General features: G+C 42.7%; 4 protein-coding genes across 6 annotated transcripts in view; 1 reads left to right on the top strand and 3 right to left on the bottom strand.

Annotated features, from left to right (window-relative positions):
• Positions 1 to 10,520: 10,520 nt before the first annotated feature.
• Positions 10,521 to 23,027, top strand: LOC113168169 (2-acylglycerol O-acyltransferase 2-B-like). Its single transcript, XM_033326711.1, has 9 exons — positions 10,521 to 10,939; positions 11,909 to 12,087; positions 14,760 to 14,820; positions 15,173 to 15,308; positions 16,395 to 16,405; positions 17,254 to 17,384; positions 18,326 to 18,369; positions 18,458 to 18,548; positions 22,576 to 23,027. The coding sequence occupies exons 1-9, from the start codon at positions 10,846 to 10,848 to the stop codon at positions 22,771 to 22,773; spliced, it is 945 nt and encodes a 314-aa protein (XP_033182602.1). The 5' UTR covers positions 10,521 to 10,845; the 3' UTR covers positions 22,774 to 23,027.
• Positions 23,028 to 26,397: 3,370 nt separating this feature from the next.
• Positions 26,398 to 34,978, bottom strand: LOC113155585 (ribonuclease inhibitor-like; the record flags this gene model as incomplete). Its single annotated transcript, XM_033326751.1, has 5 exons — positions 26,398 to 26,401; positions 28,925 to 28,963; positions 29,699 to 29,872; positions 33,944 to 34,117; positions 34,869 to 34,978. Coding segments are annotated over 5 exons (501 nt in total), but the record flags the coding sequence as incomplete, so codon positions are not given.
• A 24,488-nt stretch (positions 34,979 to 59,466) lies between these two features.
• Positions 59,467 to 81,034, bottom strand: LOC117153051 (NLR family CARD domain-containing protein 3-like). The gene is made up of 10 exons (XM_033326641.1): positions 80,946 to 81,034; positions 80,670 to 80,777; positions 77,079 to 77,157; positions 76,661 to 76,889; positions 74,687 to 76,490; positions 74,224 to 74,397; positions 61,977 to 62,150; positions 61,138 to 61,311; positions 60,151 to 60,197; positions 59,467 to 59,990 (listed from the first exon to the last, which is right to left on the bottom strand). The coding sequence occupies exons 1-10, from the start codon at positions 81,032 to 81,034 to the stop codon at positions 59,467 to 59,469; spliced, it is 3,402 nt and encodes a 1,133-aa protein (XP_033182532.1).
• Positions 81,035 to 99,491: 18,457 nt separating this feature from the next.
• The window catches only part of LOC113168172 (butyrophilin-like protein 2), a 16,345-nt gene continuing 1,873 nt past the window's right edge, over positions 99,492 to 113,963 (bottom strand). Inside the window, exons 2-7 of one of the 3 annotated variants that reach the window (XM_033326656.1) lie at positions 108,709 to 109,050; positions 108,527 to 108,637; positions 107,636 to 107,962; positions 105,436 to 105,765; positions 104,709 to 105,032; positions 99,492 to 100,883 (exon numbers count right to left, since the gene is read on the bottom strand). In XM_033326656.1, the coding sequence (XP_033182547.1) occupies positions 100,792 to 100,883; positions 104,709 to 105,032; positions 105,436 to 105,765; positions 107,636 to 107,962; positions 108,527 to 108,637; positions 108,709 to 109,050 (1,526 nt within the window). In that variant the 3' untranslated portion in view covers positions 99,492 to 100,791. The remainder of the gene's footprint in view (positions 100,884 to 104,708; positions 105,033 to 105,435; positions 105,766 to 107,635; positions 107,963 to 108,526; positions 108,638 to 108,708; positions 109,051 to 113,963) is intronic. The other 2 variants (XM_033326657.1, XM_026369189.1) reach the window with 2 other exon arrangements.

Here is a 113,963-nt window from a genome sequence, read left to right as displayed (position 1 = left end):
ATGTGCTGTGTTTGCAGAGGGGGGGTGGGGGTTCATTTATGTGAGTCCTGAACAGAAACACACATGAAAATCTACTTTGGGAAACCACAGCAGCAACAGCTACAGTGCAGCAGCAGAGATGATTTTCCTTGTACAAACCTGGAACTCAGGCCCTTAGTTCAGTAACAACATGAAATCCCACATTCAAGTTCCCACATGTGTGAAACGCAGCATGACGACGTTCAGTAAGAGACGTGAGCTCAAAGACGTGTTTCTTCTTTACTGAACAGAAACAGTGAAGTGATGTGAAAGAAGAACTTTGAAAGTTACTGCAGCTTTTATTATATCAAGGGTTAAATAGAGATTTGTGAGGAGGTGGGGGGTCACACTGCTGATACTGGATCAATTCTCTTTGTATCTGAATTCATGGAAACACTGATATTCCTGTTCAGAAATTAAAGTACAAGTACCCAGACAAGTAAGAGTGTAAGCACATGCTGAAAAAGTACTGCAGTAAAAGTACCACCTATTTCTCTTCCCATGTTTCCTGTCTGCCTCTCAACAACTCACCATTAACACAGCAAAAATACACAAAGAAGTAAAAGTATAGTATAAAAGTATATAAGTAGATTTGACTGATTTTAATGTGTATTACTATGTAAACATCACTAATGTTGCAGCAGGTAAAGGTGAAGTTCACTTCATGTACTGACAGGTGGTGAATGTGTACTAATACATCACAGATCAGCTGATCAGAGTTTCTAGTAACAATCTGCAAAGTAGCTGTGAAATAAATGTAGTAAATTAAATAGTACAATATTTTCCTCTGTAGTGGAGTAAAAGTACCTTCAAGTAAAGTACAAGTATCTCATCATATGAATGGATAGAATGAGACGTGGTACTATTACTTTGATAAATTATATACTTTAATGTACTAACTACCTGAGTTGTTTTATCTGTAATAATTCTCCCAGAGGTCCAACTGCAGGACCACCTCACTTACAACGACTCACATCAGATGTGGAGGGACATACAGGCACTGACCAGCTATAAAGACCAGGACACAACAAACACGGTCAGCAGCAGCAGAGGAGCTAAACAGCTACTTTGATCACTTTAAGGCCGCCAGACACCTGCACACACTGCCCCACAACAACCCCAACACTGCACCTCTCTCTCCAGGAGAATGAGGTGAGGAGGACACTGGAGCAGTGAACCCCAGGAAAGCTGCTGTACCTGACGGCATCCCTGGTGAATTGGTTAAAGCCTGCACAGACCAGCTGGCAGAGATCCTCAGCAAGCTGTTCAATCTCTCTCAGACAAATGTCATTGTCCCACAATAACTGAAGGCTGCCACCATCATCACCATCGCTAAAAAACAAATATAGTCTCAATGACTACAGACCTATAGTCCTCTCTCAGCTCAGCAGAGACCGCCTCCCAACCTATTGGTTTACAGAGCAAATCGATCCACAGAGAACGCTGAGTCATCTGGAGAATCAAGGAGCTATGTGAGGATGCTCTACGTGGACTACAGCTCTGCGTTCAATACAATCATTCTGGACACACTACACAACAAACTGTTCAACTTGAAGGTCCCCTCTCCCACCTGCGTCTGGATTAAGCAGTTCCTCACAAAGAAACGGCAATCCATCAGGCTCAGCCCCCACCTCTCCACCATGCTCACACTCCCTCAGGGCGATGTGCTGAGCCCCCTGCTGTACGCCCTGAAGAACTTGTTATGCACTTCAGGAGACACAGATAGGACCACGCCCTGCTTCTCATCAACGGAGAATGTGTCGAAACTGTCTTCACCATCAGATTCCTGGGAACCCATCTCTCGACTGACCTCTCCTGGACTCCTGACATCAAGGCCTTAGTGAAGAAAGCTCAGCAGCAGCTGCATTTCCTGCAGATCCTCAGGAAAAATTACTTGGAGAAGAAACTGCTGCTAGCTTTGTACAGCAAATGGGATTTAATTTAGATTTGTACCTACCTACGAGGTAAATAGGTGGTAGTTATTCTAGTGTTGTACTGTTATTCTACTACTATTCTACTGTATTATATTTCAGCTCACTGTTGTTGAGAAGAGCACCCACAGTTTGGTTGCACTCCCCATGTGCAAAGACAATAAAGTCTATTCTAATTCAAATTGTATTTTAATGTACCAATTACTTGAGTTGTTCATTCTGTAATTTTTTATATTCTACATATAATCTTTTTTTTTGGTTTGTATTTAAAATAAATGAATTAATCTGAAAAGTAACTGTAACTGAAGAGAAATGTACTAAAATAAAAAAATAAAATATCTCCATTTGACATGTAGTGAAGCAGAAAACAGAAATACTCAAGTGAATTACAATAAATATAGTACTGAAGTACTGGAGCAGCCTAAAAGTCCTGGAAGTTACAAACAGAGGAATCTAAAAAAGACGCAGTTCAAAACTCAACAACTGACTCAATCAAATCTTTATAAAACATATTCAACATGAATTTGAATAAAATGGACTGAATGAAAAACGCTGTCATCACTTTGTTTCTCCAGAGGTTCAACTGCAGACCTCAGTTCTGAGTCCAGTGAAACAACAGTGTTACTTTTTATCATGTGATCCCTTCATTGGAGCTGGGATTGTCATTCTCTGTCTGTAGAAACCTCGGCTCTTGTTCACATCAGTGTTTTTCTGGTGAACACCGGTTTGATTTCTGTGTTCAGACAATCTCTGGTTTTAACTCACACATATATTTAGTCCCCAGTGTGGATTGGATGTGCTCACTTTCTACTTTTTTCCACTTTCTGTTCAAAATCTCTCCGTTAAACTACATTTAGGTTGTTTTGAAATCCTTCAATTTTCATCCATACCACACTCATCGTCACTCAAAAACTTTCAAGGCTCCTGGAGCCTCAAACATCAGTTGTGAACATGTTTTTATCAAGTCTATGATGTGATGATATGAGAACATTTGATGATGTGTTCATGAACTTTGTGGCTCTAACACATGAACGCAACTTGTTCCAAGAAAATTTAACATCAGCAGTGCTGGAAAGTAACTAAGTACATTTACTAAAGTACTGTCAAGCCCCTGCTCAAAAAGCCTACTCTGGACTCAGGGGTCTTAGTGAATTATAGACCAATATCCAATCTGCCCTTTATCTCTAAAATCCTTGAAAAGATAGATTCTAAGCAATTGTACAGTCACCTGTTCAGTAATAACTTGTATGAAGATTTCCAGTCAGGATTTAGAGTACATCATAGTACAAAAACAGCACTGGTAAAGGTTACTAATGATCTTCTATTAGCATCAGACAATGGTCTTCTCTCTATACTCGTCTTTTTAGATCTTAGTGCTGCATTCGACACTATAGATCACAACATTTTATTACACAGACTGGAACATGTCATTGGAATCAAAGGAACAGCACTAGAGTGGTTTAAATCTCATCTATCAGATAGATTCCAGTTTGTACAAGTTAATGATGAGTCTTCTATGCACAGCAAAGTCAGCTATGGAGTTCCACAGGGATCTGTGCTTGGACCGATTCTTTTCACTTTATATATGTCACCCCTTAGGCAACATTATTAGGAAACACTCTATAAATCTCCATTGTTATGCAGATGATACCCAGCTATACTTATCTATAAAACCAGGAGAAACTAATCAATTAGTTAAACTTCAAGCATGCTTAAAAGACATAAAGGCCTGGATGTCCTCCAATTTCCTTCTCCTAAATCCAGACAAGACAGAGGTTATACTGTTTGGGCCTAAAAATCTCAGAGACACTATGTCTAAACACGTTCTCATCCTTGATGACTTAGTATTGGCCTCAAGAAATCTCTGAGTTTTCTTTGATCAGGATATCTCCTTCACTTCATACATCAAAGAAATCTCTAGAACTGCCTTTTTTCATCTGAGAAACATTGTTAAAATTAGGAGCATCCTGTCCCAAAGTGATGCTGAAAAACTAGTCCATGCATTTGTTACTTCCAGACTGGACTATTGTAATTCCTTATTAATAGTTTGTCCCAATAACTCATTAAAGAGCCTCCAGTTAATCCAAAATGCTGCAGCCAGAGTTCTGACTGGAATTAGCAAGAGAGATCATATTTCTCCTACGTTAGCTTCTCTTTGCTCCCTATAAAATCCAGAATTGAATTTAAAATTCTTCAAGTTCAGGTTCGGGAGGCAGACACCCTCTCCACATTTAAGACTAGATTAAACATTCCTTTTTTATAAAGCTTATAGTTAGAGATGGATCAGGTGACTCTGAATCATCTCTTAGTTCTGCTGATATAGCTTAGTCTGCTGGGGGACCACTACTGATAAATTGAGCTCCTCTCCTTTCTCCTGTATCAATGCAAATGCCACCATTGCATGTCATTAACTTTGTGTCTTCTCTCTCCTGTAGTTGTGTTTCCTCCTCTCTGTCTCTCTCTCTCTGTACTTTTCTGCAGGTAACCTCGGCCTGGAGCAGTACATCTCCAGAATCCAGTTCATCTGCTCAATGTTCTTGCTGCTTGTTGTTGTCTTTATTGCCTGCTGTTCTTTTCTCTCTTCTCTTTCCACTCACCCCAACTGGTCGAGGCAGATGGCCGCCCACTATGAGCCTGGTTCTGCTGGAGGTTTCTTCCTCTAAAGGGAGTTGTTCCTCTCCACTGTTGCCTAAAGCTTGCTCAAATGGGATTGTTGGGTTTTCTCTATAATTTTTTGTATAAATATTTTCTGTAAGGTCTTAAATCTTACACTGTAAAGTGCCTTGAGATAACTTCTGTTGTAAATTTGCGCTATACAAATAAAACTGAATTGAATGTATATTATTAATATTTCTATTTCATGGTACTTTATATTTGTACTTTACTTTTCAGATGGAAGTACTGTATCTTTTACTGCTCTATATTTATACAGGGAGATATACAGTTACTAGTTACTTTACACATTAAGAAACATTAACAAACAGTTTATAAAATACGATGAAGTTTACAGCAGATTTAAAATCAGAAACGTTGACTTGATGAGTCCTCTGATCACTGAGTTAAAGTGGTTTCAGTCAGTTTTCATAGGAACGTCAAACATTTGATGGTTCCACCTTCTTCGAGTTGAGGATCTGCAGCTTTTCCTTCTTTGAAATGACACTAAACTGAATCATTTGGGTTCAGACTATTGACTGGACAAAACCAACTCAGTGAAGGTTCCACTTTCTCACTTGATTCTGGTTCTGAACAGAACAAACAGTTGATGGATGAAGCAGGAAAAGAATCATCACATTTTTCAATAATGAAAAGAATCATCACAGCTCCATAGAAATCATTCACTGTCTGTGTCTCAGAGTTCTCTCTAATAAACTGGGGGACTTTGGATTAAACCACCTTTGTCCGGATTAACCAGCGGTTCCACCTGGACAAAGGTTTCCTGAATCACCTGGTTCAACAACGACACCGACTTTATCGACAGTGTTCAGACTAAACGACGACACTGTTGTTGTTTCTAGATTCAGACTGAACACTTTGATAACTGAGCATCTGTCTGACAGTCAGACTACAGGTTTCCACACAGGAGAGAGAACCCACAACAGAAAGACACAGAAAATATACTCACCCTGAAACACAGACACTCTGAGCGTCCTCCACTCCCAGCATGCACTGGGAGACTGAGAGAGAAGCAGTTAAAAGTCATAAACTCAAACAATAAACCTGGACTTTGACTCCAATCACACAAACACACTGTTAAAAATTAACAAAACATCAGAGTCAGTGAACCAGGTTCTGCCCTGTCCCCACTCTACAGTGTGAATGTAGGTACGGTATCAGTGTAGTAGGTTTAAAACGTATTGCTGTATTTCTTTTTGTACAGCGTCTGTACATGATAAATATTTATAATCTATTACACTGGATCTGACATATTTAGTCAAACATCTAATAAACATAATTAACAGAGCACAGAGGGAAAAGTTTTCAGAATGATCTGAACTGAATTAGTTTAAAACCCTCATTACCAACCTCAAACAATGGTTTGGAGCTCTGGTGTCAGTAAGGGTGTTGGCAAAAGCAAACCTGTTGGACCACAGGTTCAAGGTCTTGGTCTCTGGCAGTACTTCCAATTCTTACAATGCAGTGAAAGAACCGATAGCTGAATGCAGTGCTCTGATACACTCAGCAGCCAAAGCACAGCAACACCTGAACCCTGTCAAGTAATACTGTAAGAAACCTCGGAGTTATCTTTGATCAGGATATCTCCTTCACTTCATACATCAAAGAAATCTCTAGAACTGCCTTTTTTCACCTAAGAAACATTGCTAAAATTAGGAGCATCCTGTCCCAAAGTGATGCTGAAAAACTAGTCCATGCATTTGTTTCTTCCAGACTGGACTATTGTAATTCCTTATTAATGGTTTGTCCCAATAACTCATTAAAAAGCCTCCAGTTAATCCAAAATGCTGCAGCCAGAGTTCTGACTGGAATTAGCAAGAGAGATCATATTTCTCCTACGTTAGCTTCTCTCCATTTGCTCCCTATAAAATCCAGAATTGAATTTAAAATTCTTCTCTTCACTTATAAATCACTTAATATTCAGGCTCCATCTTATTTTAAAGACCTCATAGTTCTATATCTTCCAAGCAGAACTCTCCGTTCTCAGTCTGCAGGTTTACTTGTGGTTACTAGAGTTTCCAAATGTAGAATGGGAGGCAGAGCCTTTAGCTACCAAGCCCCTCTCCTGTGGAACCAGCTCCCAGTTCAGGTTCAGGAGGAGAACACCCTCTCTACATTTAAGACTAGACTTAAAACTTTCCTTCTTTATAAAGCTTGTGATTGAAGCTGATGTGTTGAAAGTGAAAAAAATATTTATATGTAACATTTTTATTGCAATTGTATAAGAGGGTCCGTTTTGGGACCCAAAGATAAAATGTGTTTAATAAACTCTTATTGCTCCAAAAATGCTCCAAGTCATTATGAACACGTTCAATTATCCTCACCAAGAAAAACAAATGGCAGTAAACTTAACATGCAGGAGGATCAGAAACACCACAAACAGCTTCATCTTCCTGGTTAAACTACAACAAACCAGGACTACACTGTTGTGAAACAAACTGAATCCAGGTTCCTCTGGGCGCATGCTGCCTTCAGGTGTTTCTGTAAAATCAAACCTCTTACTGTGTCACTGTGACACCACAGTGCACCAGTTTCCTGCAGCAAAGGAAGCTTCTACAATCATCTCAGGACAGGAAACAGATGGAGCGCCACCAGGTGAACAGAGCGTAAACTGTTGATTATTGTCAACGGGGTGACCAATCTGTGTTAACATTCATGTGAAATCATCTCTCTCCACAGCACTTCACCTTCTACCTGTATTTACAGTTTCTGTTCCCGCGGCAGAAACATCTGACCAATAAACAGAGATTTTTTTGATGTGACTCAGTTTAGTCACTTGGATTTTTCTCAGTGTGAAAAGAAACTGAAAAAGCTCCAAGTCTAAAAACTCATCCACTGATTCAGACCAAAGCAAACGAATTAAGTTACGAAAGTAACCTGAGTTCTCATCTTCATTGTCACTGTGAATTATTAATCTCAGTTATATGTGTTAAATGTACTCATTTTTGGAAATAATAGTGATGGGCAAATGATGCACAGGCTTTGGAGCTTGTGTCAAACACTAGTGTCACGTGACAGAAGACGTTTGAAGCTTCGGACGTCATCGCTGTTTCATTTCACGCTTCATTCCTTCAAAATGTTTCGAAGCTTCTTATTGGCTCAGAGCCTTTCAGTGTGTGTCATTGGCTCATGGCATTTCAATGCATTCTGTGTCAATGACAGCTTGACAGGTTTTACAGATTTGAGTGTTTGGTGCTGAACCAGCTGTATAAGACGCATCATTATGCTTCAAACAAGGTTGTGAGGAGACTATTTTGGCAAGTTTCATGGCGAGTACCACCAATGAGCGCGTTCTAAAGTTTGGGATCATTTTTGCGACAGTAGAACAAGTTATATTTCTCAATAAAAACCTGTGAAGACAACTAACTGCTTCTACTTCTGTAAATAATCATTTCAAATAAACCATACAAGTCCTCAAATAACAAACCATTATCTTTAAAGGTTCCATTCCATTCCATTTTCCACCGCTTATCTGGGGCCGGGTCGCGGGGGGAGCAGCTTAAGCAGAGATGCCCAGACGTCCCTCACCCTAGACACCTCCTCCAGCTCTTCCGGGGGAACACCAAGGGGTTCCCAGACCAGCCAAGAGACATAGTCTCTCCAACGTGTCCTGGGTCTTCCCCGGGGCCTCCGCCCGGTGGGACAGTAAGGGAAGCCGTCAAGCTGAAGAAGGAGTCTTATCAGGCCTGGTTGGCCTGTGGGACTCCTGACGCAGCTGATGGGTATCGGCAGGCCAAACGTGCCGCAACCCACGCGGTCACAGAGGCAAAAACTCGGGCCTGGGAGAAGTTCGGCGAGGCCATGGAGGAGGACTATCGGTCTGCCTCAAGGAAATTCTGGCAAACCGTCCGGCGCCTCAGAAGGAGAAAGCAGTTTCCTGCCAGCACTGTTTACAGTGGAGGTGGGGAGTTGCTGACTTCGACTGGGGACATTGTAGGACGGTGGAAGGAATACTTTGAGGATCTCCTCAACCCCGTCGACATGCCTTCTGTTGAGGAAGCAGAGGCTGGGGACTCAGAGGTTGACTCGTCCATTTCCCTGGTCGAAGTCACTGAGGTAGTCAGTAAGCTCCTCGGTGGCAAGGCACCAGGGGTGGATGAAATTCGCCCTGAGTACCTTAAGTCTCTGGATGTTGTAGGGCTGTCTTGGTTGACACGCCTTTGCAGCATTGCGTGGAGGTTAGGTATCAGTATCTCTGGACTGGCAGACCGGGGTGGTGGTTCCACTTTTTAAAAAGGGGGACCGGAGGGTGTGTTCCAACTATAGGGGGATCACACTCCTCAGCCTCCCTGGGAAAGTCTATGCCAGAGTGCTGGAGAGGAGAATTAGGCCGCTAGTCGAACCACGGATCCAGGAGGAACAATGCAGTCTTCGTCCTGGCCGTGGAACACTGGACCAGCTCCATACTCTTGCCAGGGTGCTCGAGGGTTCATGGGAGTTCGCCCATCCAGTCTACATGTGTTTTGTGGACTTGGAGAAGGCGTTTGACCGTGTCCCTTGTGGCATCCTGTGGGAGGTACTTCGGGAATACGGGATTCGGGGTCCTTTGTTAAGGGCCGTTCGGTCCTTGTATGACTGGAGTAGGAGCTTGGTTCGCATTGCCGGTAGTAAGTCAGACTTGTTCCCAGTGCACTTTGGACTCCGACAGGGCTGCCCTTTGTCACTGATCCTGTTCATTACTTTTATGGACAGGATTTCTAGGCGCAGCCAGGGGCCGGAGGGAATCCGGTTTGGGGACCACAGGATCTCATCTCTGCTTTTTGCAGATGATGTTGTCCTGTTGGCCTCATCAGACCGGGACCTCCAGCAGGCACTGGGGCGGTTTGCAGCCGAGTGTGAAAGGGCTGGGATGAGAATCAGCACCTCCAAGTCCGAGGCCATGGTTCTCCACCGGAAAAAGGTGGCTTGTACCCTCTAGGTTGGGGGGGGGGGGGGGAGATCCTCCTTCAAGTGGAGGAGTTTAAGTATCTTGGGGTCTTGTTCACGAGTGAGGGAAAAAGGGAGCGTGAGATGGACAGACGGATTGGTGCATCGGCAGCAGTAATGCGGTCGGTGTACCGGTCCGTCGTGGTGAAAAAGGAGCTGAGCCAAAAGGCAAAGCTCTCGATTTACCGGTCAGTCTACGTTCCCACCCTCACCTATGGTCATGAGCTTTGGGTCATGACCGAAAGGACAAGGTCGCGGATACAAGCGGCCGAAATGAGTTTCCTCCACAGAGTGGCTGGGCGCACCCTTAGTGATAGGGTGAGGAGCTCAGTCACCCGGGAGGAGCTCGGAGTAGAGCCGCTGCTCCTCTGCATCGAGAGGGGCCAGTTGAGGTGGCTTGGGCATCTTTAAAGGTTTTCTGTAAAAACACTTTTTTAAAGATACAATGTTTCTGAATTCAAACACTGATCATTTGCAAAGTAGGAAGGATCTCTGATCCTGTTAGGGATAATAAACCCTAATAAACCCTTAATCAACATTTAACCCATATTATAATTTGCATTGATTCTTTGGGTTAATCTGGAAGATGTTTTAGAGTATGTGAGAGAGCATCTGCATATTTTAATAATGCATGAATGAACAAAACACTTGAATAACCACACAGACTTTTCTGAACTTTTATTACTGTCATGGGATTAAAACAGTGTCAGTGCTTCAGTCGTGCCCTTTAGAGGTTGCTATGGCTTAAGTTGCCCACCAGATGTCACCATCATTGAAGTCTTGAAGCTTTGAAACTTTTTCGACACAATTGTTGGGAAAGCCTCAAAGTGCTTCATGAGGCTTCATTTGCCCACAACTAGGAAATAATATTCCTGTTCTTTGATCTAAATTATGTTAATTACAGATTGCACCTGTTTCAATCAGAATCCCAGTAGAATTTCTTTTTGGCTCTAATTTCATCATTTGGTTATTTTGGGGGCTCCCGACATGTTATGACGTAGTGAGCTCTGATTGGCTGAGAGGGACACGCCCACATGGAACCAGTCCGCGTGCGCAGTAGAAGAGAGAGTGAGCTCGTGCCGCTCCGAGAGTTGAGTTAGAGATTTGTTTATTTCTGAACATCTGTTCTGTAGGAACCAGGATTCAACCTGTGGACCTGTAACAGACAGACAGAGGAGGGAGACACACAGGGCAGCAGACAGACGAAGCACAGACAGACACACAGGCTCCGACTTCCAGGCGGAGACATCGGGAGGTCTCAGCGCTCCGAGCCGGAGCAAGGAGCGCCAACGGCGGCATGAAGATCGAGTTCGCCCCGCTGAACATCCCGCTGCGGAGGAGGCTGCAGACCGCTGCTGTGCTGCAGTGGGTTTTCTCTTTCCTGGCTCTGGGTAACACACACACACACACACACACACACACACACACACACACACACACACACACACAGAGTTTCTCGATTACTCTGAAGTACTCTGATCAGTACCACAGTGTACTAATACAAAGACTGCTACTACAGTGAAAGTACTACACAACTTGAAGTGCCAACAGTAGAAGTATACCGAATGGTTCAGTCTGATGTTATTGATTACAGTTATATATGTATAATTATTGTCTATATATTATATTAATTAATTAATAATAATAATAATTATTATTATTAATTATTGATCATCATCTGTTCAGTTGAGCTGACTTTAACACTTTATACTCTGTACTCATGAGAAGGTATTTTAATGCTGTTAATGAAGTACTTTGTGTTCTGCTGAGGTTCAGACCTGATTCCAGATCAGTTCAAGATGAATATGAAGATGATCTCAGGAGGTCAGAGGTCAGGACTGCCTGTCTGCCTGTCTGTCTGCTGGTCCAGTAGTTGACCTCACCAGAGAGACATATGGACTGGTTCCAGCTGGTCTTACTCCAGAATCCAGGTTCTGAAAGATCAGCTGAGACTTGTGTTAGATTTAAACAAAGTTTATTAATCTCAGAGGGAAACAGGCTCTGATCTCAACGAGAAAAGAGTTTTCCTGCAGTAACAAACAGTAAAGGTACAACGACAGGTTGTGATGATGTCATCCTCTCAGCTGAGACCCACAGGTGATACAGGTGACACAGGATCCAGATGATCCAGGTGACCCAGGTGACCCCTGAAGGTGTCACAGTCTGAAACTCTGATGCTTCCTGTTGGTGTTGGTGGTCCAGACTCTGACTCACAGGGTCGACCTGCTGTTACAGTCAGTCTGTGTTCTGGTTCTGCTGGAGGAGCCGGGTCACTCGGGTCAGACGGGAGCTGATCAACATGTTAAACCTCCTGTTACAGTCTGACTCACTACCTGTCTCTCTCTACCTGTCTGTCTCAGCTCAGGTGTGTCTGGCTGCCTTCGTCCTCCTGGCTCTCTCTGATTGGTGGATTCTGGCCCTGCTCTATGCTGGTTGGCTGTGGTTGGACTGGGACACGCCCTCCAGCGGAGGTCGGAGGTCACGATGGGTCAGGAGCTGGACTGTGTGGGAGCAGTTCAGGGACTACTTCCCTATAACGGTGAGACCAGGTCTGATGGGTACTGGTACACACTGGTACTACTACCAGTACACACTGGTACTACTACCAGTACACACTGGTACTATTACCATATTACAGGTATACAGTGGTACTGACCCGATCAGGTTCTGGTCAACACCTGATCATTGATCAGTAGCTAAAAGCAGAAATCACGTAAGTTGGAAAGGAGGTGGCGTTCCACCAATTTAGATGAATATTGCCTAGCTTGGAAAGATAGTTTAATAATATATAAAAAAGCCCTGCGTAAAGCTAGAACTTCATATTACTCCTCATTAATAGAGGCAAATAAGAACAACCCTAGGTTTCTTTTCAGCACTGTAGCCAGGCTGACAAAGAGTCATAGCTCGGTTGACCCTAGTATTCCCTCAACTCTCAGCAGCAATGACTTCATGAATTTCTTTACAAATAAAATCATAACTATTAGAGAAAAAATTGATCAGATCCTGCCTGCATATAGCATGGATTGAACAACAACTCTAGATCCACGCTCGTACTTAGACTGCTTCCTCCCCGTAGATCATTCTGAATTAATTTCAGTAATTAATTCCTCTAAACCATCAACATGTCTCTTAGATCCCATCCCGACTAGACTCCTCAAGGATGTCTTACCTTTGATCAGCATGTCCATATTAGATCAGATCAATCTATCTTTACAAATAGGCTACGTACCACAGGCTTTTAAGGTTGCTGTAGTCAAGAAACTACTCAAAAAGCCTACTCTGGACTCAGGGGTCTTAGCGAATTATAGACCAATATCCAATCTGCCCTTTATCTCTAAAATCCTTGAAAAGATAGTTTCTAAGCAATTGTACAACCACCTGCGTAGCAATAACTTGTATGAAGATTTCCAGTCAGGATTTAGAGAACATCATAGTACAGAAACAGCACTGGTAAAGGTTACTAATGATCTTCTACTAGCATCAGACAATGGACTACTCTCTATACTCGTCTTGTTAGATCTTAGTGCTGCATTCGACACTATAGATCACAACATTTTATTACACAGACTGGAACATGTCATTGGAATCAAAGGAACAGCACTAGAGTGGTTTAAATCGTATCTATCGCATAGATTTCAGTTTGTACACGTTAATGATGAGTCTAGCTATGGAGTTCCACAGGGATCTGTGCTTGGACCGATTCTTTTCACTTTATATATGTCACCTTTAGGCAATATTATTAGGAAACACTCTATAAATTTCCATTGTTATGCAGATGATACCCAGCTATATTTATCTATGAAACCAGGAGAAGCTAATCAATTAGTCAAACTTCAGGAATGCTTAAAAGACATAAAGACCTGGATATCCTCCAATTTCCTTCTCCTAAATCCGGACAAGACAGAGGTTATACTGTTTGGGCCTAAAAATCTCAGAGACACTATGTCTAAACACATTCTCACCATTGATGACTTAGTTCTGGCCTCAAGTAATACTGTAAGAAACCTCGGACTTATCTTTGATCAGGATATCTCCTTCACTTCATACATCAAAGAAATCTCTAGAACTGCCTTTTTTCACCTAAGAAACATTGCTAAAATTAGGAGCATCCTGTCCCAAAGTGATGCTTAAAAACTAGTCCATGCATTTGTTACTTCCAGACTGGACTATTGTAATTCCTTATTAATGGGATGTCCCAATAACTCATTAAAGAGCCTCCAGTTAATCCAAAATGCTGCAGCCAGAGTTCTGACTGGAATTAGCAAGAGAGATCATATTTCTCCAACGTTAGCTTCTCTCCATTGGCTCCCTGTTAAATCCAGAATTGAATTTAAAATTCTTCTCCTAACTTATAAATCCCTTAATAATCAGGCTCCATCTTATCTTAAAGACCTCATAGTTCCTTATCTTCCAAGCAGAACTCTCCGTTCTCAGGCTGCAGGTTTACTTGTGGTTCCTAGAGTTTCCAAATGTAGAATGGGAGGCAGAGCCTTTAGCTACCAAGCCCCTCTCCTGTGGAACCAGCTCCCAGTTCAGGTTCTGGAGGCAGACACCCTCTCCACATTTAAGACTAGACTTAAAACTTTCCTTTTTTATAAAGCTTATAGTTAGAGATGGATCAGGTGACTCTGAACCATCTCTTAGTTCTGCTGATATAGGTTATTCTGCTGGGGGACCTCTACTGATAAACTGAGCTCCTCTCCTCTCTCCTCTCTCCTATATCAATGCAAATGGCACCATTGCATGTCATTGACTTTGTGTCTTCTCTCTCTTTTAGTTGTGTTTCCTCCTCTCTGTCTCCCTCTCTCTGTACTTTTCTGCAGGTATCCTCGGCCTGGAGCTGTACATCTCCAGAATCCAGTTCATCTGCCCAATGTTCTTGATGCTTGTTGTTGTCTTTATTGCCTGCTGTTCTTTTCTCTCTTCTCTTTCCACTCACCACAACCGGTCGAGGCAGATGTCCGCCCACTATGAGCCTGGTTCTGCTGGAGGTTTCTTCCTCTAAAGGGAGTTTTTCCTCTCCACTGTTGCCTAAAGCTTGCTCAAATGGGATTGTTGGGTTTTCTCTATAATTTTTTGTATAAACATTTTCTGTAAGGTCTTAAACCTTACACTGTAAAGTGCCTTGAGATAACTTCTGTTGTAAATTGGCGCTATACAAATAAAATTGAATTGAATTGAATTGAATTGATCACTGATCTGTGTCTGCAGCTCCTTAAAACTGTCGATCTGGATCCAAAGAAAAACTACATCTTCGGATTTCATCCCCATGGTGAAAGACACACCTGTCTGTCTCTACCTGTCTGTCTCTCAGCTGTGTTGACCTGTCTCTACCTGTCTTTCTCTCAGCTGTGTTGACCTGTCTCTGTCTCCGCCTGTCTCTCAGCTGTATTGACCTGTCTCTGTCTCCGCCTGTCTCTCAGCTGTGTTGACCTGTCTCTGTCCCTGTCTGTCTGTGTCTCAACTCTGTTGACCTGTCTCTATCTCCACCTGTCTCTCAGCTTTGTTGACCTGTCTCTGTCTCTGTCTGTCTGTGTCTCAACTCTGTTGACCTGTCTCTGTCTCTGCCTGTCTGTCTCTCAGCTTTGTTGACCTGTCTCTGTCTTCACCTGTCTGTCTCCCAGGTGTGCTGGTAGCCGGGGGTTTTGGGAACTTCTGTACGGAGGCGACCGGTTTCTGTCGTCTGTTTCCTGGACTAACTTCTCACCTGTTGATGCTGCCGTTCTGGTTCAGGGTCCCGGTCTTCAGAGACTACATCATGTTTGGAGTTATGCACCTGTCTGTCCACCTGTCTATCTGTCCATAGACTTACTCCTGTGTGTCTGAGACCACCTACACCCAAAAGACCAGAACACCTGTACACCTGGTTGTTCACCTGTTCATCTGCTGTCACCTGGCTTCTGGTGACTGGAGTAAGATTCTGGACTCAGGTCTTGTAGGATGTAAATCATATGGATGTTGTCCTGGTCCAGTTTCTTGGCTGCTCTGTCCTCTTCTGGTGTCAGAGAAGACAAGAATACTGTGGGACAGTTGTAGACTGGCCTGATGAAGGTGACCCAGAGATGGTTGTTCAGACGTTGAACCATTTGGACCCAGCCCGGAACATAGTCAACATTCCAGGGTGGTGCTGGTCTTAGGTTGCTTTCACACCTACAGGATTTAGTTTGATTAAATCGGACTCAAGTTCATTTTCCCTCTTGGTGCCGTTCGTTTTTTCTGGTGTGAACACGGTAATCGCACTCGAGTTTACACCACAACAACTGTACCGAGACCCCCAAAATGAGGTGGTCTCGATCCGAATCACTTGGCGAACTCTGGTGCGGTCCTCCTGGTGAGAACGCGTACTGAACCAAAACGGGACCAAACACTATGAATCGCATGATTTGAGGACTTTGGGTAGTGCGTAGATTTTCCTCTTTTTTGTTTGTCCACCAAAAACATGTTGTCTGATTAACGGAGGACAAATGTGGAGACATGAGGAGGTGAAGTGTCTCACAGACACCAGGTCTGATGAGTGTGCGGGCGAAATAACGTAATAAACAATAATCAACGGGATCAAGGACCAACCTGTGTTAAGATTCATAGTGAACTCATCTCCCTACTGTCACACAAATGTACAGTGTCCACAACACTTCACCTTCTTCCTGTATTATCTTTTCTGTTCCCTTGGCAGACACTTGACCAATAAGCGGAGAGGACTTTCTTGCGTAGTTTGAAGTGACATGTTTTGGTTCGCATGGATTTTTCTGTGCGAAACGAACCCGAAGAAAAACTGCTCCAAGTTTAAAAACTCATCAACTGATTCAGACCAAAGCAAACAAATTAAGGTGTGAGAGCACCCTAAAGGTGTGGTGAAGGTCTACGTAGCAACCTCTGGACCTCTGAAAACCTAACAGCCTGTTGTTCATCACGTCTTCATCACAGTTTATTTAAATGTATTGACGTCTGATGATGAGTCGGATTCTTCTGCCTCCAGAACCAGAGTCCAGTACAGAACCTCTGGGGAGTTGTAGAACAGGTGATTCTGGAACAGCACGTTTTTAAGCTTGACTCCTGAGGTTTTGAGACCATATTAAAGTTGGTTCTGGATCTGTAGACAGTCTCAACTCGTCCACGTTGGACTTCAGAAACCTGGTCTGGGTTTCTGTTCTGAAGGTCAACTCAGTCCCGTCAGGACTTCATGTTAATGTCTGACCCCAGTTTCATCAGACTCTGGAACTAGAACATTTGTGTAACAGGGTTCAGGTCTGGATGATCCTCCAGAGTTTCTCAATCACTCAACACTGTGCTACAGGTCACAGCAGGAGGGGCCAAAAAGCTGCTCTCTGATTGGCTGTCTGATCACAGCACATGTCACATGGTTCGTTTGGTTCAGAGCCGCACCGATCGATCAGTTTCATCATCAGCGCTGACGTCTGGATCAGAGGGGTCCAGAGAACCACTGGGACAGACAGACTGAGGACTCTGTGACTTACCTGTTTGAGGACCTGGTCTCAGGTCTGGTGTCCAGCAGTAAGTCCAGTCTGTCTCTCACCTGTCTGTCTCTCAGGTCTGGTGTCCAGTAGTAAGTCCAGTCTGTCTCTCACCTGTCTGTCTTTCAGGACTGGTGTCCAGCAGTAAGTCCAGTCTGTCTCTCACCTGTCTGTCTCTCAGGTCTGGTGTCCAGTAGTAAGTCCAGTCTGTCTCTCACCCGTCTGTCTGTCAGGTCTGGTGTCCAGCAGTAAGTCCAGTCTGTCGTACCTGGTCAGTCGTCCTGAAGGAGGAAACGTTGCTGTCATCGCGGTGGGCGGAGCTCCAGAGGCTCTGGACGCTCGACCAGGTGCTTTAACACTACAGGTAAGTTTATACCTGTTCAGCTGACAGACAGACAGCAGGAAGCTTTGAGACAGGTGATACCTGTACTTCATCAGATACCGTGTGTACTTTCAGTAACTATCTCGTACCGTGTGGCATCTGGTGCCATCCGGTCTCTTTACAGGTTTGTCAGATGGTTTTATCCTTCAGTTGAACTAAGTGTCTCAGTTAAAACACTGATAGTAAAGTGTCAGTTTGTCAGACGTCAATAGAAACGTCTGACAAACAGGAAGTGACGTCTTCATCACTGGGAGAGAAGTTGCTGAGGGAGCTGGTGTTTTAAAACCTCAGACTCCGTTTGTTGGCAGAGCTCAGTCGGACAGAGGGTCTGTAGACCTGGATCTGCTTGTTCAGGTAGGAGGGTGCTGTGAGTCGACCACTCTGTAGGTGAGAGTCTGAGCTGATGAGGTTTCAGATCTGGGTTAATATTGATTAGTGTTCTCCATGAGGGAGGCTGGGGTCTGAAGCTGTAGTCTGAATCCCAGCTGTGGTCTGAAGCCCAGCTGTGGACTGAAGCCCAGCTGTGGACTGAAGCCCAGCTGTGGACTGAAGCCCAGCTGTGGACTGAAGCCCAGTTGTGGTCTGAATCCCAGCTGTGGTCTGAAGCCCAGCTTCTTGACAGTCGCTGTGGATAAAAGCGTCTGATAAATGACTAATTGTAAATATGTTGAACCTGTATCTGCTTCTTTGTTGGACCAACATGTTTCAGCTTGTGGCTGAATGAACCTGATAGAACCTAAAAACTGTTCCTAACGCTGTAAAGACTCTTGACTCGCTGAACCCAGGATTTAACTTGTTCCACAGAATAACCACTGATCCTGGTTTCTCTACCAGTTCCTGACTTTTTACTGACTCAAGTTAAGTTTCTTTCTTTTCTTTTTTTTAGATGACTTAACGACTGACAAAGATTTTTATTCTTTCAGGTGCTGAACAGGAAAGGTTTCATCAAACTGGCTCTGAAACATGGGTAGGTGCAGTTTGTGAAGTGTGGGGGCTTTGATGGAAGGAGGGGGTTCATAACCAGCACTGACTGACTGATGTTCCTGTTTGTTTAGAGCTCAGCTGGTTCCAGTCTTTTCTTTTGGAGAGAACGAGCTCTTTGATCTGATGGAGAATCCTTCTGGCTCCCCTCTGAGGAGGCTGCAGGTCAGACTTAGTCTACAGCTACTAAATGAATCATTTAGCATAATTAACGTACAGTTTCTACTACATCTGAATTAATTAGAATAAAGTATTTATAGCGTGACAGTAATCTAGCCACAGGGGTTGCAAGCCAGTATTTTCTGTGCTGGTCCCAAGCCCGGATAAATAGAGAGGGTTGCGTCAGGAAGGGCATCCGGCGTAAAACCTGCCAAAAACAACCATGCCAATCATTCATAAGAATTTCATACCGGATCGGTCGAGGCCCAGGTTAACAACGACCGCCACCACTGCTGTTAACCTACAGGGTGTCGGTGGAAATTTGACTACTGTTGGTCGAAGATAGAGGGGAGGCAGAAGGGTGTGTGGTCAGAGAGAGAAGGAGAAAGGCAGGAACATAGATATGAGAATAGGGACTCTTACCGTTAGCACAATGACAAAGAGAGCTGGCAGACATGATGGAGAGAAGGAAGGTAGATGTACTGTGTGTGCAGGAAACGAGGTGGAAGGGCAGCAAGGCACGAAGTATTGGAGGAGGATACAAACTGTTCTACCATGGTGTGGATAGGAAGAGAAACGGGGTAGGAGTGATCCTGAAGGGGGAGTTTGTAAACAGTGTTCTAGAGGTGAAAAGAGTCTCAGACAGGGTGATGAGCCTAAAGCTAGAAATTGAAGGGGTGATGGTGAATGTAGTCAGTGGGTATGCTCCACAAGTTGGCTGTGAGTTAGAAGAGAAGGAGAGATTCTGGAGTGAGTTTGATGAGGTCATAGAGAGTATCCCCAGAGGAGAGAGAGTTGTTGTTGGAGCAGACTTCAATGGGCATGTTGGTGAGGGCAACAGAGGTAATGAGGAGGTGATGGGCAGGTTTGGTGTGAAGGAAAGGAATCTGGAAGGACAGATGGTGGTGGACTTCACTAAGAGGATGGAAATGGCTGTAGTCAACACTTACCTCCAGAAGCGAGAGGAACATAGAGTGACATACAAGAGTGGAGGTAGGAGTACACAGGTGGACTACATCCTATGTAGACAAGGTCATTTGAGAGAGGTTAGTGACTGCAAAGTGGTGGTAGGAGAGAGTGTAGCCAGACAGCACCGCATGGTGGTGTGAAGATGACTCTGGAGGTCAGGAAGAAGAAGAGAGGGAAGACAGAAAAGAAGACCAAGTGGTGGAAGCTAAAGAATGAAGAAACTGAGGAATTCAGGCAGAAGTTGAGACAGGTTCTGGGTGGTCAGGATGAGCTTCCAGCAGAAGTTATCAGCAGAGATTATCAGGGAAACAGGTAGGAAGGTGCTAGGTGTGTTATCTGAAAGAAGGAAAGAAGGTAAAGACACTTGGTGGTGGAATGAGGAAGTACAGCAATGCGTCCAGAGGAAGAGGTTAGCTAGAAGGAAGTGGGATGTAGAAAGGACTGAGGAAAGTAGACAGGAGTACAAGGAAGCGCAGCGTAGAGTGAAGAGGGAGGTGGCAAAGGCCAAACAGAAAGCTTACGATGAGCTGTATGACAGGTTAGACACAAAGGAAGGAGAGAAGGACTTGTACAGGCTAGCCAGACAGAGAGACAGAGATGGGAAGGATGTACAACAGATAAGGGTGATTAAGGACAGAGATGGAAAGGTGCTAACAACCCAGAAGAGTGTGCAGAAAAGATGGAAGGAGTATTTTGAGGAGCTGATGAATGAGGAAAATGACAGGGAAAGAAGGGAGGAAGATGTGGATGTTGTGGAGCAGGAAATAGCAGAGATTGGAAAGGATGAGGTTAGGAAGGCTTTGAAAAGGATGAAGAGTGGAAAGGCTGTTGGTCCTGATGACATACCTGTGGAGGTGTGGAAGTGCGCAGTGGAGTTTCTAACGAGTTTGTTTAATATGAATCTAGAAAGTGAGAAGATGCCTGAGGAATGGAGGAGAAGCGTTCTGGTTCCGATCTTTAAGAACAAGGGTGACACGCAGAACTGCAGCAACTACAGAGGAATAAAGGTGATGAGCAACACAATGAAGCTGTGGGAAAGAGTAGTGGAAGCCAGGCTTAGGAAGAAGGTGGAGATTTGTGAGCAGCAGTATTGTTTCATGCCCCGTAAGAGCACCACTGATGCCATTTTTGCTTTGAGAATGTTGATGGAAAAGTACAGAGATGGACAGAAGGAGCTGCATTGTGTCTTTGTAGATTTAGAGAAGGCGTATGACAGGGTGCCGAGGGAGGAGCTGTGGTACTGTATGAGGTCGTCGGGAGTGGCAGAGAAGTACGTCAGACTAGTTCAGGACATGTATGAGAGAAGTATGACGGTGGTGAGATGTGCTGTAGGTCAGACAGAGGAGTTCAAGGTGGAGGTAGGACTACACCAAGGATCAGCTTTGAGTCCCTTCTTGTTTGCTATGTTGATGGACAGGCTGACAGATGAGGTCAGACAGGAATCTCCCTGGACAATGATGTTTGCGGATGACATTGTGATTTGCAGTGAGAGTAGAGAGCAGGTGGAGGAACAGCTGGAAAGGTGGAGGTTTGCTCTGGAAAGAAGAGGCATGAAGGTCAGTCGTAGTAAGACAGAATACATGTGTCTGAACGAGAGGGATCAAGGTAGAAATGTTAGGTTACAGGGGGCTGAGGTGAAGAAGGTACAGGAGTTTAAGTACTTGGGGTCAACAGTTCAGTGTGATGGAGAGTGTGGAAAAGAGGTGAAGAGGCGAGTGCAGGCAGGTTGGAGCGGGTGGAGGAAAGTGTCAGGAGTGTTGTGTGACAAAAGAGTGTCAGCAAGACTCAAAGGAAAGGTGTACAAGACAGTGGTGAGACCAGCTCTGCTCTATGGGTTAGAGACGGTAGCAGTGAGAAAGAGACAAGAGGCTGAGATGGAGGTAGCAGAGATGAAGATGTTGAGGTTCTCCTTAGGAGTGACCAGGTTAGACAGAATAAGGAACGAGTACATCAGAGGGACGGCTCACGTTGCCTGTGTTAGCGACAAAGTCAGAGAGGCCAGACTGAGATGGTTCGGACATGTTCAGAGGAGGGATAGTGAATATATTGGTAGAAGGATGTTGGAGATGGAGCTGCCAGGCAGGAGGGCAAGAGGACGACCAAGGAGGAGATATATGGATGTTATAACAGAGGACATGAGGTTGGCTAGTGTTAGGGTAGAAGATGTTCATGACAGAGTGAGGTGGAAAAGGATGATTCGCTGTGGCGACCCCTGATGGGAAAAGCCGAAAGAGAAGAAGAAGACTACTACTACTATTTAGTATGATCTCTTTTTTAAGTAGACCTTGATTCTCATCTTGCTGTTGTTCGTCTGTTTTTCCTCTCCTCTTCTTCTCTTTCTGGTTCGACAAGCAGCAAGTTGTTCATCCAGTTTGTTACACCCAGTAACTTAACTGTTTGAGTTAAATTTAGAGTAGGTGGAGGTGGTTTGTTTACAGTAAGTGCATATTTTATAGTGAAGACATGAAGGTGTGGCTGCACACACACACAGATTAAATAATGGTAATAAAAATGAAACTAAACTTAATCTGTAGCTACAGTCACACAAACACTCCTCATTCCTGAATGTAGACCTACTTTATAGTTGTTGTTTTTATTCTACTAAAATGTCAAAGTCATCCCCAGAAGTTCAGCACATGGACAGAAATAACAAGGACATGTCCACAAATAGAAAATAATGGAGAGAAGATTTACAATTGTTCCATTTGATTTATTTCCACACAATCACAATTTCCTTCATCTACGTCCCAGGAGAACTTGGCTCAACACAAATGTCTTCTATAGAAATAACATTCAGTCACATTTGATCTGATTTAAAACACTTTTCTCCAGCAGATGTCGCCAAAGTCAAACCACCTGTTGTGACAATCAAACGTCTCTTACCTGTCAAGATCAAATCTTCAACTTTCCTCATTAGAACTCATCAGTTCTTCAATTCTATTGGTGGATCATGAGTTGAACTAATAAGTGAAACAGCAAATGAAGCAGTGATGAAGGAAAACATTATAGAACAGCTGGACGTGGATTCTGTGGTGTTCTTCTGACAGCTGGTTCTACTCTGCAGGACTCACACCTGGAAACACCAAGGCTACAGGGATCAAGGATGGAGGGAGCAGAGATGAAGGAGCTTGATGTGAATTGTTGTCTTTCCTGTTTACATCATGAGCACAATAAGTCTTCAGAGGGAATAAATACATTTGACCTTATTAGGATGAACAATCAATATTTAATTCATGAATTCATCACTGTGGTGCCTCCCTGATTTATCCAGTATCTGACCTGTAAATAGCAGCAGATAAATAAAAAAGAATCAGACTCAGAGTAGAAGTACTCTATTTAAGTGTAATCAGGAACATGTAGCTACTAATAAAAGTAAAAGTACACAATGCATTAAAATGTGACTTGAGATTTCACCACTGGGACAGAGAAACAGCTCAACTGTCCATTTGCAGCCCATGTTGTAGTCAGAGAGGGTTTTACATCAGTCGATATAAGAAGCAGAACAACCAATGAATGAGAAACATTTCTTTTTTAATTTATTCATAAAGATTCAGATGCCACAGTGATTAGATGAACTTACTAAACTGTCGGCTCATCAATCATCATCGTTTGACATATTCTTTAGTCTGTGAATAAAATGCACATTTGTAATATTTCAACACCAATAAATATTTGTATCAACAATAACAAGGATCAACTGGAAAGATTTGCAGCCATGTAATAATTCAAACAGACCAAACAAGTCCCATTGAATAGGACTCACTTGATAGTTAACAGACGGATAAAGAACAGAGGAGGAGGTCGTTATCAAACTGTTCTCCCACAAATGTTGTTTGCTGGAAACTGGACTTGCTGCAGATCATGTTCTGTTCCAACACCATTTTACCGCTTGTCTTCCAGATGTGGACGTTAGTGATGCTAATGATGAAATAGAAAAGGTTTCCTTCTTCATGGGACACAGGTTCTTGGCAGAGAGCGTATATTCCAGATTTCATATTTAGTTGGATATTAAAACCCTCCCTGTACAGTTGGTCTCTCACCTGTCTGGAGCAGTAACAGTCCAGCAGCAGGTGCTGTCTCGTCCTCATCACAACCTGTCACCAGACATTTGTTAGTTTGGAAGAAACAGCTCCACTGGACCAGCGCTCTCAGAGGGAGTCTGTTCACTGGAATCAGCCACACTGGACCTTTTCAGGGTTTTCACACCTTATTTTATCACTTACATCTTTATTATTGGACCAGAATCTCAGATGGAGCCATATATGTGTGGAAAAAGGCGCCCTCTGGTGGGAGGTGATATTTAATTAAATCTTGTAACTGAGCTTTGATCACAAGATTTAATGAAATAACGCAGCCCACCAGGGGGCGCCTTTTCCCGCACAGTCCACACCATATCCATAACTGGATAAATATGAATGTTTAAAAAAGAAACGCTGTCTTCATAAGACATTAAAAGACAATCTGTCCAATTTAATACGATGTGACCACATTTAAAAAGCAGCAGAAAAAGCACAGTGTTGCTATTTGAATGGAAGTTTCAGGACAAATGTTTTCATTCAATAGAAATTCAGGTATCATGAGGCTGTTTGTCACGTCTACAACACATAAGATATTAATTCAACTCTACGTGACAATTGTAATATAAGGTTTTAATGGCTCTAGACCAAATGATTTGTAAAATGTTGATTGCAAGAACTTTACGATCCTAATAGACGTCTGCAGAACAACAATAGACCAATATGTTACAGTGATTTATGATGTTTGTATGAGGTACATTTAAGAACATACTCTACATACATATATACATACACACCATAACAAGAAGAGAAGATAAACTGATCTCCCCTAAGTGTCTTTCCAGGTTTACTTGGAGGTTTCCACCTCTGTCTGATGCCTATTCACTCAGTTCATTGCTGAAAGCTGCTGTTATTTGCCAACTTACTGAAAAAGAGAACTGTGAATGAACTGTCAACAGTCTGTGTGTTTCCTCAAACATAAAACGTGTAAAAACGAACCAGAAGCAAAGAAATCCTGGAGATGAAATGTGCACAATAGGCCGAACTTTCCTCTCCTCTCCTGCACTGACATCATAGTAGTGCAGATGATGCATTTACAGGCTGTGGGTCTTATAGGACGTGTGGTTTTGTGTGACATAGCCTATAGGGTTAAGAAGAGCAAACCAGGAAAGAGGTTTCAGACTGTTTCTAATGTCAGTCAGTTCCTGTTGTCAGATGTCAGACTGAGCATGTGCAGATCTCCTACATTTCCCAGATTCTAGATATCCTAGATACAGGATAGGACACTTCTGGAAAACCTCTTTCCAAAATGTCTCAGTACAAATAAAAAGAGACGTCACACTGGGACTTATGTGTGTTTGACTTGTTTGTCAGACTCACTCATGTAAAATGTGTTTGGGCTCAGAAAAGTGTCGTTCTGACCAACAAGAAGTTTGTAGTTTCACACATGCTCGTACTGTGGAGTTATACCTCCTATTTCCTTTGTTTAACGTGCGTCTTTATGTACAAATCACACACACACACACACACACACACACACACACACACACACACACACACACACACCACCTAATGTCAGAATCTGAATACACAGCTGAAAAGAGGACCTGACTCCTGTGTTCTTCCTGAAACACCACAGATTTTTACAATAAATAAAGTTTAATATCAGCATAGTCCTGTTAATTCAACAGAAAAGGACAGTTAGATTAACCAGCTTCATGTTTCTAACATTAACTACAGGTTTTAACTGGAACATTTAGTTTATTCAGTAAAGTTTTTCACATTTTCACTGTATTTTTACTGAATTATTCTGACAACCACAGCTGCCAGTTTGTTACCATAAAAACTACTGAATGTTTTTTACAGTGTTAGACCATCTATCATGTGTCTCATTTCTTTTCTGTCCTCACCGCAGCACAAAGTTTCTTTCTTCTTCCTTTTTTGATGTTTTACCTTTTGGATCCAGATCACAGCCCTGTCTGACTTTCAGTCTCCTGCTCAGTACTGACCCATGTAGCTGATAACTTTCAAATCACAAACCTTGACAACTCTGGTTGTGGACTCATTGTCTGAGGTTTGAGCTGATCAACACCTAAAATGCACCTTCTCCATTTGGAGACGCGCGTTTCTTTCCTGCTGCTCTGTGGTTGTTACACTGTTCATTAATAAGTGGTTCATATCATTTTCAGCCATATATAAGAATAAAACGATTCCTATCTGCTCTTCAAGATCCCTCGAGCTCCTCACTAAGACTGTATTACAGTGTAGACAATGGGATCATAGAGTTGGACTCAGACATTAGTGTTAATAACAATATTAAATATTGGCTGAAACACGTGAATAAAGTCATTGTTTTATTTTAATTGTTTTACTTTGAACGTCGTAGCGGTCCTTCGAGAGTCTCAAGGACAGAACAAAGAAGTTCAGGATTTATCGTGGGTTTCAAACCTGACACCATATCAGACCCCAAACTGGTAAAAAACACAAAGAAATGCTGCAGCACATTGTTTCAAGAGCCCCGCTGACTCCGTAGTCTTTAGCATTTTTAGATTCACTATAAATCTTACATTAAATACATTTTATGATAAAAAGAATATTGACATTACAAATCTAGAATTGTGTAGTAGTTTTAGTTTTTTAGTGGCTGTAGTTGTAACGTGTGTGTTTGAGGTCTCGATGACAGAGGAACTGATTTCAGACTCAGATCCACTTCCTCATTTCTCTTCATAGCTACGAGCACCTGAGTCCAACATTCACTACTGTGACAACAACCACACAGTTCAGCAGGTGAGAGAACAAATCCCCAAAGTGTGTGTAGCTGATACTATGAAGTGTTTGAATTAAGTGGTTGATAAATCATTATCACTACTTCAGCTAAGAATAAAAAAATACACAGCAATAAATTTAACAGATAAAAACAAAATTTAAGCAGTGAGAAACTCAGAAAATAAAATAGTAGCATAGAATTGTCTTTTTTTTTTTACTTTTGGCTCTGTACGTTAATCTCATCTACACATGATCGTGAGTTTTTGATGTTTTTGAACATTGCACCATCTTCTGCAAAGATGATGAACTCTAATTTAATCTAATCTAAGTATATGAATTTAATTAGACTACACCAAACACTATGTATTTCTTTTGATTGGTGTTTTACAGATTTTTTTAGTGTTCACTTCTTCTCATTTGTTTCACTTCACATTGTGTTTTTGATAAAAGTCGTCATTTTTAACGTTTATCTTTCTACATGAATGTCCATGATGAGCTAAATGTTAAACAGATTCACAAAGATGGTTTGATCAGATCTTTATTGTATATCGACACAGGAAGTCTGTGTTATTTTAAAACATGTATGTACATGAGTACTTTTAAAGGGTATGGGTATTTTAACCACACGTACTGTTTAATGCAACTGCATTAAAAAGTATCTTAAATTGTATTTATGTGTGTATGTTACCAGTGTCCACAGTTTATCATTATATATTTATTTTTTCATAGAGAACATGTTGGTGGTTAGATAAACACACTGGCTGGTTTTGGGCACGATGATGAATCCCTGTAAATGTTGTGCAGCTCACCCTGTGGTCAGATCTCCCTCCATACGTATCTGGAAAGATTAAATTTGCCAAACACAAGTAACAATATAATGTATAATCATATGTTTTGCAAAATGTAGAAAGTCCACATTGTTTGATACTATCACTCATTAACATTTGCAAAGAGTTTAGGATGATACATTTTTTGGGGTTATAATAGGCGACAAAATCACTTGGAAATCACAAATCAAACAAGTACAAACTAAAGTATCAAGATCCAGCCTCAGTGAGCTCCCTGACCTTATTCAGAGTTTCAGAACAGTTTCCTGTGAAAACACTGCAAAAAGATGAGCTGAAACTCTGAAAGGACACAGTTGTAGGTTTGTAAAACACATCTCAGAACTTTGAAGAAACACATTTATAACACTGAAAAGAAGAAAACATTTTTTCAACATATTCAAATCTTATTTTGAAATGTTCGAAACATATTTTGCAGTTTTCAGATCAATTTTCAAACATTCAGCTCCTAGTTTCAGTGTTGTCAGAAGTGATACTGTCTCATCTCATAGAAATATAGAAACACATGAGCACAATCCAAACTAAAGTCAGATCATCAAACTACAGTTAGTCCATGGGACAGGTTCTGTTAGGTAGATATCTACAACTTTACTTACTAACAACCACACATTCATGTTTCTGATGGTTCACTCTCAGAGCTTCTTTAACACCAACACAAAAACTCTTCTCTTCTTTTACTCTGAAAAGGTACAACTTCAGCTTCTGGTTCAGCAGCTGCAAGAGTCATTGTTTGATCAAGTCAGAAACACAGATGTGTTTCCAGATGTGTGTGGATGCTGTAGATTAACCAGCAGCACTTATAGATACAGTCCACAAACACAGTGAGTCCACTCCTGGTCAGTATCACTAAAATGTCAAGTCACTTCAAATCGTCCCCATTTCAAAAGATCTGACTTTAGTTGGATTTAGACTTTCATTTAACTCCAAATAAAGTCCTCAACATCTGCATACTGGAATAATCGGAGCTTCATCTTTAAAGGACTGGAAGAGGAACAAGTAGAAACTGGTTGAATCCATGAATCTGAAAACGTGTGTTTGAGTAAAAGAGACAGACATGTACAGAGACGACATTTCTCTGACAGGACGACACTCTCAGTACTACACTGAACACAGAGACACTGAGGAACCAGGAAACCAGAACCTAAACCCAGGATAAAGAGGTTCAGTGAATGTGGTGTTGAAGGTGTGGAGGTGGATCAGTTTGTCAGAGGAGACTCTGTAGAAGGAGTCCCAGCAGGAAAGTCCACATACACTGATACTCTGTGAGAGACAGAGGAGGAGATGGATCTTTCTCTGTTCTTGTGACAGACGTAGTAACCATCATCAGAGCATCTCAGACTCCAGGACTGATCGTTCCATCCAAACCAACAGTCATTACCATCTTCTTTCCTTCTGATTCCTCTGTAACTCACTGATATATAAACATATCCGCTCCACTCGACCTCCCAGTAACAGCGACCAGTCAGACCATTACTACACAGCAGCTGATAGCAGTTAAATCTGTCTGGATGATCAGGATATGACTGATCCTCCTCCTCATATGTCACCTTCCTGTTGTTGTCAGACAGTCGTAGTTGTCTGTTCACTGTGTTTGTGTCGATGGTGAGTTGACAGAAATCTGATGGAGAGAACAAGACACAATCCAGCTGCAGTTATTAATCTATCATCAGTTTGATGAGGACTCATGACATCAGGGATTTGAATGAGTGATGTGACAGTTTGAAGATGGTTGATTGTTGCTGCTTTGTTTTCATCAGTCTCATTAAAAACACACTTACACTTCCTCAGACCTGGTCTCAACCATCGGACTCCACCAGGCTCCACCCTGAAAGGAGGAGGGGGGTCAGAGCAGCACATTCTCTTTCAGCATGCACACATGGACATTACATGGCTCTCATACACACAGTGTGTTCTGGTTCTGTTCTAATGGAGGCTTGTATGTAGGGATGGACATTCAGCAAACAACTAAGGAATTGGAGTCCTTATCTTGGAATTAACATGATGCTGTGACCTGATTCAATCCTCTGAAATTCTTTCATTGTCATTCTGTGGATAAAAACTCTACCTATAAGGTGGATAAGGCTGCCTGTGTTGGGCTTTTTCTGTTGGCTTTTGGAGCCCAGTCACTTCTTTTGGGCTTCTCTCCTTACATCTGGCAACACTTGCAGTGGCTGTAAAGCCAAATTTTCTGCTCAGTTCACAGAATCTAATGTAACACCTGATTTCATCATGAGGAGATTTGTTCACAAAGTCAGAATGAGACACTGAAGTCAGAATTACAGGAGCTCCCCTCTTTTCTTTGCTGAATGTAAAGTGCTTCAGTGAAGATTTGTCATCAACTGTGAGGAAATGTTTCCAGCACAAAACTACTTTCTGCTGCAGTGTTCATCAACACAACTCCACAGTGAGACACAAACTGATGCTGACACATTTTTCTTTCTTTCATGGCAAAGAGGTGCGTTTGTTTTATTCATCTAAACAAACAGAGTAATTAATCATTCAAATTCCTACTTCCTCCTCCATCAGACATCGTCTGTGGCTGCAGCAGGGCTCTCCATACCTGAGAGTGACCAGTGTCCAATGTGAATCCTCCAGTCCAGCAGACAGCAACTTCACTCCTGAATCTCCTGGATGATTGTAGCTCAGGTCGAGCTCTCTCAGATGGGAGGGGTTGGAGCTCAGAGCTGAGGCCAGAGAAGCACAGCCTTCGTCTGTGATCAGACAGCCTGACAGTCTGCAGACACAGAAAACAACACACAGGAGACTTGGTGCTGGGTTTTTTGTACAGACCAACATCACATACTCCTATTTGTATTTGATGCAAATTTAGTGACATACAGTGGGAAGAAAAAGTAAGTGAACTGATTTCAATTTCTTGTTTTGCTTCAGTAGTTCATGAAATGTAATCTGATCTTTACCAAAGTTACAAATATAAACAAACACAATAAGTTGATAAAACACCTGAAGACTCCTGATCTTTCATGTCTTTATTGAACACAACCATTAAACATACAGAGTGATGGTGGAAAAAATCTGTGAAACACTGTCTGATGTCAACTATAGTCAGGTGTTAGCAAACCTAGAGTCCAATCAATGAAATAAAGAATGGAGGTGTGGTTTAGAGCTACATGTCTGTTCAATAAAAACATGAAAGATCATGAATGTTTTATTTTATATATAGCACTTCCTTCACCCTCTAATAGAAGGACAAGCACTCTGAGCTCATGAACTTTACTTCCCCCCCAAAAAATAAAAGGGAACACTAAAATAACACAACCTAGATCTGACTGAATGAAATATTCTTATTAAATACTTTGTTGTTTTCATAGTTGAATGTGCTGACAACAAAATCACACAAAAAGTATCAATGGAAATCTAATTTATTGACCCATGGAGGTCTGGATTTGGAGTCACACTCAAAGTTGAAGTGGAAAAACACACTTCAGGCTGATCCAACTTTGATGTAAAGTTTTTAAAACAAGTTAAAATGAGGCTCAGTAGTGTGTGTGGCCTCCACGTGCCTGTATGACCTCCCTACAACACCTGGGCATGCTCCTGATGAGGTGGCGGTGGTCTACTAATTGTCTATAATTTCCACCTGTTGTCTATTCCATTTGCACAACAGCATGTGAAACTGATTGTCAGTCAGTGTTGCTTCCTAAATGAGCAGTTTGATTAAACAGAGTGGGATTGACTTGGAGTTACATTGTGTTGTTCAAGTGTTCCCTTTATTTTTTTGAGCAGTATATACACACACACACACACATATACATATATATATATATATATATATATATATATATATATATATATATATATATATATATATATATATATATATATATATATATATATTACTTACAAGAATCTTCTGCAACTTAAAACTTGTGATATTTGAAAATTTTGTCTGCTTAGGTCACTCTCATGTCAGCAGTTTTGGACTTTTGAAATATCTCCAATAATCCTCATAGACACAAAGTCTCTGGATCTAGAAAAACCTGCTGCAGAAAAAAAAATGACTTAAGTTATTGAATCCTAACCTGAGAGTTTCCAGTTTCCAGTTTGATTTCTCCAGTCCAAGAAGCTTCACTCCTGAATCCAGTTTACAGTGTGGATTCTCAAATCCAGCAGACAGAATCTTCACTCCTGAATCCTGCAGGTTGTTGTTACTCAGGTCCAGTTCTCTCAGACTAGAGGACTGGGAGCTGAGAACTGAGGACAGAGCTTCACAGCTTCTCTCTGAGAGGTTACAGCCACTCAGTCTGAAAAACAGTGATGTATAACATGACAATATATTGTGTCAAACTGTAATTGTCACAATTCCTGCCTGATGCTGGTCCAGTTTGTTTCTCTCTCTCTTTCACCTGGTCCCACTCCTGCTGCTCTGCTCTCCAGCCACTTCCTGCTATGCCCATACATGGACTGACTTACTCTTCCATTCCTTCTGCACTAATTACTGATCAGTTCCTCATGTATTCACCCTCTCCTTTATAAACTCCCTTCAGCCCTCAGTTCCCTGCTAGATTGTCAGTTCTGATTATGACTCTTGTCTTAGAAAGGTCTCCTCTTCCTCTTAATATTGTAAAAGCTTAGCAGACTTCAAGAAAGGACTCAGCGTGATGAACCATCTCAATTTAATACGTGGAGAAAACACCACAATCATGTAAATTTCTTCTGCTCTACATTTCTCCAACCCTCTTCCTTATACATCACAGGGCCCCCTCACATAACAATCCTGAAGAAATATGTATATACTATGTGTACAACAGGAAACATAAATTTCTCTACACACAAGTTGACACCTTAGACCAGGGGTCACTAACAGGTGGACCGCGGTCCGGATCTGGACCCAGAAGCTGTCCCATACGGACCCGGAGCTACAGACGATACCGAATGTTTCGTTTCCAAATCTCACGTTAAATTTAGACGGCGCAGCTATTGCGATCGTTACGGTAGATATTTAGTGGACACGAGAACGCATTGGCCAATTGAATGCGTGTTAAGCCATCCCACGTGACTTCACTTAGCCAATCGATTCTGTGGATCGTAGGCGGTAAAATTAGCGATTCAACAGTAGATGAGAGAAAGTTTGAGAGAGAAGAGATACAGACGACAGAGAGGAGAGAGACAGACGACAGAGAGGAGAGATACAGACGACAGAGAGGAGAGATACAGACGACAGAGAGGAGAGATACAGACGACAGAGAGGAGAGATACAGACGACAGAGAGGAGAGAGACAGACGACAGAGAGGAGAGAGATACAGACGATAGAGAGGAGAGATACAGACGACAGAGAGGAGAGAGAGACAGACGACAGAGAGGGAGATACAGACAAAAGAGAGGAGAGAGATACAGACGACAGAGAGGAGAGATACAGACAAAAGAGAGGAGAGATACAGACGACAGAGAGGAGAGATACAGACGACAGAGAGGAGAGATACAGACGACAGAGAGGAGAGATACAGACGACAGAGAGGAGAGATACAGACGACAGAGGAGAAAGTTGATAAAAGGACGGTGAGACTGAGAAAGGAAGAGATAAATATAAAAATGTCCAAAAAGAAAAAAGGGGACAGTGAAAATAGAGTTTTTAATCCAGAATGGACAGACTCCTTTCTGTTCATATAACCCACTGAACTAAACCAGTGTCTGATATGTTCAGAAACTGTGGCTCTTATTAAAAGTGCCAATGTCAAACAGCATTATGAGACAAAACATAAAGGTTTTGAACACACATATCCACTGAAATCTGAAGTGCGATAACAGAAAGTATCTAGTCTCAGAGCCCAGTATGACCAGTCCACCAGGATCTTGAGCCACATGCTCAGTTTGATGTTACATAACAATAAATTTGTCAAAAGGTTTTTGAATTGTACTGAATTAATTTGATTTGACAGTCAAGTATTGATTACATGCAGGCTACTTGATAATATATCGCGGTAAATAGTTAGACATTATAATCTTCTGGACCTTTGCTTCCAAAAAAATTGCGTAACCGGACCTCTTTAAATTTTAGTTGAATACCCCTGCCTTAGACCATTAGATTCCACAACAGTTCTATGTTCTCACTCGTTTCAATCTTGAGACACAGAACCCATCTTTCTACTCAGGTCCTTCCTGTGAACTCTTGTCCTTTTAAGTTTCTCTTGCCTTTTTTTATACTGAAGTTGATCTTTTCTCCTACGACTCTTCAGCCATTTTCCTGCCTTGTTCCCAGCCTTGCTTCCCTGCCCATGTTATACCCTGGACCTTGCCCTCTAGTGATTTCTTCCAGCCCTCACCCTGTTTCTCAGACCTTTTCTCTCTCACTCACCAGCCCTTGGACAACGGACTTTGTACCTCAGTCAGTGTGAGTTTTTTTCTGCGTCTGTGCAGTGATTTTCTGTTGTTACTTTGTTCCCCACCGTGCTTCAGTTTGTTTTTTGTTGTCACTTTGTTTTTGTGTTTACACCAGTTTCTTGCTGTGTTCTTTTGATCCCTCCCTCTAGTTAGTTTCATGTTTGCTCCGCTTTTCAGATTGTGTTATAATAAATCTTTTTCTTTGCATTAGTTCTGTCTCGTGACGCCATTCCCTGACAGTAATCACCTTTAATGTTGACCCTAAACTGAAAACATACGACACAGTGAAATAAAATCATGACAAGAAAATACAGTTATTTTATATATTGTATAAATACTGATGACAAACCTTTGCAACTTATGCTTGTGACACTAAAATGTTTAATCTGCTTGTGTATCTTTCATGTCAGCAGTTTTGCACTTTTTAAATATCTCAATTTATTTAAAACAGAAACTTGACCTAACCTGAGCGTTTCCAGTTTACAGTGTGGATTCTCCAGTCCAGCAGACAGAATCTTCACTCCTGAATCCTGCAGGTTGTTGTTACTCAGGTCCAGTTCTCTCAGACTAGAGGACTGGGAGCTGAGAACTGAGGACAGAGCTTCAAAGCTTCTCTCTGAGAGGTTACAGCCACTCAGTCTGAAAAACAGTGATGTATAAAATGACAACATTTGTGTTAAACATTTGTGTAATTGTCACAATTCCTGCCTGATGCTGGTCCAGTTTATTTCTCTCTCTCTCTTTCAGCTGGTCCCACTCCTGCTGGTCCTCCTAGTGATTCCTTCCAGCCCCGTTTCTCAGACCTTTTCTCCCTCACTCACCAGCCCCTGGAAAACTGACTTTGTATCTCAGCCAGTGTGAGTTTTGCCTGCGTCTGTGCAGTGATTTTCTGTTGTTACTCTCTAGTTTAGGTTTTTACTTTGTTCCCCACCGTGCTTCAGGTTGTTTTTTGTTTTCACTTTGTTTTTGGTGTTTAGACTAGTTTCTTGCTGTGTTCTTTTGATACCTCTATCTAGTTATTTTTCTGTTTTCTCTGCTTTTGATATATAGATATATATATTTATGTTATAATAAATCCTTTTCTTTGCATTACTTGTGTCTCTTGACTCCATTCCCTGACAGTACCTTTAATGTTGACCCTGAACTAAAAAGATACAACACAGTGAAAAAAAATCTGACAATTGACTGTAAAATAAAAAAATACAATAAAATATAATCAGACTAGAAATTTTAAAAACTGTATATCATAAAACTTCTATAAGTAAAAAGCCTGACGTTAAGTTTAAACTGTTTGGGTCTCTCCCAGTTATTTAAACTTTGAGTTTTCCAGTTTACAATGTGGATTCTCTGGTCAAGACTTTAATGCACATTCAACTATCCAGATACTTACAAAGCTTTTTTAGCAGCTTTCACCACTGGAAGCAGCCTCAGAAGAACTTCCTCTGAAGCAGAGTATTTCTTCAGGTCAAACACGTCCAGATCTTTTTCTGATGACAGTAAGATTAATAATTAAGTTTATCTGTGGAGAGACTTCCTGAGTCCAGGTACTGTTGGATCTCCTCCACTAGAGAAATATCATTCAGTTCATTCAGACAGTGGAACAGGTTGATGCTTTTCTCTGCTGAGAAAGTCTCTTTGATCTTCTTCTTGATGTACTGGATTGTTTCCTTATTGGTCTTGGAGTTATTTCCCGTCTTTGTCAGCAGACCTCGGAGGAGAGTCTGATTGAGCTGCAGAGAAAGACCGAGGAGGAAGCGGAGAAACAAGTCCAGGTGTCCATTTGGACTCTTTACGGCCTTGTCCACAGCACTCTGGTGGAGACGTTTTAGTTTCAGTCCAAACAGTTTGAACCTTAGAGGACTTGACTGTTCTTCAGACGGCAGATTGACTCCAGAGTTGATGAAGGTCTGAAGGACTTGAAGAGCAGCCAGAAACTCTTGAACACTCAGATGGATGAAGCAGAACACCTTGTCCTGGTACAGTCCTCTCTCCTCTTTAAAGATCTGTGTGAACACTCCTGAGTACACTGAGGCCACTCTGATATCGATGCCACACTTTGTCAGGTCTGATTCATAGAAGATCAGGTTTCCTTTCTGCAGCTGCTCAAAAGCCAGGTTTCCCAGAGTATCAATCATCTTCCTGCTTTTTTTATTCCAGTGTGGATCTGTCTCAGCTCCTCCATCATACTTGATGTTCTTCCGTTTGGACTGAACCACCAGGAAGTGGATGTACATCTCAGTCAGGGTCTTGGGCAGCTCTCCTCCCTCTCTGGTTTTCAACACATCCTCCAGAACTGTAGCAGTGATCCAGCAGAAGACTGGGATGTGACACATGATGTGGAGGCTTCGTGATGTCTTGACGTGGGAGAGGATTTCTCTGGCCTGCTCCTCGTCTCTGAACCTCTTCCTGAAGTACTCCTCCTTCTGTGGGTCAGTGAACCCTCTGACCTCTGTCACCATGTCAACACACTGAGGAGGGATCTGATTGGCTGCTGCAGGTCGTGTGGTTATCCAGAGGCGAGCAGAGGGAAGTAGGTTTCCCCTGATCAGGTTTGTCAGCAGCACATCCACTGAGGTGGACTCTGTCACATCAGTCAGGATCTGATTGTTGTGAAAGTCCAGAGGAAGTCGACACTCATCCAGACCGTCCAAGATGAACACAACCTGGAACTCTTCAAACCTGCAGATTCCTGCTTCTTTGGTTTCAGTAAAGAAGTGATGAACAAGTTCCACCAAGCTGAACTTTTTCTCTTTCAGCACATTCAGCTCTCTGAAAGTCAGTGGAAATGTGAACTGTATGTCCTGGTTGGCTTTGTCTTCAGCCCAGTCCAGAGTGAACTTCTGTGTTAAGACTGTTTTCCCAATGCCAGCCACTCCCTTTGTCATCACTGTTCTGATTGGTTCCTCTCTTCCAGGTGAGCCTTTAAAGATGTCTTCTTGTCTGATGGTTGTTTTTGGTCTGTCTGGTTTCCTGGATGCTGTTTCAATCTGTCTGACCTCATGTTCATCATTGACCTCTCCAGTCCCTCCCTCTGTGATGTAGAGCTCTGTGTAGATCTGGTTCAGAAGGGTTGGGTTTCCTGCTTTAGCAATCCCCTCAAACACACACTGGAACTTCTTCTTCAGATTAGATTTAAGTTCACTCTGACAAACTGCAGCTGAAGTTCCTGAATGAAACCACAGAAACATGATCAATATAATTTCTGAAAACACAGTTTGACAGTTTCATGACCCTAAATGATTCACATTTCAACATATTAACACTCCACATCTTCAGCTCTCAGTAAATGTCTCATTTGTCCATGATGTTAAATGTTTAGAGAAATCCTCTTACTGCTCTGCAGACATTCAGCCAGCTCCTCCTGCTTCATTCTCCTCAGGAAGTTCAGTGTGATCTTCAGAAATGCCTCTCTGCTGCTCCTCTGCTCTTCATCCTCACCATCCAACACCTCCTCATCCTCCCTCTGACTCTCGAAGCATTGTGGGTAATCTGGACTCAGAACCTTGTGGATCTTCTTCAGCTTGTTCTTCACAAAAGTGACAATGTTCTCCTCCAGCAGCTGGAACAGAAACTATATGAATGACACAATCCAACTCAAATCATGGAGCCAAACATCAGATCCATGTTGGACAGACTGACAATCCACTGGTCTAAAAAGTGCAGCATGGAGATTATTGGGAACACAACAGATGAAAAAGTAGTAGTTGGACATGTACAGACCAGAAATATGGAGTCCAGCTGTGTTGGATGCTGCTGGGCAGACCGACCACTGGGAACCTCTGAGCTCTCCTGGTCCACTCTGTGGAGGAATCATCAAGAATGAGCTCACAGTATGTCTGTCCACACAGAGACACACACAAGGTAAAGGTCCATGAAGACAGATTTGATGTGAACAGTGAATCAGAGACTCCCTGTAGTGGTGAAGCTTTACTGTCACCAGTCACTTTGGTTTAGTCTCAGCAGCTCTGAACAACAGATATCTCTGCCTCCCTCACTGAACAATGCTCAAGTGTTGGAACAAGGCATCTAGAGACAGAGTCTGCTTGGATCACACTGGTTGTACTGGGCAGCTCCCAGTCTGAATATGTTGAACTGTGTGAGTATGAGACAGAGTGCTGCTGCTCACACAATTCACTTTGACTAATTCACATTTGAACAACTTTATTCCTTCATTAGTTGGTGGATCCTAAATAAATCTTCAAACGTCAGCTCTGGTACTGACACTGGGGACAAACAGTCCTCTACACTGACTTCAACAACATTAGAACTAAAGTCTTCCAACAGGAAGTGAAGAAGTCAAGACTCTTTAAGACATTTGTACCAAAATCTTCATTTGGAGAACTTCAATCACAAAGATTTGATCAGAGTTCAACATGTGTGGTGTTCAGCTGCTTCCTTTGACGTCTGCCTGCAAGTCAGCACTTCATTAGAAGAGGAGCAGCCCCCTGAGACCCTCTACAGGATCAGTGGTTTAGCTACTGGCTGGATGGAGATTTGATCCATGATCAGAGTGTTTGCTGGAAGAATAGTGAAGAAAGCTTCTCCTTCAAATCAACAGTTCAAACAGAAATCAACTTACTCACATCAGAAATATCCCGAAATCCAAAGAACACAACAATTTATCAACAATTTTAGTTTACATAATATTGTTCAGACTGATTTTAAACTCACAACAACTTACTCTGTATCTGATGAAGGTGGATGTTTAAAATTAATAAAACGATCATTTGACCGGACGCTGTTGAAGGACACACAGCTGGGTTCAGGTCCTGGTCCAGGAGATACTGGTCTTTGATGGGACCTGATAGAAAAACAACTTTGGTGACGCTCACATATTCAGTAAAAGTTTCCTTCAGAAATGACAAATAGAATCAGAAGAATAGTAAAAATGTCCTGATGAAATATTCAATTCTAGATGAGACTTGGAGACAGAATCAGTCCGATGGTCTCAGTCATCTCACCTCTGAGCTTTGGTCTGGCTCTCATGGTCCCCACACAGAGTGGTTTTAGAGGGAGGGTCTCCCTCCTCTCTGTCCTCACACTGATCCATGCTGCTGAATCCACATCCACATCAGCTCACACACACTTTCTACCTTCATGTGGAGAGGAAACACAAATCATTGATGTGCAGTGAAAACTGAAATCCTCCTTTCCATCATTTCTCCTGGACAAAGATCAGCTGCTCCTCCACTGATTGGCTCTTCTTTCCTCTTTCATATCAGTGTGACTTGAATGCAGTCAGACAGCAGTGGGAGGCAGAGGAAGCTGCCATCACCTGCTCTACTTCTACTATCAGTCCACTAGATGGAGGCATGAAGCTGCAGCCCAGCACACACAGGATGATGGACCAACATTTACACTCACTGACACACAGAAGGACTGAGATCCACTGATTTGATCAGACACAATCTCTCTGTCTACAGAAAATGACTTGATCCAACAAACTACATCTGATTATTTCACAACAAGTGGACTGAAGTTAGTTCAGTTCAAAGTGAACTACATGACAACAGTCAATCATCTCACTGACGTCAGAGTTTCTAACAACAGTCACAAAACTGAATGAAAACTATTGATGTCTCACTGTGGAAATACTCACTACTGTTCAAAGTACAAGTACTGCACTCTAAGTTACACTGAAGTTAGTTCACCTTCAACTCTACTTCTACTTGATTCTATTGCTTCAAACAGTGAGAGAAGTTACAGACGTTATTTCTGTGTAGACATTAGTTCAGAATTAGATCAGACTTACCAGTGTGGTCAGACCCAATATGAAGAATTCTGAAAAATGAAAGAAATTATTGATTTGGTAAATTCTGTCACACTGTTCTGCTTCTTCCTCCTCAGATATCGTTCATTGTTGATACGATCATGGTCCAGAAGTGATCAGGTTTCTTTTCTCATGATGAGTTGGGAAGTTTCTTGCTCTGTCAGCTTCCAGTCACATGAGTGGTTAAGTGGTCACTGGTTGGTCACATGACCTGAACTTCCTACTGCTGAGAGTAATGTTAATTTGTAGAATTATTTTAACAATTGAGCAGAAGATTTCTGCTGTTTCTAGTGGAACAAACTAACAGTAGTTAGTGTGAACAGCATCAAAAAGAGGAAAACACAGACTAATGTCACTGACTTTAACTTTACATGGAGAGAATTCACTGCAGCACGATCATCAGAGGAACTGAAACTAATCTTTAAGCAGGAACCAGAGATTATAGGAGAAGGATGTGGACAATTTAGTGCTGACAGCAGCCAAAGTGTTTTGTCCATTATTTAGACATTCAACATGTAGAATCACCATCATTCAGAGGTGATCAGATCACATGACTAGATCAAGATAGTGTAAACAACAAGTGAGTAGAGCGTCAACATTTGTAGAGAGTGGCCAAAAAAGGATTTAATGTTTTATTCATGAACAAAGACTTAAAGCTATAAATAGATAATAAAAATATCTGCTGTTTGTTAACAATTTATTAATTAATGATCAGCTTTAATGTGACTAATATCCACATCCAGCTGTTGAGTAGAAAAGTGCGATACTGACTCTATCTGAGCACAGATGTGATGAAACTGCTGTAAATACTGATCAATAGTCAGATTGTTGTTTCTAAACTGATTGATGGAGAAATAATCTGAGGATTTACTGCCCTCCAGTGGTCACACTGACTCACTACAACACTACATCACACTGAGATTCACACTGATCATCAGGATCAATATGTACTGATCAGTATTGATGTTCAGATGGGAGAACATTTGTGTTGGGACTCGGAAAACAGCTGCTTCACACATGTGGAGAAAAAAAACAGCTGGAAGAAGCTGATGCTGAATTTTATTACAGCAAATTCAAATGTTCAATATGACACGTCTGCATCCTCCAAGTGTTGGAGGGATTGTAGAGAAACTTCTTCTTACACATGTTTTCATTCAGCTAAAACCAGAGTTTAGTTATTTTCCATGTTTTGTGAATGAAGTCTGGTCCATTTCACAGCTCTGAGAAGAAAAGAACAAAAATAAGGCAGAAAACCTCATGTTTCTGTGTCTTTGTTCTCAGTTCAGAACTCCATTTAAAAAACAACTAAAATAAGATGAGGACAGATGCGTTTTCAGTAAAACATCGACCTCTTCTCTAACTTTAAACTCTTTATTTGACATGTTTGAGGTGAAGTGATGTTTTAACAGTTGCAGATGATTAAAAACCAGAAACGTACAGAGAACAAGTGATTTCCAGAAAACTGTTGATTCAGGTCTGAAAGCTCTGTTCTGTTCTGTGCTTCATGTATTTAAACTAAACTAAATCCACAGTCAGGGCTGAGGGGAACAGACTCATTATTCTGCTGGAATATGTCCTGAAGATGAAGAGACAACAAATCAAACATGTTGAGGGTGTGACGCCCCTGTCTAGAGGGTAGGAGCTCAACATACGAGGGAAGAAAAGGCTGTTTCCTCCCTGGTCCACAAACCAAAGTCTTACCACCAAGTCTGGAACCAAGTCAACAATTTATTCCTGGATAGATACTAGATAAGTACAGCAGGTTACTGAGAAATGACCTCATATTGGTGTTTTCATAGGTTTGGAGCTGCCTTTAAGAACAACATTTCCCATGAGCCCTAGCTGTTTGTGGATTAAATGTCACAGCTGGTCAGAAGGGGCCGTCATGATGTTTTAACAAGAAGACAGAATTCAATTCAGTTAAACTGAACTGCATATAGCACCAAATCACAGGAGAACTCATCTCAAGGTACTTTACAGTGTACGACACTTTACAAAATACAACAATCAACTATAGAGAATGATAGAAAAACCCAACAATCCCATCTGAGCAGCACTAGGAGACAGTGGAGAGGAACAACTCCCTTTAACTGAAGAAACGTTCAGCAGAACCAGGCTCAGGGTGGGCGGCCATCTGTGGAGGATTAAAGGCAGTTTCCCCACAAACCTGCAGAGTGGGACTTGAACTTTGGCCTCTCATCAGTTTAAATCATGGAGTTAACATTAGTGAGTGACGTCTTGTCTGAGCCACTATTTGATATTTGAACCAACAACAGCGACGATCAGCAGTGAAGCTGCTGTTCAGATGTTTTCTACACTGAGTTCTGTTAACAACACAGATAATTTGGCTCCTTGGTGGAAACATACAACTACAGTTTGGTAATTCTGGTTTCTGAGCTCCACCTGCAAAACGTCTGATCTGTAGAAAGGCTGACCTGTATTGTTGCCTCTGCAATAGACCCTCACTGGCCACCGAGTGCACGTATTCACCTTCAGACAGCAGGATCAGTAAACAGAGCTCATTAACCAGCTCTTATTGTTGGTCAGAAGATGCTGCTCAGGCCAGCTGAGAGGGGTTCTAGGCTACCTGTGACCATGATGGGATGACGGTGTTGCTGTGGTTGTGGCTGTAGCCTGTGTTAGTAGGACCCAAGTAAGGAGTGAGATAAAGTAAAAGGTTTATTTAAACCAAAGACAGTGAAGGTAAAATCCCTGTAAAAGAGGCGAGAAAGGAAACAGTCCAAGTTCAGAATGAGGCAGAGTCAAACAGATATGTGTTAGAATAATATTATTAATAATAAAAATAATACAAAAGAAAAAGATGAACTTTTCAAATGGTCTAAAATAATCATTTGGTCAAACAGAAAATGAAGCAGACTAACAATTTCTAACAACCAGAGATTTCACGTGTTCTTCAGATGAAATCGAAACATGTTTTATTGATATAAACTGGGAAAAAAGTATTTCTGTAAAATCTGTAACTCTGCTTTTTGTCTTTTATGTACGACCACAAGAGCTAACAGAGACGCCTGGAGACGATGCCAGTCTTTGGTGTGTGGATCCCCTCACTGGTGGTGTGGAGGAGACCAGACCTGAAGCCTGATCACTGTGTCTACTTTCACCGAGACCACTCACAAGAAAACTAGCAGCATCCGTCTTATTGTGGCCGAGTGAATCTGAGAGATCCAGACATGAAGGATGGAGAAGTGTCTTTGATTCTGCAGAGTGTCAACATCAGCCATGCTGGAACATATGGATGTGGAATTGGAGGGGAGAGAGTCTCATGACGACTTAATGTCAGGTTTAATTATCTTTTAATTATGATTGATGACCTTAAGGTCAAAGGTCACCATGAACTTACTTTCCCAGGGTTCTCCCCCTTACATTAAGGGTATAATGATGTTGCTGTAATGGAGTCTAAATGACCTTTTAATGACTTCCAGACATCCGCCAGACCCGTCTAAGATCAGGATAATATACAAAGGCATTAGTTAGAAGTTCAAGAATAAACACAGGTGTCTGGTAATCCGTGAGAACGGTGCCACACACACACACACACACACACACACACACACACACACACTAGCATCAAGCGTTACGCCCACTGGGTCTCGCAATTGGTGGATCTGATCACATGAGGGGCGGTACAACCACACTCCTAGCCAATCAGAAAACGTCACCACCCACCCCGCGGAAAAACTAGCATTTAAGTTGCACAGTGTTCGAGAGGCCGCCATCGCCATTACAGACCGGTCGTCCCTCTGCAAGTATCGCCATTTTAAGGCAGCGTTGACTCTGAAAAACGGTAAGTTTCTTTACTTCGTGCTAAAATAAAGCTAATTTGTTGTATAAAACTTAAGCTAAATTGTAATTATTTATTAAAACTTAACAAAACTGCTTGTAGAGATGTGATTTTAACGTTGAGGGTTGAGTTGATGTATCCCTATTGTGTTATTTTCCCCAAAGAAAAAAAACATGACGTGGGAAGAAAGCATGCCAACATTGTTCAACTACTCACCCATAGAGCCAACTCCAGTCTTTGAGATAGAAGATGAGGACCCCTCAACTGTGAGTTTGTCACCTACGTCGTCAGCAACGCCGTCACCACTACCGTCGCCGGTGTGTGATTGTGGGGAGTGCACCGGGTGCGCCCCCTTACCGGAGCTGCCGGCGAATGTCAGCTACTACCCGAATTCATGGCCTGTGGATTGGAGTGCCTGTACCTGCGAACACTGCGGTACCTACAAGGAGTTACTTAACTCAACGTTATTTCCTGCTCCTCCAGATGCGTCTGAATCAGCCCAGCATTCCCCGCCCCCACCTGAGACCTCGCCGGCTGAGGAGAGTGGCTCTGACGCCCCAGATGGGTTACTATCGAGTTTATTGCTGGACGCAGTAAAGGCATTGGTCAGTCGTTTGCTGCAAATAACTCTGTACACACACCAGAAAGAAATCTGCTACGGCTGTGTCATAGATCACCCGAGTCAGAATCAACACGAGTGTCTCTGGGGGATCCCGGAACATTTCCTTTGGACCCACTTTGACGAGGTGAAGAGAAGGCTGTGGAACCTGAAATTAATCCCCGCTGTGCTCCGACTTCTGGATTCCTACGGTCTACACGCGTCAGAGAGTAAAATTCAAGGGGTGATTGAAACTTTCTTGTATGAGTGGAAACAAAAGCCGAATATAATCAATGAGATCGATGAGATAAATGAAGGGTTAGTGGGTGACGATCTGGAGAAACAAACCAGAATTGATGAAGCTGTGGCTATCTGGCAAGGTTAAAAAATGGGGAATTGTTTTAGAAAATTATTTGTGGCTGTCGGCGAGTACATAGTTGTCACTGAGCTATCAAATTTGTTGGATAATGTTATTGAAAGACGTGTTGCTGATGTAGCCCTGTATAAAAGTAGTAGTACAGTGTGCGAGAATGAAGTATGTGTGTTTGAAAAAGTAATGGACCTAGTGAGAGAAAGTTCTAAAAACCAGCCTTGGAATAACCTAGTTGAGTCAGCTGCTGAAAACGCTGGAGTTGCATTTTGTAAAGTTGTGGATTAATTTCCTGAGAATGAAATCACTTTGTTTCATCTGTTTACCCTATACGCCTTATTTGTTGACACAATGACTTGCCTTGTAAAAAATATGCAAACTGTTGATGTGTTGCTTGAGTTGAAAAAAACTGCATTCCAGCATCTTATGTAAGAACGGTTGTGGTGTGCTTACTCATGCTTTGAAAGTGATCAAATACCATGATGTCATGTGAACCATTATGATTGTATCATGATACACAATAAAAACTTTATGCTTATACTAACATGAGTCTTCTGATTTTTTTTTTTTTTTTTTATGAATTATAAACCATGAAAGTCTCACTTTAGCTTTAGTTTGTAAAATTAAAACGTAAGTGTAAAGATGTCTCGTAAACTCAAATCCTTAATGAGAAAAATATATCTGGACCCCCGGCATCCAGCGAGTTTCGGTGGCGTGAGACGACTACAGAAAGCGGTAGAAGAAGAAACTGGTAAAAAAGTAAACATCGGGCTAATCAGAGATTTCTTGTCTTCTGAAGACACGTATACATTACACAAGCCTGCTAGAATAAGTTTCCCAAGAAACAGGGTGTTTGTCTCAGGACCCCTCGTACAATTTCAAGCCGACCTTTGTGATATGCAGGCAGTTTCATCTTAAAATGACGGCTATAATTATCTACTGACGGTTATCGACGTGTTTTCCAAAAAGGCCTATGTACGTCCTTTAAAGAGAAAAACAGCGGCTGATGTGACCAAGGCTTTTGCCTCCATTTTGAAAGACAGCGGACTTCCGCGTTTTCTGCAAACGGATAAGGGGAGAGAGTTCCACAATAAGACTTTTAAATCACTTTTGGAAAAACACAATATCAGCTTATTTAGCACAGCCAGCGATACGAAAGCTTGCGTAGTAGAAAGGTTCAACCGAACGCTGAAAACAAGACTCTATAGGTATTTTACTGCCGAAAACACTCTGAGGTATGTTGACGTCATTCAGGATGTGATTTCAAGCTACAACAACGCTTATCATAGCAGTATAGAAATGAAGCCCGTGGATGTGACGCCTGAGAATACGTTACAAGTATTTCAAAACCTTTACGGATCATTCCCCATACGTTATAAAGACAAATTTTAAATGAACTTTCGTAAGGGTGATGTCGTCCGAATCTCCAAACTACGCGGTGTGTTTGAGAAGAAATATACACAAAGTTTCACGAATGAGCTTTTTATTGTAGACGAATGAATTCCACGCATCCCCCCGGTTTACAAGCTGAAGGATTATCAGGGGGAGCCGATTGAGGGGAGTTTTTACGAAGCTGAGATACAGAAAGTTAATGTAACAGGAGATAAAGTCTTCCACATAGAGAAAATATTGGGTGAGCGTAAAATTAGAGGGGTCAAACAGTATCTGGTCAAATGGAAAAACTGGCCAGAAAAGTTTAACTCCTACGTCCGAGCCAGCACTGTTGTGGATGTATAAGAAAGTACTACAACTCCCAGCAGCCTCCAGTTTCGCCGTCGCCATGGCTGAAGGGTTTTACATCACACTGCCGTCCAATGCCAGCTGTGATATTTTTAAAAACAACACGAGTTCAAATTTCCGAGTGGATTTAGCACATCACATTGACCTGGAAGGGGCGTGGGAGGTGGCCGTCACTGATATCACTTACCCTCATAGTTGGTACACTGTGAATAAGGAACAGGCATTTTTCCACTATGTCGACTCGTGGCAAAACGGTGCCCCAGCAGTGGATGTGAATAAACCCATAACCGTGTATGCAAATTTAAAACAAACCACTGTGACTTTTCAAGATGGCGTGTACGAGGATAAATTTACGATTCTACAACAATTAAATGATCGCTTTAAAGCACAAGCCACGGATATTCGATTGTCTTATGATGAAATCAAAAGAAAATTTAAGTGGGTGGGGTCGGGGCGTTACGCCGTGTGTTTCTTTCCACCATTGTGTTATGTGCTCGGCTTAAAAGAGGGTGAGATGTTTCAGGTTGGGCCGGGGCCGCTCCTGTCCCCCTACCCGGGAGATATCAAAGCAGGGTTCGATCATATGTACTTTTACAGTGACATCGTGAAGCATCAGATTGTGGGAGACGCCTACGTCCCCCTACTACGGTCGTTTAAAATAGACGGCAAGTATGGCAAAATCATCAGTCACTCATTTAATCCACCGCAGTACATTCCTGTGGCTAAAAACCATATAGAAAACATTCATATAGAAATTAAAACGGATCAGAATATTCCGGTAAACTTCAAATACGGCAAGACGATAGTTAAGCTACATTTCAGGCCGATTAAAACAACATGGCTCCAGTAAGTTACCAACCCGACCCCCACCACTTTGTGAGTTATTATGAAAATCAGGTTGGCGGAGGTCTAGCAGGGTTTCACGGGGCGCCTGTGATGTACGGACGAGGAATTGGATCAATTTTGTCTAAATTGTTCCGTTTTGTTGTACCGTTCTTAAAGAAAGGTGTTTCCGTCGTTAAACCACATCTGACTTCTGCGGCAAAAAACATTGCGTCTGATTTGTTAACTAACGCAGTACAGCGAATCGGAACCAATAATGGGGACAACCGTCAGGAGGGATCAGGAATCATGGTTCTTTCCAGGAGACCTAGAAAACACCCCCCCGGTGAGCGTGTGAGACGGAAGAGTAAAAAGGAGAAGCGCTCCTCCAAAATAAAGTCAGTTGAGCCCAGCAGCTCAAAAAGAAGGAAGTCTGATTGGAGTAAGAGTGATATTTTTTGAGAATTAACATGGCTCTTTTACATGAGAAATCGTCTGAATGCACCATGTCGGAGCTGGATTTGTTCAGCTGTCCCCTCTCACAGCTGAGTGTAGAAGATAAGCAATATTGTGAAATCAGACCAATATCTGCAATCACCGATCAAGGACCGATCGAGTTTTTTATCCCTGGAGATGGTGAAAAATATCTGGATTTAAACGACACCTTGTTATTTTTACGGTTAAAAATTACAAACGCTGACGGATCTAATCTAGCTCAAGACGCTGCAGTTTCAGTTATTAATTATCCTATAAATACTATCTTCTTCCAATGCGATGTGACGCTGGGGGATCGTCTCATCTCCCAATCGAGTGCGACTCATCCATACAGAGCAATAATTGAAACGTTACTCAATTTCTCTGAGGACACCCTAAAGTCTCAGTTCAGCGCAGGTCTTTTTTATAAAGATACAGCCGGGGCCATGGATTCCTTTGTCGTTAATAACGGACCAAACAGAGGTCTAGTGAAGAGAGCAACATTCAGTGAGCAATCTGCAGAGTTCCACGTGATTGGTCCTCTGCATGCGGACATTTTTTTCTGCGAGAGGCTCCTTTTGAACTCTGTGGATTTGAGAATTAAGCTGACCAGAGCGAGTAACGCTTTCTGCTTAATGCATGCAGCAAATGTCGATTACAGGTTAAACGTATTGGGTGCATCTATGTATGTGAAGAAAGTGACAGTTTCACCGGCGGTGCGCCTCGGACATTCGGCCGCATTAATGAGAGGGAATGTTTTATACCCACTCTCGCGCATTAATGTAAAGACATATTCTATTCCTGAGAATTCCCGTGTGTGCACACAAGAAAACCTGTTTCTAGGTAATATGCCTCGTTATCTTGCGATCGGTTTGGTGAACCACGAAGCGTTTACAGGCCGATCAAACCTATCCCCATTCAACTTTATGCATAATGATGTCGAATACTTGGCTCTGTGTCAAAACGGAAAACAAATCCCTGCTAAGGCCTTCCAACCTAACTTCACCGAGAATCAAGCCGTGCGTGAGTTCTATTCCCTGTACACAGCGACAGGCAGACATCTAAAAGATTTACCTCTATGCATTGACAGAAATGATTTTTCTGAAGGTTATGCATTGTTTGTCTTCAATCTGATCGGTGATGATGACATTGATGCACTGGCTCCAGTAACCACTGGTACCCTTAGATTAGAAATGAGGTTTAGACAGCCACTACCCCAAACAACTACGCTTATTGTCTACGCGTGCTATAATTCAATCCTTGAAATTGATTCAAAAAGAAACATCCTGGTCGATTATTACTGAGACGCTCATAATGAACAACCAGCAGATTCAAAACCTTTTACATCATTTACTGGGGGATGTTTTCTGCGGAGTTTTGGCCTCTGACGAGCTACAGCTGCTGCAAAACAAAATGGAGAGACCGGCCTACTTTGTGGTAAACACAGATCCACGTGACCGACCCGGCCAACACTGGTTGGCCCTCACTCTGGAACAAAATGGCGACGCTACGTTCTTTGATTCTTACGGTTTTCCGCCTGATTTTATTTATTACCCGCAGACCATTCTGCAGTTTCTGGAAAAAACCAGGTAGGAACGAAGAGGATTAAATATCACAACATGACCTTACAGAGCCCCTTATCTACTGCTTGCGGTCAGCACTGTATCTACTATCTGTGTCATCGCGCATGCGGTTTATCATATCAAAACGTCCTCTCTCTTTACAACGACGACACTGATCTAAATGATTCTATGGTTTCTGAATTTGTGGAAAAATATCAAAAATGTGTAGCTAATCCTAACATAGATTACTATAATCATATGGTATGTTCAATGGAAATGTTTCTACAATGTCATAACTTGTAATGTATAATGAAAATAAAGACGCCGAGTAAACCATAATTACTTTTTTAAAAGCTTCTTTATTATTATTATGAAACAAAACAATACATACAAAATCATGACAAAGTGAGCCAACAGGGTGACAGAGTGATGTTTTTCTTTTTCTTCCTCTTACGTTTGGATGTAAAAGCACGCGTAACAGGTGCCTCATACGAATCATAACTTCTCATTTGAGGGGGAGTAGAATATGTTAGAGGGGGGTTGTCTTTGATTTGACGTATTTCCAAACGGGTTCTATTATTAGGAATCGTGGACAGAGGTATGTTCAAGTCTGCCAAGGCGTGTAAGAATTCAGACCACCCTGGAGGTTGCTGCTTCGAATGATGTGTGACCGCTAAATGTTTCATTAAATCCAATATGTGTGATCCGCGTATAGTTTTTTCATTGTAGATAAATTCCCCCTCATGGTTCCATCGGGCTAAACCATCAGCGTCAGATATCTTCTGTAAAATGTATTGAGCATTCTTTTGAAAACGAGGGTTAATGTTTGCAAGAACCTCTTTGACTACACCGTCTTCATTGTCTTTATGCTGTGGAGTGTCTTTTTGAGCCTCCTCCTTCGATACACTCAGGACAATTTCACGGGTCTCAGCTTGTTTCGTTCTCTGGAGATTCAAATATCGCTGCAGCAAAGCGTTGTATTTTTTTTTTTCTCATCAGGCATCAGACCTTTTTCTTCCAGGATCTCTCGCATCTTTTCATCTAAATCAGTTTCAACCCGATCTCGAATATTTTCAGGCTGGTTAACTCTATCGTTTAGACGTTTTAGCTGGTCAGGGGATAGCAGGTACATTTTTCGTGATGCCATGTCTTACATTGATTATCTTGAAGCAGCGTTTGATATCAGCTGACCGAGGAATGGCAGAGCGACGCTGAGTAATGGGAGCAGAAATCCACCTGTTTGCAGAGTTTTACGTTTCTTGGATAGACTCGTCCTTTTGTCAGCAATCAGTCTAAGGTGATTCTTTTCCCGTCTGAGTTTTTTATATTGTGTATCTGTGATGGGGATCAAGCCCTTTAAGAGGTTTAAAGCTAGTTCACACACTGCCTGAATCAGATCTGAGGAGCAGTTTGACAGTATAGCTTTACGCAGGCGCGGTGTGCTGTTCAATAACGCCGTCAGCAGAGGCATGTTTCTTTTCATACGGGTCGACATTATTATTATTTATTCACTTTTTTCCAGGCAGGTAGACGCATGGGAGCTCGGAAGGCAGCAGACCCGCTCTCAGTCTAAAGTCGTCTGGGCAGGCAGGCGTGAGGTCGACCAATAAATAACTGTGGGGTTTTTTTGTGGCATCTTCATAACTTTCTAAAAAGTATGATTTTTTTCTAGGAAATATTTGTTGAGCCAAGATAGACATTTGTAGTTTGTCACGGGGGTTTTTGAAAAGTATAAGGTGCGTACAATTCAAGTTGAGAGTACGACTATATTTTCCCTTATGAAAGATATTTTGCGTGAGAAACATTACAGACATATTTTTATGATGTCTATATTGTGTGAAAATTTTTACCACTTCTGGATTATCATTGGCTTCACATATTACATCGTCTAAAATAACCAAATGTTTTTCACCAGGAGGGAAAAGTTTTTCATCTTCAAAAGAAGCAGGCAGACCTTCGACAAACTTGACTTTTATACACATTTTTTGCAATTCACAATACAGAGGTTGAAAACACGTGTAAATCCATACAATATTGTCAGGTACAGCATCCATTACATAATTACAGTTCTCCAATACATTTTTTACAAAAACAGTTTTACCCGACCCGCTTGGACCTACAATCAGGCAAGAGAATGGAGCCTTCAGTCTGAAATCTGAATCTGTTTCCTCCATAATAGTTTGTCTTTTAGTATCCGAATGGAACGCTCTTACCACCAGGCAGCAGACGGCGTTTATCAAAAACCACCCGAAACTTTTTTTCAATCGAGGAGTTTTTCAGCTGAAATCTGCTCTTGTCACGCAGAATCTTGTGCTGTGGCGCTTTAAGGAAACGCTCCTCTGACGAGTCAGCTATGTACCCTTCAACCAGATCCTTGACACTGTCAAAATTAATTGACTCACAGCACTCATATGTCTGAGTGATCCCTTTCACACGCAGACACACTTTACCGCTTCTTGTCTGATAAGCATAGCTCTTGGGTCCCGCCGCCGCGTACTCTTTAATGGTGTCGCCTGACAGTTCATCCGTGAGCTCCCCGAGCAGATTACCTAAGGGGAGAACATTCTCATCCGGTTTACTTACGTCAATTATGCTGTGTGTATCATAATAAAGGGCTCGATCCTGTAGCTCATCCAGATATTCATACAGCCTGAGACGGGCGTATCCTGTTGTGAATGCAGCTATAAAGATGTTATCAGTCCTATTAGGTGGTGCTACACATTTATCACTGTAACATTTCTGAACTATAGCCACTTTATCGCTGACAAAGGTAAAGTATTTTATCCTGTATTCCCCTGAGAACATGGCTGTGAGGAAGTCTTGAGGGTTATTTATTATCTCAGTCTGTGTCATGTTGCTACGTTGTGCAAACTTACCCCACAGGCTGTTAAGGCAGAGTTTTGCAACCTGTCTTTTAGCCGGATTGAGGGCGATTTTAGCTGGATCTAATTTGATTCCTTGTCTCTTGGCATAATCCTTTACATACCTCTTTCTGCTTGCTGCATCAACAGCCTCAGGCGGATAACCGCTAGCCTCCTGTTTCCCTTTAAGGAAACCCTTAATATACCCACTGAATAAGGTATCGCTTACTGTAGGGAAGTGCCAAACCTCTTTCAATTCAACGCGGTATCCCTTAGCAACAGCCTTGTTTATTTCCGGGGAAACCCACACACCAATCAGAGCTCGCTCTTCGTCGCTATGGCTACAAGACCCGGCCTGATAATTCTCCTCCGCGCATGTGCGGCAGAGCGTGAAGATCAACTTCCCGCGAGATGTCCTGTACGGTAACACAGGGTGAAACAACCCTCTCGGCGTGTAGACTTTAGCTTGAATGAGTCCAAAATAGTGACTCGGGTCCTGAAAGTCTCTAACGATAATTTCGGGGTGGCCGATCGGATACGGAAACCTACAAAGGACATCGGGATACAACGATGTAAAATCCACGTAAAAACACTTCTCGTCATCACCGACAGAATAGCGCAGGTACGTTGGACACGTACGGCCGCCGTACAGGGCGTCACGTGGTATCAGGGCTTGGGGGGCGTGGTATTCTTTGAGAAAGTTACACACACCCGTGTCAGTTTTTTTCATCCTGCTCCATTGATGTTCCCAGATAACAACAAGTTTTACACCACACTCACTCTCCAACAACCTGAGACGTTCCTCAGTACGCCTGTATGCACATTCAAAGCTCTCCCCTGTCAGAGGATTTCTGTCTGTGGGCTTGAAACACTGCGCACACCCGTGGTAAAAACATCCTAGAAACTCAAAAACAGTCTCAACACCATCAACCACGGCGTAGCCGTCAACAAAGAACCGCCCAAACTGCTTCTCGCCTCGGTTCAGTGCATGCTGAATGAAAATGTTTTTTTGAACCATGCTGTACTCCAGCCACTGGATGGCAGCGTCGGAATATCGTTTTTTGGAGTCATCTGATCTACGCCGTAAAATTCCGGCGCTGGATAGGGCCCCACATAATTCAGGTTTTCAGCCGAGCTGAAACGATGAGGGAAATGGCCTTTCTCCTTGTCCTCAAAGCCCAAACATTTGGGCAGCTGCGCCAGAGGAAAGGGAAGGAAGAAGGCTGAATCTATGAATCTCTGATCATAGTGATTTTCACAGATTAATACAATTGCATTAATCTGCATCACTACATCTGGGTCGATACCTAATTCAACCAGAGCTCTGATAATGATGTAGCCGTCAAACCCCCGAGAATTATGAGCCACAAAAACCATTTTACTGAACTCTGGTCTCCTGAAAAACCGAATAAATTTTTTGGAGCATTCAGCTCCTTCAAAACACCACTCAGCACCATGATCGCTTATAGCCGAGACATAAAACGGTACGTGGACGCCGGTGGCTGTGGGAAATGTCTCAAAATCATAGTAGATAACTCTTAACTTTTCCTCATCATCATCACTATCTTCATCATCATAGTCATCATCATCATCGTCTTCATCATCATCATCATCACTAACCTTTACCGGTTTTGGCTTCGTGTTACTTTTGACATTGGGTGTAGACTTTTGCTTTTTATTACTTTTGTTGTTTTTCTTTTTCTTTTTCTCAAACACCTCTAGAGGTTGAATGTAACATTTATGAGTTTCATTTGTCTCTTTCTCAGCATATTCTTTTCCACAAATAAGACAATGAAACGCCGGGCATCTATGTCTTTGAAGCTGGTGCGATAACGCAGTGTAATAGGGGAGTCTACAATCGGGGCAATATTTATGTATATCGCATTGACTCGCATATTTCCCAGCTTTAGGTCGCCATTTTTTCTCTCTGTGTTTCTCCATACAGTAGAGCGATTGACACATACGTCCGCAATCCTCACAGCGGGTGAGATGCTTCGGCTTTGTGTTGCAGGCTTGGTCAAGACATACCCCACAGTGGGCGGGGCAGAGGTGATAGGCTTCAGAGGCGCAACCCGTATGACAAAATGTGCAAAAGTACTTCACACCAAGAAACATCCCGACATCTCTGATCCCATAATAGTGACCCTGGAATAAGAATAAAAATAGAGTTTTTGCACTCCGAGGGGTCTGTGTTTCAAATTTCGACATAGGCCCACTTCCTTGGTTTCTGTAAAACACAACTATTTTACTCTCTACAACCGTTTCAAATTTATCAATGTGTGAAAAGGAGACAGGGGTCTGATCTGTTAGACCGCTTTGCTCCTGAATAATTCTACCAAATTTCACAGCATCGTCATCACTGCACCCGGGGTTGAGGAGATGCGCTAGATTGATGGCAAAGCACAGCTGATTGGTTAGATTATTCACGATGTACAAACACTTGCGCTTCTTGCTTAGAATCTCACAGTTCATAGTTTTGTCAGCCCTCCTTTTACCCCCGCCTCTCTCATTACGTACAAGCTGACCGACTATTTCAAACTATCATCACTCAAAACAGACTGATTGGATTGAGCGATGTGATCGAGCACCTCTTGAAATAAACTCAGATCAATACCGTCATCCGTTGATACAACGGCTGCGGCGTTGTTTTGCAATAAATCACCTCGTAACTCCAGCTGAATAACATCGTCATTACCGGAGGCATGGGCCTGGATTTTATCAACCAACTGATGGACAGCGTCCATAATGTGAACATACGCCGCTACAAAATCACCCGCACTGCCGCTACGCCGGAGGTTTAACGGCCGTCTAATCTCAATATTATTGAACTGAGGCCGCCTAAGGATGCTACCACCCCCCTCATCACAACTATTTTGAATTGGACGGTCATGAGCGCCATCTTCAGGGTTCACTTTGTCACTACGCGACGTGGTAGGCTGGGTACACCTGCTGGTTGAAGGCTGACTACAAGTGGTGGATGGACCCGGATTAGAAACCCCTGAGGCTTGAGGAATACAACTACTTGTTGAAAGTTGTTTACCGGAGTTTGTTGAAGCATTGACTCCTCCTCCTGTTTGCTGTGGGGGTGGATGGCTCCCTAAATTTTCAGGAGCGTTACTCCGGTTTGTTGCATTGTTTTGAATCTGTCTAGAAATATTTAGTATTTGATTTATTGTGTCGTCAAGTTCGACTAAAGGAGGCTCGGTTTGTGTGACAGGTCTCGGAGCTGTCGCAGGAACAAATGAGCTTGCGCTTGACAAAGCTTTTATCTCGTCAATCAAGGCTTGGTAGTTTTGTGAAATGTTATCATCGCTAATGTGATTAGCCGAGTTTTCAGGCTGATGACTTATGTTTAGAATCTGATTTAATATATCATCATGATCAAATGGACAAGGATTGGGTTGGCTATGCTGCAGAGCTGGGGTTAAAGGTTGAGATTCAACACTATTGTCCAAAGTAAGACTGTTTATCTCATCAAACAAGGCTTGATAATCGTTTTGCTCAGAAGCTAACTCTGATTGAGAGCTACGGACAGCGAGTTGTTCTAATAGAGCATCTATTTGACTGAGATTATGAGGGGTCACGTCATCATCATCGTTGCTAGTGTGAAGGTTCAGGTTGTTAGGTTGCTCGTCAGTATGCTGAGGCGGCGTTGGCTGCAACAGAGCTCTGATAACTCGAGCCAAATATTCTCTCAGATTATTAAGCTCCATTCTCTTGACTATTCAACCTACATAAGCAACGATAACATAAAACACATGAAACAGCTAACAACAGATTTCTTTGCCCACAACCAAACATAATGCCTTCATTCTATACATTAAATCAATATTGTAACATAAACATTGAAGAATTATACAGCCATGACACACTCCTGACAGTTTTCTCAGCTGTGTGTACCCCGAGCTACACACCAGGAGAACCTAGAGTAGATGAACAGTCTAGAGTTTAGGATCTGATGACACTCTCGCTTTTTTTTTTCATTATGGAAATGTGAGGGAAGACGCAGGCTTACATCACATGATCCTGTTTGCAGGCACCGGACTCATCCTTCGATCGTCATCCAGCGGGGAAGGAAGGAAGCGTTGCGCAGCATGGACCAGTCTCGTTAGACTCCAGCAGACGGTTGCTTCTATGTCAGACGCTTGAACAGAACTGAGTTCCGATTTTTGAAGCTTTGACCAAACTTCCAACTTTTATGGACTGGTGAAATTTTGGCGGGCAGAAGGCAGGATGCAAATGTGTGTGTGTGTGTGTGTGTGTGTGTGTGTGTGTGTGTGTGTGTGTGTTTGTGTGTGTGTGTGGCACCATTCTCATGGATTACCAGACACCTGTGTTTATTCTTGAACTTCTAAGTAATGCCTTTGTATATTATCCCTGTCTTAGACGGGGCTGGCGGATGTCTGGAAGTCATTAAAAGGTCATCTAGACTCCATTACAGTGACATCATTATACCCTTAATGTAAGGGGGGGGGGGGGTCCCTGGGAAAGTAAGTTCATGGTGACCTTTGACCTTAAGGTCATTAATCATAATTAAAACATAATTAAACCTGACATTTTGTGGTCATGACTATCTCTCACCCGGCCGACCTGTGGATTCAAACCCAGCTCCTTCTTACACTGAACCATTCCCCTCAAAATGACTAAAGTCTTCAACAGAGACTGTGGACTCTGGTTTCTAGTGTCAAACGTCTTAAAGCTAGTGACTGACCTGTTGAAGGTCACGGGATGTTTGTGTGTCTCCAGATTAGCTGCACATTTGAATGAAGCCAATGAAAACGTCCCACTGTCCTGCAGAGTGATGATGTGCACCTACACAGTGGATCCTCACATTTGATCTTAATATTCCAGATTAGTTTTTACAGCCGCTTCACAATCTGCCCAGTACAACCACAGTCTGACCTGCTGGTTACTGAGCAGCTCCACTGGGTCAGTCCGAGTGAACAACGACTCCATCTTGATCAAATCGTTTCTATCTAGACCTGGACTTACGTCAGTGAACACACCACACAGGTGCTGGTGTTCTCATTCAGCTGTTTCTTTTCATCTGGACTTCAGTATTTGATTTGTTCTCATTTCTCTGTTTTGTTCCAACTGCTCAGAGAAAATGTTGAATTGTCTCTGCTGAGGAAACCACAGCACTGACAGTCCCGATCACAGACGAAGGAGATCATCTCCAGTTCTATCAGCCCGTGTTGGGATGGAGAGAGCATCTCTACTGTGGCTGCTCTGGAAGACATTTTACATTTAGACCACATGTTGACTGACGTTTGATTGGAATTTATTTCCACTTTGGTTTTTACTCAGTCACTTTCTTGACTGTGTGAAACTGAGCTGTAGGTTTTACTTTCAAAAACACTCCCCCCTCATTAGTTCACAGGAAAGTTAGTCTGACACCATCTCACCAAGGTTTTAGTACGTTGCTGGTTATGATATTTTTCTATTTGAATCATGAACAATATCACATTTACAACATGAAATGATTGTTTGACTTGTTCTTTACTGACAAACACATGATTCTTTGTAATTCAGAGTATTTAGAATAAAGTTTGGTTTGTTCGTGTCCACTGTTCTGATTCCTCTCAGAGCTACATGAGAACATTCAGACCCATCCTCAGGTTCAATGGTACAAATCATTTGAATTGACCAGTTTGTGTTGTGTAATAATACACATGCTTGTTTTCTGTTGGTTGTGCTCCTCAACAGGCTTTTTAATGCTGCTCTCAGCTCACTGCGTCTTTGTTTAACAGGTTCAGTTCCTTTGATTTAACATGTAAAACATTAAAAACATCAGTTCACTGATGAAGTGGATGAAATTCTGTCTCCATCACTGTGAGTGTTTGTGTGTGGATCATTCAGGAAACAGCTTCACGAGTCACTGAGATACAGAAAATGTTTAATGGAACAAGTTGTGCTGCGAACACGAGATCAAACTCTAACAAGTAGAATCACACTAGACACACACTAGAAATCAAAAGGTACAAATACTGTGAACTGGTCTTCTGCTCAGTTTGTAGTAACACAGGATAAGAACCAGGTGTTTACAGTACACAAAGTGAAGAACTGAGCAAAAGGGAAAAGTATTTGTATAGGAAAATACTTCAGTACAAGTAGAAGTACCATTTAACTTTTAATACTCTAGTAAAGTGATATTTTAATAAACATTTGTTATTAAAATTGAAAAACATAAGCTGTTTATTAGTTTTTTACAATATGTGAAAAGTAACTAGTAACTAATGCTGTAAAATAAATGTAGTGAAGAAGACATACTCCATTAAAGTACAAATACCTCAGAACTGTACTTCACACAGTACTTAAGTATATGTACTTAGTTACTTTTCACCTCTGATAAGAACCACATGAAATAAAATAGTTCATTATAAGAAGAAAAAGAAGAAAGAAAAGCACAGAGGGTTTTTTTACGATGGGTTTTAGGATTAAACTAAACTGTTCTTTAGAGGCGACGATTCCCAGTTCACCCCCTGATTCCTGGCTGAATGTTGAAGTGTCCCTGGACATGACACTGAACCCTGAACCCTTGGTGCCTAAAATGCAGCTTCCTGTCCAAAATGAATTTTATCAAAAGGTTTAATAAAGAATCAATTATTATTATTATTCAGCTGAATCAACATAGTCCTCATTCCACCTGCTACATAAGGTTGATAAACGGTTGTTTCCCTCATGTACTTCAGTAAAAGTCCACTAAATATTTCTTATACAGTTGTTCTCTAAACAACGACGACACTACGCCTGCCCAGTCCACTCTCACACTGTCGGGAGTGAAAGCCTGAACTGAAGCGTTGACTTCAATGCAAAGAGGACATGTGACAGTGAAACAGAGGAAAGTTAAAACCACTGTTGATCCACAAAACACTCTGAACCCACAATGACATGTGGAACTATTGTTCTGGTTTCTTGTTCATGTGGAACTGTACTGTGGAATTTAAAGTCAGTCTCTGTAACACTGAAGCAGAGCTCCAACAACATTCAGTCTCACTTTGTAGGCGACTGTTTGCTTCAAGGAAGGTGTATAGAAGAAATAACAGGGATGGAGCTGAAGTGCACTGTTTGGTGCCAACATGAGAGCATCGCTGACATGGTCATCTGCTGCTGTAACATACTGGACTGTCACTAATGGAGTCACAGTCATTATTCCCTCTGTTTGAAACCAGGACCAGTGTTTCTGTGATGTCAGCACTCTGTTTACATGGGAGAGGATTAATAAAGTAGCACATCATGTCAGAAACAGTCTTAGAGCAGTATTTCTGTGGCCTAGTGTTGGAATAATACATGTACAGTCCATCCCAATAAGAACCACTAGATCAACATAATGCAGATTGGACAATATTGACTGTTTTCTTTTTATCAGTCTGTTTGGTGTAAAAACACCAAAATGGACTGGGTGGAGTTTCAAAGGTATCTTCAGCCGTCCATGCTGTTGATGTGACTGTCAGGGTGGATGTGTTTATGCATCATCTGCTCACGGTCGACCTGACCTGAAAGACACATCTATTGGATCATGTCTGTAGGTTGTAGTTCACATTCAGGCCTGTGAAGCTGCTGATGGACACATTTATAATCAGAAGGACAGGAATTCATGTCAAGTCACCTAAAACCACCTGATGCTCATAGAATCTGTCTGACTGTAGTCCAAACTGTAGTATGGAGTTTAAACTGCAGCTGCAACTTTAGTTAGTTCAACTTCTAACAACTTAAAAAAACATGTCTTACACACTTGATGAACAGCTTCTTGTCTCCACACTGTACAGTGTTGTGGACAGAGGTGGTAAGTACACAGAGGTAATACTTAAAATACTCCACTGGAAGAGAAACAAGTTTATAAGGAATCATTTAGAACTGGTTCAAGAAGAAACTGATTGAATCCATGAATCTGAAAACGTGTGTGTGAGTGAAAGAGACAGACATGTACAGACTGAACTATCTGTTCAACAGAGACGACGTTTCTCTGACAGGACGACACTCTCAGTACTACACTGAACACAGAGACACTGAGGAACCAGACCAGAACCCAAACCCAGGATAAAGAGGTTCAGTGAATGTGGTGTTGAAGGTGTGGAGGTGGATCAGTTTGTCAGAGGAGACTCTGTAGAAGGACAGAGTCCCAGCAGGACAGTCCACATACACTGATACTCTGTGAGAGACAGAGGAGGAGATGAATGTTTGTCTGTTATTATGACAGACATAGTAACCACCATCAGAGCAGAACAGACTCCAGGACTGATCGTTCCTTCCAAACGAACAGTCTTTACTGTCTCCTCTCCTTCTGATTCCTCTGTAACTCATTGATATAAAAACCCATCCGCTCCACTCGACCTCCCAGTAACAGCGACCAGTCAGACCATTACTACACAGCAGCTGAGGCCACTGGTCAAATCTGTCTGGATGATCAGGATATGACTGATCCTTCTCCACACGTGTCACCTTCCTGTTGTTGTCAGACAGTCGTAGTTCTCTGTTCACTGTGTTTGTGTCGATGGTGAGTTGACAGAAATCTGATAGAGAGAACAAGACACAATCCAGCTGCAGTTATTAATCTATCATCAGTTTGATGAGGACTCATGACATCAGGGATTTGAATGAGTGATGTGACAGTTTGAAGATGGTTGAATGTTGCTGCTTTGTTTTCATCAGTCTCATTAAAAACACACTTACACTTCCTCAGACCTGGTCTCAACCATCGGACTCCACCAGGCTCCACCCTGAAAGGAGGAGGGGGGGTCAGAGCAGCACATTCTCTTTCAGCATGCACACATGGACATTACATGGCTCTCATACACACAGTGTGTTCTGGTTCTGTTCTAATGGAGGCTTGTATGTAGGGATGGACACTCAGCAAACAACTAAGGAATTGGAGTCTTTATCTTGGAATTCTACGGAGCAGGGAGGTGACATGGAGGAAAGATTTCAATTCTCTAGTTCACAGCAGCAGTTTTGGTGTCAGACACCTGCTTTCAGTCTCACTCTGTCACCAGACAAACTAATGTGACACCACAGGAAGCAGGAAACTGGAGAGCAAAGTCCAAGAGGCTCAACTCCACATCCATGGACTCTGTGTGTGTGTTTTCCTCTCTCTAATGTCTGTGGACTGATCTCAGCTGAGCTTCACACGTTGTCCTGTGTTCAGAGGAAGTCTAGTTCACCTACAGCTACTGGATATTGATCATTACACACAGACTTTGTGGCTTCATCTGATTTGGTGTCAGATTTGTTGGAGCAGCCAGAGACAGAAAGTGAAAACAGGAGTTTGCGGAGAAAAACATTCAATCACAAACTAATTCTTCAACTGGGAACAACAGAAAGGAGTTTTTCCTCTTTGACAGAGCGAATGAGACACTGAAGTTAGCTGCTGCAGTACTCATCGACACGACTCCAGTCATTTTTCTTCCTTTCATGGCAAATAGGTGTGTTTGTTTTATTCACCTAAAGAAACAGAGGCACCACCTAGTGGAGCAACCAGGTACCACAGAGGAACAGAGAACATTTTCTCACAGTTACATCTCACATCTTCAACTTCTGCATCATCAATTAATATAAATATTAATTAATTAAATGTTTAACATTGTTTATTTACTAATCATTAACATCCCTACTTCCTCCTCCATCAGACATTGTCTGTGGCTGCAGCAGGCCTCTCCATACCTGAGAGTTTCAAGTCTCCAGTGTGGATCATACAGTCCAGCAGACAGCAGCTTCACTCCTGTGTCTCCTGGATGATTGTAGCTCAGGTCCAGTTCTCTCAGATGGAAGGGGTTGGAGCTCAGAGCTGAGGCCAGAGAAGCACAGCCTTCCTCTGTGATCAGACAGCCTGACAGTCTGCAGACACACAAAACAACACACGGGAGATTTGGGGGTTATTTTTTTGTACATACAAACATCACATAGCCATATTTGTATTTGAATGAAAATTTAGTCACTTACAGTGGAAAGAAAAAATAAGTGAACAATTTATTTATTTATTTATTTAATTAAATTAATTGTGTGATCTGATCTTCGACAAAGTCACAAATATAAAAAACAATATATCTAAGTTGATAAAACACAAAGAGTCCTCTTTTTTACGTCTTTATAGAACTCAACCATTAAACATATAGAGTGATGGTGGCAGAAAGTAAGTGAAACACTGTCTGATGTCACACAATGTCAACTAGAATCAGGTGTTTGCAAACCTGGAGTCCAGTCAATGAAATAAATAAATAAATAAATAAAAAATGGATGTGTGGTTTAGAACTACATGTCTGTATAATAAAGACATAAAAGATCATTATGGCTTTGCGTAAGACCAAAGCCAAGCTGGAGCTGATCCAGAGATGCCCAAGTCAGAGAGTGCAGTCATAAGGATCTGAGTGACATAATTTATTTTGCCACTCCACCTTTAACAACAACAGTAACAAGAAAAGGAAAGATCCTCATGAAGACCACGTCTCTGAGTCTAGAAAGAACTGCTACATAAAAATGTACTTAAATTAAGAAAACCTGACCTGAGAGTTTCCAGTTTACAGTGAGGATTCTCCAGTCCAGCAGACAGGAGCCTTATTCCTGAATCCTGCAGGTTTGTGTTACTCAGGTCCAGTTCTCTCAGACTAGAGGACTGGGAGCAGAGAACTGAGGACAGAGCTTCACAGCTTCTCTTTGAGAGGTTACAGCCACTCAGTCTGAAAAACAGTGATGTATGAGATGAAAAAATTTGTGTTAAACTGTAATCATCTTTAATGTTTCTGAACTAACAAGGTACAACACCATGAAACACACTGCCCTTTCAAAAAAAAAGTCACACACTAATATTTTGTTGGACACCCTTTAGCTGTGATCATGGCACACATTTTCTGTGGCATAATTCACATAGGCTATTGCAATGCCACAGAAATAATTCCAAAGTTTCCAATTGTATTGATGATGGGCGAGTCAGATTGCTACATAAGGTCTTCTCCATCACATTTGAATGATTGAACTTTTTCAAAATTTGAGCCAGATAAATCCTGACATTATCATCTTGGTATATACCAGTGCTTCTCAAATAGTGGGGTGCGATGCTAGGGGGGGCGCGTGTGACGCCAGGAAACGTGCTTTTTGTCCGTACTTGTATTTGCGCAAATGCGCACTGCACAGAGCAGGAGGTTTGAAGTGTTGTGAACAAACCATGAAGAGACACCAAGGAAAAATATTTAACAGGGATGAAAAGAAAGAGAGAAAGAGAGAGAGAGAAACGAAAGTTAAGACGAGGAAATATGACGAAGGTTATGTAGCGCTCGGCTACGGTGAAAGATCGGCCGATCCATTATGTCGCGCGCGCAGGAGGGGGGGGGGGGGGGGGTAGAAGAGAAGAGGAGTTCATTCCGGGGGGGGCGCGAATGCAACTCCAACTGCAATTTGATTTCACCAAAATTTTAAGTGATGGCCAATCAGGCTCTATCAAGATTTTTCAAGCACATTTCATACTCGAAGATGATGGTTCCCCACTGTCTTTTCACTTTTTAATGTTGCGTTAAACAGATCTTAACCCAGTTTTAGTAGTTTCATTAATCTCCTTAGATGTTTTCATTGCTTGATGCATGCCAATAATTCGACCCTTCTAAACCAGATTAACTTATTTTACAGAATCACACTATGTATCTTTTGACATAATTGCTTAAGAAATGAGAAACTACTCGCTGCATCAGTTAGGATTAAAGAACTTGTACTATTAGCTACTTGATTAGTTATATCCAGGTGTTGACATTTCTTTGATGTAAAGTGGACAATCAGAAAGAAAACTTCAGTTATTTCATATATTGTAAAAAAAATGATGATAAATTTCTGCAACTTAAAACGTGTGACATTAGAAAGTTTAATCTGCTTGGATCTCTCTCATGTCAGCAGTTTTGGACCTTTTTAATATCTCCAGTTATTTAAAACAGAAACCTGACCTGAGATTTTCCAGTTTACAGTGTGGATTCTCCAGTCCAGCAGACAGAAGCTTCACTCCTGAATCCTGCAGGTTGTTGTTACTCAGGTCCAGTTCTCTCAGACTAGAGGACTGGGAGCTAAGAACTGAGGACAGAGCTTCCCAGCTTCTCTCTGAGAGGTTACAGCCACTCAGTCTGAAAAACAGTGATGTATAACATGACAACATTTGTGTTGAAATATAATCACCTTTAATGTTGACTGTGAACTAAAAAAATACAAAACAATAAAAAAAACAGAAAAGTACAGTTATTTAATAAATTGTAAAAATCTTCTTCTTCTCTTTCGGCTTTTCCTTCAGGGGTCGCCACAGCGAATCATCCTTTTCCACCTAAATCTATCATGAACATCTTCTACCCTAACACTAGCCAACCTCATGTCCTCTGTTAAGACATCCATATATCTCCTCTTTGGCCGTCCTCTTGCCCTCCTGCCTGGCAGCTCCATCTCCAACATCCTTCTACCAATATACTCACTATCCCTCCTCTGAACATGTCCGAACCATCTCAGTCTGGCCTCTCTGACTTTGTCGCTAACACAGGCAACGTGAGCCGTCCCTCTGATGTACTCGTTCCTTATTCTGTCTAACCTGGTCACTCCTAAGGAGAACCTCAACATCTTCATCTCTGCTACCTCCATCTCAGCCTCTTGTCTCTTTCTCACTGCTACCGTCTCTAACCCATAGAGCAGAGCTGGTCTCACCACTGTCTTGTACACCTTTCCTTTGAGTCTTGCTGACACTCTTTTGTCACACAACACTCCTGACACTTTCCTCCACCCGCTCCATCCTGCCTGCACTCTCCTCTTCACCTCTTTTCCACACTCTCCATCACACTGAACTGTTGACCCCAAATACTTAAACTCCTGCACCTTCTTCACCTCAGCCCCCTGTAACCTAACGCTTCTACCTTGATCCCTCTCGTTCAGACACATGTATTCTGTCTTACTACGACTGACCTTCATGCCTCTTCTTTCCAGAGCAAACCTCCACCTTTCCAGCTGTTCCTCCACCTGCTCTCTACTCTCACTGCAAATCACAATGTCATCCGCAAACATCATTGTCCAGGGTGATTCCTGTCTGACCTCATCTGTCAGCCTGTCCATCAACATAGCAAACAAGAAGGGACTCAAAGCTGATCCTTGGTGTAGTCCCACCTCCACCTTGAACTCCTCTGTCTGACCTACAGCACATCTCACCACCGTCATACTTCTCTCATACATGTCCTGAACTAGTCTGACGTACTTCTCTGCCACTCCCGACGACCTCATACAGTACCACAGCTCCTCCCCCGGCACCCTGTCATACGCCTTCTCTAAATCCACAAAGACACAATGCAGCTCCTTCTGACCATCTCTGTACTTTTCTATCAACATTCTCAAAGCAAAAACGGCATCAGTGGTGCTCTTACGGGGCATGAAACCATACTGCTGCTCACAAATCTCCACCTTCTTCCTAAGCCTGGCTTCCACTAGTCTTTCCCACAGCTTCATTGTGTGGCTCATCAACTTTATTCCTCTATAGTTGCTGCAGTTCTGCGTGTCACCCTTGTTCTTAAAGATCGGAACCAGAACGCTTCTCCTCCATTTCTCAGGCATCTTCTCACTCTCTAGAATCCTATTGAACAAACTGGTTAGAAACTCCACTGCTGCCTCTCCTAAGCACTTCCACACCTCCACAGGTACGTCATCAGGACCAACAGCCTTTCCACTCTTCATCCTTTTCAGAGCCTTCCTAACCTCATCCTTTCCAATCTCTGCTATTTCCTGCTCCACAACATCCACATCTTCCTCCCTTCTTTCCCTGTCATTTTTCTCATTCATCAGCTCCTCAAAATACTCCTTCCATCTTTTCTGCACACTCTCCTGGGTTGTTAGTACCTTTCTATCTCTGTCCTTAATCACCCTTACCTGTTGCACATCCTTCCCATCTCTATCTCTCTGTCTGGCTAGCCTGTACAAGTCCTTCTCTCCTTCCTTTGTGTCTAACCTGTCATACAGCTCATCGTAAGCTTTCTGTTTGGCCTTTGCCACCTCCCTCTTCACTCTACGCTGCGCTTCCTTGTACTCCTGTCTACTTTCCTCAGTCCTTTCTACATCCCACTTCCTTCTAGCTAACCTTTTCCTCTGGACACATTCCTGTACTTCCTCATTCCACCACCAAGTGTCTTTACCTTCTTTCCTCTTTCCAGATGACACACCTAGCACCTTCCTACCTGTTTCCCTGATAACCTCTGCTGTAGTTTCCCAGTCATCTGGAAGCTCATCCTGACCACCAAGAACCTGTCTCAACGTCTGTCTGAATTCCTCACAAGTTTCTTCATTCTTTAACTTCCACCACTTGGTCTTCTTTTCTGTCTTCCCTCTCTTCTTCTTCCTGACCTCCAGAGTCATCTTGCACACCACCATGCGGTGCTGTCTGGCTACACTCTCTCCTACCACCACTTTGCAGTCACTAACCTCTCTCAAATGACCTCGTCTACATAGGATGTAGTCCACCTGTGTACTCCTACCTCCACTTCTGTATGTCACTCTATGTTCCTCTCGCTTCTGGAAGTAAGTGTTGACTACAGCCATTTCCATCCTCTTAGCAAAGTCCACCACCATCTGTCCTTCCAGATTCCTTTCCTTCACACCAAACCTGCCCATCACCTCCTCATCACCTCTGTTGCCCTCACCAACATGCCCATTGAAGTCTGCTCCAACAACAACTCTCTCTCCTCTGGGGATACTCTCTATGACCTCATCAAACTCACTCCCAAATCTCTCCTTCTCTTCTAACTCACATCCAACCTGTGGCGCATACCCACTGACTACATTCACCATCACCCCTTCAATTTCTAGCTTTATGCTCATCACCCTGTCTGAGACTCTTTTCACCTCTAGAACACTGTTTCCAAACTCCCCCTTCAGGATCACTCCTACCCCGTTTCTCTTCCTATCCACACCATGGTAGAACAGTTTGTATCCTCCTCCAATGCTACGTGCCTTGCTGCCCTTCCACCTTGTCTCCTGTACACACAGTACATCTACCTTCCTTCTCTCCATCATGTCTGCCAGCTCTCTGCCTTTTCCTGTCATTGTGCCAACGTTAAGAGTCCCTATTCTCAGATCTATGCTCCTGCCTTTCCCCTTCTCTCTCTGCCCACGAACCCTTCTGCCTCCCCTCTTTCTTCGACCAACAGTAGTCAAATTTCCACCGACACCCTGTAGGTTAACAGCATCGGTGGCGGTCGTTGTTAACCCGGGCCTCGACCGATCCGGTATGAAAGTCTTGTGGATGATTCGCATGGTTATTTTGGCAATTTTTACGCCGGATGCCCTTCCTGACGCAACCCTCTCTATTTATCCGGGCTTGGGACCGGCACAGAAATAACTGGCTTGCAACCCCTGTGGCTAGATTTCATGTCCTCTGTTATAACATCCATATATCTCCTCTTTGGCCGTCCTCTTGCCCTCCTGCCTGGCAGCTCCATCTCCAACATCCTTCTACCAATATACTCACTATCCCTCCTCTGAACATGTCCAAACCATCTCAGTCTTGCCTCTCTGACTTTGTCGCTAACACATGCAACGTGAGCCGTCCCTCTGATGTACTCGTTCCTTATCCTGTCTAACCTGGTCACTCCTAAGGAGAACCTCAACATCTTCATCTCTGCTACCTCCATCTCAGCCTCTTGTCTCTGTCTCACTGCTACCGTCTCTAACCCATAGAGCAAAGCTGGTCTCACCACTGTCTTGTAGACCTTTCCTTTGAGTCTTGCTGACACTCTTCTGTCACACAACACTCCTGACACTTTCCTCCACCCGCTCCAACCTGCCTGCACTCTCCTCTTCACCTCTTTTCCACACTCTCCATCACACTGAACTGTTGACCCCAAGTACTTAAACTCCTGCACCTTCTTCACCTCAGCCCCCTGTAACCTAACGCTTCTACCTTGATCCCTCTAGTTCAGACACATGTATTCTGTCTTACTACGACTGACCTTCATGCCTCTTCTTGCCAGAGCAAACCTCCACCTCACCAGCTGTTCCTCTACCTGCTCTCTACTCTCACTGCAAATCACAATATCATCCGCAAACATAATTTTCGAGGGAGATTCCTGTCTGACCTCATCTGTCAGCCTGTCCATCAACATAGCAAACAAGAAGGGACTCAAAGCTGATCCTTGGTGTAGTCCCACCTCCACCTTGAACTCCTCTGTCTGACCTACAGCACATCTCACCACCGTCATACTTCTCTCATACATTTCCTGAACTACTCTGACGTACTTCTCTGCCACTCCCGACGACCTCATACAGTACCACAGCTCCTCCCTCGGCACCCTGTCATACGCCTTCTCTAAATCCACAAAGACACAATGCAGCTCCTTCTGACCATCTCTGTACTTTTCCATCAACATTCTCAAAGTAAAAATGGCATCAGTGGTGCTCTTACAGGGCATGAAACCATACTGCTGCTCACAAATCTCCACCTTCTTCCTAAGCCTGGCTTCCACTACTCTTTCCCACAGCTTCATTGTGTGGCTCATCAACTTTATTCCTCTGTAGTTGCTGCAGTTCTGCGTGTCACCCTTGTTCTTAAAGATCGGAACCAGAACACTTCTCCTCCATTCCTCAGGCATCTTCTCACTCTCTAGAATCCTATTGAACAAACTGGTTAGAAACTCCGCAGCTGTCTCTCCTAAGCACTTCCACACCTCCACAGGTACGTCATCAGGACCAACAGCCTTTCATCCTTCATCCTTTTCAGAGCCTTCCTAACCTCATCCTTTCCAATCTCTGCTATTTCCTGCTCCACAACATCCACATCTTCCTCCCTTCTTTCCCTGTCATTTTTCTCATTCATCAGCTCCTCAAAATACTCCTTCCATCTTTTCTGCACACTCTCCTGGGTTGTTAGTACCTTTCTATCTCTGTCCTTAATCACCCTTACCTGTTGCACATCCTTCCCATCTCTATCTCTCTGTCTGGCTAGCCTGTACAAGTCCTTCTCTCCTTCCTTTGTGCCTAACCTGTCATACAGCTCATCGTAAGCTTTCTGTTTGGCCTTTGCCACCTCCCTCTTCACTCTACGCTGCGCTTCCTTGTACTCCTGTCTACTTTCCTCAGTCCTTTCTACATCCCACTTCCTTCTAGCTAACCTTTTCCTCTGGACACATTCCTGTACTTCCTCATTCCACCACCAAGTGTCTTTACCTTCTTTCCTCTTTCCAGATGACACACCTAGCACCTTCCTACCTGTTTCCCTGATAACCTCTGCTGTAGTTTCCCAGTCATCTGGAAGCTCATCCTGACCACCAAGAACCTGTCTCAACGTCTGTCTGAATTCCTCACAAGTTTCTTCATTCTTTAACTTCCACCACTTGGTCTTCTTTTCTGTCTTCCCTCTCTTCTTCTTCCTGACCTCCAGAGTCATCTTGCACACCACCATGCGGTGCTGTCTGGCTACACTCTCTCCTACCACCACTTTGCAGTCACTAACCTCTCTCAAATGACCTCGTCTACATAGGATGTAGTCCACCTGTGTACTCCTACCTCCACTTCTGTATGTCACTCTATGTTCCTCTCGCTTCTTGAAGTTAGTGTTGACTACAGCCATTTCCATCCTCTTAGCAAAGTCCACCACCATCTGTCCTTCCAGATTCCTTTCCTTTACACCAAACCTGCCCATCACCTCCTCATCACCTCTGTTGCCCTCACCAACATGTCCATTGAAGTCTGCTCCAACAACAACTCTCTCTCCTCTGGGGATACTCTCTATGACCTCATCAAACTCACTCCAGAATCTCTCCTTCTCTTCTAACTCACAGCCAACCTGTGGAGCATACCCACTGACTACATTCACCATCTCCCCTTCAATTTCTAGCTTTAGATTCATCACCCTGTCTGAGACTCTTTTCACCTCTAGAACATTGTTTACAAACTCCCCCTTCAGGATCACTCCTACCCTGTTTCTCTTCCTATCCACACCATGGTAGAACAGTTTGTATCCTCCTCCAATACTACGGGCCTTGCTGCCCTTCCACCTTGTCTCCTGCACACACAGTACTTCTACCTTCCTTCTCTCCATCATGTCTGCCAGCTCTCTGCCTTTCCCTGTCATCGTAGCAACGTTAAGAGTCCCTATTCTCAGATCTATGTTCCTGCCTTTCCTCTTCTTCCTCTGACCATGAACGCTTCTTTAGTATTTGTAAAAATACTAATAATAAACTTAAAATTTGTAATATTGGAAAGTTTAATCTGCTTGAGTTTCTCTCATGTCAGCAGTTTTGGACTTTTCAAATATATCCAGTTATTTAAAATGTAAACTTGACCTGACCTGAGAGTTTCCAGTTGACAGTTTGGATTCTTCAGTCCAGCAGACAGAAGCTTCACTCCTGAATCCTGCAGGTTGTTGTTACTCAGGTCCAGTTCTATCACACTAGAGGACTGGGAGCTGAGAACTGAAGACAGAGCTTGACAGCTTTTCTCTGAGAGGTTACAGCCACTCAGTCTGAAAAACAGTGATGTATAAGATGACACCATTTGTGTCAAACTGTAATCACCTTAAATGTTGACTCTGAACTAAAAAGATACAAAACAATGAAAAAAGGAAAGGAAAGTACAGTTTTATATATTTATATATATTTATATATATTTTATATATTAAAAAAAAAATACTTAAAAGAATCTTCTGCAACTTAAAACTCTTGACATTAGAAAGTTTAATCTGCTTGGGTCTCTCTCATGTCAGCAGTTTTGGACTTTTGAAATATCTCCAGTTATTTTTAAAACTGAAACTTGACCTGACCTGAGCGTTTCCAGTTTACAGTTTGGATTCTCCAGTCCAGCAGACAGAAGCCTCACTCCTGAAACATGCAGGTTGTTTTTACTCAGGTCCAGTTCTCTCAGACTAGAGGACTGGAAGCTGAGAAGTGAGGACAGAGCTTCACAGCTTCTCTCTGAGAGGTTACAGCCACTCAGTCTGAAAAGCAATGATGTATAAGATGAAAACATTTGTGTTAAAATGTAATCACCTTAAATGTTCCATCTGAATGAAAAAGATACAAAATAATGAAAGAAAATCTGAAAGATAAATTCAGTTATTTTATATATTGTAAAAATACTGATGAGACATTTCTGAAACTTAAATCTTGTGACATTAGAAAGTTTAATTAGCTTGGGACTCTGTCATGTCAGCAGGTTTTTTTTGTTGAAATATCTCCATCCATCCATCCATTTTCTTCCGCTTATCCGGGGCCGGGTCGCGGGGGGAGCAGCTTAAGCAGAGATGCCCAGACTTCCCTCTCCCTAGACACCTCCTCCAGCTCTTCCGGGGGGACACCGAGGCGTTCCCAGGCCAGCCGAGAGACATAGTCCCTCCAACGTGTCCTGGGTCTTCCCCGGGGCCTCCTCCCGGTGGGACAGGACCGGAAAACCTCCCCTACGAGGCGTCCCGGGGGCATCCGAAACAGATGCCCAAGCCACCTCAACTGGCCCCTCTCGATGCAGAGGAGCAGCGGCTCTACTCCGAGCTCCTCCCGGGTGACTGAGCTCCTCACCCTATCTCTAAGGGTGCGCCCAGCCACTCTGCGGAGGAAACTCATTTCGGCCGCTTGTATCCGCGACCTTGTCCTTTCGGTCATGACCCAAAGCTCATGACCATAGGTGAGGGTAGGAACGTAGACTGACCGGTAAATCGAGAGCTTTGCCTTTCGGCTCAGCTCCTTTTTCACCACGACGGACCGGTACACCGACCGCATTACTGCTGCCGATGCACCAATCCGTCTGTCAATCTCACGCTCCCTATTTCCCTCACTCGTGAACAAGACCCCAAGATACTTAAACTCCTCCACTTGAGGGAGGATCTCCCCCCCAACCTGGAGGGTGCAAGCCACCTTTTTCCGGTTGAGAACCATGGCCTCGGACTTGGAGGTGCTGATTCTCATCCCAGCCCCTTCACACTCGGCTGCAAACCGCCCCAGTGCCTGCTGGAGGTCCCGGTCTGATGAGGCCAACAGGACAACATCATCTGCAAAAAGCAGAGATGAAATCCTGTGATTCCCAAACCGGATTCCCTCCGACCCCTGGCTGCGCCTAGAAATCCTGTCCATAAAGGTAATGAACAGGATCGGTGACAAAGGGCAGCCCTGTCGGAGTCCAACATGCACCGGGAACAAGTCTGACTTACTACCGGCAATGCGAACCAAGCTCCTACTCCGGTCATACAAGGACCGAATGGCCCTTAACAAAGGGTCCCGAATCCCGTATTCCCGGAGTACCCCCCACAGGATGCCACGAGGGACACGGTCAAACGCCTTCTCCAAGTCTACAAAACACATGTAGACTGGATGGGCGAACTCCCATGAACCCTCGAGCACCCTAGCAAGAGTATGGAGCTGGTCCAGTGTTCCACGGCCAGGACGAAAACCGCATTGTTCCTCCTGGATCCGAGGTTCGACTAGCGGCCTAACTCTCCTCTCCAGCACTCTGGAATAGACTTTCCCAGGGAGGCTGAGGAGTGTGATCCCCCTATAGTTGGAACACACCCTCCGGTCCCCCTTTTTAAAAAGAGGAACCACCACCCCGGTCTGCCAGTCCAGAGGTACTGTCCCTGATCTCCACGCGATGCTGCAAGGGCGTGTCAACCAAGACAGCCCTACAACATCCAGAGACTTAAGGTACTCGGGGCGAATTTCATCCACCCCTGGTGCCTTGCCACCGAGGAGCTTACTGACTACCTCGGTGACTTTGACCAAGGAAATGGATGAATCAACCTCCGAGTCCCCAGCCTCTGCTTCCTCAACAGAAGGCGTGACGACGGGGTTGAGGAGATCCTCAAAGTATTCCTTCCACCGTCCTACAACGTCCCCAGTCGAAGTCAGCAGCTCCCCACCTCCACTGTAAACAGTGTTGGCAGGAAACTGCTTTCCCCTTCTGAGGCGCCGGACGGTTTGCCAGAATTTCCTTGAGGCAGACCGATAGTCCTCCTCCATGGCCTCGCCGAACTTTTCCCAGGTCCGAGTTTTTGCCTCTGCGACCGCGCGGGCTGCGGCACGTTTGGCCTGCCGATACCCATCAGCTGCATCAGGAGTCCCACAGGCCAACCAGGCCTGATAAGACTCCTTCTTCAGCTTGACGGCTTCCCTTACTTCCGGTGTCCACCACCGGGTTCGGGGATTGCCGCCACGACAGGCACCAGAGACCCTACGGCCACAGCTCCGAACAGCCGCATTGACAATGGAGGTGGAAAACATGGTCCACTCTGACTCAATGTCTCCAGGCTCCCTCGGGACCTGATTGTAGCTCTCCCGGAGGTGAGAGTTGAAGACCTCTCTGACAGAGGGTTCCACCAGACGTTCCCAACAGACCCTCACAATACGTTTGGGTCTGCCAGGTCTATCCAGCTCCCTCCTCCGCCATCGGATCCAACTTACCACCAGGTGGTGATCAGTTGACAGCTCAGCCCCTCTCTTCACCCGAGTGTCCAAGACATATGGTCGGAGGTCAGATGACACAACCACAAAGTCGATCATAGACCTCCGACCTAGGGTGTCCTGGTGCCACGTGCACTGATGGACACCCTTATGCTTGAACATGGTGTTCGTTATGGACAAGCTGTGACTAGCACAGAAGTCCAATAACAAAACACCGCTCGGGTTCAGATCAGGGAGGCCGTTCCTCCCAATCACGCCCCTCCAGGTATCACTGTCATTGCCCACGTGGGCGTTGAAATCCCCCAGTAGGACGACAGAGTCCCCAGTCGGAGCACCTTCCAGTACCCCTTCCAGAGACCCTATGAAAGCTGGGTACTCTACACCGCTATTTGGCCCGTAGGCACAAAAAACGGTGAGAGACCTATCCCCTACCCGAAGGCGCAGGGAAACAACTCTCTCGTCCACCGGGGAAAACTCCAACACATGGCAGCTGAGCTGGGGGGCTATAAGCAAGCCCACCCCTGCCCGCCGCCTCTCACCATGGGCAACTCCAGAGTAGAAGAGAGTCCAACCTCTCTCAAGGAGTTGTGTTCCAGAGCCCAGACTGTGTGTGGAAGTGAGCCCGACTATCTCTAGCCGGTACCGCTCAACCTCCAGCACAAGTTCAGGCTCCTTTCCACCCAGTGAGGCGACATTCCATGTCCCAATTGCCAGATTCTTTGTCCAGGGATTGGGTTGTCGAGGCACCTCCACACGGCTGCCACCCAATCCACACTGCACCGACCCCTTATACGCCTTCCTGCGGGTGGTGGGCCTACGGGAAGGCGGTCCCACGTCGCTCCTTCGGGCTGCGCCCGGCCGGGTCCCGTGGGAGAGATCCCAGCCACCAGGCGCTTGTCTACGTGCCCCAACCCCAGGTTGAAATATCTCCTGTTATTTAAAACTGAAACTTGACCTGACCTGAGCGTTTCCAGTTTACACTTTGGATTCTCCAGTCCAGCAGACAGAAGCTTCACTCCTGAAACATGCAGGTTGTTGTTACTCAGGTCCAGTTCTCTCAGACTAGAGGACTGGAAGCTGAGAAGTGAGGACAGAGCTTCACAGCTTCTCTCTGAGATGTTACAGCCACTCAGTCTGAAAAACAGTGATGTATAAGATGACAACATTTGTGTCAAACTGTAATCACCTTTAATGTTGACTCTGAACTAAAAAAACAAAACAATGAAAAAAAGTCAGAGAGGAAAGTACAGTTATTTTATATATCGTAAAAAACTTCTAAAACGTAAATCTTGTGACATTAGAAAGTTTAATCTGCTTTTATGGACTTTTAAAATATCTCCAGTTATTTAAAACACAAACTTGACCTGACCTGACAGTTTCCAGTTTACAGTATGGATTCTCCAGTCCAGCAGACAGAAGCTTCACTCCTGAATCCTGCAGGTTGTTGTTACTCAGGTCCAGTTCTCTCAGACTAGAGGACTGGGAGCTGAGAACTGAAGACAGAGCTTTACAGCTTCTCTCTGAGAGGTTACAGCCACTCAGTCTGAAAAACAGTGATGTAGAAATGATAACATTTGTGTTAAGATATATTGAAATAAGTTGTAATCCAAGAAAACAATTAACAAGTTCAATTCAATTCAATTCAATTTTATTTGTAGAGCGCTTTTTACAATTGACATTGTCACAAAGCAGCTTTACACAACCAACGAACAGTACATGAACAGTGTATGTGTATGAGTCATAATAATGTGATTGTCCCTGTTCTGTTCTGTTTTTAAAATACAGTAGCTGTAGATTTAATGATGAATAAATTTGACTGTCTTTACACTTACACAACTTTCTTGGAGACTTTGACGACTCCCAGCAAAAAGAGAAAATCCTTCTCTGAAAAGTTTGAAGAGTATTTAAATGGATCAAACACGTCCAGATCTTTTCCTGATGACACCAACATGAAGAGCAGAGCTGACCACTGAGCAGGAGACAGTTGATCTGTGGAGAGACTTCCTGAGTCCAGGAACTGTTGGATCTCCTCTAATAGAGAACGATCATTCAGTTCATTCAGACAGTGGAACAGGTTTATGCTTTTCTCTGCTGAGGGAGTCTCTTTGATCTTCTTCTTGATGTATTGGACTGTTTCCTGATTGGTCTGTGATCTAATTCCTGTCTTTGTCTGCAGACCTCGTATGAGAGTCTGATTGGTCTGCAGTGAAAGACCGAGGAGAAAGCGGAGAAACACGTCCAGGTGTCCATTTAGACTCTGTACGGCCTTGTCCACAGCACTCTGGTGGAGAACTTTTAGTTCAGGTCTAAACAGTTTGGACCTAAGAGAAGTTGACGGTTTTTCAGACAGAAGATTGACTCCAGAGTTGACGAAGGTCAGATGGACATGAAGAGCAGCCAGAAACTCCTGAACACTCAGATGGACAAAGCAGAACACCTTGTCCTGGTACAGTCCTCTCTCCTCTTTAAAGATCTGTGTGAACACTCCTGAGTACACTGAGGCTGCTCTGATATCGATGCCACACTCTGTCAGGTCTGATTCATAGAAGATCAGGTTTCCTTTCTGCAGCTGCTCAAAAGCCAGTTTTCCCAGAGACTCGATCATCTTCCTGCTCTCTGGACTCCAGTGTGGATCTGTCCCAGCTCCTCCATCATACTTGATGGTCTTCAGTTTGGTCTGAACCACCAGGAAGTGGATGTACATCTCAGTCAGGGTCTTGGGCAGCTCTCCTCCCTCTCTGGTTTTCAACACATCCTCCAGAACTGTAGCAGTGATCCAGCAGAAGACTGGGATGTGACACATGATGTGGAGGCTTCGTGATGTCTTGATGTGGGAGATGATTCTTCTGGCCTGCTCCTCATCTCTGAACCTCTTCCTGAAGTACTCCTCCTTCTGTAGGTCAGTGAACCCTCTGACCTCTGTCACCATGTCAACACACTGAGGAGGGATCTGATTGGCTGCTGCAGGTCGTGTGGTTATCCAGAGGTGAGCAGAGGGAAGCAGGTTCCCCCTGATCAGGTTTGTCAGCAGCACATCCACTGAGGTGGACTCTGTGACATCAGTCAGGATCTGATTGTTGTGGAAGTCCAGAGGAAGTCGACACTCATCCAGACCGTCCAAGATGAACACAACCTGGAACTCTTCAAACCTGCAGATTCCTGCTTCTTTGGTTTCAGTAAAGAAGTGATGAACAAGTTCCACCAAGCTGAACTTTTTCTCTTTCAGCACATTCAGCTCTCTGAAAGTCAGTGGAAATGTGAACTGTATGTCCTGGTTGGCTTTGTCTTCAGCCCAGTCCAGAGTGAACTTCTGTGTTAAGACTGTTTTCCCAATGCCAGCCACTCCCTTTGTCATCACTGTTCTGATTGGTTCCTCTCTTCCAGGTGAGCCTTTAAAGATGTCTTCTTGTCTGATGGTTGTTTCTGGTCTGTCTGGTTTCCTGGATTCTGTTTCAATCTGTCTGACCTCATGTTCATCATTGACCTCTCCAGTCCCTCCCTCTGTGATGTAGATCTCTGTGTAGATCTGGTTCAGAAGGGTTGGGTTTCCTGCTTTAGCAATCCCCTCAAACACACACTGGAACTTCTTCTTCAGATTAGATTTAAGTTCACGCTGACAAACTGCAGCTGAAGTTCCTGAATGAAACCACAAAAACATGATCAATATCATTTCTAATGAAAACACAGTTTGACAGTTTCATGACCCTAAATGATTCACATTTCAACATATTAACACTCCACATCTTCAGCTCTCAGTAAACGTCTCATTTGTCCATGATGTTAAATGTTTAGAGAAATCCTCTTACTGCTCTGCAGACAGTCAGCCAGCTCCTCCTGCTTCATTCTCCTCAGGAAGTTCAGTGTGATCTTCAGAAATGCCTCTCTGCTGCTCCTCCTCTGCTCTTCATCCTCAGCATTCAACACCTCCTCATCCTCCCTCTGACTCTCTAAGCATTGTGGGTAATCTGGACTCAGAACCTTGTGGATCTTCTTCAGCTCGTTCTTCACAAAAGTGACAATGTTCTCCTCCAGCAGCTGGAACAGAATGAGAAGTGAACATTTCATGTAAACTGGTAGAAGACAACATGTGATTCATGTGTCAGTCTGAAGACCTGCTGGTCTGAACAGAGCAGCATGGACTCTGTTAGGACCTGAATGGTTGTTTAGTATTCAATCTGGGTTTTATGTAGTTCATAGTCAAAGTGTGATTGAACATGTACAGACCATAAATACAGAGTCCAGGTCTGGTTGATGCTGCTGGGCAGACTGATCCCTGTGAACCTCTGAGCTCTGCAGCTGAACTCTGAGGAGAAAATATTAATTTTAATTAAAGTTTCAACCATATTTTCAGCCAAACTAGTGACAGTGAGGTTTGTTCAGTGGTGTCAGGTGTTGTGATGTAATCAGGTGTGTCCTCAGATCTGTCTTCCTGATTTCAAGAGGTCATTATTGTTGGTGCTAAAATAAATATAAGAACATTTCTTTTGTATTTGTGTTTGGAAACCTTCTTTCTTTTTTATCTGAACTCTGGTTGAACACTGATCTTATTTTCATTTTTAGACTTTGATGTTCTTTACCTGATCTTCAAAGATTTGATGAAATTCTGACAAACTAATCACATGTTTAAAAACAAGATTGTTTTTCCAACATTTTATTTTTCTCACCAGGGTAACAAAGACTGCTTTCACTAGTTTTCCACTGTAAACCTGTTTTTAACTCGACTGTTCATGTGTATTTTAATGGAAAATAAAATTCCCAGCTTGATCCAATATTTCTACAAATATGTTTATGGACTGATTTTCTTCAACCCCGATAATGTGTTTAATGTGTTTTAGAAGAAATTATTATGTTGGTATTTTTACTTTTAAATGTTGTCTTCTATTTATTGTGATACTGATGTATTTAGTATAAGAATATCAAACATTATAAACTACACTAATTTATTACCTGCACATCTTTTTCAAAGTGACTTTACTCCAGTAATCTGATCAAATATAGAAACTTTCCCCACACTCAGTAGGTGACGTCAGAAGAGAGTTTGAGTGGACGACAGGCAGATGACTGTTTGGTTGGTGTGTTAATGAGGAAAACTGTAGCTGTGAACAATGGAACTATAAAGTTCCTCGTTTTAGTGGCATATTGGCAGCTTCAGACACATTCCCTTACAGTCTTACTGGGTAGATGCTGAACTTCAATTGAGGATAATGTTACGGTGGTGCTGCTGCAGCTGGACACTCACCAATTAACTCAGGTTACAATGAGTCCGACTATTGTTTAATCAGATGCTGTTAAAATGTGTTAGTTTAACTGAACTACAGTAACATCATCTGTGTTTTAGCTCTAGATGTTAACATTTCCTGACTTGTCATGTTTTTTTTTAATTTGTGAATCTGACTGCTGTCTGTAACTGTTTTGTTGTTTCTGTTTTATTTAATTTTTATTTTGTACTTGACACCTGACATTAAGTAGAACGTAACATTAAGAAAAGAGCATTTTGGTAGCATTTGTCCACTGTCTGTGTCACGATTCCAGCCCCTCCTGCCTGTCTTCCCCCTCATGCCCTTATTTCATCAACTTCCTGTTTCCTCCTCCCTGTCTAATTACGCCCACTCACCTGATTGGCTTCACCTGGTTTCCCCCGGCCTATATATACAGACCTGTTTGCCTTTCTCCCTTGCCAGAGAGTCTGACCTCAACCTCTGAGTAGATACTATCCAGCGTTTCTTTTGGACTGCTATTCCGATTCAGACTCTGCCTGCCTGGAACCTGTCTCTTGCCTGACCCCCTAATTCCCCTCTCTGGACCTGCCTGACCTGACCCTGCTTCCTGTCTACCCCTCTGTTACTGTGTAAGTGTTTTCCCCTGAACTGTTCTTTTCCCTATTGTTGTGGATTTTGCCTGCCGGACTTCTCTTTGTTTTGTCTCACTGTGTATGACCCATTGGACTCATTGCACTGTTGCCAGTCGCTATTGCCAGCATTCACAGTCTCCATCAGCTCCATGAGCTCACTGTTGGTCGGCCATATTGGCCGTGATGTCAGTGGCAGGACCACTTCCTGCCACTAACTACTTCAGGTTCACCCAGACCTCCACACTCATCATGCACTGACACAGTTTCCTACAAGTATTAATTTGACTTTTTGCCTTGTACCCTTGTTGTCAATAAAAAAATTAATTCTTTCTTGTACTCCATGTCATCTCTGGCCATGGAGACCTTTTTGGCACTCGTGACAGACTGAGATGTATAAAGATCAATGTAATTGAATATTAATATTTTGAGAAGGTGAAAACTGTTGAAATGTTGAATAGAGTAATACTGTATTTTCCACGCTATAAGGTGCTCCGGAGTATAAGGCTTACTGTCATTGAATGGTCTATTTTCACAAATAAAGCACACCGCGTAACGCATTAAAAAAAAAAAACGGCTTTTAAGTACGCCCTATAGCGTGGAAAATACAGTAATAATATTATTATTAATATATAATAATATTGACCTTTTCTCCCACATTTCATGGTCGAGTTGATGGTGTATTATTTGATTTCATGAGTAGATGTTAAAGGAACTACTTTCAGAACATTTCTGATGTTTCAGAGACTCATGGTAAGTCTTGAGGTCAGTGTCCAGTATAGTAATCCATCGCGTCAACTAAAATTGATTGATATCGGCCCCAAAAAGTACAAAGGGAAAACTCCATGGGCAAAGCAGTTTTTCCTTAAATGTGCCAGGTAGATTTTTTTTAAATTGCTTTGGAAGCAGAAACTGTGTCATGTATTATTGTATGATGGATTTTTAATTTCATTATTATGCTTCAAGTTTTGAAGGTTGTTGTGAATATTAGGGGAACAGCTGCAGAACAGAAAACCAGTAAATGCTGATGGAAATAATCATCTACTAAGTAAGTAAACTGTTTATTTCCTCATTTACATCCAATGAGAACTGAAAAGTGTTTCTACTCTGTGGTGAGACTGATGAGAACAGTAAAAATACAGAATGGAGGTTTTTAATACAAGTGAAGATGTTTGTTAAACCAAATGTTCAGAGACAGAAAATCTAAACACATTCTTACCTTCTATCAACAGGTTGTTTAACTTTAAAGTAAATAGGAAGATCAATAGACCGGTCACTCTTCATGGAGACCCAGCTGGGTTCAGGAGAGTCTGGTCTCTGCTGCTTCATCCTGATACAAACCAACAAGTGACAAATGAAAAGTAGTTTGAAGCTGAAAACAGATGAACTGTGAGCAGACTGTCAGCAGCTGAAATGTTGGAAGCAGATAGAGAATCAGTAAGAAGACAGTGGATGAGGAACGTTCTCCTGTTCATCAACATGGAATCTGATGAAAGATGCTGTTTGATCTTAGTGGATGAGTTGACTGATCAGTGGTTGGACTCTTTGTTCACTAAGACAGTTCATAGTTCATCATTAGTTCTTCTACTTTACTCTATAGTCTATATCATTTAATTTAATTTTAATACTTTATATTTTTTATAAAACATATTCAACATGAATTTGAAGAAAATGAACTGAATGAAAAACACTGTCATCACTTTTTTCTCCAGAGGTCCAACTACAGACCTCAGTTCTGAGCCCAGTGGACAAGAAACACCGAACATCTTGGACCAAGAACTGAGAACTGGTCTTTTTTCTCATTTGTTTACAATATTAAGCTTTGCTTGCTCCAGATTCAATGTTTAAGCAAAAATAAAGTTTCGTCCCATATGAAGTTTTTAATTTTGGCCTACTGCAAATTTGAGTTTGACACCCCTGGTTTACATGATATTGTTCAGACTGATTTTAAACTCACAACAACTTACTCTGTTACTGTTGAAGGTTGCTGCTTAAACTCAATAAGACGTCCAATTGACCGCTCACTCTTTAAGGACACACAGCTGGGTTCAGGTCCTGGTCCAGGAGATTCTGGTCTTTGATGGGACCTGATAGAAAAACAACTTTGGTGACGCTCACATATTCAAAGTTTCCTTCATAAATGACAAATAGAATCAGAAGAATAGTAAAAATGTCCTGATGAAATATTCAATTCTAGATGAGACCTGGAGACAGAATCAGTCCGATGGTCTCAGTCATCTCACCTCTGAGCTTTGGTCTGGCTCTCATGGTCCCCACACAGAGTGGTTTTAGAGGGAGGGACTCCCTCCTCTCTGTCCTCACACTGATCCATGCTGCTACAGACAAATCTGGGAAGATTAATGAGAAGAATTCAGATTCCATGTTTTTTTGATGGTTTTCTTCTGTTTTTAGAGTCTTTAATTCTGTGAAACATTACTTTATCCTTTCACACAACCACATTTTAGTTTTGGAGCTCTATAAAGATCTTGATTAAGGGACTATATCAGAATATTAATAGTGCTGTATTATTACCTTATAGCACCACCCCTAGGTTTGATTTTAGCATAGGAATCCCTCAACACTGTCCCATCTCTCATATATTCTCTAATTAAATACCCATCAGAACAACCCTGCTCTGATTTACAGTATATTTTAGTAGTTTTTTCTTCATATTTCAATATGAACTCTGATTTTCCCAAACAAACAGACTTTGACACAAACAGTAACAAACTGAACTGATTCTGTAAAAACGACCTTTCAGGTTCTCACACAGTCAATTCAACATCATGTTGATCAGTGTAACAACAGAGTCTTGTTCTACTCACCTCTCCGCTGACAACACCTTCTCTTTCTTACTCTTGATTCAGTCGTTTCTTTTCTGCTGTTCTCCTGATCCAGGTTCAGCTCAACACTTCCCCTGTCTTTTCACATTAAAAGTCTGTCCTAAACAAGAAGGCTGTAGGACGTTTCATGTGGCCAGTTATGAAGGAAGTGTTTTATTTTATTTTTGTAGCTTAGCAGGAAATATAAAAAAAAAAAAGTCTAAGTGACTAATTTTCCGGCTTTTGTCCTGTTTCTCCAGCTCCTTCATCACAATAATCACACTGATAATTACAAACTGACCTGGGAAAAACCCAGTAGTGTTTGATATGGAAGAGACAAAGAGAGAGAGAATCTGATTTGTATTTTAACACACTTCAAAACTGAAAAATCTGCACGTTACATAACAATAAACTGAAACAGTAAAAAGTGATTCTCGTTTGACCAAATTGAAAACATGAGCGGGTAAATATTGTTTAATCAGGAGAGCAGCCAGAATAACATGAGTCCAACAGAAAACAGGAGAGATGAGAAGAAAACAGTGAAGAACACTGAGAGAGTAGTTCCACTGACAATCACTGCTGATTCTGTTCCTGATCACAGATCACAGCTGCAGACGAGGGAGTGGGTAAAATGAGGGACACAAGAACCAGGAAGAGCTGATTTCTTCCTTTTTTATTAAATTACAAACATTAAAGGTATAAAAAATCATGTAGTTAAACTAGGTCAGAAGGATAAACAGGTCCATTTAGCGTCTCCAGAGATTTGGTGATTAGCTTCAGTTAATTCTTTGCTATTTTCTAGCAGGATAACTCCTATTTCCTGTTTCAGGAACTTCCTGGGAAAAAGATACAGAGCAGATTTCACTGATTAAATTGGAAACAGGATGACTGCTCTGTGGAATAAGAAGCTGTAGAAACAGTAGAAATCGTTTCCAAATATTCAAATACAACAAAGAATAAAGAGTTTTTCTCCTTTGTGTCTGAAGATACAGACACTGAGGTGATGACATCAGTCAGTCTCACTGCTACGTTCATTTATAATCCTGGAAACATTTTACTAACTAAAGACTGATGATCATCACACAGTCACACATTATAATAACCATCAGTTGTTTATAAGTCATTAGTTCATATCTATACGTTTGTTAATGATGAACATATCACACATGTAGATTATAAACATTGAACATGATTCCTGCCTGGTTCTGCCTCAGTTTATTTCCTCTCTCTGTTATGTTTACATCAGGCTCATTTCACATGAACTATTTATGAAAACACATGACAGCGGGCGCCGGCAGCAGCAGGAGGCGGAGACAAGAAGCTGCAGTGAAGACGGACATTTTCTAACTCTTCCAGCAGCATCAAGCTGCTGTTTGTGTTGAAGACAACAAAAACTCACAACCTGTAAGGTCAGATACAGAATAAATAAAATGTTATTTTGTTCTCAGTTTCCAGTTTTACTTTAGTTTGTTGTTAAAAAGCTTCACAGGAGATGGTGAGTTTCTGGTTTAACCTTCATGTGACTCAAATATTTCACATTAAATGGGGAAAATTATAACAACACACAGTCATCATGTCAGTTTTCTAATGAAACCCAAGGCGTACAGTTTGAATGTAGATCTGTCAGATGTTTAGACTTTAAGGACTGAATCATTTCTGCAGGTTTTATTTTAGGAATCTGAAAGAAATGTGTCACTGAATCGACTAGTTTGAGCCTAAAATCATCTTTTCTCAACATTCATTCTGTAAAACAATCGATCTTCACAGTGAAAACTCAAAATAGTTTAAAGTGAATCAATAAAGGAAACGTTTTTATAAAACGTCCTGTTGTTGATTCAACACCTGAACCAATCAGATCTTAGATCAGGTGAGAGCCAGATGTTTTCCATCATGTCCTGAGGTCTTACTGTCAGAGAGCAGCTGCAGCTCCTGGCTCCAAAATCTTTGGCTGCCTTTGGTCTCAAGTTGGGATCAACTCAGACAAAATGAAGATGAAGAGATCTGGATCATCTGGACTGAGCCTATAGATCCACAGTTCACAGCTCTGTTGCTCTGCTCCTGTTCACTTATTCACCCACAACCAGATGCAGCTGCTCTGCTCTCCCTCCTGGTTTCTCTCCACTAACCACGGTCAGGTGCACCTGTTCTCTTTCTTTTTTAATGAGCAGATCTGCAGCTTGTTCAGATCATGTTGCTTCTCATGAAGTCACATTCCAGCAGTTTGTTTGAGTGTGAGAAACAGCAAAATTAGAGTCAAGCGTTTTGTTAGAAGCAGAAACTTGATTTGACAAAATCTGACACATTGATGATCATGACAACATTCAACAAACCTCAAAACCTTTGTTACCATCACACGTCTTTTATTAACAGGCCAAAGATTTGACCTTCACACGTCTTTAGAGAAATTCATCACAGAAAGCTGCAGTTTTAGGGCGAATCTCAACATAGAAATACGACTAGACAATAAAGTTTAGTCTAATAAAACAGTGTTGAACAGAAACATTCATAAGCAGCCATGAACTAATAATCAGTGAACATCTCTAACATAGATCATATTGTTAGAGTTAAACCACTTCTTTGCGCGCTTCGAGGTGGATAGACCTGGGACAGCTGAAGCCCATACTTCAGACTGCAGCAGCTTCAGTCTCACAGTGCAGGAGCATGAAGTGCGGTGCATGCTGAGGGCAGTGAACCCCAGGAAAGCTGCGGAACCGGACGGTGTGACTGGGAAGGTCCTCAGGGAGTGTGCAAACCAGCTGGCTGGGGTCTTCACCAACATTTTCAACTCGTCACTGTCTCAGTCCTACATCCCACCATGCCTGAAGTCAGTCACAATTGTCCCGTTACCTAAAAAGACCTCCATCAGCAGCCTTAACGACTACCGACCAGTAGCTCTGACACCTGTCATAATGAAGTGTTTAGAGAAACTGGTCCGAGGTCACATCATGTCGGCTCATCTCCGCCTCCTCCACAGGCTGATGGAGGCAGGAAAAGCTGCCTTCAGTCCTCAGTAAGTGGAGCTCCACAGTAACAACGACTCTGTGTTCAACTAGAGACCATCCACTAACTCTATGTCCATTAAAGACGGTTTGAAACGACACATTTGACTGAAATGTTCCAGGAAGTGAAACTAAAGGTCTGTTGAGATGAAGTTCGTCTGAAAACCAGACGGACACTTTCTAACTTTTCTAGCAGCATTGAAGCTGCTGTTTGTGCTGGAGTTTGCAGATACTCACCTCTAGTGATGAGCAGAGAAGATTCAGAGTTTCTAGTTTTACTGGTGGAAACGAATCCAAACTTTCCGACTCCAACAACTTCTTCTTCTTCCTCTTTGGGGTTTTAATGCAGCCTCCATCCAACATTGTTCCATTGCTGCCATCTTCTGGAAACTTATTGCGTTGCCTTTATCAGAGACTATAGTGACACTTCGTCAATCCAAGCTTCTGCTATTGAGAATATTACTTAAATCATTTGCCTGCAGTCCTCTCCTCCTGAAGTCCTCCATCATGATCTCTGTCTCACTGTTGTACCTCCTACATCTTAAAATAATATATTTCCACAGGTTCTGCACATCCCAGTGTCATGTTTCCCGATTAAATGTAACGTACTACTTAAATTACTGTGTCCTATTCGTAGTCTGGTAAAAACCACTTCCTGTCTGTTTGTACCTCATCCTCTGTCCTCTCCCACTTTCCTCTGCATTCTATATAAATGTCTTCCTTCTTCTCCTGGTCCCAGTAATGCTGCCACTTTCTATTTATCACCCTCCAGACAATACTCTTCCCCTCAGACTTTGACCATTTAATATTGATGTTTACGTGTTCTTGATTTAGACCTTGCTTGGATAATTGTCTCGAACCACGAGGCTCGATCGAGTTGAACTGTTCCGGAAACAAGAAGCTGCAGTGAAGACATCAAGCTGCTGTTTGTGCTGACAGCAACAAATCCTCACATCCTGTGAGGTCAGATACAGAATCAATCAAATCTATTTGATGCTCCGTTTCCAAGAACTTTGGTTTGTTGGTAAAAAGCTTCAGGAGATGATGAGTTTGTGGTTTCAGCGTCATATGACTCCAATATTTCACAATATGGTTCAAATCCTAATGAAACACAGTCATCATGTCCGTTTTCTAATGAAACTCTAAATGTCAGTGAAGGACAGGGAAGCCTTCAGGTTTGTTACTAGATTGAACAGGTGAAGATGATGGAGTGGGAATATTCCTGATATTCATGTCGAGGTTTGTGTGGTTCTGGAAAAGGAACCAATGAGCTTCTAAGACTGGTAGGTCCACATTTAGCAGAATCAACCTAACAGGAAATATTTCCCACAGGTGTTCACATACTGTCACAAGTAGAGGCATCGATACAGGAACACAATGAAACTACATCAGCACACAGTCATTTAGGAACAACAGTCTGTAATTAACAATAAGAGCACATGTCCAGAACCAGCTGCTCCTCTGGTAACATGTGGTTCTTTCCTGACATGGTGCTGAGTCACCAGCAGAGGGCGACACAAGCCTGCAGGTGTCATGATCTAAGGGACTTTGTCCCAGTCCAACAGGAACCAGTCAATAGAAACAGCAGATCTCTGTTTAATTATTGATCAGTCAGAGGCTGAAACATCTGTGCAGATGGGATTTTAGTCATCTGAAAGAAAACTGTCACTGAATCGTCAAGTTTGATGCTAAAATCATATTTTCTGATAAATCACATTGATTCTGTTAAATAATCGATCTTCACAGTGAAAACTCGAACTAATGAACTCAAAGTATTTAATTTAATATTAAAAATAAGTAAATCAAAGAGGAAAGTTTCTATAAAACGTCCTGTTGTTGATCCAACACCTGAACCAATCAGATCTCAGCTTAGGTGAGAGCCAGGTGTTTCCCATCATGCCCTGAGGTTTAGCAGTCTGTGGAGAACAGACCGGAGAACTGGATCATCTGGAACTGATCATAATCGTCCTGATGTTTAAAATAAGAACCAAAACTAAGCAGCTGTCACAGGACACAAAGTTTACTGTTTACTTTCAGGTTCACAGGAAGTCGGCTGCTGATGACCTCCACAGCTAAAGCTTTTTTTCCTTTTTAAGGCTTTTGTTGGGTTTTCAATAAATAATAATCATAATGTAAATTACAGTCAAATTACAAATTATAACAAGAACAAAAAATAGAATAAAAACAACTAATCTGTGTGTAACTGGTCTGTTTACGCTGCGCTGGGTTCACGTTCTGAGTTAATCTCTGTTTATTCCCAGTTTATAAAATAACAGCAACTGCTCCAGCACCTCTTCTTCAGAAGAGCTGTACAAAAGGGGAGAGAACATTTTACAGTGGGTACCAGAGAAGAAGAAATGAATGAGGAAAGAGTTTAACTGTGAACTAAAACAAAACATGTTTGGAGTTAATCAGTCACACTCCAGCAGTTTGTTTGAGTTTGTGAAACAGCAAAGTTAGAGTCAAGCGTTTTGTTAGAAGCAGAAACTTTATTTAACAAAATCTGACACATTGATGATCATGACAACATTCAACAAACCTCAATAAAACCTTTGTTACCATCACACGTCTTTTATTAACAGGCCAAAGATTTGACCTTCACACGTCTTTAGAGAAATTCATCAAAGAAAGCTGCAGTTTTAGGGCGAATCTCGACATAGAAATACGACTAGACAATAAAGTTTAGTCTAATAAAACAGTGTTGAACAGAAACATTCATCAGCTGCCATGAACTAATAATCAGTGAACATCTCTAACATAGATCATATTGTTAGAGTTAAACCACTTCTTTGCGCGCTTCAAGGTGGATAGACCTGGGACAGCTGAAGCCCATACTTCAGACTGCAGCAGCTTCAGTCTCACAGTGCAGGAGCATGAAGTGCGGTGTATGCTGAGGGCAGTGAACCCCAGGAAAGCTGCGGGACCGGACGGTGTGACTGGGAAGGTCCTCAGGGAGTGTGCAAACCAGCTGGCTGGGGTCTTCACCAACATTTTCAACTCGTCACTGTCTCAGTCCTACATCCCACCATGTTAATCACAGGTTTTGTGTCATTGTAATATAAAGTACTATTTGACTGAATTACATGTGTAAGAAAATTAGAAAGAAAACATTAAAATTGGGAAAAATAGAACAATAATGAGGGACGACATCAAGTCTAAATCGATCCTAAATATATCTACATAAATACCATAAATATCAAACCCAGTGGCTATAGTCCATTCAGTTCTGGTCTTTATATTCACACCTAATAAAACTTCACCTGGTTATTACTATTAAAAGTTCTGTTGTCTTTGTTGCTGTGCAGGTTTAAATGTTGCCTCAAGGCGTCACAGTTGGTTCTGTGTTAACTGGGAACAGAACAGGAAGTGATAAGAGAAGAGTGTAAAAAAAGAGACCTGTCTCCCACAGTTTGGGAGGTTCTGACAGTGGTTTCTGAAAAGTGTTTTTTTATCAAAGGAAACCAAACAACATTCACACATCAGATGAAGAAGAGCTCCTGCTTCCTGTCTTTATCTTCGTCGGTAGTCTTCATCGGTCCTGGTTGTTAAAGTTTCACTTCAGTGTGAGCTGTTACACCAGTTAAACTCAGCATTGTCTTTTCCTTCATCTCCAACACGTGACTCTAAAGTCCTTTAAATAAAATGGAATCCACACAAACATCTCAGATTAGATAATTTATCTTTAGATTAACTGGGTTCTCTTCATCTAGTTTAGGAGTCGAGTGAAAATCTGATGTTTTAATTCAGATTTATGTAGAAACAGAGAAAATACTACAGGGTTCACAGAATTGTTTTCACTGCTGACCAGGACCAGGACTGGATTTCACCTGGATTTCTGTTCTCACTTCTCGAACTGTGTACCACAGTTTAGTTCCATATTTAGAACTATTCACTGTACATGTACTGTAGTACATGGTGTACCCTCAGTATGAAGAACTGCTGTTACCTAGTGTCTCTGTCATTTTACCTGGACATCTGTGTAAGGAAACATACAAACCTACAGACCTGTTTGCACCAGGACTAAACATGAAGTTACTTTTATCCACGTTCCTTCTCCAGATTGATCCATAAACATTAGTGAGAGAGTTAAAGTCCAGTTTTAGTTGGTGGAGATGTGTAGACACAGACCTCACCCAAATGACTAAACACCTTTCTGTGTAGAGCTGAAGTCTAAAAACAGCTGCTCTGTCTGCACTTTGTGACATCTGTTAAATTACTGTTGTTGTGTAACTACAAATACTTCAGCTTAAATTCAGGGTTAAGTCAGAGTTTATCCTGTTGAAATATGTAAATGAAAACTATATGGAGTGGTGACATTATTAAAGTTCCAACAACTATGATTATCTGGATTAAAATATGACTCTAAAGTATGCAGAGTCTACAGTATAATTACAGGTTCTGTCTCTCTGTCTTCTCAAAAATAATTGTGTCCTTTCCTCATTTCAGTTTAGTAGAGGTGCTGATAATAAACAACTATTGCTAGTGACCACTGCAACAACGATGTTAACAATAACTTCTGCGAACTGTAAATCCAGCAGTTACATTTACAACCATGTCATCTGAGTTGATCTCTTCCATCAAGTATTTTAAAACATTGCAGATTAAAAGTCAAAGGTGGTCTCCAGTAATTATGATTCAGTAATTCTTGTGGAATTTATTCTGTATAACTTTACCTAAATACGTTCCAATGCATCACACTTTTTATTTTCTCTTTGTATTCACAAAGAATTGACTGTTTCAGTATTATGGGGAATAAGTGAAAGATGAAAGGTTTTAAGTGTAGAAAAATATTTTATTGCAAGAAGAAGAGTTGTGTCTTCAACAGGTTTGTGAGAATTGTTGAGGCAGCTGAACATGTAGAGGTGGGTAGTTTGTTCCACCATCATAGAACCACAGGACTGAAAGGTTTTGCCTGGGATCTTTTGAGGTTAGGTGAGGGGACCACAAGATGGAGGGAGTTCCACAACAATAACAACATAGCAATGTCATTCTGCATGTTTTTTGATAATCATCATCATTTGAATATGTATTTGTTTTTTAATCAAACATTTTAAACATTTAATAATGAAAGCTTTACATGTCACAGCTGACAGAAACCCCACCCCCCCCCCCACACACACAACATAGTTGATCAGCCGATCTTTCACCGTAGCCAACCGCTACATAACCTTGGTCTTATTTCCTCGTCTTAACTTTCGTTTCTCTCTCTCTCTCTCTCTTTCTCTCTCTCTCTCTTTCTTTTCGTCAATGTTAAATATTTTTCCTTGGTGTCTCTTGAGGGTTCAGGGGGCGTGCCCCACTATTTGAGAAGCACTGGTTTAGTTTGAGTCCAGTGGACTCAGTGAAACCTTTATTTACTGTCTTTGACAGAGAACCACTGTTACATCATCGGACTTCACCAGCTCTTATTACATCATTGAGATAAAAAATCAGACGCACGTTGGTTTCCTACAAATCAAAAATCAACTAAATGTTTCCAGGATCCAACCACTGTCACATCATCGGACTTCACTAAAACTGGTTCAGTTCTAGATGAAAGAGACAAAGTCAGTGGTTGGTTGTGAAGTTGGTCTGAACCACGTTGACATAACGTTGTTGTAACATTGAACTTTGTTGCTGCTTTCTAATTCCAGTCAGTTTAATGTAACTCCACAGCTCCTGATGAGGCACTGAATCAGGAAGTGAAAAAGAAAATTGTAAAAAAATAATGAAGTCAGGAAGCTATGAAGAGAGTGATGAGTGGAAAGGTCCAGTTGGTTCAGATGACAGATCACTGGAGACATGGAAATGTTCAGGAGAGACAGCAGTGGATTGGTTACCCAGATTATTTAGGAAGAATTTGGAAAGGGAGAGAATGCCTGACAAGTGGCGCATTGTACTGAGAGAGAGGACTATTGGTAAAGTTAGGAGAATTCAGTCTCAAAGTGATGCTGAAAAACTAGTCCATGCATTTATTTCTTCCAGACTGGAAGTAATACATGCCTACCTGTTTCCCTCTCTCCTTATAAGCTCCCTTTCCTGTTCTCTCCCTTGCTACTCCTTGACCACCTTGATTCTTCTCCCCTGTCTTCTGGACCCTTTATAAGCAGGTCTGTGAGTCTCTGCCCTGCCAGATAATCTGCTATCACTTCTGCAACAGCAACTATCCAGTGATCTCCCTTGACTGGTCTTTCATCATCGACCCAGCTGCATGACTTGAATCTTGTTCTTGCCCAACCCCCTTTTGGATACTGTGGGTTTTTCCTACCCCTCTTTGTATTGCTGTGAATAATCTGTGTAGGACTCTCGACTGGCTCTGTTTACTCAGTGAAACTGGATTGTAGATGACCCTCTATGAATGACTATGGACTGCCTTTTGGACTGTGGATTACTGGATTGTGAACAGACATAGGACCTCTGGAAAAATGACAGCTCATCACGAACCACGATTGTTGCCTGCTTCCAGAAACTTTATGGGGGCTGCCATCTTGGGAAAGAGACATCACTCTTATCTCTGACCTGACACACCCACCTGACACCTTCTTCCTGGTTTCTCCATGGTCCTCTTTGTAGTCCAACTTTCACTCTGCTCATCCTTCATCTACCTTACTCCTGACCCATCTGAGACACTCCTCATCTGCTGATTCCTACATGATCTCAGACTTTTCTCCCCATAAACATCTTCTTTTTGTAGAAGATTTAATGTTAATGAATCTTTCCAGATTCATGGAGTCAGAAAATACTGCCTGACAGTTTGTTCATGTCCAGAGGAGGGAGGGGGAGAATATAAGCAGAAGAAAGTTGAGGATGAAGCTGCCAGACAGGAGGAGAAGGTGAAGGTCCAGGGTACAGACCAGGAGACAGACAGTGTCCTAAAGGCAGCAGCTGAAAGAAGAATAAAACATGGACACAACAGGAGCTGTGATCTGTCTTTAGCTGGATTTCCTTTGACTTTCTGTAGAGGCTGTTATTGACGACCTCTGAAAACCTACAACAGTCAGAAAACTTAATACAGGCTGATGGATCTTTACCTGATTCCTCCTCTCCCTCCAAAATGTTCTTTACAGGCTTCTCCATCTGGGAAACAAATCAGAGGATATTTTAACAAGAACTGTTAGAAAAACAGTACAGAGAGTTATCCTTTTACATTAGTTTCTCAAGAAACTGAGAGTTATCCTTTTACATTAGTTTCTCAAGAAACTGCATAACCTTGCTGCAGCCGATTTACGCTGTTCTCATCTTGTGATGTCTTTTCTGTATTTTATCTTATTATTTTTATTACTTTTGTGTAGATAAGTAACTAGTTGATAAATTAAGTTTTACCCTCTCAGTGTGAGTCATTCTGATCACCTCCCAACATCTTGGGAGCGCCGTTTCCCTGGAATTTAATCGAAAAACGGTAGGACTGCCAGTGTTGTTAATGGACCACAATCCTGTAAGCGTGCTTGGACAAGGTGCTTTGTGTGAACTGAATTGTGCCACTGTGTGGGAGTTGCGTGATGGTTGTTGCTTGTGCACCAAATGACTACGATGAGGTATAAGGAGATGCTGAATGAAATTAAATGTGGATGTACTTTATTAAAGCTAATTTGCGTGATGCAACGCCCACCTCACTGCACTCTTCAATACTGTAGAATGAGTCTGAAGCACAGCCAGACCTTTGACTCAGTAAACAGAATAGGTAAAAGTACAGTCCTCTTCCACTGTGGTCAAATTTTTGCCACCACAGTGTTTTTTTTTTTTATGGTAAATGTTCTGCACTTATATAGAGCTTTTCTACCTAGCTGGTACTTAAAGCACTTTACACTGTGTCTCATTCACCCATTCACACGCACATTCACACTCCAATGGCAGAGCTGCTATGCAGCTGACGTGACTCAACTAGGGCTTCAGTATCTTGCCCAAGGACACTTTGGCATGTGACGTGGCAGCCGGGAATCAATCCTGTGATTGGCAGTCAACTGCTCTACTTACTGAGCCACAGCCACCCCTGGTTTCTTAACTGGTTTCTTTAATCAACACATATATTTTACTGCCTCATATTTGTAGTAAACAATCTAGCCACAGGGGTTGCAAGCCAGTGATTTCTGTGCCGGTCCCAAGCCCGGATAAATAGAGAGGGTTGCGTTAGGAAGGGCATCCGGCGTAAAAATTGCCAAAATAACCAATGCGAATCATCCACAAGACTTTCATACCGGATCGGTCGAGGCCCGGGTTAACAACGACCGCCACCGATGCTGTTAACCTACAGGGTGTCGGTGGAAATTTGACTACTGTTGGTCGAAGAAAGAGGGGAGGCAGAAGAGTTCGTGGTCAGAGAGAGAAGGGAAAAGGCAGGGACATAGATCTGAGAATTGTCACCATTTCTGCATATTCTGTTCTCTGCCATTCCTGTCTGTACTCATTTATGGTCCCCTTTCTCATTTCAGATACCCTGCATGTTCCTGCTTCTCTACCTCCAGGCACCTTGTTAACACTCATCTGGTTCACCTGTGTCATTGTCTCTGCCCCATTGCTATATAACCCACTCCACAACTCTGCTCCCCTGTCAGTTCGTCACCTTCTCTGGAAAGACCACACCTGTCTGCCTGAAACCAGCTCAACTAAAACGATTTTCTGAACCATTAACTCCGGACTCGATGTATGTCTGTCTACCTGCCCGTTAGAGCAGCCGCTTTTAGTTACTATCCTGTTTTTGGACTTTTTCCCCTGCCAGTGCAGTTATTCAGTTATTGTATTTTTGTTTTCTTACACTCCTGCCGGTTAGTGCAGCGTCCTTAGTTTACTCCGTTCATCTCTTTGTTTATATATCTACCACCTGCTGAATAAAAGACACTTGCTCTCCAGCCTGCCTCAGCTTGTGCTTTTGGGTCCACGCACCTACTTGTGATAAGAATAGGGACTCTTAACGTTGGCACAATGACAGGGAAAGGCAGAGAGCTGGTAGACATGATGGAGAGAAGGAAGGTAGATGTACTGTGTGTGCAGGAGACAAGATGGAAGGGCAGCAAGGCACGTAGTATCGGAGGAGGATACAAACTGTTCTACCATGGTGTTGATAGGAAGAGAAACGGGGTAGGAGTGATCCAGAAGGGGGAGTTTGTAAACAGTGTTCTAGAGGTGAAAAGAGTCTCAGACAGAGTGATGAGCCTAAAGCTAGAAATTGAAGGGGTGATGGTGAATGTAGTCAGTGGGTATGCGCCACAGGTTCGCTGTGAGTTAGAAGAGAAGGAGAGATTCTGGAGTGAGTTTGATGAGGTCATAGAGAGTATCCCCAGAGGAGAGAGAGTTGTTGTTGGAGCAGACTTCAATGGGCATGTTGGTGAGGGCAACAGAGGTGATGAGGAGGTGATGGGCAGGTTTGGTGTGAAGGAAAATAATCTGGAAGGACAGATGGTGGTGGACTTTGCTAAGAGGATGGAAATGGCTGGAGTCAACACCTACTTCCAGAAGAGAGAGGAACATAGAGTGACATACAGAAGTGGAAGTAGGAGTACGCAGGTGGACTACATCCTATGTAGACGAGGTCCTTTGAGAGAGGTTAGTGACTGCAAAGTGGTGGTAGGAGAGAGTGTAGCCAGACAGCACCGCATGGTGGTGTGTAAGATGACTCTGGAGGTCAGGAAGAAGAAGAGAGGGAAGACAGAAAAGAAGACCAAGTGGTGGTAGTTAAAGAATGAAGAAACTTGTGAGGAATTCAGACAAAAGTTGAGACAGGTTCTTGGTGGTCAGGATGAGCTTCCAGATGACTGGGAAACCACAGCAGAAGTTATCAGGGAAACAGGTAGGAAGGTGCCAGGTGTGTCATCTGGAAAGAGGAAAGACGGTAAAGACACTTGGTGGTGGAATGAGGAAGTACAGGAATGTGTCCAGAGGAAGAGGTTAGCTAGAAGGAAGTGGGATGTAGAAAGGACTGAGGAAAGTAGACAGGAGTACAAGGAAGCGCAGCGTAGAGTGAAGAGGGAGGTGGCAAAGGCCAAACAGAAAGCTTACGATGAGCTGTATGACAGGTTAGACACAAAGGAAGGAGAGAAGGACTTGTACAGGCTAGCCAGACAGAGAGATAGAGATGGGAAGGATGTGCCACAGGTAAGGGTGATAAAGGACAGAGATGGAAAGGCGCTAACAACCCAGGAGAGTGTGCAGAAAAGATGGAAGGAGTATTTTGAGGAGCTGATGAACGAGGAAAATGACAGGGAAAGAAGGGAGGAAGATGTGGATGTTGTGGAGCAGGAAATAGCAGAGATTGGAAAGGATGAGGTTAGGAAGGCTTTGAAAAGGATGAAGAGTGGAAAGGCTGTTGGTCCTGATGACGTACCTGTGGAGGTGTGGAAGTGCTTAGGAGAGACAGCAGTGGAGTTTTTAACCAGTTTGTTCAATAGGATTCTAGAGAGCGAGAAGATGCCTGAGGAATGGAGGAGAAGTGTTCTGGTTCCGATCTTTAAGAACAAGGGTGACACGCAGAACTGCAGCAACTACAGAGGAATAAAGTTGATGAGCCACACAATGAAGCTGTGGGAAAGAGTAGTGGAAGCCAGGCTTAGGAAGAAGGTGGAGATTTGTGAGCAGCAGTATGGTTTCATGCCCCGTAAGAGCACCACTGATGCCGTTTTTGCTTTGAGAATGTTGATGGAAAAGTACAGAGATGGTCAGAAGGAGCTGCATTGTGTCTTTGTGGATTTAGAGAAGGCGTATGACAGGGTGCCGAGGGAGGAGCTGTGGTACTGTATGAGGTCGTCGGGAGTGGCAGAGAAGTACGTCAGACTAGTTCAGGACATGTATGAGAGAAGTATGACGGTGGTCAGATGTGCTGTAGGTCAGACAGAGGAGTTCAAGGTGGAGGTGGGACTACACCAAGGATCAGCTTTGAGTCCCTTCTTGTTTGCTATGTTGATGGACAGGCCGACAGATGAGGTCAGACAGGAATCACCCTGGACAATGATGTTTGCGGATGACATTGTGATTTGCAGTGAGAGTAGAGAGCAGGTGGAGGAACAGCTGGAAAGGTGGAGGTTTGCTCTGGAAAGAAGAGGCATGAAGGTCAGTCGTAGTAAGACAGAATACATGTGTCTGAACGAGAGGGATCAAGTTAGAAGCGTTAGGTTACAGGGGGCTGAGGTGAAGAAGGTGCAGGAGTTTAAGTACTTGGGGTCAACAGTTCAGTGTGATGGGGAGTGTGGAAAAGAGGTGAAGAGGAGAGTGCAGGCAGGTTGGAGCGGGTGGAGGAAAGTGTCAGGAGTGTTGTGTGACAAAAGAGTGTCAGCAAGACTCAAGGGAAAGGTGTACAAGACAGTGGTGAGACCAGCTCTGCTCTATGGGTTAGAGACGGTAGCAGTGAGAAAGAGACAAGAGGCTGAGTTGGAGGTAGCAGAGATGAAGATGTTGAGGTTCTCCTTAGGAGTGACCAGGTTAGACAGAATAAGGAACGAGCACATCAGAGGGACGGCTCACGTTGCCTGTGTTAGCGACAAAGTCAGAGAGGCCAGACTGAGATGGTTTGGACATGTCCAGAGGAGGGATAGTGAGTATATTGGTAGAAGGATTTTGGAGATGGAGCTGCCAGGCAGGAGGACAAGAGGACGACCAAGGAGGAGATATATGGATGTTATAACAGAGGACATGAGGTTGGCTAGTGTTAGGGTAGAAGATGCCCATGATAGATTTAGGTGGAAAAGGATGATTCGCTGTGGCGACCCCTGATGGGAAAAGCCGAAAGAGAAGAAGAAGATATTTGTAGTATCATGTTCTGTATCAAACTGACCAAACAAAAGTAGAACATAAAGCTCATTGTATTTGACATTATGTATAATTATAAAGTTACACAACATCTGCAGAGATTAATACATGAGGCTCTGTCCAAACTACAGTGAATCTTTTCTTAATTCTTTATGAGTAAAATAAACAGCTACAAGGTGTGTAATGGAGACTGTGTTGAGTTTTTCTTATTTTGGACTTGTTTCCACAGGTTGCTAGTTTTTCTGCCAAGATCTGATCTGGCAACACTGACCTGGTTCTACCAACCTGCTCAGTGTTTTTGCTGCTTCTTCTTTTCTCTCTCCTCTTTCCACTCACCCCAACCAGTCGAGGTAGATGGCCCTCTGCCCCTGAGCCTGGTTCTGTTAGAGGTACAGCACTGACCTCTGTCCTTTATCTACAGAGGGTGTTAGGCTTTGTTACTGACCTTTGACCTGGTCATCTGAGTGACGCTGGTGGATAGTTGATGGACTAAATTTGTTGTGGCTCCACAGCACCGTTGGCCTCAGAGGAACACACCTCCACACCCAAACCATGCTGGAAAACTATGAGGACACAGAAACAGAAACATGAATCGCCTGTGTCCTTATGTCCACAGTGTGATGTACAGTGTGATAATTTTACAGTCATTCAATGATCTCTGTAAACATGTTGCATCATTTTAATTTTCATGTATTAGAATACTGCTTATACATTGGCAGTCATTTCAGTATGTCTACATTATTTTAATAATCATTCATGTGGTCGTCATTATTAGTTTCAGGTTTGATGAACACGTAGGCCTCTAAAACTGCAGTTGTTGAGATTATAATAAATGATGGCTTCAATAAAATAGTCTAGAATAATGATTAACACTCTTGTTTTGTTGCCCCCTCATATACCTCCACCCCCAAACTTCCAATGATGATGATGATGATTTTATTTTGAACATAAGTCCCAGTGTTAGTGTTTTTACATTAATGGTGTGGAGCACTGAGAAAAATCCTAACGTCCACAGTGTGATCTACATATTACACGACCAGGGCCCTGTTAAAACCAAAACATTAAGGGAAATATTGATTACCTAAAAGTAAAAGCACTTAAAATGTAATTATTATGGAAAACTGTCCTTTTAAATATGAAAGTGCAGATAGAGACTGCAGTACAAGTGAATAATCTGTTTCATCTGAGGTAGTTGAGGTTAAATCGTGTACCCGACTGTTTCTGCAGAAACTCCACTGTAGTTAGGTAGAGATAGTGTTGTAGAGAGTGGATCCTTCCACAGTATATCAAGTTTTTACTTGTCTGTCCACACAGTCAGAGATCTAATAGAACGTCTGTGGGAGCAGCTGATGGCACTAATGTTAATGATGTGCTTGAGTATGTGTGTTTTTACAGAGAGGCTTCATCCGCTTGTGAGCTGGTGAAACAGATGATGGTAAAATCTCAGTATAAGATGAAACAGCACAAAAATGCAGTAAAGTGCTGATTTCAGCCAGGAGACCTGGTATTGACATATGTGTGACACAGATTGTTTCTCTTCACCCAGTGTGACAGTCTGTTATGATATGATCCTGATTTCAACTTGACAGCCACCAGACTGTTGCAAAAATGCAAAATAAGTCTCTGTCATGTTAATATGTTGAAATCATGATCGTATCATCACAGGCTGTTACACAGGGTGAAGAGAAACTATGGAAACAGCCCAAAAGTTCATAGTGTAGTGTTTACATTTTCCCATATGTGTATCTGTTAGTTTATATAGATTATTAATGTGGTGCAGATGTTCTTTGGTTGAGCCAGCTGACAAGTTGTTGATGCAATTTTTACAATAATCAATCAGTAATATGTATTACTACACTGTGTTTATGAGCTTAAAAACATAATGTCCTAGTAACAAAACCAAGTCCAGTATTGTCTGGATAAGCTATTTTGCATTTTGTATTGAAGCATATGGTCTAAAGCGGGTAGTTCTGCCATGATGCTCCTTAATATAGAACAGACTAGAACAATGTATAAATATAAATGTAGAAACAGTAATAATTTTAATGAATAAAAATACTCTTCCCAAAGTGGGTTAACACAAACATTCAAATTTTCAATTCTCTCAGAGAAAAAAACGTTTCAGTCACATCTAAATGTAAAAAACAATAAAATAAATACTTTTTATATATGAGCCAGAAAAGGATAATTTACGTCAGTTTCTCATTTTTTTTAGTTGTGTGAAAAACAAAAACAACAATAAAAAACATTCCTTTTTCTCAGTTGCCCAATGACCCAAAGCATACAAGTAATTCAACAAAAGAATGGCTTCAACAGAACCAAATACACCTTCTGGAGTGGCCCAGTCAGAGTCCTGACCTCAACCCGATTGAAATGCTGTGGCATGACCTTAAGAGAGCCATTCACACCAGACATCCCAAGAATATTGCTACACTGAAACAGTTTTGTGAAGAGGAGTGGTCCAAAATTACTCCAGATCGCTGTGCGGGTCTGATCTGCAACTACAGGAAACGTTTGGTTGAGGTTATTGCTGCCAAAGAAGGGTCAACCAGTTATTAAGTCCAAAGGTTCACATACTTTTTCCACCCTGCACTGTGAGTGTTTACATGTTATGTTCAATAAAAACATTAACACACATAATGTTTGTGTACTATTATTTTAAGCAGGCTGTGTTTTTGTATTGTTATGACCTAGATGAAGATCAGAGCACATTTAATTCATGCAGAAAACCATGAAATTCCAGAACGTTCACAAAGTTTTTCTTGCCAATATAGATAAATAAACACATCACTATGCAGTTCTGTTTGGTTCTGTTAAGTTCAGCCACTGGTGAAAATTAACTAATTTTTAAAGAACAAAGTTAAACACAAGATCGTCCCCCACCAGAGAGCAGAGGACACCATCGTAGCACCACTGCTATCTAAGTGGTATCCCGTAAACAACGTGGGCTACAAAGACTAAACTTGGGCTGATTAGAAGAGACGGCATCCATCCCACTTTAGATGTTTCGTCTCAACTCTCTAGAAATATGACAGAGTTTATAAGAAGACCTAAACCCTGACATGTCAGAGTGGAGCCCAGGACGCAGAGACGCAGTCTTACACACCTCTCTGCAGCTTCCTTACAGCCGTCACCCCCCAAAAACTACTATAACCCTATAGAGACAGTGTCTGCTCCCCGAGTACCTAAATTATTTATATCTAAAACTAACACAAGAGGAGTGATTCATAAAAACCTAATACAAATAAAGACAACTCCTCTCTCAGAACAAAATAAAAAGAAAACAATTTAATGTGAACTGTTAAAAATCAGATCTCTCTCGTCTAAATCGTCTAAAGTGACCATCAGATAGACTTATTCTGTTTTACTGAAACACAATAATCTGATTTTATCTGTTGTCAATATCCTACAAATAAAATAATATAAATAAAGTTTTTCTCTGCAGCAGTTTTACTGCAGATGTTGATGTTGAACAGCAGGGGGCGGAGTTTCAATGTAGTGCAGAGTGACTAAAGAAAATGAAAACAACAATTTTAAATCAAGAAAAACATATTTTTACAACGTTATAAGCACAAATATTTAAAACCCCAGACAATTTTTTAGGAGTGTGTGACTGAAAATGTGGCTCAGTGAATCTGCTGAAAGTTGAACTTGTGTAAAATCTGCTCTGACTTTGTAGAGAGAAGTTTCCCATTCACTACAATAGAGTCAGTTTGATCACAGCAGCATCTGGTGGACGTTAGAGGAACTGCAGCTCAACACACTTTAAGTCTGAGGCAGCTGATTGGTCAGAGCATGATGACATCATAGCACAATGTGACCAATCAGGTGCAGTTAATAAATTCCCTGAGTTTGTTCTGAGCCATGACTTGAAGAAGAAGAAGAAACACCTTTATTTGTCATATTTACATGTTACAGACAAAATTTGTCCTCTGCATTTAACTCATCCCCTGGGGGAGCAGTGGGCAGCTACATGCAGCGCCCGGGTAGCTGGCGTGGAGTGTCTCGCTCAAGGACACACCTGGTGTTTGTGGTGGGGTTTGCACCCCAAACCTGCATCCAAAGCAGATGATCTACCCACTGAGCCACCAGGCCAGGACAAATCAAGTGTTGAACAGTAGAAAGTGAGCTGGTGATTGGAGGAAATGTTTGGAGAAGTGTGACAGTGTTTTAGAAAATGTGTTGAATCAACAGATAAAAACTGTCACATGTTGAGTGAGAGAAGAAAACAAAGAGATTCAAAGTGTGGAGAGTTTCCTCCAGAGTGAGACCTCTGTCAGAGTTCAGAGGATCTAAAGCAGAAGTCACCAAAAAAACACAAGAACATGTTGGAGTCCAGATCTGATCAACATGTGACATCACACTGTGACATCACTGATCAGCACCCATCAATAGGGATCAATAGTGAGTGTGTCAGGAGGAGTCAGAGTGAAGAAAAAGAAGACAAAGCGTCCTCGTGTCTTCATCCATCGTCCATCAGCTCCTTCACTTCCAGTTTGTCTCTGATCCAAAGTCCGATCAGATCAATAATCAAAGATTGATCAACAGACCGATCAAACTGATTGATCAGCCATCAGAGGAGTTGGATCAGTGGAGCTGCTTCTGTTCCTGATGTCCACTGTTTGATCTGTGTCCTGAATTCTGTCTGTGGAGGAGAGACAGACAGTTAGAGAGAGAGACAGGTAGAGAGACAAAGAATTGAGTTTGCAGGAGCCTTTAATTCACCAAATTTTCAGAGTAAACAAACCACCAACAAACAAAATATGTGTCACAGATCAAAGCATCATACACACAACATTAAACAAAAGAAGGAATATGGACAGAGACAAATAAACACATCCATAAGTAGAGGGTTCAGCCTCTGTTGAAAATAAACAAATCTTTAAAGAACAGTGTTCGTCCTCCACCACAGAGCAGAGGACACCGTCGTAACACCATTGCTGCACAAAACCAGACAGGTTGTCCATAAACTTGTAGAACTTAAAATCCAGCCACACTCTGACCCGGACAAAAGCCCGGAACACAGAGGTGACCTCCTGACCCTCGTCCTTCCTGGTCTTGTAAATAGCAAGTTTGGCCTGACCAGACAAGAAGTTCAGCAGCTGCCACTTTGTGGCGTCTGCTCTGCGGTATCCAGCCCCGAAGATAAAAACAGTCGTGATCCAAGTTTCACTAAAACCTTCAAAGATCACAGTCAACACCTCAAACAGCTCACGCAGTCGGTCACAGTCCATGAAACAGTGGAAAACGGTCTCCGGCAGGCTACAGTGCACACAGGTGCAGAAAACCTCTGGATTGATCTTGTTGGTGAATGAGTTCAGAGCAATCACCCCATTTAAGATCATCCACTGAAGATCCCCAGTTCTCTTGTTCAGCGGGGGACTTGTAGAGGACCCTCCATGCAGGTTGCAGCCCTACTTCTCGAGACAGCTTCCTCCTCCACACTGTGTCCTTCCTGCTCCTCAACTGGTCTTTATTCAACTCAACGACACAGCAGGCGTACAGAGTCTTCCCCGTGATGGTGTAGAGGTCAAATCACCTGGTCGAGTCTCTAAAGTCCAAAGTAAAACCAAGTTCAGGAAAGGGATCCCGCTCATCCGGACTCTCCACGCCACTGCAGTAATCCTGCAGCATCTGCTGCTCATCAGCAGACAGTCTAGTCAAGACCAGCTTCAAAATCCTCTCCGAAACCCAGGCTGATCTCAGATCAAAGGCCGAGGCCACGGCCAGTTTGTTTCCCAGGTCAGGACCAGCCATGTGAACCAGGTGGTTCAGTGTTGTCAGTCCTGAAGAGAGCAGAGCTGGAGTCAGACCCGGAGTGGAGCCGTCATGTACCTCCAACCGGGCCCTGTGTAAGTACAGGGAGACTGAAGGATCCAGCCTCCCCCACCTAAACAGCCTCCAGGATCGGAAAAAACACTCTGATAAAACACTGGTAAAACTGAAATACCAAAACCAGTGGAGTCCATTAAAAACAGTGCAGGGCTGAGACCAAACCTCTCCAGGGTTTTCCAGAGATATGGGTGTTCAACCCATTTTTCTTGGTCCAGTGAAATCAGACCCAAGTCTATTCCCAATGAACCGTGAGTTTCAAAACATCCCGAATTAAAATCACATTGTCAGTGAACCACCTGGTCCATCACCTCTCGCAGTCTGTTGGCCAGATTCTTGGACAGGATCTTATAATCCTTACAAAGCAGCGAGACAGGACGCCAGTTCTTAATGTCATGAAGGTCACCAGTCTTCGGCAGCAGAGTAAGAACTGCTCGTTGTTACCTGAGGGGCAAAGAGTTCTCCATCAAGCTCTCGGCAATAACACTGAGCAGATCCTGCCCCAGTTCAGGCCAAAAATCCTTGAAGAACTCAACTAAAAGACCATCGAACCCAGGAGCCCTCCCTCCTTTCATACTCTGCAAGGCTACAGACAGCTACTGCAAAGACAGAGGTTCACCGAGGATCACGTTACCTCCTCAGAGCCTGGGGAAGACCATCACAGCAGAAGAGCGTAGGCTGTGGATGTACCTGCTCTGGCCATTCCTCTTTTCCAGACCTAAGAAAAAATGGGAGGGAGCGTCCATCTCGGTTTTTACCAGGATGTGAGGATTTGTTGCTGTCAGCACAAACAGCAGCTTGATATCTTCCCTGCAGCTTCTTGTATCCGGAACAGTTCAACTCGATCGAGCCTCGTGGTTCGAGACGGAAGAGTCGGAAAGTTTGGATTCGTTTCCACCAGTAAAACTAGAAACTCTGAATCTTCTCTGCTCATCACTAGAGGTGAGTATCTGCAAACTCCAGCACAAACAGCAGCTTCAATGCTGCTAGAAAAGTTAGAAAGTGTCCGTCTGGTTTTCAGACGAACTTTATCTCAACAGACCTTTAGTTTCACTTCCTGGAACATTTCAGTCAAATGTGTCGTTTAAAACCGTCTTTAATGGACATAGAGTTAGTGGATGGTCTCTAGTTGAACACAGAGTCGTTGTTACTGTGGAGCTCCACTTACTGAGGACTGAAGGCAGCTTTTCCTGCCTCCATCAGCCTGTGGAGGAGGCGGAGATGAGCCAGTAGTCATGGGGAGAAAGAAGAGAAAACCACCACAGATCAACAGCAGGAAAACCAGGGCAGGGAGTGAGCACTTAGAACAACCCTCCATCATCCTCAGGTTCCTGGCTCAGCTTGAACACTATCTTCTTGAGTCTGTAAATCTCCTGGTCTGTGTAGCCCCCTTTACCTCTGCTCCTCATCTGACCACGGACGGAGTTCACAAACAGTTCTTTATCAGAAAAATTATCTTCAATTCTCACTCCCTTTGAGTTTTTAGTCCGTAGCAGAAACAATTTAACTCTTTCAACACTGTACGCTCTTTGTCTCTGAGACTGGGAGGAAGTAGAACCAGACATCTCAGCATCTGTGCTGGGAGAGCCGTCGACCACACTACAGTCCGACTCAGCCGCCTTCAGGCTCCTCAGGTCTCTACCTCTGACACTTTTCCCAGCCCTAGACTGGTCCTGGGAGCTGCTCACATTTGTTTTACTTTTTCTCTTTCCACCTGTTTCTGTTGGACAACTGTCCCCTTCGTCCATCACTGCTTCCTGTTAAGTCCTCAGCTCCTCAGCACACGTCACCACCTCTCCTTTACTCACTGTCTCTACGACTGATGTGTTATCAGCAGCATCAGTCACCACCACCTCAGCCTGGTCACCCCTCAGTTCACCTGCCTCAGATTCAGCCTCCTGCCCACCCTCCTGCTGCCCTTCACCTCCACCCTGCTCCTGCCCATCCACCTCTTCCCCACCTTTGCCCCCTGCATGCTGCTTCCCTCCATCATTGACACCACCAGACCAGCCCTGGGTCAAGCTCTGATGAGATGTCCTCCCCTCCCACAGCCAAAACCGTGTTGGGACAACTCTCTGCACAGCAGCTCGTCACCAATAAACGGTGGAACATTAGAAAGAGTCACTTTCGTAGAGGACTGCGTGAGAGGAGACACAGAAACAAAGGAGTCACTGATCACAACAGCACTTTCAACCAGCCGTTGGACTTTATCAACGCTGTCCATAAAAAGAACGACAAAGCCGTTCATCCTCGCAGCCGATTTAACACTTTGTGGACCAACCACAGCAACCACACACTCATTCACAGAGAACCGGGAGGCAGCGGCCACTTTCAGGCCGTGCTTCCTCGTCAGCTCGGTGAAGAGCATACCTCCACCTGCACGTGCGGGTCGGACACAAAATCACACACAAACCCCGTAAAAAAACCCAACCCCCCCTCTATGCAGACCAGACTGTACAACAACACGTTAAAAAGACACCACCGTGAAAAAAATAAATAAAAAAGAAAGAAAAACTGTAAAAAAACTCAGAAAAACGCTCCAAGCTCTCAGTCACATAGCAGAGAGAGAGAGAGAGACATGTAGAGAGAAAAGACAGAGAGAGAGACAGAAGTCGAAAAGAAGTATCTTAGTTCTGACCTTTGACCTGAAGCAGCACAATTTTCCCTCTCAGTAAGTTTTTCTCCATGTCATAAACTCTACATCCGTATCTTCCAGTGTCTCTGACTTTTGGCTTCTTCAGGGTCAGACTGAGGTCTCCAGTTTCCAGCAGGTTTCTCTTCATCTCTGTTCGACCTCTGTAGAACTGATCCTGTTCTTCAGGCTGATCAGAGCCGTCCTGATATTTATGGACTAACCTGTAACTGTCAGTCCACCACACTGTAGTGTCCTCAGGCAGGTCCCCTGTGGTCCTGAAGGGCAGCTGGACTGACTCCACTCCCTCCTCCACCTCCACCTGACAGACTGAGAGGACAACAAACCACAACATCAGCTGGACAGACAGCAGCAGCAGTTTTTAATCACTTTACTGAATGAGGACAAAGTTGGAGAGAAACCTGAAGGACAGAACCAGATCAGACCAGAAGGTCACAGGCGACAGAAATCTAGAAACTAAAACCTTCTGAATCTTTCTCTGATCCAAACTATTAAATCCGCTTTCCTTTCTTCTTCCTTCCACTTTCTTCTGGATCCAAACTCTTTCTGATCAATACTGTCTCACTCTGATTGGTCACCAATCAGTTTCTTGATATCAGCTGGTGTTCACACATGGAAATGATCTCCTGTCTTCTTCTCTGCTCATATTGATTTTTATTAATAAATTTATAACAAAACAACAGTTAGCTTAGCATAAATACTTTGAACTGACCTTTGACCTGGAGCTCCACTTGTTTCTTCATCAGGATGTTTCCCTCCCTGTTGTAGACGGTGCAGCTGAAGGTTCCTGTGTCTTCGTCCGTGAGGTATTTCAGGGTCAGACTGAGGTCTCCAGTTTCCAGCAGGTTTCTCTTCATCTCTGTTCGACCTCTGTAAAACTGATCCTGTTTTTCAGGCTGATCAGAGCCGTTCTGATACACATGGACCTTCCAGTTTAATCTGTTCCTCCAGTCCACTTTAACATCTTCAGGTAACTGAACTGTGGTTTTCCAGGACAGCAGGACAGACTCCATCCCTGAATCCACCTCCACCACCTGTTGGACTGAGAGGACAACAGAGCAGAAGATGATGTGGACAGACAGCAGCACTGACACATTTTCTTTGAGGGTATGAAGTGAAATATTTGGGGTGAAAACATGTTTGATTGGTTCCAGTCGGATATTTTCCTGTCTGCAGCTGACTTAACTGGTGTTAAAGCTCTGACACAGTTCATCCTAAGTTCCAGCTGCTTCAGTCCAACTGGATGATACAGACTAATGGAACTCCTGTTCAACTCCATCAATAGAACAACAATGTTCCTGATTCTGCTTTGAAATGGGAACTATCTGATTGGATCCTGAAGTAAAGTGATTTGAAGGAAGTTGTAGAACCTGAGGTGATTTAGTTTTACTTCTGTCCACTGGATCTTATCTGGAGACTCAAAGAAAAGACATTTATAGATACGTGTGGAGCACTGACCCATGGAGCCAGTAGATAGATCCAGTTCACAGGGTGTTGTGGTTCTATGGATGAACCTGTTTTACCAAATGACTTACTGGTTTCTCTATTTTTACTAAATAAACTGTTACAACAACACAAACACAGAACTTAAAATAATAATTATACATTTAGTTTAGACAAAGATCATCAGATGTTAAATCAATGTTCAAAATAAAGTCATTAAAATGTTAAATAATGAAGTTAAAGCTGGAAACAGGTGATGAACCAAATACTGATGTTTGGGTTAAATATGTCAAACTGAGTGGGAGTGAAAAAAAAATGACAGTAAATTACTGTGTAAATGAAAAAAGGTTTATATAAGAGAGTGATGTTAAGAATCACAGTGTTTTAAATATTGGTTCATGTTTGAAAGCAAATCTGTGAAACTAATAAAGAGAAAAACATTTCATAAACTAACGTTATAGAAGTTAGAAGGCAGCAAACTCTAACTCCTGAATAGAAGTTGAACCACCATCAAATGTGACTCATTGTGCTGCTGGATACATTCACCTAGAGAAAAGTGACTGTTTGGCTTCTTCTGAACCTCAGGACAATAATCTCCCTCACTTGGTTTCATTTGGTTTGTTCCATTATTGTTGCTCCATAACTTCCTGAATAGAAATTAACATGAAAACTCTGCTGCTACCATGGTTTCAAATGCTGTGTTGAGAAGCTGCAGATGTTGGAGCCTCACATTTTCACACACTTTGAAAATCAAGTGTCAAATAAATCACATCTAGTTAATTTTACTATCAGAGTTGGATTTTCCAACAGCACATGAAGGCAGCAGCTTTGTACCTAATTGCTAAATCCTTAATCCAGATATTTCCTTCTGACTGAAAAGGACAAATGAAATGATGATGGTGAAAAACTCCAGTTTGAATTTGACCTGTTTCTTCTCTGTCACATGTTCTGATTTAGTGAAGAAAACCAAAAGTGTCTGAGCCTCGGTTTTAAGGAGACTTTGTTCTATGAAACTATCACATATTTCTGTTTCACAGCAGATTAGTTTGATTTCTTAGATACGAAAAACTAGTGAGGAGGATCTTTACTAAAGTCTAAAGAAGCAGAGTTGAATGATGAAGCAACGAGTCCCTCACTAACAACATGCTGAGCCTTTGGTTTAGAAATGTTCCCTCACACATCATTTGTTCTCTTTCTTTAGAGTCACTACATCATTTGGACTTCACAGTAGAATAAAGTGGATTTCTTCACAGTACTAATAGACCTGAGTCTTTGTGGAGGCTGGAGCTCAGAGGAAGCTCGCCTCAACAGCAGCACTTTGATGTGGTGTACGTGAGTAGGTGGGTTCTCAGATTTGATTGTATCATGGTTGTAGGATCAAGTTAAAGCTCATTAAGATCAGGACTGAATGAGTTCTACAGAAGCTGGTCTTTAATAATCATGTTTGGTTCTTAGCTTTAAAGACTTACCTTGGACCTTCAGCTCCACTTGTTTCTTCATCAGGATGTTTCCCTCCCTGTTGTAGACGGTGCAGGTGAAGGTTCCTGTGTCTTCGTCCGTGGGGTATTTCAGGGTCAGACTGAGGTCTCCAGGTTTCAGCAGGTTTCTCTTCATCTCTGTTCGACCTCTGAAAAACTGATGCTGTTTTTCAGGCTGATCAGAACCGTTCGGATACACATGGACCTCCCAGTTGTCTCTGTCCCTCCACTCCACTTTGATGTCCCCAGGCAGACAAACTGTGGTTTTACAGGGCAGCAGGACAGACTCCGCCCCTGAATCCACCTCCACCTGGTAGACTGAGAGGACAACAAACCACAACATCATCTGGACAGACAGCAGCACTGATGGTATCAGGACCTCACTGTCCCGTCCTTCTCTTCTAATCCCAGACCTCACTGAGCAGTGAGTCAGAAACTAATCCAATGAAAGAATCAGTCAGTAATTAGAAGTTACCTGAGAACAGACTCTGAGATTCTCTAAGAACATTCTGATGACTTCATTGATCTCTGTTCATCTACAAATGGACCACTTTGTTAACGAGTCCATCCTGATGAACTCTGAACCAGCTGCTGCCTCACACTAAACTAAGAACTACTCAACTACAATAAATCCTCATCCTCACAAATGAACATTGAACTACTGAGATTTTACTGAGAAAAAGTTTTTCTCCAACAAACAGAGATAAAGACAGAAACGGATCAGTTCCTTCTCTACAGTCATCAGGAACTAATGATCACTGATTCATTCTCAGTGTGGTTCTGATTGGTTCCTCACTCTCAGTCTGTCTTCACAGTCAAGGAGCAACAAGAGGAAAGATGGGAACCATCAGCATTATGGGTAATGTAGTAGTAGTGACGTACCTGACATGAAGTACTGACGGAAATGTACTAAAAGAACCCCAGTAACAAGAAGAACAACAACCAGGAGAACCAGGAGAATCAGGAGAGCTTTGGCCCAGGATGGAAATCGTTCTGTGGAGAACATAAAGAACAATATGACCTCTGACCTGTATCTACAGTAGATGTTGTGGTTTGTCACTGACCTTTGACCTGCAGCTGGACCTCTGTCACTCTCTTTTCTCTCCATATAGCTGATGTGACGGAGCAGGTGTAGGTTCCACTGTCTGAGAGTTGCAGTTTTGTCAGATTCAGACTGAGGTCTCCAGTTTCCAGAGCGTCAGTCCTCATCGATGTTCGGTCTCTGTAAAGCTGGTTTTGGTTTTTAAGTTCATCACCTTCCTTCTGACGCTGGTGGACGGTTGAAGGACTGAGATCGTAGCGGCTCCACACCACTGTGGGGTTGTCCAGTTCAAACGTGGGAAACTCACAGGGCAGCAGGAAGTGGTCCCCCTCATACAAGACCACAGCTGAGGCATGCTGGGAAACTGTGAGGACACAGACATATTAGGAACGTGTTAGCATCAAACTATACTTAAATAACTTTACTAAAAGTTAAAATATTCAAAATGTTCTTATTATTTAAAGCTCTTTTCAGATTTATATCTTTGATATTATTTAATTATAAATATTGATTCATTAATGTTAAAATCTTTGTTGCAACTGATACATGTGGAGCTAAATTAAACAACTTTAAATACAGCACGAGTATGTGCAGATCTTCAGTCAGACTCCGTCATAAATTTTTGTCTATTAAATCAACATTTAGTATAAAAATCACCATCACATGCTAAACCAAAGTGTATGAATGAAAAAAGTATGGTGCAGCTGCTCTTTAAACTATCAGATACCAGGACATTAGATTTTATGTACATTTGAGGAATTTCTTATTTATTGTAGTATTAGAAATATTAATGGTTATTTATTCTCTGTAACACATTAACAGCCTAATGAAACATGGAGTCATTGAAAAAAACACATCATGATTTCAACTGATTTCATCAAACTGCATTAAATTGTCTGGAATGTTTATTTTCCGGCCTTTTCAAAAACATTCCAGGCCAATTTTCAAATTCCAGTACTTTCTCAGGGTATTTATGACTTTATGGATCATGTGGGTTGTAATGGGAATTTAGCTCTTTGTATCTCCTGGTATCTAACTTCCAACCTTCTGTTTTCTCACCAAAGTCTGAAACAAATTTTGTCTTTTGATCATGCTGTCTGAGCCTCAGGAACTATCACCTGGGTGTGAAATCCTGCGGGAAACTCCTGCAAACCCACATCCCAGGGAGATAGTGACAACACCTACAGCAGACAAAAGGTGGTGGCACCAACCTGGGGGGGTTCCCAGGTATAAAAACCCTTATTTCCCTTAGTTCAGTGTCTTTCTTCACTCTCACCGCTCGCGTGTTGATTGACCTTCTTTGCAAAGAATGAAACTTTGTCGGCCGGCAGAAGTCTCTATTTCATTCTTCACCAGCAGATGAAAATTTCCACAACAGGGTTTAACAAACTAATGTAATGTTATAATAGAACCCCTGCTGACTATCATACATTCCTCACTCAGCTGTGGGTATGTCCCAAAGTGTTTTAAATTAGCAGTTATTAAACCGCTAATCAAGAAACCTGATCTCGACCCCTGTCAGCTGTCCAATTACAGGCCGATATCAAACCTCCCCTTTATCTCAAAGATTCTCAAAAAGATAGTAGCTGGGCAGCTATCCTCGTATCTTCATAGAAATAACATACACAAACTCTATCAGTCAGGATTTAGGCCTCATCACAGCACAGAGACAGCACTTGTTAAAGTAGTAAATTACCTCCCAGTGGCCTCTGATCAGGGTTGAGTCACTATGCTTGTGTTACTCGACCTCAGTGCAGCTTTTGACACCATTGACCATAGTATTCTCCTGCACAGATTAGAAAATGTTGTTGGAATTAAGGGAACGGCCCTCTCCTGGCTTAGGTCCTATTTCACTGATCCCTATCAGTATGTAGATCTAAATGGCGATTACTCCACATGCTCTCCAGTGGAGTTTGGTGTCTCACAGGCTTCAGTTTTAGGCCCACTGCTTTTTTTCCCTCTACATGCTTCCTCTGGGCAACATAATCTGTAAGCATGGTATTAACTGGGTGGAGGAAAGTGTCAGGAGTGTTGTGTGACAAAAGAGTGTCAGCAAGACTCAAAGGAAAGGTGTACAAGACAGTGGTGAGACCAGCTCTGCTCTATGGGTTAGAGACGGTAGCAGTGAGAAAGAGACAAGAGGCTGAGATGGAGGTAGCAGAGATGAAGATGTTGAGGTTCTCCTTAGGAGTGACCAGGTTAGACAGAATAAGGAACGAGTACATCAGAGGGACGGCTCACGTTGCCTGTGTTAGCGACAAAGTCAGAGAGGCCAGACTGAGGTGGTTTGGACATGTTCAGAGGAGGGATAGTGAATATATTGGTAGAAGGATGTTGGAGATGGAGCTGCCAGGCAGGAGGACAAGAGGACGACCAAGGAGGAGATATATGGATGTCTTAACAGAGGACATGAGGTTGGCTAGTGTGAGGGTAGAAGATGTTCATGATAGATTTAGGTGGAAAAGGATGATTCGCTGTGGCGACCCCTGATGGGAAAAGCCGAAAGAAGAAGAAGAAATGGTCTCGTGCCGCAGTATCTAAGGGAACTGCTAGTGTCTTATGATCCACCACGCCTACATCAATCAAAGGATGCTGGCTGCCTGTCAGTACCTCGTATCATGAAAACTACAGCTGGGGGCAGAGCTTTTTCTTACAAAGCCCCAAAGTTATGGAATAGCCTTCAAACAGCTTTCGGGACAGTCTCAGTACTTAAGTCTAGGCTAAAAACCTATTTATTTAGTCAAGCATTTTTGCAAATAGATTTGGGAAGGACTCATGGACGTAGAGCATTATCATGAACTGGTATGTTTAGATGCTGTCTTCTCTCCTCCACTCTCTTTTTCCCTTTCCCTCTGTCTTTTTCCCTCTTCTTGTCTCTCTGTTGAGCTACACGTCACTAATGCTGGTGCACCACTTCTGGTCGGAGATCTTGTCGCTTGGATCCCCTGTATGGTCCCTATTGGATGCATGTGGTGACTGGGGTTGGTTCCACTCTACCATGAAGACGGTCGTGGCCTCGACGGACGTCGGCAGCTGTTTCTCCGAGGTCTCGACTCAACGCTCGATAGTCCAGGACTGGAACACTGGAAGACTGGTCTACCAGAGCCTGCAATAACTAACTGGACTCCACATTAACTTAAAGACATTAACAGTTATACTGGACTGACTGCTGCCTACACAGCATGTAATCAGCCATATGAGGATGGGTTCCCTGTTGAGTCTGGTTCCTCTCAAGGTTTCTTCCAGTTGCCTTCTCAGGGAGTTTTTTCTTGCCACCGTCGCCCTCGACTTGCTCATCAGGGACAATCTGATTATTATGATTTATACACATGCACTGTTCGTGTAAACTTCCATAGTTTCTTTGGTTGTGTAAAGCTGCTTTGTGACAATGTCAATTGTAAAAAGCGCTCTACAAATAAAATTGAATTGAATTGAATTGAAGTAATGTTACAAGCAGCAGATACATTTGGTGATATTTGATTTATGGAGATATTGAACATCTCAGTACAGTATATGAACCAATACAAACAGCAGAGATCCATCCAAACATGCAGCTGAGAGGCAGGGGAGAGAACCAGGTCCACTGAAGGTGGTTCTGTGAACAGAGCTGGGATCATCAGATCAGATAGATCACAACTAAAGTCTTTACACAGTAAGTTCAAGATGTTGGAGCACTGGATCCTAAACAGGGTAGTTCAGTAGATCTGCAGGATGCGAACAGCAAACAAGCTTTATACTATTTAGTGTCATATTATGATGAAATACTGGTTTTATTTTCCCAGCATTATCTGAACGGAACAAATCTGCTCCACTTCGAGAATCTGTGAATCTGGGAGTGGGTCTGGACGCTGTAGCTGTTTGTGAATGAACTGAATCATCTGTTCCATCTAAGGTAGTTGAGATTAAAGCATGTACTCGACTGTTTCTGCAGACTGCAGAAACTCCACTGTGGTTAGGTAGAGCTAGTGTTGTTGTAGAGAGATGATCCTTCTACAGTTCATCAGGTCTTTACTTGTCTGTCCACACAGTAAGAGGTCTGACTATGTGAGTTTTTACAGAGAGGCTTCATCATGCTTGTGAACTGGTGAAACAGACAAAGGTAAATTCTCAGTCTAAGATGAAAACAGTGCTGATTTCAGCCTGGAGACTTGGTATTGACACTTTTGCCTGTGCTGGGATTCGGGTTTTCTGCCCGGTTCTAAAGTGATGGAGGGAAAACCTGAGGGACACAGATTATGTCATTTCCACTTTGTCATGTTAACATGTTGAAATCATGATCATATCATCATGTGATGTCACATCCAGTGAAGAGAAACGTCCTGTTAAAGAAGTCCGTTGTGTTGCAGCAGTTTTTTTTCTGTCCTGTTGGTGATGAGGTGCATGATCTCACTCACACTCAGAGAAGAGGGAGACTGATGGAGACGTGGAGACAGTTGGTACAAATGAGACAGAGCCTGAGAGTTTTTCTCTCAGTGAGGAGAAAAAATCTAAGTAGTAGTAGTATAGACTTAAAAGGACTACTGAGGACTACTGAGGCCACCACAGTGGCATAAAAAGTCCTTAGCAGCTGTCTGCACACACCAAAAGACCTCAGTCTCCTCAGCAGGTGAAGGCGACTCTGACCCTTCTTGTACAGAGCGTCCGTGTTGCTGGACCAGTCCAGTTTATTGTTAAGGGTATTTAAATGTGTCCACAGTCTCAATGTCTGAGCCCTGGATGTTCACCGGTGTGTGGTGGAGGGGACCTCCTGAAGTCAAGAACCAGCTTCTTGCTTGTGTTTAGGATCAGGTGGTTATTTTCACACCAGCCCACAAAGTCAGAGATGATCCCCTCAAACTTTATCTCACCTCAATCTTTATCTGACTGTGAATACAACTAACTGCCATCTCTCCTCTTCTCTTTCTCTACCTCTCTATTTCCCTCTTCCTGTCTCTCCGAGCTACACGTCGTTCCACCCTTTGCCCTCTGGACCTGTCTGAGTCGTCCTGATGCCCAACTTCTGGCTGGAGATCTCGTCGCTTGGATCCACCGTTTGCCCTATGGGATGCGTATGGAGACTGCAGTTGGTCACATGCTACTCTGAAGTCGGTCTTGGCCTCGGCTGCTTTGTGATCTGTCATCTGAGAACTTCTGTAGGTGACAGTGGTAGGAGTTGTATTTAAAGTCAGATGTGTACAGTGTAAACAGAAAAGGGGAGAGCACAATCCCTTGAGGTGCCCCCGTGTTGCAGACTACTATAGCAGACACACAGTCACGCAGCCTCACAAACTGTGGCCT

Source organism: Anabas testudineus, chromosome 18 (genome assembly GCF_900324465.2).
Source record: "Anabas testudineus chromosome 18, fAnaTes1.2, whole genome shotgun sequence".
Lineage (NCBI taxonomy): Eukaryota > Metazoa > Chordata > Actinopteri > Anabantiformes > Anabantidae > Anabas > Anabas testudineus.
This window is presented reverse-complemented; position numbering and strand designations above follow the sequence as displayed.

Coding starts and splice junctions, on each gene's coding strand:
- LOC113168169 (XM_033326711.1), top strand. CDS start 10,846: ATGAAGATCGAGTTCGCCCCGCTGAACATCCCGCTGCGGAGGAGGCTG. Junction 10,940..11,908: donor TTTCTCTTTCCTGGCTCTGG/GTAACACACACA, acceptor TGTCTGTCTCAG/CTCAGGTGTGTCTGGCTGCC. Junction 17,385..18,325: donor CAGGTGCTTTAACACTACAG/GTAAGTTTATAC, acceptor TTATTCTTTCAG/GTGCTGAACAGGAAAGGTTT.
- LOC117153051 (XM_033326641.1), bottom strand. CDS start 81,034: ATGGATCAGTGTGAGGACAGAGAGGAGGGAGTCCCTCCCTCTAAAACC. Junction 60,198..61,137: donor TGGAGACTTGAAACTCTCAG/GTATGGAGAGGC, acceptor TCCTCCTTTCAG/GGTGGAGCCTGGTGGAGTCC. Junction 59,991..60,150: donor GAGACCAGGTCTGAGGAAGT/GTAAGTGTGTTT, acceptor TCTCTCTATCAG/ATTTCTGTCAACTCACCATC.